The sequence below is a fragment of the Mixophyes fleayi genome, chromosome 12, assembly GCF_038048845.1.
Source record: "Mixophyes fleayi isolate aMixFle1 chromosome 12, aMixFle1.hap1, whole genome shotgun sequence".
Lineage (NCBI taxonomy): Eukaryota > Metazoa > Chordata > Amphibia > Anura > Limnodynastidae > Mixophyes > Mixophyes fleayi.
The window spans coordinates 4,743,181-4,887,359 of NC_134413.1; the positions used below are offsets into that span (position 1 = coordinate 4,743,181).

The window sequence follows — 144,179 nt, forward strand, 5'->3', positions numbered from 1 at the left end:
AGAAAAATAAGTTGTCTGAAGGTGGACAAGCCCTTAAATACAAAACTAAACATTTCCTGATGCAACAAAACAGTGATTAATGAGAGCTGCTTTTATTAAACGTTTTGTTTAAGATGTGGGATGATCTAAAGCAGATTATTATCTGAGAGCTCATTGTCTGATCGCTGATAGATCTCAAATAACTGGGTTTGTACAGCTGGACGATGTTAACAGGGGAAGGGATCTCTAACACCCCAGACAACCTACTAAAATGTCCTCTTTACTCAGTGATAGGAGCGGGTTCCTGAGGTTGTGTGTGGAAAGTAATATGTTCATCATCATTTATTTATATAGCGCCAACATATTCCATAGCGCTTTACAATTGGGGACAAACATAGTAAACTAATAAACAAACTGGGTAAAACAGACAAAGAGGTGAGAAGACCCTGCTCTCAAGCTTACAATCTATGGGACAATGGGAGATTGACACATGAGGTTAAGTCTACATTTTGCATTTCGGCCTAGCCAGACTGTAAAGGTAAAAGTGACTCATAAGCTAAATGATCCTGTCACACAACAATGTTGGTCAGGGGGTAGTTGTCTTGTGTGAAATTGTGTAACGTGTGGTAATAGAGTAATGTAGTGAGGTTAAGAGGGTGGTTGAGGAATATTATAAGCTTGTCTGAAGAGGTGGGTTTTCAGAGAACGCTTGAAAATTTGTAGACCAGGGGAAAGTCTTATTGTGCGAGGGAGAGAATTCCACAGAGTGGGTGCAGCCCGAAATAAGTCCTGTAATCGGGAATGGGAGGATGTAATGAGGGTGGATGAGAGACGCAGATCTTGTACAGAACGGAGTTGCCGAGTTGGGAGATATTTTGAGACAAGAGAGGAGATGTATGTCGGTGCAGCTTTGTTGATGGTCTTGTAGGTTAGTAACAGTATTTTATATTGGATTCGGTAGAAAACAGGCAACCAGTGTAGAGACATAAAGAGTGATTCAACATATGTTCCACATTAATCCTGAATTAATAAATTAGTCAGGTTTGGTAGCCCCCTCATCTTTCTTAAACTGGTCGCACATTCTGCAATATCCCGACTTACCTGATTTGGTGTCATCTGTGACCCCCCCAAAAAAAACACAAATCCCAATAATACTCCTACAGAAAAATGATGGGCGCATTATCGGACATGATGGGAAATAATCGCTATCAGCCTGTGAGGAATCATCTCCCAATGCAATAACACCCCCCAAGGCCAAAAGTGATATTAATATAATATTTTACTTATAAGGCGCCACAAAAGGTCCGCAGCGCCGTACAGAGAGCATAGGATGAAACAGTACATGGCAAACAGGACAAAAACAAAAGCAAAACGAAGTGCAAATAAATGATTGACCCAGCTGAGGAGAGGAGCGCTGCGCAAAGAGGTACGAGTGAAGACCAGAATATGTTAGAGACTAGAGAAGAAAAGGAGGAGGGCGGGGAGCGCACCAAAGCAAGCTGAACCTGTGCCCAGGAGTGTGCAGGGGCGGATCTAGAAAAATTTCCTACCCCGGGCGATTTAGGGGGGGCCCCGATCGCCTTCCCCCCTGGATCCGCCACTGGGAGTGTGGGATCAGAGCCCGTGGTGGAGAGGCCAAGGCTGGGGAGAAGAGGAGCCCGAGGACAGGGGACTAGTGTGGAGAAACGAGAATGAGGCTGGAGTGCCGAAGGCAGAGGTGACATGAGGAGGAGGACACCAGGATAAGACTCTCTTGCTCGCGGGAGCTTACAATCTAAAGGGACGGAGAAGACTAAACAGGAGACACATAAAGGGTAGACAGTGTGAGGGGACTATGAATAGTGAAGAAGGATTATGTAAAGCTGGGGTGAGGATGGGACAGAGAAGTTAGGCAGAGGAAAGGTAGGTTTTCCTGTACAGGTGATTTTTGAGGGATCATTTGATATTGATACTTAGCTCAAGTGACATCCGACCCATCACCTGATTCATTTTGCCACTGTGTGTGATGCCCAACTGAATATTAATATATTCACTCAGCTTGAGCATGTGGCAATATGTAGAGCTGGATTAAGACCCCACGAGCCTCTCCTCAACATACTGGTTTGGGCTCCAATCCTGTCTTCATTTACCAAAAAAGCCCCTAAATCATAGAAACAGAGTAATCCAGGCCCATGAGTGGCCCCTGGGCCCTTGGTAGGAGCTGGTTACGGCAATATGCATCAAGCTGATGTTTTAATCCAATAGTTATACATTGAAATGTTCAAAACTGCGAAAGTAACAAAAAATCCAACACAAACATGTGTCATTTAATTCTGGCACCTACGATCCTTTCTGCGGAGGATCCCGCCTCACACTACCACAGCCGACCATAAACCAAATTGTTATTCCAGATACACAGTTGGGGAATAGCGTCCAACACGGCAGTAAATATTATGTAACCTTCGTCTCTCTATTGACCCCCGAAGTACAAGCGTCAGCTCCTGTTTATACGGTTACATACAGACACTTGTTTTCCATACACAAGTGGTTCGTTGCTCTGAGGTATATTCAGCCACATGGGAATGCAGCTTAGACACAAAAATAAATAATTCAGCATAATACTGAATTATTTATTTTATCCAGGATTGGCAAAACGGGGATCATCCATATGAAGTGCAAGTGTTCACTGTGAGTACACAGCAACATACACACATAAAGATTGTGTATAACGTGTTCACAATTCTTGTGTACTGTATGACCGTTCTCTATAGGGATCACTGATCCTTATTTCTTTGCTGATTGTTCGTCCAATGTATCTGCATGAACAAAAATTGGCCTTACTGTTTGTCTTTCATTGAATGTCAAAACAGCATTGATTATTAATAAGTAGTTACATACTGGATGCTGCCATATTTCTGTGAAAGCAAGTTCACCATCTGAAGTCACTGACCAGGATCAATAAATATACTTAGCTGCTTGCTGACATTGTTAGACGTTCGTATGGAAGAGTACAAGAAAGTAGAGCATTTATTACATTTATTACAGCATGCATTGCTGTTTTATATATACAGCACAACATAGTACAACGATCTCTGCACAATATTATCCTTTCAGCTCCCAGTCAGCAAAAGTGGAGCCTGCAGAAGCATAGGCAAAAAGACAGGCAGACAGACAGATAGACAGGCAGGCAAACAGATAGACAGGCAGGCAGATAAGCAGACAGGCAGGCAGGCAGACAGACAGGCAGGCATCATCACCATTTCATCACCATTTATTTATATAGCGCCACTGCACCGCAGCGCTGTACAGAGAACTCATTCACATCAGTCCCTGCCCATATGAAGCTTACAGTCTAAATTCCCTAATATACACACAGACAGACAGATGGACAGAGAGAGACTAGGGTCAATTTTTTGATAGCAGCCAATTAACCTACTAGTATGGTTTTGGAGTGTGGGAGGAAACCGGAGCACCCGGAGGAAACCCACGCAAACACGGGGAGAACATACAAACTCCACACAGATAAGTCCATGGTCGGGAATTGAACTCATGACCCCAGCGCTGTGAGGCAGAAGTGCTAACCACTAGGCCACCGTGCTGCCCAGGCAGGCAGACAGATAGACAGGCAGGCAGACAGACAGGCAGACAAACAGACAGGCAGGCAGACAGATAGACAGGCAGGCAGGCAGGCAGACAGACATTGTTAGAGGCCTCTTATGTGGAGTTTCAAATTCAATGTTTTCTTATTTTGGGTTTAATTTGACAGTAAACAGAATTTACTTGCATAGTGGATGTCCCCGATTAGATAACAGGTGACAAATAAATAAAACAGTAAATGTAGGAACATCTCATTCTGACTATTAGTCTATTAGAGGAATTCTGTAACTGCGGAAGAAGCAACAGTTATAAGTAAATTGCCTTTAACATAAAGGTAAGTTCTTCAACTGGAATTCAGCTCAAGAAATTACTCAAGGGAAAATTGCTTCAAGCTTCTGCCTACATAGTAATGCTGAATCTTTTTTTAAATCAAATATATATTAAGGTTTATTTATATACCATATGCACTGCTTCTTGATACTCTTTTAATGAATGCTTTTGGATCTGTTTGGTAAACCTAGCGAGCCCGGGAATATAAAGGTCCGACGTCAGTAATTTTCCTTTCTCCATTATGTGAACTTCCTGTCACTGAAATCCTCCCATTACTGATCCTGTAAATCTCACTTCACAGATCAGTTTCCCTGGGGAAGCCTTTCATTAGTCTCTGTGTGTGGAGACAATACCTCCTTAAAGGCTTGTATTTACTTTATCTCAGTGTCCCACCTAACAAAGGACAAACACTGCAGGTCCCCCAGCATTAAGCCGCCCAGAAACTAGGACATTCCAGCCAGTATCACCTGTACTCATGAAGAATCAGAGCCTGTGGCCCCTGGCATAGTGTGGCCCTACCAGACCCTAACACCAGGAGACACAGGTTTCAATTATATCTTGTCCTCACTCACATATTGCTACAACATAGATAGAACTAGATAAATCACATGAGCGTGGAATTATGGTGCCCAAAGCTGACTGATGATGTCTAACTAATAGGGAAATTCCCATGGTCCTTAAAAAGCGATTTGTCTCCTGCACTGTCCCGTACTTGGACCCCCTGTGGTATTGCTATTTGGGATTAGGAGGATTATTGTCTGTCAGAATTATTTTTAAAAACATTTCCTTGATTCTACATTGTTTTCAGTTCTTATTGTAAAGTACTGTGTCTTAAATATGAAAAAGAGTAATTCTAGCTTAAAAATTAAAATAAGCAGATAGCATTGTTGGCAGGTGTAATATACACTGTACTATAGAAGGTATATGGCTCGCAGGTGTTGGTAGAATATGGGCTATGTTTGCAAAATAGAACCTCAGAGGTTTGATGCACCAATATCTGCTCGGCTTGATACAAGAGGCACGAGGCCATTACAGCCACTGAGGAAACAGAACATCCAAGGGAAATCTAATTTTATATTTTATCTTATGCGATATATCTCTACCTAAATTAACATTTTCACTGCTGGGTGGAGTTGTCCTTTGAATTAATATTTTGCATAATATATGTTGTGTACCTTACTCGTACATATTTGCCCCTCAACCCCTGGTGCAACATTAGGTAACATTTCAGAGACTAACAAACCTCTACATAGAGAAATTAGATGACTAGATGTACACCAAGCAATTTGGCAGGAGGGCTTTTGACATTTAAGGCAAATATAGTATCTTCCCCGGCATCCCATAACCACATGAAGCCATAGTACATGGTGTCAGTCTTCATAGTAATATTATATGACCCCCATTTTCTAAATCTGTGATGAGGAAGATTTATGAAATGTTTCAAAGGTAACTGATAGAGAAAGGTAGTGCTACTCTTAGCAACCAATCAGGTGTTTGCTTTCATGCTCTAAACTGTACTAAAAAAATGACAGCTAGAATCTGATTGATAGCTACAGGCAACACCACTTTTTCTGTACAGTTTCCTGAGGTGCAGTGTTCCTAAATATCCTACTATTTGCATTAGTCAGAGAAAATCTGGATGAACAAGGAAAAGAAATGGATATATGAATTGTGCTGACTGCTCCAAGACTCGTTGCAGCTGCCTTCAGCCCAAATGAACGGGACTATCTCTTCACCCACCCTTTATTCATCAACACTTCCCAAAATAAATTTCCGTGATAGCGTGAGCTGCGTGATGTGAACACTAGGTGGCAGTGTCTCCTACACGTGCTTTATGGAAGTGTGAATGTAATTGACCGAAGTTGAGCTGGTGATTTTCCAGAACCGATATATTTTGAAACTTGTTTTGTTGACTTAAAGGTTTGAAAAAAAAACCAAACTGCTTTAAATTCTTGAAACTGTCACTTCTCACTATTCTATTAAATTGAAGAATAAAATATACAAACATTATAACGTAACAATAAAATAATAATAATAATAATAATAATAATAATAATGTCTTTAGGACTTAGCTGTTTACAGCAGGATTAAGCTGCTGCTGTAGAACTACCTGTACCAGTAGAAGACAAAATTGGTCTTTCCAGCTGTTTTGGAAATGCGAGTTCTCTGCATGACCTGCTGGGACTTCTAGTTCAACAGTAGTTGGGGAGCCCACAGTTGCCCATCTCTGATTTACATTTTAAGCCAGTTAAAAAAAATATTGTACAAAATTATCGCTACAATAATAGTATGGTAGCAAACCACACACATGGAACTCTTAATCCTCTGTGTTCAACCCTAAATAAAATATTTAAAATACATATATCAGCTGTATACATATTTTATATAAAATCAGGAGAATGTTATGCACTTGTGTTACAATGTTGCAGATCTCTCTCTCATATTGTTATTGTTTAATCAGAGTAGAACGTTGACCTAGATTGGCTTGCGTGCCACGGGCTTGTCAATAAAGCTGGTTTGATTCGAGAGAGGAGAAAAAAAAACCCTCGAAGAGAGCTGTGGGACAGGCAGGACTGGGGGAGGTGGATTCAGATGAGCTGGAGGCAGCAGAGCTGCGAGATCGAGCCCGGGCTGAGCTGCAGAATTATTGCCACAAACAGGGGATATTTCTGCACAGATGTCAGAGGGAGATAGCTGCCTGGAATAAATGTGGGGTTGTCCAGCTGTGGACACACTGTACTCTTCTGCACAAGTTCCCACCACCAATGAATGAGACCTCTGCACCTTATTATTGCCTATGCTATATCAGCACCGTGATGTCAGTCCACAGAAGCGGAGTTTGATTTGATTTTGGTCCCTTCTTTCTACCCCATTCATCTGCCATGGCAATGCCTTCCCAGGCAGGATCTGCAGAAGACCTCAACAAGATCTCAGAAGAGGAGCTCCTGAGGTCCAGCAAAGAGGACCTCATCAAGAGGCTGAGGAAAGTGGAGGGCGAGAAGATGAGTCTGATGGTGGAGCATGGTAACCTGATGAAGGATGTGAACAGGAGGCTGCAGGTCCACCTCCATGAGATCAGGGGGTTGAAGGAAGTCAACCAGAAACTTCAAGATGACAACCAGGAGCTGAGGGAGCTGTGCTGCTTCCTGGATGATGATCGGCAAAAGGGAAAGAAGTTGTCCAGGGAATGGCAGAGGTTTGGGAGACACACTGCCAGTGTTATGTGGAAGGAGGTGGGGGGTTATCAGCAGAAGCTGAAGGAGCTGGAGACAAAGCAGGAGGCACTGGTTAGAGACAACCTGGAGCTGAAGGAGATAGTCCTCATGTTGGATGAGGAAAGGAATGGGGCTGGCTCGCGGAGTTCCATTGATAGCCAGAACAGTTTGTCCAATTTGAATGGGGGCACCTCCACCAGAGATGTAGGGGATGGTAGTAGTACTTCAAGCACAGGCAGTGCCGGTAGCCCAGACCACCACCATCATCACTCCAAACCAGGAGAGAATAAATCTGGGACCATCAGGCGATCCGGAGATGACCTTTCCACCCTTCCCCACCACAGGAGCATTCCTAACGGCTTGAATGGTAAGTCCCTAGCTCCCCATTCAGAGCTGACTGTGTGATTGGTGTTACTCTGGTGATTAGTGTTTGAAGTCTTAAGGAACATATGCGTTTCAATCAGAAGCAGCAACGCGTTCCCAGACCTACCAATAAAATAAACATCTTTTCATAAAAGAAGATTAAATATTTTTATAGAAAGTTTTTTTAAGCAAAGATTGGTTGCTTTACCCTGTAATTGGAAAAAATATTATAATTTTTTTTTGACTTGCTATAATTTCTGCATTTGTCCATAAATAACACACTCTGCGTTCTGTTGTTCTACCAGGATTGTCTCTTATTTTTTAATGGAAAATTGGTTTATTTCTTTGTGGCATAGAATTGATTGAACATTTTTTGGGATGCAGCAAAAATATCATAAGCAGAATGTCAGACAGTAACAGTCAAACTAGAACTGCTCAAAATGTTGCATATTAGACAGTTACAGGATCATAATAATTTAAAAGTTGAAGATCACACAAGGAAAAATCCAATGAGGTATACAAGTTACTGCAAGTCTGATTAATTGTTTGAGTTATTTGGCTCCAGAATCTTCAGGAACCTTAGTGCAGTACCCAGATCCACAGCAATTATGCACTTTGTCTTAGTTTTGCTGTAATAAATGCATGTCACAAGTATTTTGCATTAGTATAAAAGTTGTTGCTTGATGGATATCAAGTGTAGGAAATGATACATTTATCTAGCTGCATTATGTGTGTTGGATGACAAGGATGATGATTATGATGCCCATAATCACAGAATTATAGTTTACCAAGGAAAATGTCAGTATTTGAAATAATCACAGAATTATAAGTTACCAAGGAAAATGTCAGTATTTGAAATCCATTAGTGAACATCTCCAACATGTACTGTGACTATTCCTTGAGATTGTTTATCAGGATTGAGGTCAGACGTGAATCCGTCATTTAAGACGAGTATAACAACCACGATAGAGATCACACACCATTATAATTACAGATGCATCTTTTGATGATCAGTAAATAATAATGATAAAACTAGTGAGAGGATGTATGTGGCATAATAGGTCATAAAGGAAACATTAAAAACTGCACATTGTATCAAAAACAAGTGTGAAAGATAATAGCGCAATAATTAGACCCCTGACAAATACTTTACTAGACCCCCTGCAGCCTTGTAGCCGTGTTTGCCTGAGAACTTGCCTTAAGGGACCGTTACAAATGGATACATACTAAGAAACAGTTGGTGGATATAATACCATTCCGCTTACTGGGTCCTCATGTAGCTGATGCTCACGTTATGTATAGTAGGCATACTGGCAGCCCCCCCCCCCCCAACCCTTGCCTTATAGTCCCAAACTTTGAGCTCTCTGTCCTATACATTCAGGATCTCATTTAGAGTCGGACGCAAAGTCTGTGTAAGAAGTGTAGGAGTGGGAGTGTGCCGCAGCTTGGTGGGGTATTATGAGTGGCATGCAACCCCAGTTGCGTCCCACTAGTAATACCCTATCGAGTTCCTGCAGCTAGCGAACGCTTGCGCCACCTAATTCCTGCCGCACAGCATTAGCCCTGTTTTGACGTGTGTTGCATCTGCACCTCACTGCGACTAGGATGTATTTACATGGTCACGCCTTCACAATTCCGCGTTCCTCCCATTCTCTCGTAGTGAGCCCCAAGCTGTCCCAAGTGTTAATTGCGTCCAAGATGCAGGCGGATTTGGCGCTTGCTGCACATGCGTGGTAGTGTTTTTTGTTGGATGCGCCTAAAACGGACTTTGCGTCCGACTCTAAGTGAGGTCCTCAGTAGGCAAATCAAAATGTTCGGCAAGATCAGACAGAATACAGTTGTTCAGGAGGATGTTAAAGGTATACGTGCGGAAAGTGAGGGGTGTCTAGGAGAACGCCCCAAAATTTGTGAGTTGCTCAGAAATTTGAGGAGAGTAGGCAAGTTTGCGTTAAAGCATATACACAATGGCTGAAGCCATTTTGCGGTTGGAAGTAATATTTATTAGAATGCATGTTATCAATTCACTAGGGACTAGCGGCGTCAGTGAGACATCACATTGTGGCTCGTGCCTCAGTGAGCTCACTAGTTCCTCGTGGATTGAATAGTTGAATATCCATTCATTCAGCAATTGGGCTGCCTCCACGGTGTGCAGACGCTGGGTACACCGAGGTAATATCTGACTGGTTGCCGTGGGTTACAGTACATTTGTGTAATCAGCACTGTTAACGCTGTGTTATAAACTATACGCAAAACTAATGTCCTTTTTTAAAGTTGCTTTTTGTGACTCCACCTTCTAGTGAAATGGAGTCATTATCCTCAATGTTGATGGAGTGTCATGCTGTGGGATCAGCTGTTGTGTGCCTTCCCTTTTCTCTCCAAGAGTTTGTTTATATTTGCTTGGTGTCATAAAGCCGTGTACACATTACACTAAGACCTGTCCAAGAATTTGAACCGCATTGAACGTTTGTAGGTCTCTGTTCTGTTTCCAACCACCAGCCACAAATCAACATCATCATCCTGCTTAAAACTTCCAGCAATGAATAATATTTGCATTATAGGAAAGATGTTTCTTGTTGCCTTGGGTATTTCTGCACAATATTAGCGTCTGGTGTTTCTGCAGCGATTATTCCATGCATAATTCCTTGGCATGTTATGTCATACATGTTTTCTTTACTTTCCAAACATACATGTAAGATGTGTCAGTGTTGAAATTCTATGTACTCTTAAAAGCATCAACGAAAGCTAAGTTTTACTTCTATTGCTAAATATCTATTTTTGTAAATTGTATAGAAGAAAATATATCGGTCGGTCGGGGTTACAGGGCTCTGTAACGGTTAGTGCATCAGTTTTCAAACACATCTCCCATTAGTCTCGAAAATAGCAGTTAAGTTCTAAGAAGATCTGGAAGCTTTAAATATATATATATATATGTGTGTGTGTAAATGTTTCAAGGTGGTCTATCTTTGTACTTTATATAGTTTACATTCCAGTCTGCTTCACTCTTGCATGAAATATTTAAAAATATATATATATATATATATATATATATATATATATATATATATATATATATATATATATATATATATATATATATAGAGTCCTTTTCTCCTGTGTGTTCAATAAACCCCTTACAAAAGAGACTCAATGTATTGTCCCATCATCTTCTGTCTTTGTACATTCGGCTTTTCAATAGAAGCTGTAAATTATAGAATGAATTTAAGACACTAGCTGTGGAGGCAGAGACAAAACTAGTGAGCTGTGGGCCCCGCTGCAGGGAGGAGGGGAGGAAGGAACTGGGGGCCAACAGCTCGCTAGTTCCCCGTGCAGCGGGCCCCACCAGCTCCATGGGTCCCGGTGTACAGCACCAGCTGCACCAATGGTAGTTCCGTCACCGTGCGGAGGTACAATTAACACCAAGATGTTTGCAGGATGGACAGAGGGTTACAACTGAAATAATATTTAGCTGTGATCACTGGCACAGGTTTTATCAGAAGTAATCACTTATTGGTATAAAAAACAACAACTTTTTTATCATTTATTTCTTAGGCGCTGTGGGAGGAGTCAGTGCAGTAATTAGTGGGAGTTGAGAATACGGTCGATGGCTGAGTGGTAGGGATGAGGTCAGAGATATATGTGTGTTTGGGGGGAGGTAGATAAGCATAGGCAAACCGAGGGGAGGTTTCCTAGTGCATGGAAACCCCCCTCCAAGCCTGGAGCACTATATAATTGAGGTGACTGGACCCTGCTCCCACTTCACACAGCGATGCTAGAAAAGGAAGAGCTTCATGCACCTAACAGTAGTGTACGCAGCATTGCCCATGTATATAATGGGGATAGGAAGAGTTGGAAAACAGCCAAGCACTGTCTAAAAGTATAGCCACGCCCCCATGCATCATGGTCACGCCCACTGGTGGCGTGGTGTGGAAACCCCCCTCTACAAATCCTGCATTTGCCCCTGGTAAGGGTGAGTAATTTGAATTGGATTCTGTAGGGAGTGGGGAGTTTAAGGATTGCCAGAGAGCTGATTTCAGCACTTTGTTATCTAACACTATAGTTTTTGCAATAAGTTGTGTTTTACACATTTGTCTTTACTTTGACCAATAGCTGCGATAGTTTAGGTTAAAGACTTTTGCTTGTCTCTGTAAGCGAAATTATGTTGTGTATCATGTCAGATCTTGTAGGACGATTCTGTTACTGGGATCTAATATCACACGCAGCAAACACAGGGATAAAATCAGGTGTTAGAAGTATTCGTGTAGTGCGTGTGAACGGGTTCTCGTGCATTTTTTAAAGCGATAGGGGCTTTGTTATTCATCCAATATGGCAAGCACCCAAATTCAACTTTGCAACGGGCGACTGTTGAAGAACCTGCGTTCCAGGTTATATTGCAGTGACAGATTAGCATTAAGCCCAATGTGGGAACATTTTCTCGCCATAACAAATCTGCATGTTATACAATGCACATATTGACAATAAGACTGGTATTTATGCGCATGTGAAGGCACCCTATGTTCATGCTAAACAATTCACAGGAAAAAAGGCTAATTCCCGCATATCTAAATGTTTGCAATCCGTACATTGGTGCTAAAGAAACAAGTCTGGCTCAACCCGCATATTGCATATATTATGTTCATTTCCCTGTTGTAACAGAAACATTGCATTTCCTGATGGCTCCTTATTGTACCTGTACAAAATCCCACATCAGCTGATGAACCTTTGCCTGACCCCCTGAATACATGTCGCCTATATGACAGCGAGATCAATCATATTAAACATAATTTCAATTTCAATTCTATAAAATATCAAATAACAATTTGTGTAGCGGACTGTTTTATAACAACAAAATTATAATTACCCATTTATATTTGTCCCAAAACTACTGTGGCTGGCGGTGTAGAATGTCGCCAGCCCTAACCCTTTTAAAGTCAGCAGAATGCTGGCCTATCCCATCTCCATTTGAATTGATTGCCGCTGGCAGTTTCAGGAAGACAGGTAAGCGTTTCTAGAATAAACCAAATATTTTAAAGGTCTGATCATATATTGATTACAAAAAAATACTCATTTATAGTCAGAAGACAGTGGATGTAATTTTAATTGGGATGTTCATTAATAAAAATTTGGAAATTGTGAGAATTGCTCTGTAGATGACAAGCTGGAGAACACAGGGCTCTATCAGATCTGAAATATTGTATGTATGGTCTACAAGACAATTATGTTTTATTACTGAAGGATCCAAGTGATTATAGACACTTCTCCTAGAACACCTGGTCTTATCTCCTGGAGGAGTGATAAATGCATTGGTGGAGCGCAGTGGACTGGATTATGGGGCGTTGTCAGTCCACAGTCCATGACACAATAAATATCCCTTAAGATTAGAGATACTATGTGACAAATTCTTGTGTTTGTAGGGCTGCAGTTGTAATTCTAGGAATCCGGATTGTCCACTTTTATGTACTGTTTCAGGACCGGCATTGTATTCCACAAGGAAGTGCTTTGTATTCAAAAATCAAGACAATAGTATGTTTGTGACCGAGTCCCCAGCTGAGAGACCTCTTACTACAAAGCGCTTGGAGGAGACGACTACTACAGTTTGTAATGCAAAAAAATAATGAGAGGTAACAAGTGTGTTCCGTCTATGATTCAATATTTACTTTAGCAGGAGTGTAACTATGATCCATATTACGCAACTAGCTTTAGACTGCGTTTATTCCAGCTGTTGAAATAGAACTCAAGGGCTGTTAGAACGTGCTGGAACTTGTAGTTCAACAGTAGCTTATAGGTTTACCGCAGGGTAGAATACTTAACATTAATATGTTTAAAGCAATCGTTCTCATCATTGAAGTGCAGAGTTTAAGTTATATGGCTGCTGGTTATGTCTGAAAGGAACAGAATATAAAAGATATGACTAAAATGTAATTATTTTTGTGTGTGTGTGTGTATTATATATATATATATATATATATATATATATATATATATATATCTTCCTTGAATATTTTCTCATTCTCACTACAATGCTGGCATGAAAGAAAGTGAGCAATAAATTACAGGACACAGTTAAAATTAGTCACAACTAACCTTGGATAGATCAGACCTTTTGACAGCAGGTTTTTTTAAATGTGCAAACAAGGAAAAATGCAGCAATAACTGTTCTGCAACTGTTCTGGAAATTACCTCACAGAGCGATGCTTAAAAGAAAACTAAACCATACTTGCCAACTCTCCCGGAATGTCTGGGAGACTCCAGCATCTTGGGAGAGTCTCCCGCACTCCTGGGAGAGTATGGCAATCTCCCGAATGCTGCCCACTTCACAATATGGTCCAAAATGCTGCGATTCTCCGTGAATCAAAATGACGTGATTTTTGGCGCCCCCCTCATTTCCACCTCCCCCGGCAGGCTCCCGGAAGACGGCTCCATCAAGTTGGTAAGTATGAACTAAACCTAATATAATAACTTAAAGCTGCTGAAACATTGCTGCTGTTGTCTTTCGTCCTCTCAGAATGGGAGCCGCCCATAACGATCCATTTCACATTGGACAATGGTGAAAATCCAAACTGCAATAGTAATATTTTGTGGTAGATTTACTAACATCTTCTAAAAAGGAAAAGTGGAGGTGTTGCCCATAGCAACCAATCAGATGCTAGCTGTCATTTTCTAGAGTGTACTAAATAAATGATAACTAGAATCTGATTGGTTGCTATGGGCAATACCTCCACTTTTGAATTAAGAAGGTTTAGTAAATATACCCCTTTTGTCTTTTTAAAATATTTTGGTTATTTAAAAATGACCTAAGTGCTCCCCTTGCCTAAATGCAGTGGAGGCGGCGATTATGTGGACTAAACCAACTTTCGTGAATATACTGCCTGTAGGGACATTGCCAAGCTTTGGTGATGTCACTGGTTCCTAGTAAACCGATTGGCTGAATATTGGTCCATCACAACTAAAATGGCTGCCTCCAGTGTGTGTAAATGACATAGGCACTTTAAAGAGGATGAAGAGAATGGTGTTTTTTGGCTGCTTGGTTGTCATATCATGTATTTGATTTCACAAAAACAAGTTTCTATTAATCTTGTATGACCACAAGTGAGTTAATGAATAAACATCAGTGATTGATTCTTCTTCATGTGACATAATTCACTCCGTCTTTAGAGTTCAAGATAGAACTTTAACTTCAACTTCTCCCCACTGATCTAACCCACCGTATCTCCCAGCGCACGTTTCATGCGCACAATGTGCTACACACGTTCCCTGTGGATCTTATTGATCCCGTTCAAAGCTTCCTTTTTCTAATCTTGATCTTTTAACCAGTAGAGCGTTTTGTTTTATCCACTGCACCATTTCTATATTAATCACATCCTGTCGAGGAGATTCCTTGGGATAAGAATTTGCTCGTGAGTTGCCCAGATGGTAAAATTAAATAATCACCCTCAGCAAAACACACAAGTGGCATATTACACATACAGGGGCTTATTAAAAGAGGAACTCCTGGGGGTAAATGTATCAATCTGCGGGTTCTTCAACACCCGCGTGTTCAGCCTCTTCTGCGATTAAATTTCAAGCGGCGCTGCATTGTAAAGGGAAGTTAACCCTTTACAATGCAGCGCCGCTTGAAATTTAATCGCGGAAGAGGCTAAACACGCGGGTGTTGAAGAACCCGCAGATTGATACATTTACCCCTGATATTTAATTTTTTAACCAATAAACCACTCCCAATATCATAGACAATGGTTATTCCATACTTGCCAACTTTTCCTTGTTGGCTTCAGGGAGATCCCGGGGGAGGTGGGTGTGCAGGGGCGGGGCTTTATGAATCGCATCATTTTGGCCCTACCCCCTAAATGATTGTCACAATTTTGGCCAATTAAAGCAGGGAGTGGGGCTAAGATGACGCTATATTTGCATCATTAAGCCTTCCTCGCCACTTATCTATTGCGGGGGTGAGAACCGGGAGGTTGCCCTGCTCTCCCGGTAGCCCAGGAGGTCTCCGAGAAATGCGGGAGTCTCCCGGACATTCCGGGAGAGTTGGCAAATATGCATTAAAAAGAAAAGTAGCTAATGAATCTCTAGAGACTGAAGTGTGTTTTACATTTCTGTCTCCATTACTGAAGCCATGTTGTCTTACCTGTCAGTCTTTGATTAAATCTTGGTCTCCATGAAAATGGCCACCTCCATAGGCATCAATACATGGACATAGGACACAATTTCTGAACGGTGTCATCATGCCACAGATGGCGAAGCCAACCACGTCTTGTACTGGCTCAGCATCAGGGGAAATGCCAGACTCTTCAGGGAGTGAGGGAGATCACCCCTATTTCAGAGAGTCTCCCTGACATTCAGGGAGAGTTGGCAAGATGGATGTCCGAGGAAACTGGTCTCCTAAAAAATGTCTGCCCCCTCCGTCTGCATGCGACTACTGGACTTAGTTTTATTTTTGATGGTTTGGGTTAAGTTCCTTATAATGCTTTAATACAAAAGGCAGTTTTATTAAGTTTGTCAGGACCTCTTCTTTACAGAAATACCACCGGTTCATTTATTCAAATATATTCTAAGTTACATTGTCCAAGGGAATTTAGGCTTTTGAGAATATTGTTTCATAACTGGTGACTTGCAGAGTCCTCTCGCAGGCCTTCCATAGCAACAGAATTATTTCTATCAATCTGTCAAAGCGCAGTCGTTGCATTCCGCTGACAGCACCCAGCGCTGTCTCATATAATTACCGTTCCTTTGTTACGCTCGGTAACTTTCGGGCAAAGCCTCTTAGATGGTTAATGGGGTCCGAGAATGTGTACAGTCCTGTCAAAGTCAGAACCAATTGAAACTGGGATATGAATCTAGGACCAGAAGAGTCTCTCAGCGCCATAGTTACTTAGATCTGATTGGTGCATTTAACCACTGAGCCAACACCTTATATATTTAGACGCAGATCGGTATGCAAAGTTGCTGATGGAAATATTTTATTTTTAAGCAAAGATTAAAGGGATTCTTAACCAAAAACTTAAAAAAAATCTATGTACTGACTATTGACAATAGGGAGACATTGATTAAAATTACTGCACCAGGTCTTGCCCAAAGCAACCAATCAGATTTTTGCTGTGATTTCTATAGTTCAGTTTAGACAATTAAATATCTGATTAGTTGCTATGGGCAACAACACCTCTCCAGCCCCCTAGACAAAGGACTAGACGGTCTCAGTGCTGCTACACTGAGTCTGTGCAGTGTTCACCGTGAAGTATTTCATCTATTTACCAGCACAAAACAGTTTCTGCCGTCCGATCGTCAAATAGTTTTACCTGATCCTTGGGAACAAGACCCTTTTTTGTTATCCAGTCTCATTCAGAGCCCTTACCCCCCACCCCTATTGGTTTGAGTTGTCTAATTGTTCCCAAGCCAAAACTTCAAGAAAACCCAAAGACAGGTCAACTGTCTGTCCCTGGGATAGATCTCATACACCGTAGCCTGTGTAACCGTATCACAGCCTGGTTGTTGAATAGATATCATTTCAGTGCACAGAATACCAGTCTTTGTGTTTCCTTCTCCCCTGCCCGCTCCGATAACCAGGATCAGGATAAAACAGGAAGCCAAAGCATTATAAAAATCTTGTTACTCCTCGGAGTTCTACACAGTGCCCCACGGCCATTGTTCATTGTATCCAGCGCAAAGTAACTGAAGTCTGTGTGCAGGTGCTTCTAGTGGCACCCTAAATTCCAGTTTTAAGGAATTTGCACAGAAATGAGGGCATATTTTCAGCTTTCTGTCATCGTTCTAATTGCCGTGCTGATGGCTTCTTGGCCGGGCAACAAATGTAGTTGTACTTTCATCTACCTGTACAAAGATTTTGATTGTGTTTTGGCATACTTGCCAACTCTCCCGGAATGTCCGGGAGACTCCCGCATTTTGTGAGAGTCTCCCGGACTCCCGGGCGAGTGTGGCAATCTCCCGAATTCTGCCCACTTCACTAGGAAGTGCCCCACTTCCTAGTGAAGTGGGCAGAATTAGATCCCAAACGCCGCGATTCCCGGTGAATCGCGGCGTTTGGCCCCGCCCCCGCTGTCAAATGACGCAATTTGCGTCATGACGTCACAGGGGGCGGGTCCGAAATGACGCGATTTCGGCCACCCCGCCCCTTCACGCCCCCCTCCACTGGCTGGCTCCCGGAAGGGAGCTGAAGAAAGTAGGTAAGTATGTGTTTTGGAGATAAAAATGAGTGTTTATAGCGAGGTTGGAGGAGAGACTGGTGAATGGAAGGGGGTGCGGGGAGGGGAGGATGTAAGAGGGCAACAAACACAGTCATCAGTTTCTGTGGGATCTCCACTTGCCCTTATTCCAATAAATCTACAAGATGAAAGATACAGTACATTATGTTAGGATTAGAAAAAATGAGTAGACTGGTTTGTTTCAAAACTCATTGGATTTTGGCTGGTTCAGGAGAATCAACCTGCAACAGGGTGGCTCAGTGGTTATCACAGCATCACAGCACTGGAAACGGGAGTTCAATTCCCAACATATGACCTTATCTGTGAGGAGTTTGTATGTTATCCCTTTGTTTGCGTGGGTTTCCTCTGGGTTCTCTGGTTTCCTCCCACACTCCAAAAACATAAATTAATTAGTTGCTATTATCATCACCATTTATTTATATAGCTCCACTAATTCCGCAGCGCTGTACAGAGAACTCACTCGCGTCAGTCCCTGCCCCATTGGAGCTTACAGTCTAAATAGACACACAGACACACACACACACAGACACACACACACAGTTTCATTTTGTCAGCAGCTAATTAACCTACCAGTATGTTTTTTGGAGTGTGGGAGGAAACTGGAGCACCTGGAGGAAACCCACAACATACAAACTCCACACAGATAAGACTCTGGTCTGGGAATCGAACTCCTGACCGCAGTGCTGTAAGGCAGAAGTGCTAATTGACTTTGGTTGCTGGTAGGCGAGTTCTGTTTTACTCACCCCTACGTTCACTCTTAGGGAATTATTCAATAATAATGATAAATAGTTGGGGTAAAAATTGCTGCTTCATTTTTTTTTTAAGCAAAAAAGTTCCTAAAAAAACCATAAAATTATAAATGTATTTGTAACCTCAACACATCTGTGTAAATATTGTTCTTGTGGTTGAGCCACAAAGAAATATTTGCAAATGAATCCATTGATGAGAACATGTCCTCTGTTATTATAAAATAGGAATCAACGACCTTTACTATACATAACGGAACTTGTGGAGCACTGAAGATCGCCCAAACGGACTTTAAATAAAAATGCGAGATTAGAATTTAATAGCTGAAATTAAAATAGTCACTTTGGGGTTGCAATTCCTGTTTTTCCGGTTCACTAAACCCCCTTACTAAGTAAACATAACAATGGGCTATTTAGAGTTGTCAATCAAGACAAACGTTGATTGACATTTTTATTAGCCAGGATCAATGGGTTGGTGACAGCACAGTTTTTGCTGTTCCTGTAAGTCACTAAGTGCAAATTACAACTTTGCTTTCTTCTTCAACGTGACCTATAATCAAGATTAATTTATACATGTGCTGTAAAAATGAATATCTATTGTTTTTGAATGCAATACATGACACCGTTCAACTATATTTACAAATATCACAAATCAAATTAAAATATGTTGTTCTGGGTGGTAGACACACATAAGTGTGTTTACTGTAAACAAACCATTTATTGAATCACTTTTCCTGAAGAAAAAAAATAAAATAAGAGACACTCTGCAATTGCAAGTGACAACATATATGCCAAATGCCACCATATTTGACATGTGGTGGTGACCAGCACTTGTAGCTCCGCCGCTGCTCCTGGCCGCAGGCGCATCTGGGGGCGGGGTCTTTGGAACAATAGGATAAATTCATGTACCAGCAGCAGTTAAAAACCCCGGTAAAACCATGATGTTTGATACCAGTGGGTACAGTGTTGGTGCCACTTTGCTAACCCATGAATAAGTATATTAATTGAGAACAATAAAAGGGAATTTATATTTGATTTTTGCATTTCTCTCTCCACCCTTAGGCCCCTGCGCATTCCTCTCTCACCCCAAGGTCCACCCTCCCTGCCCGGCCCCTGCATGCTTCCCTCTCCCTCCTAGACCTCTGCATGCTCCCCTCTCCCTCCTAGACCCCTGCAGGCTCCCCTCTCCCTTCTAGACCCCTGCGTGCTCCCCTCTCCCTCCTAGACCCCTGCGTGCTCCCCTCTCCCTCCTAGACCCCTGCGTGCTCCCCTCTCCCCTCCTAGACTCCTGCGTGCTCCCCCCCCTCCTAGAACCCTGCGTGCTCCCCTCTCCCTCCTAGAACCCTGCAGGCTCCCCTCTCCCTTCTAGACCCCTGCGTGCTCCCCTCTCCCTCCTAGACCCCTGCGTGCTCCCCTCTCCCCTCCTAGATCCCTGCATGCTCCCCTCTCCCCTCCTAGACTCCTGCAGACTCCCCTCTCCCTTCTAGACCTCTGCATGCTCCCCTCTCCCTCCTAGACCCCTGCAGGCTCCCCTCTCCCTTCTAGACCCCTGCGTGCTCCCCTCTCCCTCCTAGACCCCTGCGTGCTCCCCTCTCCCTCCTAGACTCCTGCGTGCTCCCCACCCCTCCTAGACCCCTGCGTGCTCCCCTCTCCCCTCCTAGACCCCTGCGTGCTCCCCTCTCCCCTCCTAGACTCCTGCAGACTCCCCTCTCCCTTCTAGACCCCTGCGTGCTCCCCTCTCCCTTCTAGACCCCTGCGTGCTCCCCTCTCCCTCCTAGACCCCTGCATGCTCCCCTCTCCCTCCTAGACTCCTGCGTGCTCCCCCCTTCCTAGAACCCTGCGTGCTCCCCTCTCCCTCCTAGAACCCTGCAGGCTCCCCTCTCCCTTCTAGACCCCTGCATGCTCCCCTCTCCCTCCTAGACTCCTGCATGCTCCCCCCCCCCCTCCTAGACCCCTGCGTGCTCCCCTCTCCCTCCTAGAACCCTGCAGGCTCCCCTCTCCCTTCTAGACCCCTGCGTGCTCCCCTCTCCCCTCCCAGGCCCGGCGCTCCCATTAGGCAAGGTTAGGCACTTGCCTAGGGCGCCGGGCTCTGGAGGGCGCCACAGAACTGGAAATTAATTTTAAAACTGTGCGGCGACCGCTGACCATACCTGTCACGGCCGCCGCACAGCTTTCAGATGCATGGGGAGGGGGGGGAAGAGGCTATTGCTCACCACCGCCGCCTCTCTGCTCCGTCTCCTCCCCTCCACTTACTAGTGTCAGTGAGTGGAGGGGAGGAGACGGAGCAGAGAGGCGGCGGTGGTGAGACAAGGTAAGAAAAGACGGGGTGAGGGGGGAGGAGGGAGGAGTGCGCCATTTTTGCAGGGGGGGGGGGGAGAGGGCACCGATTTTGCCTAGGGCGCCATGGACCCTAGCACCGGCCCTGTCCCCTCCTAGACCCCTGCGTGCTCCCCTCTCCCCTCCTAGACCCCTGCGTGCTCCCCTCTCCCCTCCTAGACTCCTGAAGACTCCCCTCTCCCTTCTAGACCTCTGCATGCTCCCCTCTCCCCTCCTAGACCCCTGCGTGCTCCCCTCTCCCCTCCTAGACTCCTGAAGACTCCCCTCTCCCTTCTAGACCTCTGCATGCTCCCCTCTCCCTCCTAGACCCCTGCAGGCTCCCCTCTCCCTTCTAGACCCCTGCGTGCTCCCCTCTCCCTCCTAGACCCCTGCGTGCTCTCCTCTCCCTCCTAGACCCCTGCGTGCTCTCCTCTCCCTCCTAGACTCCTGCGTGCTCCCCCTCTCCCCTCCTAGACTCCTGCAGACTCCCCTCTCCCTTCTAGACCCCTGCGTGCTCCCCTCTCCCTCCTAGACCCCTGCATGCTCCCCTCTCCCTCCTAGACTCCTGCGTGCTCCCCCTCTCCTAGAACCCTGCGTGCTCCCCTCTCCCTCCTAGACTCCTGCGTGCTCCCCTCTCCCTCCTAGACCCCTGCGTGCTCCCCTCTCCCTCCTAGACTCCTGCGTGCTCCCCCTCTCCTAGAACCCTGCGTGCTCCCCTCTCCCTCCTAGACTCCTGCGTGCTCCCCTCTCCCTCCTAGACCCCTGCATGCTCCCCTCTCCCTCCTAGACTCCTGCGTGCTCCCCCTCTCCTAGAACCCTGCGTGCTCCCCCTCTCCTAGAACCCTGCGTGCTCCCCTCTCCCTCCTAGACTCCTGCGTGCTCCCCTCTCCCTCCTAGACCCCTGCGTGCTCCCCTCTCCCTCCTAGACTCCTGCGTGCTCCCCCTCTCCTAGAACCCTGCGTGCTCCCCTCTCCCTCCTAGACTCCTGCGTGCTCCCCTCTCCCTCCTAGACTCCTGCGTGCTCCCCTCTCCCTCCTAGAACCCTGCATGCTCCCCTCTCCCTCTTAGACCCCCGCATGCTCCCCCACCTCCCTCTCTATCCCAGGCTCATGTGCATTCATTACCTTCCTTATACCCAGTCCTGGTAGTAACCCCACTTTTCAGTCATGTGTAGAAACTTCCCGCAACCCCTATACCTATAGAACTGGCCCCTCTCTCGGCATCCCCCCCCCCCCACCACCATCACCATCGCGCACACACACTCCCTGCACACATCACTCCCAGCCCCTGTAACATTTAATGATAGAAATACATCCTCACGGGCTGCTTCTATTTTTGTTCACTGTTGAACTTCTCACATTTTCCTTTCAGCTGAAAACTAATGAGTCACTTCTTTTCATGGCCAACTATAAAGGGAATGTATTAGCATAGCTGTAAAGGACTTTATAAAACCTTCTCATTAGCTCCTTCTATCTATTGATCTGTTTGTGAATTCACTGCTTTCCTCTCAAAACTCTTTATCTCCAGATATTAAAGTAAAGTGATTGCTCTAGAGATTTTTTGCGGACAATAATGAATGAAGTGACTAATGACACCTCCGATTACATCATGCTTCAGTGATGTCACTGGTTCCTAGTGACTGGATAGGCTGCATTGTCAGTGATGTCACTGGTTCCTAGTGACTGGATAGGCTGCATTGTCAGTGATGTCACTGGTTCCTAGTGACTGGATAGGCTGCATTGTCAGTGATGTCACTGGTTCCTAGTGACTGGATAGGCTGCATTGTCAGTGATGTCACTGGTTCCTAGTGACTGGATAGGCTGCATTGTCAGTGATGTCACTGGTTCCTAGTGACTGGATAGGCTGCATTTTCATTCTCAGAAATATTGGTATAACCCACAAAATGGCTACCTCTGCTGTATTTAGTTAAGGGGTACACTGTTTGTTTTACCTCTTAGATTCCTCTGAGATCCTTTCAGCACTCTGCATTAAAGGTTAATAACAATACATATATTTTTAGCATGAGAAGGGAATACTGATTGGCATGAGATAGGAGTGACTACAATAAGCATTATGTTATGTAATCTCCTAATCATCTAACAGTATATATAGTACAACTACATGGCTTCTATAGCAAACCACACACACTACAATGTGTGTGTGTATATATATATATATATATATATATATATATATATATATATATATATATATATATATATATATATATATATATATATAGCAACTCCCCAGTCTCTGTCCTTCTTCTCCATCCATCTCCTTTCAGTCTCCCTCTCATGTTATATCCGCTCCTGTGAGCTGTGTCTGGCAGGGATCTGTCATTGTTGCTGGATAAACAGTCTGCTCTCCCCTCCTCTCCACGCTACATTGACAAAAAAGCTTTTAATTTAACTCTAAAAATTTCTTACACATGATGGGCAAATCTGTGTCCTCGTCTTCTATCCAACTGGCATAAAGTGCACAAATACCTGGGTCACCCGTTGGCATTAGGTCTGCTCAGCTCATGGCAACAGATTAATGCTCCTTTTAGATGCCAAATATGGTGACCAATATCGCCTTCCTGATGTATGGCTAAATTGGGCACCGATCCAATCAGGCAAAACATCCGGATAACCCCTTGTGTGAACAACGTCAGCCTAGTAAATAGTCACTGACAGTAGATTGGGGCTGTCTCGGATTAACGGCGACAACAATTTCTCAACCACACAGAAGTTCAATAAGATTGTTACATTGTGACCATTGTTCTACATTTAATGATTTCCTACTCAATAACTGAAAACAAAGCCGGGATTTAATAGCCCCCCCCCCCCCCCCCATCCCAGTAAGTACAATGATTGTAAATAAGGGAAAACATTGTCACTCTGGGGGTAATTGAAGAGATTGATGAGAGTGAATACATTGTACATACAAGAGCCGGTTAATATAGATGTCTGTGCGGTGATGAGTGTATTGATTTTGGTAAATTTATTATCAACCATGGAAATATTACAGGATGTCTGATGTTGGTAAAGCTGGGTACACACTACAGAAATTTCGACCAACTTTTTATGCCGAGCGATTTTACATGCGATCGATGGTCCGATCGCTCGGTCCATGGACTGCATACACACTAGCCTTGTTTAGGACGATAAAGGGAAGAGCGCACGTCCCTTTAGCGACTTTTTACAGCCATGTTGTCGTGAGCAATGACTGTAATTTCGTACTCGCTGTTGTGGATCTGTCGGAAGTTTATACACACGGCACAGCGGAAACGAGATTGGAACGAAATAATTAAACGGTACGACCAACCAAATGAGGCGACAATCGTCCATTTGGGCAGACTTTCGACCATCGTGTCACTCCACACACTGACCCGACTTTTGAACGAGCGGTCGTATGTCGGCTGTTTGAGCCGATTATTGGACGAAAACCGTGTAGTGTGCACCCAGCTTTACACAGAAACACCAAACTACCAGGTCAAACTGCACAGATCCGAGTGTTTGATGGTCAGACAAAATGACCAGATGACGGGTGACCTAAAGCTGATGAATTCCGTCACTGGGCAATTCTGATTCTTTGTACAGATTGATCAAAATCTGTTGAACCTTGAAGGGAATTTTGACAGGGTACAAGATTGCTTTGTTTCCTGTACATGGAAAGATGTCTAGTCAAGACTGGCCGACCAAACCTTCCTGTGTTACGCAACATTAGAAATCTAACTATAGAACACAAGGCAACACACACATTTATTATATTATATCCAACAGATCTTTTCACTGAACAAGTCGTACGCACAGAATAATCTTAATCTGATGTAGTGAACATGCTTAATTCTGACCTTTTAATCTGCGATGGACAATCTGAATTTTCAATTTTATATTTTTAAAAGTTCTTTTCAACCAAGATCTTATGTGTGCCACACATAGAGAATATGATTGTATCAGGTGAGAAAATCGTGTTGGAGGGGGCACCTTTGGGCAACCTACGGCTTTACTGCTGTAGTGGAACTAGAGAAACCAGCATGCTCTATCAGCCTGAGGTTGACAAGGCATGCTGGAACTTGCAGTTCCACAAAACCTAGAGAATCACACATTGCCTAAAACTACTTTAGTAAGTTTACTGTGAACAACATTTACTGAGACCTTAATTTGTCTGTATAGTTTACACTTTCCCCACATGCTTTCTGCAGCAGTGGATATAACGTGAAGCTTAGCTATCAGCCCTGGTCAGCAGGACGTGGAGGATTTAAAGCTGAAACAGGAGCTATTGGGGTGAGAGAGAGGTCACTTGCTAAAGAATTGCCCCATAGAGGTTTCCGAGTGACTGAACAAGCCTGGCACACAGGCCACTAAATTATACAGGAGAATAGAAAGGACAAGTTACCTCTCTGCCGCACTGCATTCTGGGACTCTTGTCAGGTTTCAGCTCATGTGCTGTGTTTCCCGGGGTCCTTCAGATGAAGAGGGTCCTATAATATATTGCTCTTAGTCCTGGTGCTGTAACATCTTTTACTCCAGTTGTTTCCAAATAATATTAGACCTGATATTGCAGCTCTGTTTGGTTTAGCTACGTCAAGTACATACATAGGTGTAATATGCACCTGGCTGTACACAGATGGAGCTTGTTGTCATTGACTAGTAACAAGCAATTATAGTGATTACCTCTTGGTATCTGTTACTATTGGTGGTGGGGGGTGTATTAGAATAATGTGACTTAAAAAATGTACTATAGCCATGTAAAAATAAGATGACTTACAGAATACTGTTCGTTTATTCTGCTGCCTGCTGAAAAATAAGCATAGATCTAATAGGTTCCAAATCTGTCTTTTTGTGAGTTGGAGAATTCAGCTGACAATGTATCAAGTGATGGTGAAACATTATTACTCTAAGATCTCACATTCTCCTCCCTTCACAGCAATAGCACTTGTAGTCAGTGTAGTGTTAGGTTGTTTTTTTGCATCAATGTTGCTGCACGCTATAAAAGAGTTATCTCTGGGAACATGAGACATCAGAGAAATGTAATAAACAAAATATGAATTTAACTCCAAAGAAATGTCAGAGATTGTGGCTTCTGTGCTTTGCAGGTAAGGAAACTTGTGATACACTGAAATGATTATTCCCAAAACTGAAGATTCAGTTTGACACCTGGTCCCAAAAGCTTACTTAACTTTGGTCCACAATTCCTGCTATCCAGCGGGTCTCTGTATGTCTTATTTAATTAGTAACCTTTATTTATATAGCGCCTACATATTACACAGCGGGATTCTTCCTGTTTGCACCAGCAGGAGAGAGTAGATGAGAAGTGGGCGCACGAAAATGTAGGGGGACCTGCTCTGTAGCCTGCATGCTGGACCGCAGGTGATTCATCTCTGGGGACAGGATTGCACTTGGGATATTCCACTCAATACAGATTTATTCTTTAATTAACATTAAAAATAGTTGTCAGTCTATGTTTTAAAATATTATTGAAGTCTGATTCATTTTTAAAAACCTTTTGGCTAGGAAGCATCTCTATCCCCAAATCTTCATCTGTTTACAGATATCAGCCAGCTGAAGGGAAGACAATGGTCTTATTATAAACACCAGATTTCTTTACACAATAACTGCTATAAGTCCTCACTGGTAGAATTTCACTCTCATTGCAATGCAAATGTAATCTACATTATGCAGCCTATCCAGTCACTAGGAGCCAGTAATATCACTGAGAGTGCAGTCTATCCAGTCACTAGGAACCAGTGACATCACTGAGAATGCAGCCTATCCAGTCACTAGGAACCAGTGACATCACTGAGAATGCAGCCTATCCAGTCACTAGGAACCAGTGACATCACTGAGAATGCAGCCTATCCAGTCACTAGGAACCAGTGACATCACTGAGAATGCAGCCTATCCAGTCACTAGGAGCCAGTGACATCACTGAGAGTGCAGCCTATCCAGTCACTAGGAACCAGTGACATCACTGAGAATGCAGCCTATCCAGTCACTAGGAACCAGTGACATCACTGAGAATGCAGCCTATCCAGTCACTAGGAACCAGTGACATCACTGAGAATGCAGCCTATCCTGTCACTAGGAACCAGTGACATCACTGAGGATGCAGCCTATCCGGTCACTAGGAGCCAGTGACATCACTAAGAGTGCAGTGGCCCTTGGATTACTAGTTACAAAACTGCTTTCACTACGAAGTCTGTGTAGGATTGTGTGACACTCTCAGCTGTTTATATGTATATACGGTTACGTGACACCGGTGTGTGTGCAGATTGAATGACACTCTCAGCCCTGTGTCTTTGTGGTGTATTGTGTGACACTGAGACAAGCGGAGGTGGATCCACTTGGATGCTCATAGACACAATACGTTTCCTCTGAATAAAACACACCCAGAACACTCAGCAGTTTACACGCCATGATCACCCACAGAGCTTTCTCTGAAGTATTATTATTGTTGTTGTATACAATGGTTTTATTGCTCTCTCAGCCTCTGCTCGTTAATGTCTTTACACACTGGCTTGGAGTTATCTATTAATCTTGGGTCACATGACCCCACCAGCTTAGGTGTCAGCGTCCAATCACCCGTAACAATGTATAAAATGGAACTGGTTTAGTTCTAGGGATGGGCTGTATATATTCAACCGTTCAAACACACGTAACATGTATCTAGTAAGTTTATCTAAGCAAAGCATGTGGAATTATTATGCCAATACAGCACCAGGTTTGTTACCATATCTTTATAATGTCAAGTTATGCACTTGACTATTTTTTGTGGTGTTTCAAGCAACGTTGTGTTATTATTTGCATTAAATTTTTATTTATGTAGTGCCAACAATTACACAGCACTTTACAGAGAATTTTAAACCATTTACAACAGTCACTGTCCCAATGGAGTCTTAATTCCTTACCAGTATGGCTTTTTTTTTGGGTGGGCTGAAATTCCCACAAACACGGGAAGACTGTAATATACAAAAAATATGTTTCCCCACAATTATCTCAACAGCAGAGTCCTGTACACCCTATGGGGTAGATTTAGTAAACCTTCTAAAATGAAAACGTGGAAGTGTTACCAACATCAAACAATCATGTTCTAGACTGTACTTGATAAATGATAGCTACATTCTGATTGGTTGCTTAGGGCATTACCTCCACTTTCATTTTTAGAAGGTCTGATAAATGTTCTGCCTTCCTGTCTACCTGGAACAAACCTGCTTTACCTTTGTTTATTTTCTGTTTGTTTGTCTATTATTTTCCGTTTAACTTGCACCTGTCTATTTCAACTTTGACGGTCTCTACACGTAGTGGCGTTCCCATATCTTGCTATTGTGATACTTGTTAATATGTCTACTCCTATCCCTATATTTTGTATACCAGTGGCCTGGCGCTGCGGAATTTGTGGCGCCGTATAAATAAACGACGATGATGAATGAAGAGTTGATGGCGGTGAATGGTGACCAGACAGCACTCTGCAAATTTCTGTCTCCCTTTGCATTATTGTGTCTATTTTGATGTGATTAATTTGCCTGTTTGCCCCCTGGTTTCCTGCGCTCATCGCACCTTGTGGGCTGTGGCTCCTCTGTGCACAGTGCAGAAAGTACGGGCATATTTGGACCTCCCATATTAAACTGAACCTCTTCTAATTCCTTCCAAACTGATTTCAGGCCTTAAAGCTGCACTCCCAGGTGAAAATTCACACCCCACACTGTCTTATAGGCAGACATTGTCATCATAGCTTTATTCATCTATTTTATATCTTCCTTCAACACATCTCCTAACGTGGCTTCCCAGTCAGTACTTATTAGAACACACTGAGAGTTCTAGATTCCCAGGGAAGGCAGAAAACTGCCTCACAGCACTGGGGTCATGAGTTCGATTCCCGACCATGGTCTTATCTGTGAGGACTATGTATGTTCTCCCCGTGTTTGCGTGGGTTTCCTCCGGGTGCTCCGGTTTCCTCCCATATTCCAAAAACATACTAGTAGGTTAATTGGCTGCTATCAAAATTGACCCTAGTCTGTCTGTATGTGTATGTTAGGGAATTTAGACTGTAAGCTCCAATGGGGCAGGGACTGATGTGAATGAGTTCTCTGTACAGCGCTGCGGAATTGTTGATTCTATATAAATTGGTTTTGATGATAATGAACAACATTCTGTGATTGTAAAGCACTGAGTTATATGCTTGCACTATGTGAACAAAAAATAACAACTGCCACAATTTCTGTCTGCAGTTTCAAATGTGTAAACGTGACAATTCTGCAGTTGCAGCATGCGGGGGGAATGGCGTTATTTACTAGTTGCCTTCTTTGGGAGCAGAAAGCGTGGTTTAGGTGCACAGAAACTTTTGTCTTTGGCCCATTCAGACATCAGAACATTCCTTAGATCAGAATATATTTCGCAGCTGTTTCTAACCACATAGCTAATACTTCTGTATTACATACCTCCCAGCTTTTCAACTTGAGGAATCGGGACAACCCGAGTGCAAATACAAGAAGGGGGAGTAGCTACTTTCCTCAGGGGCGTGTCCAGCTCTTCCAACACACTGAGCTACCCCCATTCCCTTCCCTAAAAAACACCCTTTGAATGCCACAAACACCAAACCTCTGGCCCAATTGGGACAAACTAGTCATGATCGGGCCGCGGGCAGAGAGCACTGATTTCTGAACTGTTTTGCCTAAATTGGGGAAGCTAAGGGGTATAGTAAAGATATATGAAATAACTAAACTTGATATATTGATGTACAATCTTGATATCCTCCCTGAACTTTGTTATAAGCCATTTTTAAGTGTTAAATATGGCTTAAATAGATATTAGTGTATGACACCCATAGAATAGGTATGAACAGTGGGAATTGCATACAACATAGACAACGTGGGAATTGTACTGTACAGTTGGTTAGTTCTGAAAAATAGACATGGGGAAATAGTCTAAGGACAGGGACTTTCCTGGGAATTTTGGGACCGTTATCTATGGAATTATTTTGGTATTAAGAGGTATATTTTTTGTACAATTTCTTACATTTTCCACTACAAACTCATTACTATCATTACTATTATAATCATTACTGCAGTTACAATTAGTAACTACAATAAGCGCGCACACTAATTGCTCCTCTTTTATATTCCGGTGGACCCTCTTCCCCGATATTAGGGGAGGTGGGATTAGTGCGGCTTCTGTGTCTTTGTCTACGCTCTTGGCTCCATCATCAATTTGAGCTAGTTATTATATTGTATAAATCTTCCCATCCGGCCTAACCCTCCACTCCTATTCCAAACCACTGGGGCTTAATCAGCTAAAAATCCAATTAGCGCCGACAATGGAATCAGGCCAAAAGCAGCCCAGCGCCCCTGCGTCCTGCACCCTCCGACATCCCCAAACAACCACAGGCTTTGTTTTAATGCGGCTATTGTTCCTGATTCTCTCACGTCCCCGCACAAAGCATATGCTGAGAGGACGTGATGAATAGGCCTTCGGCACATGACGCGTTTGAAGTTCAGCACCAACCACAAAGGTTGAGAGTTTAAAACAACAGTGACTGGGTGAAGGCAGAGGGTCACAAAATGTGTTTGATTCCATGTTAAATAAAAGGATTCCTCCGGGAAAAAGTGCGTCAAAGTCCAAAGGATGTATAAAAATTATGTTTTCATTCTGAAAGGAAACATTGTGACAGGAGCAAAATAGCTATACGGCGGTTAAAGTCTACGTGCATTGGTGACCGCCATCTTGTCAGTGATGTCACTAGTTCGTAATAAACCTAATAAATTGGTTCAGATCCCAGAATGGCTCCTGTGTAGGTGACTGGTGCAAGTCACACCTCTTCTGATTATTCCACATCTCCACCTGCAGATTTAGACACACTTCCAGATTTCTACAGGAGTTACTATTCTAATAATCTGCAAAATTATTAATACAAAAACTAGGGCAGCATGGTGGCTCAGTGGTTAGCACTTCTGTCTTACAGGACTGGGGTCATGAGTTCGATTCCTCACCATGTACTTATCTGTGTGGAGCTTGTATGTTCTCCCCGTGTTTGCGTGGGTTTCCTCCGGGTGCTCCGGTTTCCTCCCACAATCCAAAAACATACTGGTAGGTTAATTGGCTGCTAACAATTTGACCCTAGTCTGTGTGTCTGTCTGTCTATGTGTGTGTGTATATTAGGGAATTTAGACTGTAAGCCCCAATGGGGCAGGGACTGATGTGAGCGAGTTCTCTGTACAGCGCTGCGTAATTAGTGGTGCTATATCAATAAATGATAATAATAGGTAACTCTGCAAAACACCACATGGATTGTACCAGGGTCTAAGTCGGTAGGGTCAGTACTTCAAGAAAAATAATCCACTTGTCCCGTTCTCAGACCTCTCGGGATTAATGGTGGTGAATTCTTTGCATGTCTCCAACATGTTTCAAGTCTTCTTTTCTTTGACGCTCATTGAGTGAGAGCAAGATAAAGGTTTACGAAGCAGATAGTGGAAGTTTTACTGCAGAGGACATAAACCATGAACTATGTTCCAGATGGTTCAGTTCTTGGCCTTTCCACCTCTCCTGGATTATAAAAGTCACAAGCATAAAATTGTCTTCACTTTGAGCCTGGGGATGACTGCAGACAGTGTACAGGAGAGGTTATGTAAACACAAATTATGGAGACAGAGATAACCTTCTCCTGTAACTGTGAATGATTCCGGGATATGCTTCATTATTCCATGTGTATCTTTACTTACACTCCCCGGTATAAAGTCACTTCTAAAATAAACACGGATATTGTAAAACCTGGGAAGATGTCACAATGATTATTTATCCCTATTATTACAGGATAGAGATTTGTGTTATTTGCACAGAGCATTCCGAGACCAGCGCAGTTCTGACGTTGTCTGCGGGTGGATACACATAAGGGGATACTGGGACTGTAGTTCACTTTGGCCAGCAAAGGGGTGAGAGGCTTTTAGGCTGCGCTGAGTCATTCCCAGCTTCATTACAGACGGTTATTGCGGCAGAAAAACATACAAACCATCATCATCACCATTTATTTATATAGCGCCACTGATTCCGCAGCGCTGTACAGAGAACTCACTCACATCAGTCCCTGCCCCATTGGAGCTTACAGTATAAATTCCCTAACACACACACACACACACATACACAGAATAGGGTCAATTTGTTAGCGGTCAATTAACCCATACTTACCTACTTTCTTCAGCTCCCTTCCGGGAGCCAGCTAGTGGAGGGGGGCGTGAAGGGGCGGGGTGGCCGAAATCGCGTCATTTCGGCCCCGCCCCCTGTGACGTCATGACGCAAATTGCGTCATTTGACAGCGGGGGCGGGGCCAAACGCCGCGATTCACCGGGAATCGCGGCGTTTGGGATCTAATTCTGCCCACTTCACTAGGAAGTGGGGCACTTCCTAGTGAAGTGGGCAGAATTCGGGAGATTGCCACACTCGCCCGGGAGTCCGGGAGACTCTCACAAAATGCGGGAGTCTCCCGGACATTCCGGGAGAGTTGGCAAGTATGAATTAACCTACCAGTATGTTTTGGAGTGTGGGAGGAAACCAGAGCAGCCGGAGGAAACCCACGCAAACACGGGGAGAACATACAAACTCCACACAGATAAGGCCATGGTCGGGAATTGAACTCATGACCCTGGCGCTGTAAGGCAGAAGTGCTAACCACTGAGCCACCGTGCTGCTCACAAACCATAGCTGTTATCTTCCTATAGATTTCTATTAGATTTTCTCACCTTGCACATCGGCTTCTATGGAGTGTCTCACTTGTATTTCCTACCTTTAGATTCAGTGATTCTCATTATATAAATACAGACAATGAGCTAAAAGCAGAAAATAAAAGTGTACCCATCGACTAAACGCAGCGGTGTCCCAGAGTCCTAGTGAATGGAAAGTCTGCATTGTCCTGCATATTGGCTCAGTGCACAAATTCATACTTGCCTACAGTTTTTCTCTCCCCTGCAGGAGATCCTGGGGGGATGGGGTGACGTGCGACTGTGGAGGCAATGGCTGCACTTCGCCATGACGCAATTCAAGGCAAGTTGTGTGGGCACCCATCCCACCCACCTCACTAGGAAGTAGGCGGGATTCGTGAGAACGGCCTTCTCTTCCGGGAGTCCGGGAGACCTACCCAGAATTCGTGAGCCTCCCGAATATTCCCAGAGAGCAGGGAAGCTTGCACAAGATGGCCGCCTCCACCGTGTGCATGTGACCGATGCACTTAAAATAGAGAACAGTTGGCTTATTATTTTTTTTTTGAGGAGTGACGTCTGTGTTTTGTTTGTGTTGTTGTCCCTAATGTGCACTGCCAGAGTGAGTCATGTGACATAAGTGGGAGGGGCCCACAATCATCAGCAAGCGCAAAAGCTGCTCCCGCCTCTGGCGAAACGCACCTAAAAAATCCCAATGATATTATTGTCACGACCCCAGTCCTGCTCCAGGACCCTACTCTGTCTCTTTGTTTTAAATCCTAAATTATAAGTGTTCAAGCTTAGTTGTCACACTGATGGCCGAAACGCGTCGATGACTGCATCACGGCAATAAAATTAGAGTAAAATGTCCCCTGCGTGTGCTCTGTTTCTCCTAGGTGTTTATAATGTAGGTGTGTGCGTCTGTTTATAGCACAATGTTCCTTTAGTGATAGTATTTTCAAGGCCCTTCTCCAGTCAGTTAATGATTAGCAGAACAGTGCTCGTTAATCTTAAATCCCTGCAGATCTCCCCAAACCTGCCTGCAGGTTCCTAGATTATGTGACGGGAGGAAGCAAACACTTCGGGATTACGTGGATAAAATTTCTAAGTGGATTTAACACACAATAACTGCATAGTTTCCAGTCTTACATTTTGAGTGGATTGCATCATCGGAATGTGTTACTATTTTAGCCTATTAATGTGAAATTCACCTTCTGGAGTCACCTTCTCCAGTGATGAGACAGAGTTTCTCTATCATCTCCTTCATTCATGTTCTCACCCATTTCCTGCATCCGGTAAAGGATCGCGAAACGCAAAAGTTTTATTTACAAAGCATGAAAGTAAAATGCGCTGGGGTCCTAACCTGAGTTTCTACTGCAGATCAGTTAAAGGAGATATCTGCAGAGCGTTACATTTTCTATATCGATCCCTTTGCCTACGACAAGCAGACCTGTAGGAATTCCAGGATTGTCGTGGTACAATATATCCACTCCTGGCGCCACAGCTCTCTGGCGTAAAAATGTAATCAACACTCTGTACAGAGCGATCGGATGGTTACGTGAACGGGGCTTGGAGAGAGTCATTCGCAGAAAATTGGGAGACCTTGTTTTAAATTTCAGCACAGTGATGCTTATTCATTAGCCCATGGCTCAGTCTGATTGTCAGGGAAGAGATACAGGGGATGGGCGGCCTGATTTTCTTGTTTTGTTGTTCTGTTTTTTTTTTTTCTTTATACTAAAGTCTCAGTGGGCTTAGAAATGTAATCTGAGCAGTACAAACATCATTATACAGCGCATCTGTCATCTACCAGAGAGGATGACATGAAATTGAATTGCTTGCAGAGGAGGATCAGGTAGTATCGGATGCGCCTATTCTGCTATCACACTAATGTTCTGTCATCGTAACCGTTACCGCGGACTAATAGTACCATAGTATGGGAAGATGACGACAATGTTAAAGTCATTGTCTTAATATCGTTTGCTATGATCTGGTTATGTTATGGACTAATTCATACTCTACGACTTTTTCTGTTCTTGGAGCGGAGATGACGTAGAGATGAACGCTATGACTTGGTCTTGTTATTTCACTGTATCACACAATCTGCACCAAAGAGACCCCCCCAACTAGGAGGGGGTTGGGGGCAGGATTTGGTAGAATGGCCTGCTCTCTCCGGAGACCTACCTGATAATTCTGGGAGAGTTGGGTAAGTATGGACTAATTATGGATTAATTCTGGTTTAATTTTCACCTATCTTGTACCTAGGGCCCCATGATTATGTTTCGTTTATTTTACCAATTAATCCAGTACAAACACTACTATATAGTTCACACTTTAACTACACCCAAAGGGGGCAGCTGTTTTGAGGGCTGAATTTCCAAATTTCACAATGAAAGAGACCCTGTCACACGGGGTGCGGAGTTTGTAAATTTGCAATTTGCAGAATTTATACGATAGAGCTGGGTCAATAGAGGGATAATTAAGGCCAAATTATTCAATATTACAAACAGACTATAAATACATTGAAACGATTGGCTTAGGAGATGCCTCATATTAATGAAAGGAAAATATACCCTATTTATCAGTTTTGGTGGAGAAACAGAGTATATACAGTAATATTAATGGTGATGCTCTTCCATACACTTCTGAAGCTGCCAATGGTCCCATGCTGACTCACTAGTATCTAGAACAGGCCTGGTCAACCTGTGGCTCTCCAGGTGTTATAGAACTACAAATCCCAGCATGCAGCTGCCTATCTACTGGCAAAACATGCTGGGACTGGTAGTTTCAAAACACCTGGAGAGCCACAGGTTGGCCAGGCCTGATCTAGAATTTTAGACCGCAACAAAACGGTGCCCCCTAGTGGTCAAACCATCATGAAATAATGCTTTGCCTTAATAAGTAATAAAATGACAGTCACGGTAGAATATCCACCAGTGTTTTGTCCCTCAGCATTAGTATGCGCTGCTGTGACGTAAACGCCCGCGCTGATATCTGCAATGCGCTTTATGTTCATTAAATCCATTTCTAGCTCGAGAGTCAGTGACAGATGCTCCAAATCCTCTCCGGCTTTTTAATTCCATTCAGTAACACTAAAATATATAGGTTGGCCCCATCCATCTTATTCTGCCCTCGCAGCTCTCCCGGGGCCCCTGCGATGTTATGGTAAATGCTTTGCAATAATCAGTCATTGAAGCAGCATTATTATCCGCCCTCACGTGGCTCTTACTATTATAATAAGACTATACTGGTATTCCCTGCAAACTAGGCATTTTCATTGCAGCTTTTCTGGCTCCTGCTATAGTCCAGGGAGACTGGTTCATAGCACGGAGGACTAAACAGCCGGATTCGGCCAGAATGGGTTAATATCTATTGTGTCACTTACTTGATGATATAAATATATGTATTTAATGAGTATTCAGTTCACTCCTGAGTCCCAAGCAGTTTAATACAGATGGACACAATGGAGCTTACAGATAATCATTGTTACACCTGATCCCTACCTCTGTCACGTTGACTTGGAACAGTATTGGTGCAGGTTAAAGGGCCCCCTATCGCTGAGACCCTCCATAGGGCCCCCTATCGCTGAGACCCTCCATAGGGCCCCCTATCGCTGAGACCCTCCATAGGGCCCCCTATCGCTGAGACCCTCCATAGGGCCCCCTATCGCTGAGACCCTCCATAGGGCCCCCTATCGCTGAGACCCTCCATAGGGCCCCCTATCGCTGAGACCCTCCATAGGGCCCCCTATCGCTGAGACCCTCTAAAGGGGCTCCCTAGCTTTTCCTTATTACTAGATATATGTTCTTATGCTTTAACTGTATTTCATCATTGAGCCATTTCTATATGTTGCCCACTGTTTGCCTGGTGGGTGGGGGTGATTCATATCTCTGTTACCGCTACCACTGGGGTCAAACACCCGGCTTTAGCTCAGTCTCTCACTTCAGGCTTTTGCGGGTGAGCAGCAAACAGGTGTAAGATTAATAACAGCGAGGTGTACAAGAGCACATGCAGAAGGTGTAGCTGTGTACAGGTGCCAGTAAATGAGGCAGATCGGATGCGTGTGTGTCAATTAACTGGGGAGGAGTTGGCACCAAGATGCACTATTGGAAGAAGGCAGCCGGCGGAGGCCGTGTGATGTTCTGGGCAATGTTATGCTGGGAAACCTTGGGTCCTGGCATTCATGTGGATGTTACTTTGACACGTACCATCTACCTAAACATTGTTGCAGACCAAGTACACCCCTTCATGGCAATGGTATCCCCTGATGGCAGTGGCCTCTTTCAGCAGGATAATGCACCCTGCCACACTGCAAAAATTGTTCTGTAATGGTTTGAGGAACATGGCAAAGAGTTCAAGGTGTTGACATGACCTTCAAATTCCCCAGATCTCAATCCAATCGAGCATCTGTGGGATGTGCTAGAAAAACAAGCCAGAGCCATGGAGGCCCCACCTGGCAACTTACAGAACGTAAAGAATCTTCCAAAGTGTTGGTGCCAGATACCACAGGACACCTTCAGAGGTCTTGTGGAGTCCAGGCCTCGATGGGTCAGAGCTGTTTTGATGGCACGAGGGGACCTACACAATATTAGGCAGGTGGTTTTAATGTTTTGGCAGAGAGGTGTCGTCTAGCAGACTAATGCTATTGCACTTTTATATGTAACAAGTAGTATAAATATTGTACTTTAATTAAGCACGTTGGGTCATGCACAGAATATTATAAATCCCTGTCTGTTAATGTACTCGTGGAAGGAGGAATTTAACGTTTGCCTTTAGGTTATAACTTAGGAATTTTGCATTAGAAAAGCTGTTTATGTAATAAGTTTTATTTTTGTACTTTATTCTGATAATGATTGGCGTTATCGCTGACCTATCAGCCCCTTGATGGAAGCGGGGCACAGCCGCAGTAATTACAGGTGTCTGGAGTCCACGGGAAGGTGTGGACACGGTAGGTATATGGCTCCTAATTAGTCTCGCCTGTCAGGAAGGTGAAAGTGATATCGGTGTATGTGGCAGGAAGCAGCCGCAGGAGGTGATGTTACAGAGAGAGCAGAATCATAGCCTCGTACATCCCTGGGATCAGCTGGAGGAAATCATTAAGGTCACTCTGTGCCGGTCAAGTGTATTCCACACAAAGCTCTAGTGTAGAGTAACTAATGAAGGCAGAGGCTAGAATGTAAATACTGTGCCATCCGGTAATGATTGATGGGCAGTGCAGTTGATCAACTTGATTAATGCAGCTCAGACCAGAAGGAGAAGAGGACTAGTTGTCTTAACAAAGAAGTACACACGGACCTTTATAACCAAATGATGGGCCACAGACGGCCCTAAGGGATACTTGCCGACTCTCCTGGAATGCCCGGGAGACTCACAAATTCCGGTTAGGTCTCCCGGACTCTAGGGAGAGCTGCAAGTCTCCGGCATCTGCCCACTTCCTAGTGAAATGGGCAGATTTTGCGCCTCCATGATGCGATACTCCAGGAATCGCATCATGTTGATCTGCCCCCCGTTTGTGTCATTACTTTACAGAATAGGGGCCGAAATGTCACAATTACCCAAGCCCCACCCCCTCACACCCATATATCCCCCTGAGACTCCCCAAGGCCAACCTGGAAAGGTTGGCAACTATGCCCTAAGGTTGCATGAGGCCCTCCGAGTCTTACCCTGTGTCTCCAGCTCCTTCCTGCTGTATTGTCAGATGTGTGTGTTATACAGTGTAACACTTGTGTAAAATGCTGCTGATATGTTATTACAGACAGGTGTCTCTTTCTTTGATTAAATCTATTGTTTTACCTTATTACTGAGATTAAGGGGGGAATTCAATTCTCCGGCATGAGCTGCCGGACATCAACGGGATGACCGGAACCGTTCATTTCTGGGTACTACAGTCTACAAACATCTACGAACATATAATATTTTCCTGAACGTCTCTATGGGGTGCGAGGAAAAATCAGCGATTTTACATCACCGTAGTGCGAGCACACAGCGGAGAATTGATTGGCTATCGTTCCTTTAACCACTAGAAAACTTAACGTTTCATATTTTCTTGCAGTTATTGCATTAACTCACTAGAAGGGTGTACCGAAAACGACACCCAAATGTAACTATTTGCCAATCAACCTCCCATGCAAAAAAAACACATCTTTGACCCCCAGTGCAGGAGATACTCCCCCCTCCCTCCATGAAAACCGGACAGTTCTTTAGTGGTCGACAACGGAGAAGAATCCGCGCAGCGTAAATATTCTGAGAATGATTAACGGCTATAAAACAGTCTCATACCGCAATCACTTCTGCTTAATTGTATATTATTACATAGATATTACTACTTGCAATTGACATTGTAAATACAGTTATTAGTTTGTAATCACTGTCTATGTTATGACTAGTTTCTCGGTGCAGTCAGCTGTTGTATTAACCAGAACACAAGCGGAGCTACAGTAAGTTGTTTGCACAATAATAAATGTACACATTGAAAACAGAATAAAAATATAAAACATAAATGCAACTTTTTTTTTTTTTACCACCAAATTAAGGTACGGTGACCTCGAAAACAGAAGACTCTGGGACCCCAATTGGTTGTGCAACAATATTTTAAAAAAATAAAAGTAAGGATACATGTATTACATTCAGTAAATATTGTGATTCAAAAAGACAGGGATAGCCAAATACCTTACTTTTCAGTTAATGATTTTTAGAGATAGAAACTATTATGAAGATGAAAGAAATGCAGCAACCTAATGGTGATCTGATGTAAATATAAACAGTTGTTATGATTTATTTAATAGCACCAACAGGATATGCAGCAGTTTACAATCAGTCCCTATGACCATGGAGCTTGCAATCTAATTTCCCTACAACAAACACACTTGGGACAATTAGTTATGTATTTTCACAAATACTAACTCGCGTTTCAATAAATCTGTGTCTTATACAATCAGCGCTCTTCCTAATTGGCAAAGTTGAGGAAGTTCGGAGCGAAGGTGAATTCTGTCTCTTGGGGATATGGCAATTTGCACAATGCATGTTTGGAAATATTTACATAAATATTTGTGAATGTTGCAACATGATATTTCATGTAGAAAACGCCTATATTAAATCCACACTTTCCCTTGAGGAAAGCTTAGTCATCTTAATAAATACCTGTGATATGTAAATGATACCCTTTAGTAGCTAGTTGTATATGGTCTTACAACAGAAGTTTTATATCTGCCATTCTGCAACTGAGGCTTCTGGGAACATGCCGGGAAGGTCAATAGGCGACATTTGGATGAGGGCTGTACAGATAAATAGTGGGCAAATTAAGAGATATAATAAAAGGTTTTTCTTGGGCGATAATGCTAAATTATATGTTGCAGAGTGATGTGCTGTAGTGTTCCTCAAATCTGATTCTCCTGGGACACTGACAGTGCATGGTTTCCAGATCTCCTTACAGAGTCACAGGTGAAATAATTACTGCCAGATGAGGACCTTTTTAAAGTGTGCCTGTCAGATCTGATACATTGTATCAGTCAGTAATGAATACACCTGTGGATCTGTTATATTGTATTAGTCAGTAATGAATACACCTGTGGATCTGATACATTGTATCGGTCAGTAATGATTACACCTGTGGATCTGTTACATTGTATCAGTCAGTAATGAATACAGCTGTGGATCTGATACATTGTATCAGTCAGTAATGAATACACCTGTGGATCTGATACATTGTATCGGTCAGTAATGATTACACCTGTGGATCTGTTACATTGTATCAGTCAGTAATGAATACACCTGTGCTCCAGCAAAGAGGTATAGAAAACATGCACTGTTAGCGACAACTGAGAAACGGATTTGATGATATTAATGTAATATTGGAAGTGCTCCATGGAATGTACAAGAGAAGGGGTTAATGTAATGCAGAATGTGATCCATGGAATATACAGGAGAAGGGGTTAATGTAAAGCAGAAAATGCTACCAGGAGAAGGGTTAATTGCTAGCAGTTGGCGGTCTCTCTCTAACTGCAGCGCAGTAGGGTGCTGACTTTTGTGGCTCTCTGCTCTCCTCTCGCTCCTTCTAAAGTGGAAAGAATTTGAAATCCCATTTCAAATTGAAATTCCAGGGAGCTGTATATCTGAGAGCACCGATTTAATGGCTGCTGGAATGAGTTATACTGAGAGGAACCAGCAAACTTTACAAAACAATAAATGAAAAGAAATCAAGAAGTACCAGTGAAGAATCTGTCATCCCAATGTTCTAGAAAGTCATCTCCCTGTATATCCTCCGCTATGTATTTCTCTGCCTTTCTCTGTGAGCTTTAATATGTCACCATTCAGCCACCCACCCCTGCTATGGCCATTTAACCTAATATGTAAACTACCTTATACAAAAGAGCTACTGGTAACTATAGTTTCAGGAGCCTATACAAGCTGAAGATTGATGCCATAATGATCTGATGAAGAACCTTTTTCTGCTACGCAGCAGAAGTCAATTTGCATGAAATATCACAGTGATATTCCAAATTGCAGGGAGTAGGTCATTCTCCCAGATCCACTTCACTACATCCTGAATTGGGCCAGGCCTATCGATAACGTCGTTCGAATGGGCCCCACTGCTTCGCAATTACGCTAATTGTGTCGTTGCGCGGTGGAGGTGGGTCTGCGATGAAAATTATAATATTAGACCCTGTACGCACAAATGCTTAAAAACAGCAACTAAAGACAAAACATTGTACTTTGTCCTCACTTTTAAGAGTGTTCCAACCTCCTCTTCAGCACAGTGTATTAAGTACTAAGCGTTAATCTGAGTGTTTGATAGTTAAGTGAATTGACCTGTACACACACCTTTCTGACAGAGTTAAAGGGTGTTTAGCAGGTTTTAAGAATGTGCATTCAACGCTTCATTTCAACACTTGAGTGTAGGAGCCTTTATATCAGTGTTCTTTAACTCCAGTATTCACCCACCCCCCTTATGGAATATTTTTGCCATGCATGGGCTAACACATTTTTAGCCTGGGGGGCAAGAATCGACTCAGCAGCTTATTTTAAAGGTAAAATAATTTAGGTGGCCCAAAGTAGACCACTATGGGACCGGCCCAGGGGGCAGATTACCCCCTACATCCCAGCCCCTAACTTTGGCGCTATATATAGGAGGATAATTAAAAAAGATGGAAGAGAGAGGATAAGAGGTTATGCAAGATAATCATAATGTATTTTCAACCTCATTTTATAAAAGAAGCAGACTGAATTCTCCATGCTTTTATGGTTTTATTTAAACCAGAAGGTTTAGTTTAAAAATAATCATGTTTTGGAGATAGTCGTATTGTTAATGTATAGGAATGCATTTACATTTAAACAGAAAACAGTTTTAAAAAGCTCCATGCATGTGGAGATCTGCTGTGTACATGGTGAAACAAAAGTCTATATGACTCACACCGTGCCTGGAAGTCATTACCTCTCATATGTAACATTCCTCAGGACCATCCTCTACAAATATCAGTGTTCTAAGAATGAATGGGATGTGTCTGTTTACAGCAAAGCGATTATTTTTCTACCTGAAATCCAGTGACTGGCTCCTATGTCGAAGTGTAGATAGAAAACAAACGGAGTCGGCTGTTTATTTATGTTTTTAAATAAAATTTATCAAGTGTTTTACAAAATGTGCATTTTTTTGGGGGGTGGGGTGCAGAAAAAAAAAGAGAAGGGATGGGAGGGGGGAGTCCAAAATGAGCAGCAGTCACATACAAAAGCCTGAGTCGGCTGTTTTAAGGTTGTCAGAAACCGCCCATGTAAAAAGACGCGTTATTCATTGTGGCAGCGCATGTTACCGTTTCCAAGTGACCTTTAGTTCCGCTGTTGCTATGGGGAGAACCTGTTTCTCTAACCCAGAAACTCTTGTGTTCCATTTATTCACCAGCGTGCATTATCTCCCGCTCTGTGCTTTTTCTGCAGTGAATTCTCAGCCGTACGTGTTCTTAGCAAACTACTTTTTCTTTTATCGGAATTGCGTCGACTTCTTTTATTTTTTGTAATTGAAAAGCCAAATAGGCCCAGGGGGGACCGCCGGTCATTCCTGATACAGAGATGAATTTGGACCTGTCTTTTGTCAGCGGCTTTCACACTGTTCTCATTCCAGTCACTCAGGAAACTTAATCCTTCTAAGACACTGTGAAGTTAGATCACACTGTTAATTTGCCTTGATACCTTCCCCGCTCTCAAAGACGCCGCGACCTCTAAAAGTTTCCCAGCCGGTCCTACTTTTCCTGCAGTTTTCTCAGATCACAGGGATTGCTGCCTAATGAAGTTCTCGACACATTCAATTACAGGCAGGTCGCGGCCTCATTGCAGATGACAGCGTAGCGGGTGTTGGAGGTGGTGGTTTAGAATATGGATTAGCGCCTCATAAATGTGATTGTAGTTTATTTCAAGGGCAAAGACGTGTGTCCTCTCCTCACAGCTAACACTTCAGGTTGGATTAATAACACCGTACACACAGAATAGATGATAGATTGTGTAATCTCTCAATACAAATATGGAAAGCAGATAATTGTTCTTTTTAACGAGTCAACCGAGAATTGTTCTAATATAAGCTTCTAGTATTGTAGTCAGGTCCATATTACCTGCAAGGCAACCTAGGATCTTGGCTAGGGCTCAGTGGTCATGTTTATAGGCCTGGATACCCAGGGCCATCTTAACAACAATATGGGGCCCCGGGCAAAGCAGTGCACCGGGGCCCCTAGATATAGATATATAGATGTATACAGATACAGATATAGATATATAGAGATAGAGATAGATAGATGTACTTGCTCAGTGACCCTTGAAGGTTTTTTTTGCAGGTTTTTTTCTTTTGCAGGATTATTTATTGTCATTAAGAGCCGTGCCTATGGGGCCCCGTTGCCCGTGGGGCCCCCGGGCAGCTGCCCATCGTGCCCAATGGAAAAGATGGCCCTGTGGATACCTAGTACAAGGAAATTACATCGCGCTGATGTCAGAGCTCGACTTACATGATTATCTTGTTTTCTGATTATGCACTTATAAAGAACTATAAGCCAGACAACCACCCAAAGCTATCACTGCCGAGTGTGTGTGGGATGTGATGAAGAACTGACCAGACCACCAGGTGTTCCAGCTGTAACGAGCACTGCTGGGCTAATCACTATGTGACACTGCTGGTGTAATCATTATGTGACACTGCTGGACTAAGCTCTGACACTGCTGGTGTAATCACTGTGACACTGCTGGACTAAGTACTATGTAACACTGCTGGACTAAGCACTATGTGACACTGCTGGTGTAATCACTATGTGACACTGCTGGACTAAGTACTATGTGACACTGCTGATGTGATCACTATGTGGCACTGCTAGAATAATGAATTTAGTAGCTCTAGTGGTACAGTCAATAGTAGGTCACAAGTCTAATCACTAAGATAAGTACTGCCAATCATTCCTCTATCCTGGAGCATCATGGGATTGCTCTGCCAGTCATTCCCTCCTTGTGGGATAGCGGAGCATTGCTCTGTTTGCTGCTAGTTCTGGGGAGTAACTAAAGGGATCACTGAGTTGTTGTAGCGGAACCTCCATCTCACTTGTGGTGATTAACTGTACAACACTGTGGATTCTGCTGGGTGATAACAATAAGCGTAGTGGTAATGATGATGGCAGTTATGCTCAGGACGCGGCACAGCGAGTTATTGTGGTGAGATCTCATTGTGCAGATTTGGCAGAGAACATGAGAAACTCATTTTATGAAGGAGGATAATAGAAGAACACAAATCTCAGCTGGTAAACAGAGGTGTAAGAGGCTCCTGCAGATAAACCCTGTGCGGCTGTCTGTTCTCCTGCTCACACATTACACATAAACTACACACACATTATACACACTACACATACTATATAGACTATACACAATACACAACTGCACATAAACTACACACACTACACATAAACTACACACACATTATACACACTACACATACTACACAGACTATACACAATACACAACTGCACATAAACTACACACACTACACATAAACTACACACACATTATACACACTACACAGACTATACACAATACACAACTGCACATAAACTACCCACACTACACATAAACTACACACACATTATACACACTACACATACTATATAGACTATACACAATACACAAACTGCACACACACTATACATACTACACATAAACTAAACACACATCACACACACTACACATAAATTATACACACTATGTATAAACTACACACATCACACCATGCACACTACACACAAACCACGCACAAATTACACATACTGCACACATTATACACACTAAACATAAACTACACACACATAACACTACACATACTATACACAATACACATAAACTGCACACACACACTATACACAAATTACACACACAAACTACACATAAACTATACACACATCACACACACACACACATCACACTATACATACTACGCATAACCTACACACATATTACACACACACATTACACACTGTTTACACACTACACACATATTACACACAAAACACATGTGCAGTACACACATCACAATTTGATTATAATATGTTTGTTAGCATTTAAAATCTTCAATAAATATCAACTCAAATCCAAGAGGATAAAAATAAATAATAACACTTGCATCTAATGTTGAGAAAAAAAAAGAAATTTTATAGTGAAGTTGGTCAATATTGAAAAGTAGGGACATTTACAAGGACAATCAACTAATACCTGGGGCTGATAGCTGAAAAATAGGGACGTTAGCAACTGGGGCTGTGAGAGTTATGTGACTTACTTAGGATTTACTTCCATTGTCTCCTAAATGTGGAACAAGGTGCAACATAAATCCTATGTGGATGGCAGATACAGGGTTAATTAAAGTATTTCACCCTCGTCTGGATCAACAGCAGGTGGAATGGTTTTACTTATAGTAAACTGTTGACCTTGATGCATTTAAGGAGCAAGTGACACCACTGTTGAATATCAATCTATAGCAAAGGACAATATATATATATATATATATATATATATATATATATATATATATATATATAAAAAAGTGGAGTGTTTATACTTCATTTATTATGTCCACTGTGCTCTCTTCCTCTCCTCTGCAGCAGGCAGGCATGTTTGGAGGGAGGAGCTCCTCTATCTGAACAAGCAGAGAGTGAGTGACAGCTAGACAGACTTGCTTTGCAGAAATGCACTGCTATGATTGGCTGATTCCCTGGGAGGTGGGGCCAGCCATATCACAATAACTACTGCATGCGTTCTCCTAGGTCCTGATAATGTGGGAGAAGCTTCATCTGTCTGTAATGGAGGGAGAGGGGAGGTCAGGTAGAACTGCTGTGAACAATGTATTTTAGTTTCACATCCTGAAATAAAATTTTTATTTATTTATGGTCCATTAATGGGGACAGTTCTATATTCTGATGCGTAGGTAAGGACAGAAAAGGTGGTGATGCCAGCAGCAACTAATCACATTATAGCTGTTATTTTTCTACTACAATTTTTAAAATATAAACAAACGTAATTGTTTGCTATGGGATACAGTGTAACTTCTTTACAACAACCTGTGCACAATTTTTCGCAAACGCCCCGAATGTATTCTACAAACTATTTCCTGATAACTCTGTTTATTTGTATTTAAAAATATTGTGATAACACCATGTAAGGCTATAAATGTGTCTTTTTCTCTTTACTGGGTCCCTAGTGAAGAAATAAATCCTATTTGCCAAATTACTTGTGTTTTGCATTCTTGAAGGTGAAATAAGAAAACAACAAACTTTCCTGTTCAAACTTGTAACGTATATAAAGCTCTTTGTGATTTCTGTGTGGATGAGTCTGTACTTCTGCTGCTACAAGTGACGACAGCTCGATGTGGGATCTGTCTCCAATGCCCGTCCTGTGCTAATGTAACAATGGCAGACTTGCTGGTAGGGCAATACGGTTCATTGGCAAACAGCGGTCTTGTCTATTGGCCCCTCACAAGAAGAAAGCAGATTACACAGTGTGGAGGACATGAATCACAGCACACAAAACAACTCCAGCCAGTGATGCGCTTTTGTCTGTGAACATCTCGCCCCGTGTGTGTGTTGGGACGGAGCCTCTCTTGTGAACGAGCCGCTGCTGTTTTCTCACCAGTCTTTGAATAGGGAGCTGAGGCGATGGGACGGGGCGGTCATGATTTAGTGTCGCCCCCCTGAGCCTGCCTTGGTCTAGGGGCTGATGCTGCCGTCTCTGGACCATTTGCAGAGGCAGCGTTGTGGCCTGTGTCTTTCCAAGATCCCCGCTGTCTCTGTCCAAAATGAACAATTCTCTGCAAGCCATGTGACTCACGTATTCCTGCCATCTGTGCAGCGCCATTGTTCTGCAGACAAAGGCCAAGTGGAGAGCTGTCTGAGATTTCTAAAAGGCAGCGATTAACTGAAAATGATGCAGAGCTCCCCCCCCCCCCACCACACATATCTACAAGACCACAGTTACTGGTGCACAGCAAGACCTGAGCAGTATGGCTACAGTCCAGTCTCTGGAGTGGTTACCCTTGGCGGGGGCCCATTGGCTAGTGTCAAGTCGCGTTGGTCACTAGTAGAGAGTTGCATGATGGTTGTTTTGTTTTTTGCTAGCATGATTTTGTTTGCTGCCAAGTTGGTAAATAATTCACAGTATTTTGGGTCTAGGATCCTCTCTATCAGCTGCTGTCCCCATCATGGCGCTGATCCATTATTATAATGTCGTTCTTTCCTCCCCCCTTCGATAAATGTTATCTTGTAAGAACTAGAGAGGAAGAAGGCAGAATGACAATTGCAGCCAATGGGTTTGATGCTGAGTTGGCTGCAGATGGACACCAAACTGTAGACGCAAATTGCGTTGTCTAAAAGAGCCGCGGTTGCGGACATATCGCTGGATACGACACCAGTAGTACCTGCGCTTTGTTGACGCCTTGCAAATCCCATACACTTACACCCATGTTTATACATTGGTTTGGTTTAGTGTTTAAGACGACCTTTGGGAATTAGGGGCAACTGATAACAATAGGAGTGTGCGCCATACTGGTCTACATCAACCAACGTTGATAAGTAGATCGGTACAGTGGGCAAAGTGGTCGTTTAGAAGTCACTGTACCGTATATATCATCCCATTTAGTCACACTTCCAACCACTGTATGAGTGTGTATACAGTGTATATATATATATATATATATAGATGTATGTATGTATGTGTGTGTGTGTGTGTATATAATATATTTATTTGTTTTTTGTTTTGAAGTCTCAGATAGGATGAGGTATATAACTATGTAAACATACTTGTAGCCATTTTCAAGGTCAATATTCTATCCAATTTTCTAGGTAAAGTCATATTATATGGATTATACCATAGCTAAATGCATGTAACAATATTGTATCTCCTACATGATTACAATGCACTACAGATCAGTTACATTATTCTTATGGGTTAATTTTGTTCTGTAATGTTTGCCGATCATTTGAGGTGACCTTTTCACCCTTCTTTCTTTGTGCTGTTTTCTTGTGGCTTTTATTTATTTACGTCCATTAATTTTGTTTATTTACTTTTTTATTTGAACTAATATTTTTGAAAACTCTGTCCCCCAGTTCTAGCTGTATATTACACATGTACTGCAAAGTCATATTGTAATTTTATTATATATGAACATCCAGATACAATGTTACAATCTAGATTCTAGATGATTTGTGGTTTTCGGAAAATTAAAACTCTGATATAATGTTTTTACAAAGTCAGATGTCTCTGTCTGAATTTACAAGACATAGAGACTGATCAAGGTCACCTATTAAATGGTCTATTATGCCCAATGTCTTATCCTTCATATTCCTCTGATCACAGTTTAATGAGTCTACGGGATCATCAAAGAGGACACCAGGAGGTATCTTTGCTGTGTTTATTTGTATGGGCACTTGGGCTACAGATGGTTCCCTGCTATGAGGTTAATGTCTTCTGTGATCTCCGGAGGAATCTGATTTATTTGCAGAAATCATTCTCTATTCTTTTTCTCTACAAAGAGAGGTCAAACTGTGGAAAACTGGAAGCATTGGAATTGGGGAACAAAAGCACGAATGAGAGTTTAGAGGCACCGATTTATGTTTTATTAAATAAAAGACAATATATTCGTATATTTATTATTTATAATGGTTTCATGGTCTGTTTTGGGATTGGCCGCCTCTTATGATCTATTAGTGGTATTAGTGCAATCACAGTATTAATCCATTGAAAGATAAATAACGGATAGTTGAGTTTTGTTTTTCTCCTAATGATGTATCAGATCATCGTTCATTAGGAGCAATCGTATCCATAAGGAATCTCCATGCAGGAAATGTGAAATCTCCCCAGAGTTCCGTTCTCTTTATAACATTCTTATACATTATCCTGTAAGAAATCTGCTTCGGGAATTGTTCTCCGAGAGGAAATATAGGTAACACTTTACCATCAGGTCGTTATATAATCCATTCTCAATCCATTTTATTTCATTAACTGTGAGATTTAGAGTGACCTTGGCACCAGCCATCCAAAACTAATGAACCTTTTAGACGCCCCTTTTAAACAATTGTCATTGGACAGTTATTAACCCTATATGGGCTGGAGACTCTAGTCCTTTGTAAAGTTTTATCATTTCTTGTCTCTTCGCTTACACTCTGTTCTTAGCTCATTAAACCAACTTTCCCTTATATACCATGTACTGTCTCGTTGTTTGCCCTCTCTACGCCCCACTGTCTGCTCTCTGGTTCCCTAGAAATAAAGGATGATGATGATAATAATAATAATAATAATAATAATAAAAATAATAATAATATAGTAACTTGCCTATAGCAGAGGCGGCCTTTAATTCCTCTACACATTCTTGGTAATGTTATATCCCTTTGCAAATCATTGTATCATCATATTTCCATTCAATACATTAAGTTGTGTTCATTTTCCCTTCCCGAGTGGGCGGTGTATTCGGAATGACTTGGCAGTGACGGAGAGAAGTGGGATGGATCCATCGTGGAAGTGAGAGGGTTAATGTTTTACAGCAAGGTTTTCTAATGAGATGCGATTATTCATGCATAATAAATACCGTATGGTAATCTGGGGCTCCGAATACACAAACCTGCTTATAAATGTATAAATGTATGCGTTACTTGCAAACTTTAAACAAAAGCTTCAAATGCAGAAGAGATTAGGAAGCTTCTATAAAATCATGAATATGTAACCTGCACGAGCTGCAGAATCTCACACAGAGGTCATCAACTGTATATATTGTATAACTGAAGGTGTTTGACCCCTCTAAAGTGTATAGGGTATAGTATATAAAGTGTATAGTATATATAGTTCATCGTAAATACACAGTAGGTGATATTGGGTATTTATTATAGTCTGACTGTTTTTATTATGTCTGTTTATGGTGTTAAGCAACTTTAACTAATAAATGAGGATTTCTGAAGACGCAGCTTCCTGCGATATAGAAAGAATTGTAGTTACATGTTTTTTATTTTCACTTACATTTTTATTTTCTTGGATATAGATAAAAAGAAAAGACTGAAATGATCAGACAAAGTGATGGCCCCATCTTAATTTTGAGTTCCAGATTTATCAGACCTATATTCATACTTGCCAACTTTTTAATGTTGCCATCCAGGAACTTCCGGAGGCAGGGTGGGAAGATTTGGGTGGAGGGGGTGGGGCTTATCGAATTGATCATTTTGGCGGCCCACCCCTATGAAGTAATAACTCTTACGTGTCACTTTACGACGGGAGGGCCGGACCAAAATGATGCGATTCCCCTTGGCGGCTCAAATACTGCCCACGTCACAAGGAAGTGGGCTGATACAGGAGGTTGTCCTAGTCTCCCAGGAGTCTGGGAGACCTACCCGGAATTCAGGAGTCTCCCGGACATTCCGGGAGAGTTGACAAGTATGCCTATATTAGCTCCTCATAATCGGAAAGAAAGATTAAATTATAGCTCTGATAGGCCAAACAGGATTTGCACTACAACTTCCATCATGCGCCGTCGCTGTATAACTGCAGTGTAATTAGAGACCAAACCAACAACAAATCACTCGTCGCTCAGCGAACCATCAAAACAGCTCTTTGTTAATTTAAACCTGGCACAGTCGCAGTGTGTGATAACGTGCGCTGATTGTCGCTGACTATTCAAACCTGGGATATTAATTTCCACTACACAAGTTTTATTACACTGATCGGCGGTAGCACTATGGAGATAACAACAAAATATTGTCATCTTGTTCCCTCCAGGAAGACGTGTCTGATAATATACAGTCCGTATAGTATAATACATCACCAGAGACTCTGACTAGCGAACGTCCAATTGAACAGTTAGTTCGATTTTGAACAAATTGTACAAGTATTGTATTTAAGTCAGATTGCTAACACTGGGCAACGTTGCACTTACATCTGTCATCCTCCACCTCCAGTGTTTCACTTAATGCTAAAGGCAAAGCTGGAAATGGAGATTATCTAGTTTGTCCCTGAGAAAAGAGATGAATGAACATCTTGGGCCTGATTCATTAAGGAAAGTAAAGCAAAAAAAAAAAAAGCGTATCTTTGAAACTTGGCAAAACCATGTTGCATTGGAGGGGGAGGTAAATTTAAAATGTGATGGCAGATTTATAGTTGGGGTAGGGCATGTCCTAGATCAACTTTAAATACCAGTGTACAAATTAAGTTATCACGTATTTGTGTGCTACATTAACCAACAGCCAGTATTTATCTTATGTGCAAAATAATAAACTAATTTGCACCCCTTGTATTGTAACATGGTTTTGTCCATGAGAAAACTTTCTCGTTTTTTTTGCCTTGCTCTCCTTAATGAATCAGCCCCTTGTTTTTAGTTTCTCTTATTTTGGCTTGAATAGAAAAAAGTTATTAAAAAGATGTTTTGAAGTGAAAAAAAGAGTTTCCGGAATCGGAACCGCGCTCTCTCTTCTACTGTGTAGGTTCTACCAAACTTCCTAACTTTGCTCTTCTCTGACAGATAACTCCCCAAAGAAATAAAAAATCGTATTTGCCCACTACACCTTTGGAAACATTCCAACCAGCTAACCTGTCCTTTATTGCAAACCTAATCCTCGTACTGCAGAGAGAGTCTGAGCCCTTCATCCGTGGCCCCAGGAAACCTGAATTCTGATACATTCTCCACATTCTGACAACAATGAACATTGACACAATGCTGGAGATCTCCCTGAGGGAATAATACGCTGCACGCCAGGCTTGTGCGACCTGTGGCTTACAACTGTTGTGGAACTACAAGCACCAGCAGGCCAAGGCAAAATCTGAGGATGTTCCAGGACATGCAGGAGATGAAGATTGAATAGAAGAAGGTGCTTGGACACTTCTTCATCATCATCATCATCATCATCATCATCCTAATTTATATGGTGCCACCGAATCCGCAGCGCCAAACAATCAACAAAAACCCCCCAGATAAAATACAGATAAGGGACAAGACAAACAGAGTCAGTAAAAATCAATACAAGAGACTATAGAGAAAGAAACTACATAAGAGGATAGAACAAAGGAAATATTACAAAGTGGATGTGGAGATAGGGACAAATTTGAGTTATCATTAAAAGGATTAGTGTAGTAAACGGAGATTATATAGGTGGAGCGTCAGGAGAGAATTTTCTTAGGATGGGGCCGTGCAGGCAGGTGTGACAAGGTGAGTATTGAGGGAGCGTTTGAAAGATTTGAGGTTGGGGTCGACATTTGTCTAATGCAGGGGTCAGGGAACTTTTTCACCTTTTAATATATTTAATATTTTTAATATATTTTAGATACGCCAACGTTACCCCCTTGATTTGAAAGGAAGGAAATCATATATTATTAATTATTGGAATTCAAAATTTTATTGAATCTATTCAAATTTTCTTTGAAAGCTTCAACTTCAAAACTTCAGGTTTTGGAGAAATGATGTTGCTCCATTTTTGATACGAGAGCATCAATATTGGGGCATTTTGATGTCAGAGCAATTTGGAAACAGTCTTCAGCGTCCAATCGATTTCTCTGCTTTGTTTTTATGTGCATTAGAGTGGAAAATCCTTGTTCGCAAAGGTAGGTTGTTGCAAAAGGCAGCAACTTTTTGACTGGCTCTTCATGTGCAATTTTGAATGCCTTTTGCAGCTGTTGACATCCAAAAATATGACAGATCTGCTTTATTTTCAAAAGCAATACGTGCTTCATTATTACATCGCAGCTCAGGAAGTGCCTCTGCCAACCCTTGAGGCTCTTCTGGTACAACAGCAATCTCACATTTAAAGGGATCTACAATCTAACAGACAGAATGTGAATCGGCAGCATTACCCCCAGGAATTAAATTTGTACCCAATTTGGGGTAATTTACCCCTGTTCCCTGAACACTGGTCTAATGGGCCATAATTAAAGGGACACTAGGAATTCTTCAGCTCTAGATGGTACAAGCTTAAAGGGGAACTCTGTCTCTGGATAACTGCCTGCCTGTCGCAGCTGCCCCCTCATGTGGAAAGTAGAAGGTCCATCCTTGTTTTTGTGCTTTTTCTTGGCCTGATGGGTTCTTGATTTTTTTTCCTTGGGGATGGAAGTGGGAGGTGGTGAAAAATTGAGCAAACGTGGGTTTCTCCTGTGAAATAGATGAATTGTCACGTAAATGTCAGGGACTTTGTCCTACCTGTGATATTTTTCTGTGCAGATTTTGTGATGCATTTGCTGGTTGCCCTCCTGATTTTTACAAGGTTAAATCCCCGTTACCTCCTGCACAGTCCTGTCTGCAGCTCGACAGTGTGTTGTGTAATAATAGCATAATTGCCTTTGTTTGTAATCTGCTGCTTTTCCCATTCACAGTCTAACACACTCAGCACACACAGTAATTACCCACATTGTACAGAGATATTTCATTAATTGCCACTATGTGCAGTGATACAATGGGAGCTCTGCATGAGACAAGTCACGTGAAACACAATATTTACCTTCCATCATTTAGGATGTTGTGGCTGCCTGTATAACCTGCTTTGTTGTAAAGCTCAGAATATGTGGTCACTTCTGAGAGTCATTCAAAGGAAATCCACTCTCATTTGTAAGTGTTTTGAAAACTAAGGCTCAAATAAAAAATAGAAAAATATCTAAAAATATATATTTTCATTTATAAATAAACACTATATAAATATTTATATTTATATAGAATATAGCTTAATCTTGTGGTGGTTATGATCATAATAATCTGCAAAGTGTGTTTGAAGAATAGAAATTCTACTTATCCAAATGTGGGGAGACTAATCTAACACTATAGTTAGATAGAATATGTGGTATTTATTAGAAAACTCTGAGAATTGAGAATTCTATCCGAACTGAATTGTATGTGTGTCGTCCTGGGAAACGATAACAGATTGGATACAATTGTATCTACACAGATCAGGTGTAGTATCTAAGGTTGACACCATATACACAAGTCTGCTCTGACAACAGAATGTTATAAAGGTGAAGTGTCACTATAAATGATCAAAACTGCCTTAAAGTATAAGAAAGTAAAACATTATACAGGATAAATAGAATATATAATTTGTGGTTGGCAAATGCATGGTTTGAACGATATATAGCCTATATTCTTAAGCAAAGAAAAGCTGTATTGCAAGGCATGTTGGAACTTGTAGTTCCACAACAGCTGGTGAGTTGCCTAAGCCTATTATATGTGATGTGGCCCCTCCCTGGCTGTCCATGGTAATTCCATTGTTATTATAAGATGAATAAGTAGCATGGTAGCACAGTGGTTAGCATTGCTGTCTCAAATCACTGGGGGCATGGATTTGATTCCTAGCAGGACTCTATCTCTGTGGAGTTTGCAAGTTCTCCTCCATGTTTCTGTGGGTTCCCTCTGATTTCCTCCCATACCCCAAAGACATACTGGTAGGTTAATTAATTATCTTCTGTATAATTAACCCTATTGTATCAGTGTATTAGACAATACTAATTGTAAGCTCCACTGGGACAGGAACTGATATGAAGGATTAAATATTCTCTGCAAACCTCTGCGTAATATGTAGGTTCTATATAAATAATGGTTAATAAATATAATGTTTTTGAATGATGAATATAATTTTCTGCTTCAGGGCATATAAAAGTCCAATATATTAATGTTTCTCTTTAGCTTTTTCCCTTGAATCACAACGAGGGAACATTGTACCCCCACACCAATGTCTCAACCGTTAAACAATGACAGGACTAAGGGGGGGGGGGGACAGCCCCAGGCATCACGCCATGTAATAGACGCTATCACTGTAGACCTGGCTACCAGGAACCAGTAATCGGCTTGGCGGGCCATTGGGTCATGTGATTCGGCGCTGCTGCATGGTGGCCAGATTAAACGAGCACGAGGGACACAAAGAGGCTTAGTCAGTGCTGAGGGTATCAGCCAGGAGCCCAGTTTTAACCCTTGCTTGTCTTTTGGATTTTGAGTTCCTTGAATTGACTCTTTGCTTTGCCATTAAAGGGCCACTCTACATAAAATATGCGTTGCCTTCTATGAAAGAGATACTAATAATATTGACAAGTATACAGTAAGGACATTATACATTTGCAGCCAGTATGGCTGATACTCATGGCCTGAAGCTTAGGAAGAAGCACGGCCGGGTTACATGCAGTGGGATTCTTATAAGATGAGGCTTCATATTGAATTTGTTTGTTTTTTCTTTTTTTTTTTGAAAGCCTAAAATCGTGCTTTCACCCTAGTGCTCGAAAAAATAAGTGAGTAACTTAAAAAACGTGCTCCCAGGTACCATTCCGGCCCTCCTCCAAAGAGGAAGGGTCCCTCTAATCCTGACCCCGGATCCATAAGGACCCTTAAGGGGCAAGGGTCTTCAGACCCCCTTAGCCTTGTGGCAAAGGGGATCCCTTTAACCAAGGGTTCCGCCGAAGCTTCCCCCTTGGTAATTATGTCTCCCCCCGAAAGAGGAGACCTCAGATGGTTCAGGGGTGTGGGAGCCACTAGGACCACCCCCCCCCCAGATTCTTGGGGATTAGGACCCATAACGGCTCCAGCACCTCCTCCAATCCGTGAAAAAAAAAACATATATAAAAAGGTGAAGTGACAAACAGTGAGAAAAATAAATAAATAAATTAGTGCCGTGCAACACGGCCCCAGGCTTTCGGCTTGGGCCGTCTTGCACGTCAATTCATATTGAATTTACTTGTGTTTTGGATGAAGTGACGCTTTTATGTCTGTAGAGGAGCAGCAGACGTCAGGATACACGCAGAGATCGCTCTGTTTACATACGTGGCACATGCACTGTGATGACTTGTATCATTATGTAGAGCAGAGGAAATCCTGGCGCCAAACAGTTAATACTTTTCATAAGGGTCTTTGGTCTCAGACAGATTATAGGTTTAGTACAGTGGTTGACATTGATTGATGGTAAAGATCATGGCTGTACAGGTAATCACGTATTACCCAGAATCCTCCGTTCTAATCTCTACTAATGTCACATCCTCATTGTCCCAGCAATGTTCAATGCACCGGTAATAATTCATCTAATCGAGAATGTTTGGGATCCAACGTTTGTTCGTCTGTCCTCAAAGTGTTAATGGAAACGTTGATGTATTAGAGGATCTGTCACCACGAATGAACGCTTCCTAAATCAATAGTACAATTGTTTAATTAAGATTTATCAGTCCCCTGCACACAGTGGAGGTCATTTTGTAAGATAATCCAATGTGCATGAGAATGAGGCCTATCCATTCACTATGGATGGCTGACTTCATCATCATCATCATCATTTATTTATATAGCGCCACTGATTCCGCAGCGCTGTACAGAGAACTCATTCACATCAGTGACTTGTCACTATTTCTTAGTGATTTGCTACATTCTGGTGAAGATTGTCTCCGCCCATAACATGGCTGCCGCCACTGTGAGTGGGTTACGGGGGCGCTTTTACGTATTAAGTTACATATTTGGTTATGACATTTTTCACACCCCTTGTCTACTTTTTTGCTGGTAGCTCCACCCAATTGCATTCAAAGTAGAGGAAGGGGACAGATTCAGCAGTCATTTCTGGTAGTTTAAATAGGAAAGTGTGGATGCAGCCAGTGAGACAATAAATAATGTGTTTTTTATCCAGGGAAGACAGTTTAGAGAGAGGCTGTAGTTATAGAATTAGAGTCCTCAATCTCTAATGATGAGATTGTCAGGCTCAGATCAATCAGTTGTGTGCATTGCCCACCAATCCCTCGAGCGTTCACCCCCCCCCCCCCCCACACACACACACACCCCCCAGCCCTCCTCCCTTTCCTACCTCTTCCCTCTTGTCATTGGAAAGATTTACAGTCTCCAGAGGTTTTGTCTTTCTCAGTCTTAGGGAATCTTGTTTTATATCTACCGCTACTAACTAAAATCTCTCTTTAATTGTCTTTAAACTCTTAATGACCGAGACATCTGAGCATTGCAACTTTTTAGTTGGACTTTCCTGCATCCGATTTTTTTATTTTTCTTATTTCTGAAATGACAACTTGCACAAACAATGTAAACAAATGATACAAAATGTTTCATTCCATTTTTTGCCATCTGTACAGGAGACATATTGTTACCTAGAGAACATCGATCCCTCTGGAGAGAGATGGATGCATTGTACATCGCTGGAACAGGGAATCTAGTTATACTGACCCTGCTCCGTCACCCGCTTGGTGAGACCGTCGTGTCTCCTGCGTCTCTCCATAGAGAGAGAAACTGATTATATGATGCTCAGGTGCAGAAGTCCTTACTTAATGTACATTGCAGCTATATAAAGAAACAGGAGTATGAATCAGTGCTGCTGTTTGATATCTGTGTTTTGCACACACTGAATGCTGTAGAATCACTTTACATAATGTAATGAATGTCACCGGGCATCCCTAGGGCCACAGGACAGCTCTGGAGGGCCCCCATGTAGCTCTCTGTGCTCCAGAAGAACAAGTTGCAATCAGATCATTTATCTGGAGGACCCGGCTGTCTCCCTCTCTGCCAACAGTGACTGCATTGTGTCCATAAACAGAGAGCCCAATTCTGCTGCCAAGTTAAACAGTCCACACCTACACTGTGCCCGCAACTGTAAGATGTCATCTCAGACGCTGCTCCCCCATTAATCACTTCTGGATGTGTCACAATGTAACTGTTTTCTCCTACGTGTCACTGTGGTTTAATTTACAAAAGTCAAAATAAAATATACTGGTGAATAGTGGATAGGAAGCGAAATAGAAATAGAAAATATTTAATTAATTTGCTTTTTCTGTCCATTTCCTTCATGTACTCGGCCCTCTCCTAATACCGGGGGTATTGTGTGTAGAGGAGGTCATCTAACACGGGCTACACGCGGTACCAGTCTCCAATCAGCCAGAAGTTTTATTTATTCATTCTGGCTTTAACTCCCAGGAAACTTTTTTTATTTTAGGTTAGGACAATTGTGGTTTTATATCAACAGAAGAGATCTATTCTTAAGAAGATTAGTTATGGTCTTGGCTGGTATTGGCAGGCATATGTGTAGCTGCGATGGGTGCAGATGGTATATTAGTCTGTGTTGTAGTCTTTCTATTTCACAGTTTCTGTTCCCGGTTGGTGACGTGCTTCTTCCCTAGACACACAATCTGTTCATTCAGCTGCCCAGAATGTGGGATCTGTCTACTTCCTGTTTTACCTGTTTGGTGTGATTCCATTGTGAACCTCTCATCTTTATCCAAGTGGTTTCCTCGGGCGTGTGGGTTGTATTGAGCTCTATGTACACTGGGTACACACTACAGAATTTTCCACCAACTTTTTATGCCGATCGATTTTACATGCGATCGATGGTCCGATCGCTCGGTCCATGGACTGCATACACACAGCCTTGTTTAGGACGATAAAGGGAAGAGCGGGCGTCCCGTTAGCGACTTTTTACAGCCATGTTGTCGTGAGCAATGACTGTAATTTCGTACTCACTGTTGTGGATCGGTCGGAAGTTTATACACACTACACAGCGGAAACGAGATTGGAACGAAAATATTTAATGGTACGACCAACCAAATGAGGCGACAATCGTCCATTTGGGCAGACTTTCAACCATCGTGTCACTGCACACACTGACCCTAATTTTGAACGAGTGGTCGTATGTCGGCTGTTTGAGCCGATTATTAGACAAAATCCGTGTAGTGTGTACCTAGCTCGCTGGGCCCCTGCTGACTGTTTTCCATGTCTCCTAATCATCATCTTTCAGTGCTTTACTATTACAGAACGTTGTTCATCATCATCACCAGTTATGTATATAGCACCACCAATTCTACAGCGCCGTACAGAGAATATTTGTCATTCCCATTGACGCTTACAGTCTAGATTCCCTAACAGACACAGACTAGTGTTAATTTCCTCAATTAACCTACCAGTAAGTTTTTGAAGTGTGGGTGGAACATTCAGAGGTAATCCACGCAAATACGGTGCGAAAAAACAAACTCCGCACAGATAAGGCCATGGTCGGGAATTGAACTCATGACCCCAACGCTATGAGACAAAAGTGCTAACCACTGAGCCACAGACGGTTAAGGATAAGCAGTGGCCTGCACACTGGCGGAAGGGGGGGACGGACAGTTTTTGGGTTGAGACAAAATTTCTGAGAATGTATCGTTTTAGTTCACTAGGGACCAGTGACATCACTGCGGCATAAAAGTCACTAGACCCTACTGGATTGTTAGACTACTTTCTGATAAATATTGGCTTGGCCAAGTGGTAAAACTAATGCGTGGATCTGCACATGTGCAAGGAAAAGCACAAACAGGGTTTTACTGCGCACACGTTGCGCTCGCAGAAGAATGGAGCGGCTGTCTCCAGAACCAATACGGGCCCCCTACTAAGTTTTGCTATGGTCCCTGACTCAGCCCACAAAATAGCTTCCTCTACTTTGTCTACTCCATGGCAACACTTTAATAGATCAGATATCTTTCTTGAAGCGTGAAAGGTGTAGAGTTTATTTCTCTTCCTATAAATACATCTGTTTGATCCTCGCAGTTTGTCACGGTATATCCTCCATGTTTACCCGTCAGTTTCCAGAATGCACGTTCTACCGCGCAGGGTTACAAGGGAAGACGCCAGTTGCCAGAGAAAAATAACTAGTCTTGTGAAAGGTCATTTTTCTAGTAAGACGTTCCCATGGATACCAGCTGTTAGAATATTACCTGACAGATCGCTGAGGTAGCCTTCGCCTCCTCACAATGGATCTGATAACGCTGAAGTGGTAGTATAAAGTGTTTGTATTAGATTATATTCCTCAGGCTCTTGAACCATTCAGTGCACAGATGAAGTCGTGCTTGAGTCATTCCGCTAACGTTCCTCCTAACTTAACACGAATTACCATCATCGCACCCTTCCCACTGCCGTGAATGGATCATAACTGTGACGTTATGTGGGCGCATCACAGGCTAGGAACTAAAGTCTACTCTATCTGTAAAAGAGAACACAATGCATTTATAACAGAAATCCAAACCAAGTCATGTGACATCGGTATAAGGAGACAGAGTGCTGCTAGCGCTAGAGCGATACACCGGCGCTATCGGAGCTTTCAAAGATGTTCAGGAAACGCTGCAGCGCTATATAACGCGCCATAATAATCAAGGTGGACTTGTAATGTTATATACAGTAAAAACTATACAAACGCCTTTGAGAAGCAATGGAGGTTCCTTTTAAATGTTTATGTTGTCATTACTCAAAAGTGTTGATGGAAATGTTGACGTGTAAGTGGAATTGTCGCCACAAATATTTCCTAAATCAATAGAACAATAATCTAATTGAAGTGTACCCATCACCTATATACAGTGAGAGGCAGACGTTTTGTAAGCTTAACCAATATTCATGAGAATACAGCTTATCCATTCACTATGGACCGCTGGCTTAACCGAGGCAGGAGGCAGGAGGCACAATGGAGCACCAGAGAAGACATAGCTTTTAAATTTGGCCATGATTAATTTAAGGCTGCAATTGTTAAAGAAATGATACATCACAATGTAAAAACAAGGAGAGAGAGACATTGGCCTTTTAATGTCAGTGTGAGAGTAATGTTAGTGATGCTTTACTGCAGCCCTAAGACAGGGCCATCTTAACAACATTATGGGCCCCGGGCAAAGCAGTGCACCGGGACCCCTAGATATAGATATATAGATGTATACAGATACAGATATAGATATAGATATAGATATAGATATAGATATAGATAGACAGAGATAGATAGATGTACTTGCTCAGTGACCCTTGAAGGGTTTTTTTTGCAGGTTTTTTTCTTTTGCAGGATTATTTATTCTCATTAAGAGCCGTGCCTATGGGGCCCCCTCGCCCGTGGGGCCCCCGGGCAGCTGCCCATCGTGCCCAATGGAAAAGATGGCCCTGCCCTAAGACCTTTACGAACCAGCGCTGAAAGACAAAATGTATTAAAGTGATATTAACAAGAGCGCTGAAAGTGTCTTGTCAAACCTTCCCTGTATTGTAGTGTACGGTGTACCTAGTAAGCGCTGTTATAGAGCTCTTTTATAGTGTGGGCAGCACAGTGGCTCAGTGGTTAGCACTTCTACCTCACAGCACTGTTGTGTAGAGTTCGATTCCCGACCATGGCCTTATCTGTGTGGAGTTTGTATGTTCTCCCTGTGTTTGGCGGGTTTGCTCCAGGTGCTCCGGTTTCCTTCCACACTTCAAAAACATACTGGTAGGTTAATTGGCTGCTATCAAATTGATCCTAGTCTGTGTGTATGTGTGTTAGGAAATTTAGACTGTAAGCTCTAATGGGGCAGGGACTGATGTGAATGAGTTCTCTGTACAGCGCTGCGGAATTAGTGGCGCTATATAAATAAATTGTGATGATGATAATGTCGCTCATCCAGTGTTTTTATAGGCTTGTAGTTTATAACAGCTGGAAGCCGCATGTTGCAGAAGCCAACACATCCACACAGGGAGATTTCTGCATATCTGTAAAATAGGGATAATAGGGACTGTCCAGCAGGAGGAATGACCTATGTAGGAGCACAGACCCATCTACTGTGCGTAAGGGACTAATGATCTGAGCACGGTCAGTATAATTCTAGCACCAAATAGGCCAACGTGGAGCTGACATCCCATTATCCTCATTATAAATACTGAGGCAGAGACAATTTATCAATGTAAAGGGTTCTGCTGCTAACATTCCAACTTTGAAGTCCTGGATGGGTGGGCTCAATCAATGGGGTGGGGGGCTGAATAGTATCACAGATAATGTAAAGGTCAGGGCAGCATTCCTGGGAATAATCCCCTGTCTACCTGGCTGGGAATTCTGTTTATTTTAGGAAGAGTCTGTGATGGTTCCCGCCATCTCCTTAGTTTCCTTCCTACAATGATAACTCCCCATACTTATTCCTGTCCCCTGGGTCATGGTACAGAATGAATGGATAACAATGCCGTTATTTAGTTTGGGTGTTTATTGGTTTATTTGTATCCTTCACGTTCGGTTTGGGAGTATTATCGTTTGTTATTTTGTTACACTGAGATGTGCGGTTAATAGAAAAAGAATGTAAAGCTGAAAATGATTTATGTAGCACAAATACTTTTACCCCATAAATACACATTACTACAAGCAGCTATAATATGGATTTTGTGATATCGGAGGGCAGCAAAGTCACATGTATGAAGTCTGCTGAGGCCTATTGGGAGACCCTAGGGGACCTTTAATGGTCATGCAGGAATCTAAGCCCAGACCACCAGACTTTGCAAGTTTTCAGAATTATTTTACATAGACCCAGAGACCTTTATTGACATATCCTCATTTAATTCTCATTAAAGTGACTGTCACTTTCAGGCAATTCCTCCTTAAATAAATGAATATGCCCCTATATAGCGCATATAAGCTACCCCCCAGAAACTCCCCCATTAAACTGAAGCCAGGAGTTGGATAAATTGAGCATATTATTCCTCACTTAAGGGTGTTCTAATTTTTTCCCCATTCGATGTGAGTCAAAATACAACAGGAATAACAGCAAATAGTATTTCCTCCGGAATACATGGATAGGCTACTTATGGAGGCAGACATATAGGTTTTTGTTTAATAAAGTCCCTTTAAAATAAAAACCCCAATCATTCAGAAGTGCCTCATCCTACACAGCTATACCACACACTGCCAAATATCTGTGAAAGTCCACCTCACATCGCAAGTCATTGACTTGGGTCTGTAAATAAATAATGTGCATTGTTGTGAATAATGGCTGCTAGATCCTATTTAGGGTCTGCATAGCCCTCAACAGTCCTTACATGTGGTGTACTGGTATGAGGGCGTGGTCTGTAAAATAAGTAAGTGGATTGGGGGGGAGTGAATGGCCACGTGTAGCATTCTTGGGAGGTTATATATATATATATATATATATATATATATATATATATATATATTAGACTAGGAAGTGTTTTGTGAGTTTATATTTAATGATTAATCTTTTGTCTTCTTTGCACTGCAGTTAATGATTAGGTCTCTGAGATGTCAGCCTTGCTTCTCACACTTTGTTAAGTTAGTAAGGCCATAAATTTCTGCACCAAATTACACTTCAATTTTGTCAGTATGAAAGGGCAATGTTTCATTATCGTACTGTCAGCTCACTATATTAAACGACCCCATTTCTCATCGTTTGACCGGTCTCCTGTTCTCAGCCGCGCAGCACGGGATAGAGATCCTCTTGCGGGACCTTCCTTTGTACACTAGGGGCCTAAATAAGAACTAAGACCCCCTCCGGTGGGGCGAGTTCACGAAAAATTGCGGAGACGGACTCCGATGTGCGGTGGAGCTGGAGGAGGAACCAGCACATTCACACAAATGAGGGATACTGTACTAAAGATGCACCGCGAGATTTGTAGGTTGACACCAGGGGGATGAGGGACCCGGTGGTGCCCTCTCTGCTCCTCTGTTTCGGCATCATTGCACTGACGTAACAGTGGGTGTAGACAGTGGTTGAAATGTGACGTCTACGGTCCCTGTAGCCATAATCCCGGTGCTATGGCAGTATTTCCTCCACTGGTTGACATCTATTTATAAACCCTGGACGTGGTTCTGCATCTTCCTATAAACACTGGACCAGGTGATATTTGAGGCATTTACAAACTGTTTTTAAGCCCCTCTGTTTATGTCACGGTGCCTGTGTTTGCATGGCAAGATCTGCGCATGATCGTCCCCCCCCCCCCTCTTTTTTATGGGCAGAATAAATAATGTGCAGAATTCTAAAACCTTAGAGGAGATGTCTGATCAAAAACATTTTTAATATCCTCCGGCTCCCCCTTCCTCCCAGAAAAATATTTGCTAATTATTTGACCCCTGGTACCTCTCAACCAATTTTCTTGCCATTCCTGTCGGTAGAATTTTGTATGAAGAGCAGGGATTGGTCAGTACTCTGTCAGCACCTGACCATTCATTTACTGACCGTAAAATTGTCATCCGTCAGTAACAAATATGTGAGTAAAAAAATATGCTTCCAGAAATTAGTATACTGCGTAAATAAATACCAAATAATTCCAGACCCTGTAGGGCAGCATGACGGCACAGTGCTTAGTATTGCTGCTTCAGTGCTGGGATAATGAGTTTGATTTCCACCAGGGTTCTATCTTAGCAGCCTTGACCTATATTCTGCTGTACTGGATATGGGTTTCTACCTCTGTATTCTCTTTATATTTGCACTGTATCGTCTTTGTATATTTCAAATTCCACTGCTCCCTTTATACTCAATGTGCTGCATTTTTTTCCAATGACCTCGCTGACAAAATAAATATTGACCAGCGTCACCTCCTCTCCTGTAAGGCAGACAGACCAGACACAAGGATTACTTACAGGAATCTACTCTACATGTCTTCAAACGTTTTTATTTTCGGAATTCAGTTGTTCCGATAACTATGATGACTTTATACTCTCTCCTAATAATAGGGAACAACAAAAGTCTAATTACTCTTTTTATGACATTTTTCACATACTTGAAGGATGTGTCTAAGATTCACTTACAGTCATTATCTCAGAAGCTCTCTTGTCCAGGCTGTTAAAGTCATATAATTGTTAGCGTCTTTCATGTCACTAGACCAGGTCTGTAGAATGAGGTAATGGTTTTGTTGGGCTGAGCCATTAAAAGGTAGCTCCATTCAAAAATAATTTTATCTCATTTTAATCACCATGCTTGAAATAGGAAATCTGCCTGGAATTGCTTGTTGAAAACTCAAAAAAGCACACACTTGTTGGCATCTGACAAATGGATTATGACAGAACAGCTCTTCTGTGACACCATCTAAACAGTAGAAACAAATAGTGGATTGATTGTTTCTATGCTTGCAGATGTTGTTAAAGAAAAACAAAAGCTTGTTTTAAACCGCAACTAAAACAGCCTGTCAAATAGCAGCAACAGTGTGTTTTTGAGTTTTCAACTGCCAATTTCAGGCAGAAATCATATTTCAAGTATATTGACTTATTTCATTAAGTTGTAGTACTAAGCATAATGATTTTAATAACATAACTTTGAAGTGGCATTTCCCTATAAAGTAAGTTTAACAGATCATGTGATTAATTGAGGGCACACATAAAAAAAATCTGCATCGAGCTGTGCTGTTTTAGGTTAGGGCTAAATTTGGACGCTGGAGATGAAGTTTGGTCATGTCGGCAAGTTGGAATTGTCCACCAATCAGAGTGCTATGAGCTACCTACTCTGATTGACAGCTTTCTGGCACAACCAATCTCTTATCTCCAGAAGCCATCGTACCCAGGAGACATCTCCCACTGTTCTGATTCTCCTATGGCTCTGAAGATTCACCAATCAATGTGTTGGGACCTCCTGATTGGTCAATGCCTAACACTGTACACCAATCTAAGAGCTGAGAGCTGTCTACTGGGTACAATGGTCTTCTGCTGGAGCTGCTTTAGTCATCCCAGTAACTGCTCTGTCACATTCTCTGCTGGGTTAGACGAGGACATTTTTTTGGAGTGTCTGACAAGGAGAGACTGACCTGGGGTTAAAACTACTGCCCCCTGCCTCAGCTCAAGCTTCTGGATGGAAGCATTCTTACTCTAACATAGGCATTCACGTATACTTGCTTCCTGTCGCTGGTCACAGGTACAGCTCATCTGTAAATGATGGATTTTGTTGTTGCTTAGCAGCTGTTGGATACACACTTAGCTGTAGGTAAATCTGTTACTCTTGATATCATAAATTGTGTCAGCAGGGGATTATAGCCAGGGAGCTGGAGGCAGCAGCCGCCATGTACAGGATGATTAAACGGCTCCTTGTTAAGGCAGCTAGAATTGTTTTATAGCTGTCAGTTTTACAGTGTCTGTCTTGTCTAACTACTGTTATTATGTTACTTATGAAATAGTCACATTTACTAAACCAGTAAAAAGTGGTTTTTGCATTAGATTATGAACTAAAATCTTAATAAATTATTTCTTTAGTTCCAGACTCCTCTTCCAGCTACATCCGGCAACTCGAGACCAAAGTGAAACTCCTGGAGGACGACCACAAACTCTTGTCGCAGGTAATAACCTCCATCGCCGCTGCCGGGAAGCGGTTCCTTAGATTTGTGGATACATTGTAACGCCGTGGCCCTCGCATTAATCCGGACGTAATCATTTGTGAGCCGTTATAAGGATTACTGTAATTAAACCAGGGAAATTGATTTTTCTCTCTGTGCCTAATTTAATTTCTTTTCTTGGAGAAGATCATTTCATGATAACAGCCCTCGTAGTAATTAGAATAATTGCTTGTATTTGGCGATTTATTCTGTAGATTTCTTCAGGGATGTTAGAAGGTGTTTTGTATTTTTACTGCATAGAGTTACATATGTTTCTTTTACAAGGGCTTGTCTGCTAACACTGCATTTAGCTGCAAAATTGGAACTAAATCATAGCAACCAATCAGGCACTTGGTTTCATGGATGTATTTATACAGATACATCAATTTGTGTGTGTGTGTGTGTATTATATATATATATATATATATATATATATATATATATATATATATATATATATATATATATATATAAAATCTGAAAGCACTGACTTTCCAAGACAAATTAGGTATACCCATACAATATATGATGGAACTCAACAAACTAGCTTTAATTAAATTGTCAACAATTCCCATCCGGCACAGTCCTTTGCATTATAAAACATGTTGCACCTCTAGCACAGGAACTGACAATCTCACATGACGTCTCTCACCCCTGCCTCTAACACGGCTGCGCTCACACCAGCGTTCTCTCTCCTCTGTTGCTGGCCACACTCGATAACCAACAACGTCACCACTCAGGGGAGTGGACACAGACACTCACACTACTCTGTTCTCTGACAGGCCAGGTTATCGTCATCCTGCCTTGTAAGCTCTTCTGTGACGTCTGAGTCACTACTCCGGTTCCGTCAACCACTCGGCTGAGTGTCACACAGGCTTACGCATCCAGAGCTCACAATTGTCCATTTCGCCATTACAATTCCGATTTTGGTTGACCTCAGAAGGAGTGGAACTTATATGGAAGTGATTGGAGCTTTGTCCAACAAAGGGCATTTTTTGGGGAGGGTTCTGGACAGGATTTGGGCAGATCAGGTGGGGTTTATTATATCCCGATTTTGCTGATATAAATGTTGGGAGGTATATGCACCAAACTTATAAAACAAACACCAAAGATTCGCCTTTAGGCGTGATTTACGGTAACCCTGTTGGACAGGGCTGGTGCAAGGAATAGAAAAGGGTTAACCATGAAGTTTTTGCAATAGATTTTTGGAACTACTGAGCACTATCGACACATTAATTAGATAAATGATGGTGCTTAGCAATGATCCCGATTGTGCTGTGGATCATTAGGACCGCTGGCATATTTCAAGTGATTAATCCAAAGAAGCGATCAGGAACGGATCTACACTTATTGATTTTTCAGGTTATAAACCTTTCATAGAGCCAGCCAGGCTTGAAATGCACATACATAATTAACTAGAGGTCCCACCTGCTTCCAGGAGCGATTAAAGCCAGAGAAATGCTGGTGGGCTTCCTATCCAGAATTAGGTTAATTAAGTAATAGATGGAGCATTGACCGGCTCCTAATGTTTTTCAGTGACCGACGTGTGCCCTGTGGTGGTGTAAACATATTACAGCAATCGATCAATTCTTCATGTGTCTAAGAATGATGGGGTGACGGATTGACCACAACACCAAACAGTAAGAATAGATTATCTGAAACGGTTATTTCATCCACCCAAGGAACAAATATTAGATTGCAAGCCTTGCAGACATTTGGTGCTGTGTGTTAACACATGATTTCTGCTTGGGCAGAATTCACTTAGTACATATGTTCTAAACATTAGTTCTAAATTACATTTATCTAAGTTCTTATAGGTGGTTTACATCCAGGATTAGGACTATTAAAGGCACTTCTGACTTACCAGGTCATTTTCTTATATAAGTCATGGCAATGTCTAATAAGTGCCTCTCGGACAGTAGTTTGGGACACGTTGATTTAAGGCAGTGGTCAGGGAACAGGAGTAAATTACCCCAAACTGGGTAAAAATGAAATTCCTGGGGTTAATGCTGCAGATTCACATGCTGTCAGTTGGATTGTAGATCCCTTTAAATGTGAAATTTCTGTTGTACCAGAAGAGCCTCAAGGGTTGGCAGAGGCACTTCTTGAGCTTCGATACAATAATGAAGCACGTATTGCTTTTGAAAACAAAGCAGATCTGTCATATTTTTGGATGTCAACAGCTGCAAAGGCATCAAAATTGCACACGAGGAGGCGGTCAAAAAGTTGCTGCCTTTTGCAACAACCTACCTTTGCGAACAAGGATTTTTCACTCTAACAAACATAAAACCAAAGCAGAGAAATCGATTGGACACTGAAGACTGTATGCAAATTGCTCTGACATCAAAATGCCCCAATATTGATGCTCTCGTATCAAAAATGAAGCAACATCATTTCTCCAAAACCTCAAGTTTTGAAGTTGAAGCTTTCAAAGAAATTTTGAATAGATTCAATAAAATTTTGAATTCCAATAATTAATAATATATGATTTCCTTCCTTTCACATCAAGGTGGTAACGTCATCGTATCTAAATATATTTGGGGGTAAAAGGTAAAAAAGTTCCCCGACCCCTGATTTAAGGGGTTGCGGTATTTACCATTTAGGGGTCCATTTACTAAAACGGCTAAAAAGGAAAAGTGGAGGCGTTGCCCACAGCAACCAATCAACTTCTAGCTATCATTTTTTACTGCACTCTAGAACATGATCGCTAGAATCTGATTGGTTGCTGTGGGCAACACTTTCGCTTCTCTTTTTAGAAGGTTTGATGCATTAAAATTACAGTGTCAAATTAACGCTGTCCAGTATTTGTGTGTTAGATGTTAGATATTCATATGGCGGGATCTCAGCCATCTAGGAGACAGATATATTACATATTCGCTCTCCTCCGCAGTACACTATACAATGACGTTTCCGCTCTCTCGTGAAAAGAGAGAATATAAAGTGTCCAGATGGCCCGGCAGAGGTGCTGCGGGACCCCAGTTTTTGGGGCTGCAGCAAATAAGTGTGGGAATGCCTCTCACTTTGTGGCAACCTTATTCTAAAGCATCGCCCGTCATGATAAATATTATCCACCCCGTCTAGAAATAATCTTATATTTATCCATTTTAACCTTAGAGAAATGTAGCTCAGTTGTGTAAATATAACAAGCAGTATAGATACAATACTTACAACATTCATGATGGACGATTAGGGCCAAGACGCACGCACTAAAGAACCGTGGCCGCGTCACATTGGGGACATGACACGTTCCCCCAGGTCTCTAGGCAGCTCAACACAGGATTTGTAGAGGGGGGGTTTCCACACCATGCCACCAGTGGGCGTGACCAGCATGCATGGGGGCGTGGCTAAAATGTTAGATAGTGATAGGCTGCTCTCCAACTCTTCCTATCCCCATAATATACATGGATAATGCTGCATGCACTACTGTTAGGTGCACGCAACTCTCTCTTTTCAAGCAGAGTCATGTCCAGCCACCTCAATTATACAGTGCCCCAGACTTGGAGGGGGGTTTCCATGCACTAGAAAACCCCCCTCGATTTGCTTATGCATAGAATAAGATGGGTTTTCTTTTTAAAGTGGTTTTAATGCCAGTGGGTAAAAGCCTTAACCCTGAGAGTGAAGCTTTCCTACATGTATCATTTCGTTACTGTATAAATAATTATACAAGTATGGTTCAAAATGTCTTATTGGGTTTTCTAGAATCCACTAATCTTATTTTCACATCCCGCGCTGCGCTTCAATGTCATCACTTTCCTGATAGAACGAGTGGAGTTAAGAATCTTCCACTTTATCTGGCAAGGAGAGAGAAAAGTGATTTAATTGTAGGTGAAGTTTGGGCAGGAAGCAGAGAGCACTATTACCATAGCAGCGCATTACTTCTGCTTCACACAATTCTTATTGGGTCATTCTCCGACAACTGAGAATAGATCACAGTCATTCTGCAAACACTTGTCCTGAACTGTCTGCTATCTGCATCTAGGAAATATATGTATATAGATATTGTTTTATTGCAAGGACGTCATTTTGAGGGATTCAATATTTAACAAACAAATAATCATTTCTGAGAAACAGTTCTATGTTATATATAGGAACCCAGTCCATGTACTCTACTCCATGTTATATATTGGAGTCCAGTTTTTACAGTCCATAATCTACTTTCTCTTCCCATAGAGGAAACCAAACGCTGCTGATAACAGCTACATGTTCTCTGATAACAAGGAAAATTGTGCAGAGTAGCGTGACTTTTCTAAATACATCTCAATGTGCCATAAGCTGTTATGTAAACACATATAAAAAAACAACAACAATATTACTTTTAGCAAACCCCTCTGGCACAATGCGCAGCTTGTGTCCTACCCAGAGAACTGGCGGTCATTTTGCCCAAGGTTGCTGTAAATGAATTAGTTCACACAGTATTTTGCCGTTTAAGCCACAACTACATTTTGCGTCACTGATATCCGTCCAGCACAAACATTGCAAAATACTGAATATCCACCCCCCTCCCCCATAAAAAAGTGGTTTAAACATTACGCCATTTTGAAAAAGCATGATGTTTGCACTGTTTTCTCTCAGCGCTATAATGTTGCTCATTATGGGCCTGATTCCTTGGGGAACAAAAATGACGATAATTGCCGTATTTTGCGTTGATTCGCTCTGCGTATGCCCAGAACAAGACCGTATCCCAGAAAACATAGCAATGTCCAATTCATCTTTGAGCGCAAAGGACCCTTACTACAGCCTACGATTTCAGGGGTGGAACGGGGAAGGGAAGAAGGGGTGTATAGATGTAGGCAATGTACAATCAGGACGGGCCAAGCTTGAGCGCACGCAGAAGCGTCCAATTAAATTTTTAGAATCTCTAAGATACGTGTTTTTCTGCCGTATCACTTGCACCATCTACAGGTCGGGTGTAAGTGCTGATTACTAGTGACGACGGCTGTGTATACAGCTAGAACATGTGTTTGTAATTAAGGGCAACGGTAAAAATGTATTTTATGTACAGTAGACATTAATAACATCCTAATAAATGTATTTCATGGGGTGAGGGGGGACTTTTTTCTATTTTTATGTTGTCATTAAAAACTATATTATTAACAGGTGCATTAATTAAATATTTTTTGTGTGCGTGACTTTATATCCCACATATGTATTGGACGTACCCTGCAGTGTATTGTCTGTTAGAGCAGAGCGGATCTAGACCCGTATTCATCAAGAGACTTTCAGATCCCCTCCCCTGCTTATGTCTGAATTACGTGCATTCCTTAATGTATCAGACCCTATACTTTCCCCTCCAAAGCCTCCTTTGTTCTTGTAATGCAATAGAAACTTATATTTATATAACTGCACAACTCTCATATTGTGATGGACCCGTCTCTGTGTCAGGTAAAGGTCTCCTCGCCTATAACGTAATATAATATATTATAATAATAATGTAGACCCCACCTGCCCCTGGGTGATAGACATTCTGGTGCTGCGCCAGGTTCATCGCTGATACCAGCCGCTAGTCTGACCTGAGACGCTGGAGACGACAGCTGTTCCCGACATAAGTGCATGAGCCTGTGTCTTCCACTCCGCTGCCGTTGTGAAGGATTAGCAAAGAGCCGCGACCGAGCAATCTGTTTTTCGCTGTCTGAAAGCCAGGTGGACACAGTTACATACGTGTCGTTCATAACTAGGGTTTACCTTAACTCTGTCGGTCTATAGGTCCCTATGAAAACTCCCCGACGCTATTCATTATGCACAGAGAACTATATTCCTTTCCATATATTGAATCTATTGAAGGACACTTTTGTTTAAATGCAAAAAAAAACCTGTATGGACTTTTGTTTTCTTCAAATGACCCGCCCCACCTATCTACAAATGTTCTTTTAGATGCATCATCATCATCACCATTTATTTATATAGCGCCACTAATTCCGCAGCGCTGTACAGAGAACTTACTCACATCAGTCCCTGCCCCATTGGAGCTTACAGTCTAAATTCTTTAACATACACACACATACATACAGACAGACTGGGGTCAATTTGATAGCAGACAATTAACCTACTAGTATGTTTTTGGAGTGTGGGAGGAAAACGGAGCACCCGGAGGAAACCCACGCAAACATGGGGAGAACATACAAACACCACACAGATAAGGTCATGGTTGGGAATTGAACTCATGACCCCAGTGCTGTGAGGCAGAAGTGCTAACCACTTAGCCACTGTGCTGCCCCATAAGGTGCCAAGGGACCTATTTCGCGATCTTAATTAAGTAACGTTTATCCAGACTGAAGTCTGGTTGACCTTTTGGAATCTCCCTCCATCTTCTTCTGAATCAACAAAAGTGGATTTTCTGAAAGTGAACAGTTACATTTAATGAGGTTTAATCCTTGTCTGTCTGATCACTATTTGTCACCTTCTGACACATGAAATATATTATATAAAGGTGCGTCCTTGCCTTGTCTCTCTAGGCATGTAGTAATACAGTGTACTACAAAGGATCTGCCTAGATTACAGAAGGTGGGGATTGCAGATTACCGCTTGGCGTTAGGTCAGTGATTAGTTGAGGCTTAGACCTTGGTCCATCGTTATAGACCGGTTTTCAAAGGAGAGTCTGGGTCCCATCATCCTGTAGACAAACCACCCTTCCCTCTGATCTCCCTAATCCTTCCTGAGGTGACAAACGTCATAATTAACGTGTGCTTCATCTCCTTCAAACACGCTAAGGAAGATTTTGGGCAGCACCTGCCAAACAAACTGGTTTAAAGCCAAACACAAAGGTAACATTTATTAAATATGGTTATTCACACGTATACATCAAGCTATTTAATACTTGTGGCATCTAGAATTCGGACGAATACTAAATCATTTTGCAAGAAAATCTGCAAAATAACAGAACCCTAATTATGTGTGTACTTTACTGGATTCAGTTACTTATGTTGTATTTTGATGTAAAATTGTGACCAATCAGCAATTAGCTTTTATCTGCTGACGGCAAATTACACAATGTAAGCAAGTGCCTGATTGGTTGCTATGGTTTAAATGCAATCTTAAGTCAGCTGCAATGACTTTTATTTATTGTACATCTTGTCTGGTTGTCTCTTTCAGCATTCCAGCCACAGCGAGTTAAGGACTTTACGGAAAGGTTTATCTCCATACCACTCCGAATCCCAGCTGTCGGCGCTGTCTCAGTACCCAGAGCCCCTGCAAAATGTAAGGAAACCCTTCTGCTAACTCTAATTTACTGGTGACAAGCCCTGGACGTGTGTGTATGGGGGGTGACGGATCTCCATTCTCCCCTGTATCAGGATGAATATTTATAAGCCGGATACAATAGAGGGGGATTTATACCCCTAAACAGAGGCCATCATGAATATTTATACAACCTGATCCTCAAGGGTCTGCGTTATTTGCTGCTCAAGACCGTGTATACTATATTTTGGAAGCGCCTGGGTTTATATATTCCCAGGAAAGACAGGATCCAGAAGGATGTGAAATTTATGTTGTTTGTAGTTGGAGGAAGTGAAATCTGCTCATACTAGAATTTTATGTCAGATTTGGGATTCTGGGAAAGCAGCTTATAAAGATTCATCAGTCGTTATCACCAGACATGAAGCGATAATGCCCCAATGATCCTACTGCCTGGGTTTGACAATACAAAATAATTTTTTTAGGCTGCACAGCTCCACAGACTAAGGAATCGCGGAGGAAACTAAAGGGCATAATTAAGAAAGCACGATAGTGCTCTTACCGGCAAAATAAGGTGCCTCCGTGTCCTCTGCATATTTATTAAAGGTGCATCGCAGCAGATATCTGCTGATTTGCACTCCTCTTCGTTTTCGGGAGCAGTCACCATTCAACAGTATGGTGACTGCTCCCAGCCGCAATCTAACAAGTTCCGAAAAAACATTTTTTTTCGGAAACTTGTCTTGATAATGTACAACAGCTGAAGCTGGCGTACATTATCATAAATGCGAAATGTCAGTGCTGTCAGCTCTGCTCCGAAGAACAGAGCTGGACAGCGCATGTGTGGAGGGATCACATGATCCCTCCCTGTCAATCACCGCTCGCTCTCTGCAACTATAGAGCGAGATGTTTGTGCGCATGCGCAATTGCTGAAAGAAGAGGAGTGAAGAGGACGAGTAGGTGATCCAGGGACAGCGCGTTCCGAAGAGGACGTGGTAAGTATGATTTTTTTTATCACAGAAACAGCAGTTTTTCGGAAGTGCTGTTTCTGTGCTGGGTTGTACATAAATGTGAGAAATAGTTCAATCCTTATCATTGCGATAAGGATTGAAAACTATTTTTCACTTTATGTGAATATTGATAAATGTGCCCCTAAGGAACTACAAATCGTGAGATGTATCGCTTAATAATGTGCGCAAGTGCAGCAACTTCTCATCCCAGCGCATTTGATAGTGCTCTCTTCCCAGTACTTGCAAAACACCCCGTAAAATCTTTCTGCGCCTCGATTTGAGGGGTTGGTTTATACTCTGCACAGTAGAAATATTCATAAATTATAATATTTATGAATATCAGAGACAAATCTCAAAAGGAGCACCTCAATACCCCAGCCCGTAAATTAAATATTGATTATGACATAGGCACATCTGGGTCTCTAATCAAGGAACGTCCCAACCTGCCTAACGCCGACTACTGGCCAGTGGTAAATTTTACATCTCTGCCAATGCTGTCATCTTGGCCCACACTGTCCCGTAAAACTAAATGCAAAAAAGATTTTTTTTTATTTTTTTTTACCACATTCACATTCCCTTCTGAGCTCTCCAAGTTCACAAAATTGGAATGTTGAGTTGTCTTAAAGATTTCTCCATGAAGATTCTGTAATTGTCCCTATTTTTCCATATTGACTTATTGATTACACAGTGAAATTCCTCTTTTTCTGCACATTATATAAGATTCTTACCCTTTACTCCTATGCTCTGGGCAGCGGATGTCTGGTAATGAATGTATAATATTGGACAGGTGACGTATGCAGCCCTCAGTCCTGTGACTGTTGATAACACATGAAGCAGATACAGGATCTATGCTGCATTGGGAAATAGTATTTAAAGGGGTCGCAATAACATGTAAAGTAATTGCTGATTTGCTGTCAGACTGACTTCTCTGACAAATGCCGGGTCTCACTGCAGGGGGTCCAGCCACAATGAGAGCTGGTACAATGTGGTACAAAATACAGGGAGCCCAGGATGCAGGATAGAAATACGTCAGTAATTATCTCCCTACTGGCGTCCGGAGTCTCCCTGCGCCCGTTACACGCAAAGCCTGATTATCCAATAGGCTGACTAGGCTGCAGCTTAGGGCGCAAGGCTTTTAGGGGGAGCAAAACTGTGGCTGGGACAGGTACAAGCTGAATTTAATTTTAAAATAAGAGAATATAGTGCTATAGTACCTGAGGACTCGTTGTGCACCGGTGCTATAGAGCCTGAGGACTCGTTGTGCACCGGTGCTATAGTGCCTGAGGACTCGTTGTGCACCGGTGCTATAGTGCCTGAGGACTCGTTGTGCACCGGTGCTATAGTGCCTGAGGACTCGTTGTGCACCGGTGCTATAGTGCCCGAGGACTCGTTGTGCACCGGTGCTATAGTGCCCGAGGACTCGTTGTGCACCGGTGCTATAGTGCCCGAGGACTCGTTGTGCACCGGTGCTATAGTACCTGAGGACTGGTTGTGCACCGGTGCTATAGTGCCTGAGGACTCGTTGTGCACCGGTGCTATAGTGCCTGAGGACTCGTTGTGCACCGGTGCTATAGTGCCTGAGGACTCGTTGTGCACCGGTGCTATAGTGCCTGAGGACTGGTTGTGCACCGGTGCTATAGTGCCTGAGGACTCGTTGTGCACCGGTGCTATAGTGCCTGAGGACTCGTTGTGCACCGGTGCTATAGAGCCTGAGGACTCGTTGTGCACCGGTGCTATAGTGCCTGAGGACTCGTTGTGCACCGGTGCTATAGAGCCTGAGGACTCGTTGTGCACCGGTGCTATAGTGCCTGAGGACTCGTTGTGCACCGGTGCTATAGTACCTGAGGACTGGTTGTGCACCGGTGCTATAGTACCTGAGGACTGGTTGTGCACCGGTGCTATAGTACCTGAGGACTGGTTGTGCACCGGTGCTATAGTGCCTGAGGACTCGTTGTGCACCGGTGCTATAGTACCTGAGGACTGGTTGTGCACCGGTGCTATAGTACCTGAGGACTGGTTGTGCACCGGTGCTATAGTACCTGAGGACTCGTTGTGCACCGGTGCTATAGTACCTGAGGACTCGTTGTGCACCAGTGCTATAGTACCTGAGGACTGGTTGTGCACCAGTGCTATAGTACCTGAGGACTGGTTGTGCACCAGTGCTATAGTACCTGAGGACTGGTTGTGCACCAGTGCTATAGTACCTGAGGGGTCGTTGCGCACCAGAATACAGGCTGTTACTAAGAATCACCTCACAGACTGGTAGTAACATTCTGTCTTACGGTTTGTACATGGTTACTGTTTCCTTGCAAATTTTTAACAAACTTATCCAAAACCCGCTGTCACTATGACAACAAGTCCACCTCCACCACCCAACACGGCCTCTTACTGAGCGGTAACCAGGGAGCGGGGGCAAACGGAACAATCTATTTATAAAAGAAAAAACTAATTAGATAAAATTGTTTTTTTGTTTTTTACATAATTTAGAAATACATGTAATAATGTTTCTATTTTAGTTATCCTTTCATGTTCTGCAAATAAATACATCTGTTTCCTGATATTTGTCCAGAGGCGATGACTAATATTTGTCTTTACAAAAATCTCACCAGGAAATGTCCTCTGTACTTCATAAGAACATTCCGCTGTATACACAATCCCCCCTGTGCCATTACTTCCATTGTGACCGGAGCAAGAATTTATTATTGAAATAAAGATACTATAGTCTCTCAGTGGACTGCATGTGGTTTGTTTTCTAGCTGTGTCTACTACAAATACAAGATTAAAGGCATTGTCCATTTTAGGACAACCGCCTCTCTATAGAACAGCCGCTGCACCCCCTGCTGTTATCTGATGTCAGATCACATGGTCAACAATGAACCTAGCTGATCTGTGACTCTCCAGCTGGTGAGGAACTACAAGTCCCAGCATTCCCTGCCAGTCTATGATGCCGCTTGCTCATTACCTGTATACCATTTGTTACTTCTAGCGGTCTCAGTGATGTCACTAACTACTGAATTGATTGGCTGAATTTCCTACAACCAGACACGTTCATCCTTGGGAAAATCTGCACATCTAATTCTTGTGCATAGCGGACCCGGTGCTGGGGATTGTGCTGTGCTGTTAAATTACCATAAAATGGACGGGAAACTCCCCCCGCCCCCCCTTCCCCTCAGCGCTTGACTATGACCTGACCTGACACAGACGCATAGTGAGGCGGCCATGTTGTGGTTGGATCTGGTATCCAAGGGCTGGGCTGGCAAATGTTAACTCCAGTGAGTATGTAAACATGGTAATAGTGAGAGTTGATGAATATTCATCAGCTACTGCTCCCTAATAAGTTTAGCAGCACTTTCCCCCAGCCTCCATTCCCCTCCTCACATCATGTCACTGCCCCTGTCACATGCAGCCCTGTCCTCACTAACACATCAGTCATCTCCTGATATACTCTGTGCTACTGGAGGACCCTGCTCCTTCCACTATATAACTCTCAGTCTGTGGCTTACTGCTGCCTCCATTCCCCTCCTCACATCATTTCACTGTTGGGTCACAGCCCTGACGTCACTATCACAATCCCAGGAGTGAGCAGGTCACTGCCTCCTGCAAGATTACTGTACTCATCCCCTGCTGCCGAAACCATTCTGATGACCTGATTGGCTGCAGGTAGTTCTATCTCTACCCACTTCAGAACTGGGGACTCACAGACATTTAGGAGACAACAAAAGTTGCTCCTAATCAAATGCAGCTTTAATGGTAAGAGTTGAACCAATAACTGTACTGGAAGAGATATGATGTAGCTGTTAAAAAGGTACCAGTGGGATCTCTATATCGGCTGATGGAACAAGCACAGAGCCTTATTCACAGCAACACAAACCGTGCATCCAACCAAATTGTTAGAACTGTGAGATGTAAGACTCTCATAAGATTGCAGAATGATACTTTATTACTATCGTTGTGGACTTTTCTATCAGATTTGCCAGATACAAGAAGGTGTTTTACTGTGTTTATAAATAATATGTTGCTGGGATACAAACTAACGTAATGTCACATTTGTAACAGGGCTCTGCGCGGATCCCCTCTGACCTGTCATCTACGCCCCCTGGTGGATACATCCCAGTGGTGCAGAAGCCGGAAGCCGTTGTGCATGCAATGAAGGTACATAGACAGGGGAAGTACAAGTGGAGGAACTGAGGATGACGTAGGCTTAGGGGTATATTTACTAAACTGCGGGTTTGAAAAAGTAGAGATGTTGCCTATAGCAACCAATCAGATTCTAGCTGTCATTTTGCAGAATGTACTATATAAATAACTAGAATCTGATTGGTTGCTATAGGCAACATCTCCACTTTTTCAAACCCGCAGTTTAGTAAATCTAGCTCTTGGTGTTTCATTATCACCGCTAATTGCACTGCTAGCAGATTGTAAAGGGGGCGCTGAGAGGCAATCAGATGTCAGAGTTTTTCAATTCATCACTGGGCTTTTATTGGTTAAAGCTGGAAACTGGAATCTCTAAATATAATTGACAGATTATGAGGGAATAGAGACAGGAATTTTAGGCCAACAACTAAATGCTAGCCCCAATCGTATAATCTAAATACTGACCCTGACATTACCCATTCTAACTCCTAAATCTGAATTTCAGCCAAGTTGTACCCTATACCTAATTAGGCTAGACCCTGTTCCCTTCTAATATCTCACCCTCCATTGTATTACCAGACACACATCACACATTAACAGACACTTTGGCCATGATCCAAAATCTCCCCCCTCGTTTTGACACCTGCGTTGTTCCCCATGTCTCCGATAAACAATGAATAGCTGGTGTTTAAGGAGGGGGCTGCATTAATACTCTGCAACACCCCTGTGCCATAAGCTGCACCAGATTGTACCCCCTCCCAGCCCCCAAATGTACGACATATACATAATGCACTGCAGAATATGCTGCCGTCTATGACTGATAGTGTTGTTATTATTGTTCTATTTAGAATTGAACATCACATTGTTATAATGGTTTTTTAACTCATTGTATTTTTCTAAAACAAAGCATTCTGTGCTTACGTTATTCTACAGTAAGAAGTCACGGCTCTCTGTATGTAGTAATCATTTTGTTACGGGGTCTGCCGAGGTAAAGTGAAATATCATCCGCAGTTTAATGGTGTTTTCACTTATATTAAGGGGTTTAATGTCTGTGATAACCCCATCGGCTTTAAGGGGTCTTTTTGTTACAGTTATACTGGGCACCGGACCACCTTCAACAGCTTCTTTTTTGTTTTCTGCGCAGGTGTTGGAAGTACATGAAAACCTGGACAGACAAGCGCCCGACAGCTACGAGGAAGATCTCAGCGAGAAGGAGAAGGCGATCGTACGAGAAATGTGCAATGTAAGGACCTCTCTGGGTGGGGGTATATTTGGGACATTTGAGCTGCGTCGTTTTGGGGGGTGGTTTCCAGACCACTTTTTAGCCCATAAATGCATTTGGGAACACTACAGTTGCACACGTAGGGCTTTTAGCTTTGGAGGGACAGGAAGGGTTAATGATATTAAACAGCGCTCACTGTCCTCCAAGGTCGCTCCCAGCTGGAAGTCAGAACGGTCTGCATTCTGTGTCCGAATTCTTCAGTCTTCTAATCTCATTGTTTTGCACAGTCACGGTAACATTGTAATACTGTCACTTTTTTGTTAAATAAACAGTAACGCTGGGAGACTGTTTTAAGGAACTGCCAGAGATTGTAATGGCGGAAGACCAGCTTCTGGGAATTCAGACAGGAAACGCTGTGCGCTACTTTCACAGAAGGCTGTGCCGTTACCATAAAGCGGCTTAGCTGACCTATGGCATACTTGCCAACATTTGTTTTCTGGCTTCCGGGAGATGCCGGCTGGGACGTGGGCGTACAGGGGGCGGGGCGCCGAGATTGCGTTTAAACCAAATTTTGCCGATCAGGGAGATTGCCACACTCGCCCGGGAGACTCTCGCAAAATGCGGGAGTCTCCCGGACATTTCGGGAGAGTTGGCAAGTATGACCTATGGTAGAACTACTAGTCACAGCATGCCCTGCCAGGTAAAGGCTGGGAAGCCTGAAGTTGGTTAAGTCTAAGATAAGAGAATCTGCACAACAAAGTCTTCTCTCTCTCCTGCCCCTACCCCACTAATGCTAATATAAAGCAGCGCAGTTAACTTGTCTCATTTTGTTTTGCAGACCCCCGCGTGGCCAGTGGCGGGGGGTCTGTGGAGGGTATTGGGGCAGCTGTACAAGTGTCTTCTTAGGCAGCATAGGGACGCAAAACACCCCAATCAAGAGTTAACCTCATTTCATGTTTAAAAGCCACCAATATAGTTTAATTGGGGTTTAATGTTTCTCTTGGAATAATCATATGTTAAATACCCCCTGTGGTGTGATGTGTACAGTACCCACTAAGGTACCAGAGACGCCTCCAGTAATATGAAACGATTGCTTGATGCTAATTTAAATTTAAGCCGCGAGTAAAACAAAACTTCTGTACAAAAATATTTCTTTATCGTCTTGCAGGTTGTTTGGCGAAAGCTGGGTGATGCAGCGAACACAAAACCTTCAATCCGGCAGCACCTATCTGGAAACCAGTTCAAAGGACCTTTATAGGGGGCATTGTTTTTGTTGTTATCGAAAAAAGACGCTGCAGACGTCAGAGGCACTTGTAACGACAGACTACTGTATACGTGGACACCCAAGGACAATACACAAGCTGCAGACACAATATATTGTATATACATTTATCCGGCAGACTAGCCAATACTTTTCACTTTGTACAGGCTGTAGACAAACATCAGGAAAGAAGAAACACTGAATGCCTCCACGCTGTGCAATGGTAGACCACTATCCTGGGGCTTAGATTGGGGTCTACGACCGCCAAGCTACAATTCCCAGCATGCACCACCAGCCACGGGCTTTAGATCAAAAGATGAATGTTTGTAAGCTGACCATGTGGGTTTTGTCTGACCACTAATTAGACAAAGTAGTATTACACACTGGATTATTTTGTAACGACCTGTTAAATCTTCGTGGAAAACTACAAGAAGAATTTTGATCCTTTTTATTTAATGGGACGAGAACAAAACGGGATATTTTTGTAAAGAACAAAAGCTTCAAGGAATTTTTCCCCCCTTGTTTTGTGAGCTTTCTACTGGACTAAACATTGTGGGTACTTGAATAATTTGTATTCTGATCAATATTGGTTTGATTTGAAAGAACCCAGGTTAAAAAACGAATAAACTTTGTAAAGCCTTTCAGGAACCTGTAGATTTATATTCCTGTAAAGACCAAAATATTTTTTCCCTCCAACCTGCTGTATATAAAGTGGATGGATTTCTATTTTGTTACAATACTGTATTAGATAATGTAGACGTTAACAGAGAATATATTCATTTTATGTCGGCATATAAAAATATATGTATATATGAGGAGTCTGTATTCATTTCCCTAATCTAGTGTCGTTTACATACATAAGTGGGCCGAGGTAATATACATGAGAGTGCAGCCTATCCAGTCTCTAGAAGCCAGTGACATCACTGAGAGTGCAGCCTATCCATCAGCTATTTATATAGCGCCACTAATTCCGCAGCGCTGTACAGAGAACTCGTTCACATCAGTCCCTGCCCCATTGGTGCTTACAATCTAAATTCCCTCACACACAGACAAGTGTCAATTTGATAGCAACCAATTAACCTACCAGTATGTTTTTGGAGTGTGGGAGGGAACCGGAGCACACGGAGGAAACCTACGCAAACACGGGGAGAACATACAAACTCCACACAGATAAGGCCATGGTCGGGAATCGAACTCATGACCCAAGTGCTGTAAGGCAGAAGTGCTAACCACTAAGCCACCGTGCTGCCCAATCACTAGGAATCAGTGACATCACTGAGAGTGCAGCCTATCTATTCACTAGGAACCAGTGACATCACTGAGAATGCAGCCTATCCATTCACTAGGAACCAGTGACATCACTGAGAATGCAGCCTATCCATTCACTAGGAACCAGTGACATCATTGAGGCATGAGGTGCACTGTGCCTCAAGCTTCTCTGATGTTAATAGTTCCTAGTTAGGTGTTGGGCTGACTATGAATTTATGTTTCAAAACTACAGGCGATGGGTTGATCGTAAGAGGTTTGTGGGGCTTTGGAAGCCTCTGTCAGGTTTCATTGTAATTATAAAGTAATTATAAAAGAAAGTTCGAGTGAGAAGCAAGTTTCAGGATTGCCCAGGAGAATAGCCCCTTAGTATTCTATATAATTTCTTTCCCGGGTATTTCTGCCACTTGATCCAGCTTGTGATTCTGTATCACGTCCTTCTCATGTACAAGGGAACAGTCTGTTAATCTGCTGTCATATTACACTCACTTCAGGCAAATGTATTACATGAGCAGAAGGCAGTAAGAGGCGTCTCCTGCTCTGGGTACCGGCCGCAGACCTCCGACATCAGATAACATCCGTTTTACTGAGTCTTCATAAAACACGGGGCCGGATTTAGAGGTGCACAATGGACGCACTGCGCAGAACTCACATCCCTATTTAGAGTTGCACGTATCTTGACAGGCGTTAACGTGCGAGTGCTTTTCGGGGAGGGCGTGCAGACGTAGATTAGGGAACCATTTGTGTCCTTTTTTGACGGACCTTGAAATATTTTTTCTACGAGCTGTAAAGTTTGCGCCTACATAAACTATGTGGAAGTTTTCTGGTTCATGATAATGATGATTTGCTCCAGACGCATCTATATGTCGGATTTTAGGTTATATAAGAATTAGGAACTCCAGGTATGTTCATACCATGACATATTATTAACTGTTACCTAGAATGCTAACTCAGACATGCTAAGGGTGTAACAAAGTGTACATGACACATAACCTCTTCAAAAAATAAATATAATTTTATATATATATATATATATATATATATATATATATATATATATCTCTCTTCACTGGAAATTAATGTTAAACTATTCTGTGCATTTAGCCAATATCACTTATAGTCAAACCACTGTCAGAGATATAACCACACCCAATACCTCCTGTCATGTGTTACAATCTTTACAAGGAAATACATTTGTTACTAAAATTAAGACACATTACATTTCTTAATATACTGCCATATTAATCATGGTCTATCAGTGACCTTGAGTCTAATACAAGAAGACAGTTCATCCTCCTCTACAACATAAAGTTATATTCGGGGGTTTGGTTATATCGGTTTCACAGATTGTTCAATATTACCTAAATACATCTGTCACCGCCTCATTGTACTATTTCCACCTCTACCCGCTAAGTACGGTGTTACATTGTTACACATTATGTTCCATAGCTGGGGAGGCCACGCCCATCAGTCGGGAGCCAAGAGGAATCAGCAAGTGGACCGTCGCATTCCACATCATCAGTCGTCCTAGAAAGCGGATCTCAAAATTTAATAACAGAAGTTTCCTTGTATGTTTAATACACTATTTGCTAGGAACATCCACATTTTAAAGTGGTACGAAGTGGAGGGAATATTTTCCTTAAAACATAAAATAAAATGTAAGTCTTCAGGTGTGAGGAAATGTGTTTTTTTGCACCTTAAGGTAACTTTAACTTACTGGTTTGCGCCATGCCCTGCAGCAAGTTTTACTAAATGCATTACTTTATATTAATTGCTTTCTTCTGTGCTTTTCAAACACATATTTGTATCATCAGGCAGTTTATTTTCATTACCTTGGATGCAACAGACTCTGCTCTGCTTTCTGCCTTTAATCACTAGCAGAACATTGTGTTATATCCCAGGGCATATTAAAATTGCAGGAGAGCGTCGGTAAGTTCAAGTCATCTGAAGTTGGGAACAAACGTTTAGCGCAGAAGATACAAATCTGTTGTGAGGAACTGAAATATTTAACAGTTCCTGAAATCTGACCCATTGTAATCATTTGCCAGCGCTATATAACAGAGCCTAGAAGTGAAACGCTTTTTAAAGCACGTTGCACAGAACAATTCGCTGCGACTTCCTCACTGTCATTTTTTTCCCCAACCCTAAGCAAAATAAATGATTATTGCCGTAATTAGTGACACCTCTCCAATGTACAGATTCAATTATCCCAGATGAGGTTTGGGTGTTACGATGTCCTCTACAAGACAGCCCAAGAGGACTCTGCTGAAAGCTCATTTGCTGTAATTGATAGAACATTATGAACGTAATGACTATACTCTGAAGGAATTATTGCTGTAATCATTACTTTTACATTTGCACCATTTGATTGACACAGTGACTGTCACTGAAATTACTGCTCATACGCAGGAGAATAGATCGCGGATCTATGTTATTTGTCACTCGATTACATAAAACAACTACATATAATAATATAGTACTGTGATATAGAGTGATCAGACACAACATTAAACCACTGACAGGTAAAGTGAATAACATTGATTATCTCGTTACAATGGTACTTAGACAACAAGTGAACAGTCAGTTCTTAAAGTTGATGTGTTGGAAGCAAGAAAAATGGGCAACGTAAGGATCTGAGCGACTTTGACAAGGGTCAAATTGTGATGGCTGGACGGCTGGGTCAGAGCATCTCCAAAACGGCCGGTCTGGTGGGGTGTTCCTGGTATGTAGGGGTTAGTACCTACCAAAAGTGGTCCAAGGAAGGACAAATGGTAAACTGGCGACAAGGTCATGGGTGCCCAAGGTTCATTGATGCCTTTGGGGAGCGAAGGCTAGTCCGTCTGGTCCAATCCCACAGAAGAGCTAGTGTAGCACAAATCGCTGAGAAAATTAATGCTGGCTGTGGTAGAAAAGTGTCAAACACACACAGGGCCGCCTTAAGAAAAAATCGGGCCCAGTACGGGCCCCCCGTGCCCCGCCCGCCACCCGGGCCCCCCCCTCATGAGCGCCCCCCCCCATGAGCAACACATACTTTCATACTTACCTGGGGGCCCGTACAGGCAGAGCACATGATCGCAGGGGGAATGAATCCTCCACCCCTGCGATCGGATCCTGGTGCCTGGCTGTCACCATGACAGAAGACAGAATGGCGGAGACCAGCGGCGGGCCCCAGGTAAGTCTGTGCTAAGCTGTTGTACCGGGCCCCCTGGTGAGCCCGGGCCCGGTACAACAGTACCCCCCGTACCCCCCTGATGGCGGCCCTGAACACACAGGACATCCCAGCTTGCTGTGTATGGGGCTATGTAGCTGCAGATGTGTCAGAGTGCCCATGCTGACCTCTGTCCTCAGCCTTTTTCAGCAGGATAATGCTCCTGCCACACTGCTAAAATTGTTCAGGAATGGTTTGAGGACAAAGAGTTCAAGGTGCTGACTTGGCCTCCAAATTCTCCAGATCTCATTCTGATCGAGCATCTGTGGGATGTGCTGGAAACACAAGTCTGAGCCATGGGGGCCTCCACCTCACAACTTACAGGACTTACAGGATCTGCTGCTAACGTCCTAATGCCAGATACCACAGGACACCTACAGAGGTCTTGTGGAGTCCAGGCCTCAACGGGTCAGAGCTGTTTTGGTGGCACAAAGGGGACCTACACAATATTAGGCAGGTGGTTTTAATGTTGTGGTATATATGGAAACTGTTGGGGTATAAGGTCTAACACCCACTGGACTTTTTTGAGCGAACTGGTAAATGTATGTATCATATACATTTTTACCTGCATTTCTGAGATAATTGGAGGCTTTCAGATGTGTTGAAATGAGGCAAATGCAAAAAATTAAGTAACTACTGAAACAAACACAAAAAAACACCATTGGGCATAGTAACACGATAAAGATGCATTTTACCCACATTACAAATTCTTAGAAAACACATTTATAAAACAGCACTGGGTACCTGACCACAGTCTAGGTGACAGCTATTAATGTGAGAAAATCTGACCTAGGTACAACACGACTATATGAGAATTACGTAGGGCAACACTGCCACCTACAGGGTGGACTTGGAAGTGTGAAACTGGACAGCGCACTTCGTTGTTTGTTTTTTTTTTTAAAAAATCAACTAAAAACTTACATGCAAGTTACCTTATGCAGAAGGGCGAGTAATGCAGTGTCATAAACTGGGATTACTGACAGGTAGTCCTAATGATACACCGGCCTACTTTTTGGAGGGAAGGTACAAAGTGTGTGAAGCACTGACGATACAATTTGTACAATCACGGGCCCAGCTTCCAGCTGCTCAATTGAGGTGGTTGGACCCTGCCCCCGCTTTACATGGCTCTGCTTGAAAAGGGAGAGCTGCGTGCACCTAACAGTAGTGCACGCAGCATTGCCCACGTATATTATGGGGATAGGAGGAGTTGAAGAGCAGCCAAGCACTGTCTAAAATTATAGCTACGTCCCCATGCATGCTGGTCACGCCCACTGGCGGCGTGGTGTGGAAACCCCCCTCTACACCTACGGCTTTTCCCACTGATCACGGATACATTTTGGAGGTTTTTAATTGTGTAAAGTCTCCCAGATCTTTTATTTATGTAATTTAACTTTAGAGAGATTACTATTTTTCTAGACATGCAACTGTGAGAGAATACCCCAAATACTATTGGTAACATGGACCTCTGGCACCATCTAGTGGTTACTGATAGTTTTACGCATACTAGACTAAGCTTGCTGTGTTACCCTGTCCTGTAACGTTATATCAAACAAAGAATGTCACCATGCTTCAGCCTTGATGTACACCAAGAGTTTTTTATTTTTTTATTTAGGATGCTCTATTGTTAATTGCTGCAATATTAAAAACAATCAACTGAAGTTCAGAGAAGATTATTTACATATATGCAAATTAATTAATCAGTAACAGGTATGAATTGCGCATAGAAAGTGACAGCCAAAGTAGAACACTATAGTGCTAATTAAAATTACACTTACCACATTGCAGCAATTTATAAATATTTTATAATCATAGTAACTGAGCGATAGTTGTCATTGCAAAAGCTATCCGAAACGATAGGAGTTACTAATTTCACTGGGAGCCCCAAGTGTGCTCTGAAGAGGGTACATGAGAGATGGCCCGTGTGTAACAGATGCTGCGTGAGAAATCAGTCTGGGAAAATACATCTTCATAGTGTTACCACATCTAAAAACCTCCAATTATCTCAGAAATGCAGGTAAAAATGTATTTGAAACACATTTTTGCCAGAACCCTCAAAAAAGTCCAAAAACATACTAGTAGGTTAATTGGCTGCTATTAAAATTGACTCTAGTCTATGTGTGTGTGTGTATATGTCAGGAAATTTAGACTGTAAGCTCCAATGGGGCAGGGGCTGATGTGAGCGAGGTCTCTGTACAGCGCTGCGGAAATGGTGGCGCTATATAAATAGCTGATGCCGCTGAGGATCAGCCACACCGTTACAACCCCCTATTATAAGCACAAAAGCCTCTGGCCCTGATGGATTCTCAGCGTTCTATTACAAAAAAAATTTCTCCTGTCCTGGTTCCCCGTCTCCGATCCTTGTTCAATGCCGTCCTGCAGGGAGCCCCCTTCCCCAAAAGTCTGTTAGAAGCTGGTATTGTGGTTATCCACAAGGAAGGGAAGGACCACTACAACTGTGCCAGCTACAGACCTATTTGCCTCCTCAACACTGACATTAAGCTGTATGCCAAGACTTTGGCTACTCGGTTGAACAGGGTCCTTCCGACTCTGGTCCATTGCGACCAAGTGGGCTTCATACCGGGGCACCAGGCCAGAGATATTACCCATAGGGCTATAGATCTTATTCAGATTATCAATCGCAGACACACTCCGGCGATAATGCTTTCACTAGATGCCGAAAAAGCGTTTCATATTGTGGCGCTTCATGTTTCAAACCCTGCATGCCTATGGCATCTCGCAGAATTGCTGTCGGGTATTGACGATTTGTATACGTCCCCTTCAGCCCGGGTTCTAATCAACGGTTCCTTCTCACACTCTTTCTCCCTCTCTAACGAGACTAGACAGGGCTGTTCTCTGTCTCCCTTGGCATTTGCTCCGGTCACTGAACCTCTGCTCATGATAGACAGACTAGTGCAAGGAGTGGAGGAAGGGCACCTAGGGTTTAAAATATCTATTTACCAATGATGTCTTCCTCTCCCTCACTCACCCTCACTCACCCTCAGACCTCCCTACAACCACCACTCTATCCAAGCGTTATTTGTTTTGTGGCAAAACCACTGGATTAAATTCCTTGGGGTGTACATCACTTCTCACTATGACCGTCTCTACCCAGACAATGTCCCCTGAGGCCTCGCTAGAATAAAATGAGACCTCCTCACCTGCCAGGAATATATCATTTTGTGGCTGGGGAGGACTATCGCTATAAAGATGAACCTGCTCCCCAAATTTCTATACTTGTTCCAAACTCTCCCTGTTGCGGTCCCCGATTCAATATTAAGGCGTTGCAATCCTCCGTTCTTATTTATCTGGAAGTGTAAGGCTCCCCGAATCTCTCTAGCGGTCCTTAAGAAACCCAGGATCTGAGGGGGGTGTTGATTTCCCAATGTTAAGCTTTATCATTATGCATCTCACCCGAGCCAACTGGCGGTGACCTATGCCCCCTACCACACCATTGCTTGGGTAGACCTGGAAACGCATTTTGTTGGAGTCCATACATTGGCATCACTTTGAGGCCTCCCCAGTGCTGACCGCCCCCCCCTCTGGCTACCTTCCTCTCCTCTTTGAAATTTTGCCTGTCTGGGACTTTTGCAGGCCCAGATTTCACTTGTCATCCCCTATTTTCCCCCTTGGTACCTCTCTGAAACAACCCAAATTTCTCTCCCGGCCTTTCTACCCCTTCCTTCATAAAATGGATTCAGGCCCGGGTCGGGTGACCCATGACCTGACTACCGGTACTACCTGGACATCTCTCTCGGAGATCCAACACAAATATATTTCTCTCGGACCCCTCTTCTTTGAATTATCCCAGGTCCATCACTTTCTCATGTCCTCTCCTTGGCCGAATCCTTACGAGCCCTCACCTTTTGTGAACGGCTAAACCTGCATTCTCTGCTCTTCTATCTATAACTGGTTGACCGAGACTACCTTTGACTCCCAGAGCTGTTACAAGCAGGAATGGAAGAGGGACCTGGGCCCCCGTCCAGACGAGTCCTGTTGAGAGGTTAGAGAGGGTATATACAGAGAGAAGTATATTACAGGTGATACTACACGCCTGACACTCTCCAAAATGTTCCCCACCTCTACTCCGAGCTGCTGATGGAACCGTGACCAGAGGGGCACAGAGGGGCTCCTCCGCGTTTGGTGGACCTGCCCACATATATTCCCCTTCTGGGATATAGTCCGGGCAGTTCTCAACTCCGTATCGGAATGACCGTTAGCTAAGGACCATTGGTCTTTCCTCCTCTCCTGCCCTATCCCCGAGAGGTCCCCCTCTAATAAACTAATTTCCCACATTTTCGCGGCTGCCAATCCTTTAATAGTCAACAACTGAAGAAACCCGAATCCTCCTACTCTACTTCCCCTTAAGAACTATGTGTGGCATATTGTAGACATGGAATCTATTACTTACAACCTTCATAACAAACACCATAAGTTAGATCTCACTTGGGCCCCCTGGTACCTTCGGGAGAGTCAGGACTCCTAATGTTCCATGAGTCCTAGCTCCGCTCACGCCTTCAGCCCTAAACCGCCTCGGGTTTCTCCGGTCTGGATGTTCTCATCTAGTTCCCAAGAAATAGTGTGATCTGTCTGGTTGTCTGCTTGTTCTTTTGTTTACACGGACGTATACGTTTTATATTGACTAACATTTATCATTGTTCTGTAGGTGTCATTTAACTTCACTTCGTACCTCTCCAACCCCCCCATTCCCCCTCTGTATACAGAAAAGTTAAAAGGGAACAAGTTCAATGTTTGTATAACGATGCTCACTGTTTTCTTTCTCTATTGTTCCCTTTCTAAGTTTAAAAAAAAAAACAAAAACCCTTAACATAATATTGGTCCCCATAGTGCCGCCAAAACAGCTCTGACCCGTCGAGGCATGGACTCCACAATACCTCAGAAGGTGTCCTGTGGTATCTGGCACCAAGACGTTAGCAGCAGATCCTTTAAATCCTATAAGTGGCGAGGTGGGGCCTCCATGGCTCAAACTTGTTTATCCAGCACATCCCACAGACGCTCAATTGGATTGAGATCTGGGAAACTTAGAGGCCAAGTCAACACCTGGAACGCTTTGTCATGTTCCTCAAAAGATTCCTGAACCATTTTTGCAATGTGGCATCATCATTATCATTTATTTATATTGCGCCACTAATTCCGCAGCGATGCACAGAGAACTCATTCACATCAGTCCCTGCCCCATTGGGGCTTACAGTCTAAATTCCCTAATATAGACACACACTCACACAGACACAGACAGGGAGAAACTAGGGTCAATTTATATAGCAGCCAATTAACCTACCAGTAAGTTTTTGAAGTGTGGGAGGAAACCGGAGCACCCGGAGGAAACCCATGCAAAATCCACACAGATAAGGCCATGGTTGGGAATCGAACTCATGACCCCAGCGCTGTGAGGCAGATGTGCTAACCACTAGGCCACTGTGCAGAGCGCATTACCCTGCTGAAAGAGGCCACTGCCATCAGGGAATACCATTGCCATGAAGGGTGTACTTGGTTTAGGTAGGTGGTACATGTCAAAGTACCATCCACATGAATGGCAGGACCCAAGGTTTCCCAGCAGAGCATTGCCCAGAACATCACACTGCCTCCGCCGACTTCCCTTCTTCCCATAGCGAGTCCTGGTGCCATCTCTTCCCCAGGTAAACCATGCCCACCTACCAGACTATTCTCACATGGCCACTGAAAGAGTTTAAGCAGGTGTACAGCTGTCAGCATGGACATTCTCACCAGTCTGCGATTACACAGCAAGCCGCGATGCTCTGTGTGTCCTGACACCTTTCTATCATAGTCAGCATTAACTTTTTGAGCAATTTGAGCTACAGTAGCTCTTCTGTAGGATTGGACCAGACGGGCTAGTCTTCACTCCCCACACACATCAATGAGCCTTGGGCACCCATGGCCCTGGCACCGGTTGACCAGTTGTCCTTCCTTGGACCACTTTTGGTAGGTACTGACCACTGCACACCGGGAACACCCCACAAGACCGGCCGTTTTAGAGATGCTCTGACCCAGTCGTCCAGCCATCACAATTTAGCCCTTGTCAAAGTCGCTCAGATCCTTACACTTGCCCATTTTTCCTGCTTCCAACACATCAACTTCTAGAACTGACGGTTCACTTGCTGCCTGATATATCCCACCCGTCACTGTAACAAGATAATATTATTCACTTCACTTGTCAGTGGTTTTAATGTTGTGGCTGACCAGAGAGCTATTGTCGAGGGTACTATATTATACAGATGAAACATCAGTCATTGCCTTATGTTAAATAAAATAAAAAAAATATAAGCAAGTCACGGTGCAGTATATGGATAATGTGCAGTGTATCACAAATATATAGGCACTTACATATTGCCAGATTATAACAGCGCTGTAACCTATAAACGTCCTCTGGATGGATCTGAAGGTTGAGGACTTCTCTAGGGGTGATGGTAAAACAGCCACTTCAACGTCTCTCTCCCAGACCTGTCTTCATCACGATCGATCCCTTCCTTATCCATGACGCTACCAAACTTCTTATCCACTCACTCATTATCTCCCACCTGGACTACTGCAACCGCCTCCTGTGTTGCCTCCCTCAGACCCGTCTCGCCTCACTTCAATCCATTTTAAACTCACGATTTTCCTCCCTGCTCTGCCAATCCCTACACTGGTTCCCCATTCCCTATATAATCCTATTCAAACTTCTCACCCTCACATACAAAGCTCCCAGCCCAAATTTCAGACCTCATCTTAATCCACACACTGCCCTCTCAACTCCCTACTCATTACATCATCACACTGCTGCCTGCAGAACTTCTCCTGTACTGCCCCACGACGATAGAATACTACACTCCCACGTCGAATTCACACCAGCCTCCAAAGTTTCAAACGTTCCTTAAAACCCACCTGATCAAAGTCTACCAGGGTTCCCTCCTAGATCCACCCCCATATTCTGACTCCGTGTCACACCCACCCCTCCCGATTAGATTGTAAGCTCTCAAAAACAGGGCCCGCCTTCCCCTTTTCTGCTCCCACCTTATCCACATGTAAAGACCATGCCAGGATGTACACATGCACAGTATCAGGATTACTGTATGTCCATTATTTTTACGTTCAGCCGCTACATCTTTAATATACTCTACTTCCCCACAAATTGTTTTTGGTGCCTTATACACCAATTTCAGATTGACAATATATGCGTCCTCGGTGAAGCCCCGATGGCGCAGAGACATCAGTCCGCTAGATGCAACGACTGATGGTTGAACTTATGAGACTGGTTCTGTGCATCTCTGTAATAACAGCTATATAAATACGCTGCCAGAATATAAAGCTGCAAGTACTTCTGTATCTAACCAATGTGCGCTTCCGTCCTTTATATATTGTTTGCATGTTTTAGGTTCTATCTATGGATAAATAGTTATATGTGAGTTGGTGAATTTGGCAACACACAACAGGCCGGTACGTGCGGTCCTAATACCAAACCATCATCTAACAGCAACGTACTTCTCTGCGCAGTATGGAAGAGGGCGAGTACAGACAGAGGCGAGCGGGGTAATGTTTAACCCACACCTATAGGAGGTCATCTTGTATGAAGAGACAGTAAGGGTAGTGCCTCAAATAAGCTGTTTGTAGCATGAACCGTAATGTACTCCAAACCCTTTCTATCCAAATTCTTACATAAATATATTTTGTTAGATAAGACATAGAACACCTCAGTTTAGATATCTTAGTCCCAATGTCCGCACACTCTCACGACTGTCTTTACTACGTGTCAAATTTGTCTTTTGTAAGAGGAGATCGGACAAATGGCCTCCAGAAACGCGCTCTCCATGAAAAACATTAGACAAGAACTGATCGCTGTCGCACAGCAAAATACACCCCTAATGTGCGCCCGTCTCCACCACTATCATTGCAATGATCACGCTCTGAAAAATTTAATCTTTCGCCCACCACTGCGCAAAACTAGGTGAACTGGTGCACGAACGTCGTACCCTCTCTCCACCAACAGACCTACTCCATCATAAATGCAGCCATCTTTCTCCACTAAACCTGGATTTGATGAAAATCTGGTGGCCCTTGCAGAAACTGAGTAATACAGAGATTGAGTCCTGCCCATCATCCATTTTGCTCTCCGCGAACTAGTCCGACACGTTTCACTCTGCCCCAGTATTACACAGATTACAGATCAAAAGCACTCAAAAAAGAAGGAAGCAGAAATATTTTGTTTTTATTCACTTAGATGTAGGTGACAGATTTTGCGGTGCTGTTACATTAAGACTTTCTTTTTACATTAAAAAATATTTACAAACATTGTAAAAGTTTTCAAAATTTTGTTTTGTCAATCCAAAATAAACCAAAAATAAACACAAGATATTAAATGCAAAGCGCTTTAATCCTCGCTGTAACCAAAGACTTTAGATTAAGCCAACTTGAAAAGAACAATTTTTTTTTTATCGCGGCCAATATGGCCCTTAAAAATACTAATCGGAAATCAAGATGGGATTTCTCTGTAACGAAAGGAAAATGCCGACACATTCCACAGGTAACAAATGTGGAGAACAAGAGCTGCAGATCATTCACCCATCAGAAGGTCAATATTATCCCAACCAGGCACGTGGTAATACTAGAACATTCAACACCTTCGCTTCCATCCAAACTTGGCAATTCAGGGACAGATCACCGACTACTTTACATGTTTGTGGCGTTGGAAAGCAGAACGTAAAACAAGCGTCTGAGTTGTTGTAAATTCTTAAAACTGTATTGATCAATTATTTCCCTTAAAGTTCATGTATCCACTACAGTCGGATGCCACTATCTCATCCAGGCAGCTCGACCAAGTCCTGCAACGGGCGGCATGCCTGGTGGCGGGATGGGGGGAGGAACTGGAGGTTGCCCCCCTGGGGGCACTGCAGGAGGGGGATAGGTTGTCGGTGGCAAACCAATTCCTGGAGGCGGGTGATTGGGAACCGTATGAGTCGGGGGCAGTCTAGGTGGGGGGAAATTTGGATTGTAAGTAGGAGGAGGGGGATAAACTGGAGAAGGAGGAGGAATGTTAGGAGGGGGAAATGAGGAAGGAGGCGGAGGAGGAACATTTGGCGGGGGGTTAGGCGGAAAAACATGTGGATGGTATGCTAGATGAGATGGAGGACCGTAGGCGGGAGGCAAGCTTCCATAAGACGGCCCTTCGGTCTTCATCATAGATTGGAGATTCTGGTAGCCCTCCCCGGACATGTAGGAGTTGGTGGTCGACATCCCAGTTATGTAACTGGAAGGAGGCGGAGGAGGCCGATGTGGAAGAGGAGGAGGCTGATGAACCGCAGTCGGGAGAGCCGGAGGAGGAACCGGGAGCTTGGTCAACTCTGCAGGTTCCGGCACACAGACAGGATCTCCTTCCACTGCCGAAACAGCTGGTGTCGCTGGTTTTCTCTCTGACAGCCAGAAATGACAAATCATTTCATATCGGGCAAAACCTGTCCTCAAGAGCCCCATCCACCCAATAATAGAGATATTGGCAGACCCAAGAAAAATCCCATAACAGAGACAAACTTAACTTACAAGAGAGCAAAATTAACTAATTATATAGTGTAGTAATAAACAGTATAAAGACAGATTGATACATCCGAATTGTAAAATCCCCATAAGAGTAAAGTGTGGTAAGTCTCACCTGTCTGGGTAAGAACAGGAGGCAACGGTGGGTGAGAGGGCTCAATTTTAGACATTTTAGGTAACGGTTGTTCTGTAAATACAGGTACGGCATACAGTTATCTCCTTGAACTTATGTATACAGACAGTAAATTGTAAGCAAAGCCCTGATGGTTACACAAACACACTGGCTGCTCCCACTGCTATATTCAGTGTAAATACAGTTATTACTAAGGCTTCGTTCTATACATTAGGTCTTTGTCTGTGGTGTATTCATGGCAAGTAAATCACATTCAAAAAACAAACATAAAAAGTAGTAACAAGGTGTACAGATCTCTACGGCACTCATCCTTATTCACATTTGGATGCAGGTTACAGTCCAAAGTACTGAATTTAATCCACCTGAATGCTTTTTTTAAAGATCTGTTTACATGAAATTTGACCAAATGGTCACAAAACTGCAGCCTAAAGTGTGAACATATCCCAGCGACTCACTAGTCAGCAACATAATGAGTGAAAAGGATTCGTCTGGGTTTCCCACCTTGTTCTGTATCAGGAGCGGAAAGCGCAGAAAGCACCCAAGTGACAGGTGGAATATATTTGTTGCCTGATTACAACTGAACTGACACAAATGTGCAAAGAAAAGCAGCAGTCTCCGTGGTTTTCTAAAAATGTCAAAACTAAAAGTCATAAAAATGTGCAATCAGGGTAATGTCATGAGCGACTAAAATGCCAGCTTTAAATCGCTAAACATCAAGACATAACAATGAATAGAAATTCGGAACTAGCGTTTACACACGCTACAAAATGGTAATTCAGTATCCATTTTTGGTTATGAATTAGCAATTAAACATTGATTAGAAGCCGGCAATTTAATTGCTTATGTGATATTACTCTGAGGCAACTGTTATGCTTAACAGAAGGTCACTGGGAGGGGCAGAAAATAAACAGCTGGATGGATCTTTAATCCCTGAGAAAATAAGTGACCCGAGCATGGCAGTAAATGGGCGGCACATTTTATACCACTGAACATGGAAGGATCAATGATCCCTATTGCTACTGAGTAGAGTTAAACATGCCTGTATAGCCTAGCCTGAGACAGGAATACAAGACCAGAGATATGATACTAGAAGACACACAACAAGTGTGTATTTACCATCACAACCTTATGACAACACAAAGGGACAGAAAGATTTTGCGATACGATCTCTTGCATGTAGATTTTGCTAATATTTTCAACTAGCATCTTACAGTCATCCGACATCTTCAGTCAATACAATGCTGCATTGTACAGATGTTCCTGAGCATCTCCCATACATATTATACTGAAACGCGTAAGGCTGGGATGCTGCATATGATATAACACCAGCGTCTTCATTAAAAAATAGACGAAAGAGGCTCCAATATCATTTCATCGCCACATTTTATCAGCTTAGATGCTGCAGGTCTCAGAAGTACCTGTCTGAAACAAGCCTTGTGCACAGCAGATATGAATATTTTAGGCTTAAATTTGAACCCCTTTTTTCGTTTATATTTAAAATGACAGAATAAGAGGTACAAAGTGGTTGTTCTTTGTCTATACTGAAAGAAACAAAATGGGTCACTTCGACAGTAGTCTAGTATATGGTTTAGCAGAATTATAAGTAAATAAGGTAAATGATTGGAATAAAAACCCATCTGAAATGACTCCTACCCGACAGAGAGCGATTACAAGTACATATACTCCATGTTCATTTGTATCTATTATCCTGCGAGTCACGTTTTCAGGAAATGTATGTTTTATGCAATGTGTTCGGTGGGATTACCTGCATTATCCTTTCCTTTTGTTAATTAACAAAACCACAAATCTCATGTTAAAGTGGACAGGCAGCCATTGAACCAATATTGGAGTGTAGACTAACCACTGACTGGACACCAACGTGGCCAATAGCTCAGTGACAACACAGATTCTTACAGGACGGATAGGCCGCACTCTCGTGGCAATAGGTTCAGCAAATAAAATGGCTGCCTCCATTGTATGTAGGCCTAGGAATCACGCTAAGTTACCTGAACTAACATAATGCAACATTTGGTAGAATTTCATTCACTTTGTTGATAGACAACAGTACTTTCATGTTAATGCAACTTGACGATTCTTTAAAATGGTTAACACAAAAAAACATCTAAACAACCGGCCAGCTCTTCACTGTGCGATAACCTGGAATAACGAGAAAACATACCCAGTGTTTTTCCCTCTTCTTTGGGCGATGAGGGCTGTCAGATAAAAAAACAAAAAAAACATAAAATGAACAAACGGAGACCATTTTATTTCAAAGCTTTAGAACTTCAGTTCAAGGGGGGAGTCAAAAATATTTGTCTTAAATTAAAAACCATTATGCTGGGTAGTATAGCTTAAAAGAATAATTCCTGATACTCCCAACTTATGCCTGAAATCACCGGTTAAATACACACTACTCCTGCCATTTCATAGCTTGCATATCTCTTATCACGGCAACAGGTATTGGACTGGCCTGCCTGTGTCTATGGTTACAGATGTTGCTAAGGAAGGTAATTGATTTACAAAATTAAGTGTCAAATGTTAGCAACAGTGATTTTTCTTTGGTTTCAACAGAAGATTTCAGGCAGAAGTAACATTTCAAATATCCTGAGTTATAGTAGACAGACTAGTGATGTTAATTAGGCAACATCACTTCTGAGTATAATTACCATTTAACAGACACTTTCAAAATGTTTAAAAAAAAAAAAGCAAGAAACAAAACTGTAGATACAGCCACTAAAACTTACTCCCCGACATTCAACTTTTATAAATACCCTCAATGTTTGTTCCCAAGACATAAAATCTGTTTACAGTTGCTTCTATTTCACACGTTTATATTTATAACAATACTTTTTAACTTAGAGTAAATACAGAGTTAATCATGATTTACTCTAACGGGTAAGCTTTAAAATAACGCCCAAACTACGTACCAGGGGTCTCTTGGTTTGCTTTGGGGGGCTGGATTGCGGGGATGGTTTCTTAGGTTGCTGGACTGCCGCGGGCAGCTGTGGTTCCTTCAGTGGCGCTGCCGGGGACTCCGTATTCTGTGTCGGCGTCTGAGGCTGCACAGACGCAATCTGCGCTTGGACTTGGGGCGAGGGCTGCTGCACCCCGTGATGAGGCATTTGTTGTTTTCCTTGCGAGTACAGGTCCAGGATCTGGTGACAAATATCTGCGAACATACGGATGTGTTTAGTTTATGTCCAGAAGAAGGAACCAGTGTTAGGTTGTCACAAAACAACACGACTACTAGCAAACTCCCAATAGTAAATATCACAGTAAATTTAGGGGAGAAGATATTTATAAACAAACATGATATCAGTGTATAAACTTTATACTCTCACATGATCTATAGCATTTACATAAGTTAGCGCCACACAAATCTAGCATTTGAAAGATAACTAGGGATACTACTATGGGGTTCTGTGGGTGAAAGTTTTTACATTAAGTAAATGAAATCTATCCCATACCTTCAAGAACATCAACAGGAACATCCTGGACGAACTGCTCCCACCACCTTCTGTACATCGGTTTCGAAGTCCACTCCTGAATCTCAAATTTGCACAAGCGCCCAGCAAGATACATAACGGCCACAGCTATTATCTCAGGCTCCCACTGCAGGGACAGTGTCGTACACAGGCTGGAGGGAATGCAACGTCAGAGGTTAGTGATAGCTCTGATGGGGGGGGGGGGAAATCAGAGACAACAATTACAGATCGTTATAAGAGCCCAGATCAGCTTTACCTGTCGTTAACAAACGTCCAGGCCATCTGAACCAGCTTCTGTATTTTATTCTTATCTCCTATATAAAACAAAAGAACATTTATAAAATAAAATGTATGTGACAAAGATCCAACACAGCCCATTTCCCTGGACTGGATATTACCTTTCAGCTGTTTGGCATAACGGAGTAGAAACTGGTAGGGGTGCTCCACTTGTAGGTCAAACTTTATGGTTTGTAGAAGTATCCTTTCCAGAACCATAACTTCTTCCTACATAAACCAAAACATTGTTGATTAATAGAACCCAGCTGAGCTGCAAAATATAACATATACTAACGCTTCTAAGCAGTTTAAGAAACCACACAATGTACATAGACTTGCTGCACTACAGCCGTTGTCTGCAACCGCCTTACTAGATACCTCTCTGACAATTTCCTCCTTGACCCTATCCCAATCTGGCTTCCGCTCCCTCCACTGAAATCGCCCTGGCTAAAGTTACAAACGACCTTCTCTCAGCCACATCTAAGGGTCACTTCTCCTTGCTCATCCTCCTGAACCTCTCTCCGCGGCCTTCCACACTGCTGACCACCCCCTCCTGTTGCAAACCCTCCTCTCGGTCTCTCTGGCTCTGTTCTCGCTTGATTCTCCTCGTACCTCGCCAACCGCTCCTTATCTTCTCTCTACCTACTCTTCTGCTCCTACGTCCCTATACAAGCTATGTTTGATGTCCTGGTAAAATTTGTTTAATGTTCGGCACTGTATTACCCTGTATGGTCTTATGTCTGTCTCTGTACGGCGCTATGGAAATTTTGTGGCGCCCTGTAAAGGCGAATAATAATAATAATAATAATAATAATAAATAATAATAATAATAAATACAAACACTGTAAAGAGTGCAGAACTTATTTAAAATTTCCGGATACATTATTAAAGATTGTCAACCGAACCTTTGTCAGTGTAAATGGGAGTAAAAAAAGAAATGACTATTTTAGATTGAGAGAGATCACACTTACATATATCTGTATCAGTCGTTACATTAAAATTCTTTACCTTTGGATCATCTCCAAACTGGCCAAATTGCACATCATTCAACAAGCTGCGGGCAGTCTTTATAATATCTTTACATTTCTTGGGGGTTTCCTCAACCTTACCAGCCAGGAAGAGACAGCAGGCGCCCGTCACCTGTAAGGAGAAAGTAATGCTAAGCCTTTATGACCTGGTTTATCCATAAACCGCTACGGTATATGCACTATAATGATACTTACATATCTAGCAAATTGTTTGAAGGAATGAAACATGTAGAATCTGTGAAAATATATTATTCCAGTGGCTAACGTATCATAGTGTCTGAGATGCAAGTTAAGAAAATTCAGTCTTCAGAATGACAATATACCAATCACAATCATTTCAGTCCTTTATAGTGCAGCAAATGCCACCTTAAAAATACTGTAATAGTCCAATTGTGTCACATACACAGGAATTTGTATACTAGAGGTTAGCCATCTGCTATGAGCAAACTTAGTGGTCAGGTTTGCAGCTTCTTTACTTTCAGTTAGCTCCTATTTCCTGACTTTTCTACAACGGGACACACCCCCAATGACATCACAACAGACACCTACTGAAGCCATACATCCACAGCTATTAGACCACACCACCAATCTGTAGTATTGGGATCAATTTAGCCCATCCCAATTAGAATGACAGGAGAGCTCTGTGATGAACTAAAGAGATTAGGGAAAGAGAACGTAAGTAATGGAACTGTGCTAAATGCAGAGTTACCAACACCTTCATAAAAAGTAGGTAACAGTTGTATACAAAAATATTTGTATCTAAAATAATGCTCAGGCCTGCCACGGCGTCTCAGCCAGAACAGGCTTACCGAAGAGCAAAGGAGTCGAGATGTTGCAGTAGACAGAGGCAAGGAAAGTAAATATTAAAAGCTACCCTTCCCAAATCAGAGCTTGCAGACTAAATCATGCCACTTGAGATGGATGCCAAGCGATAGTCACTTTGGTCATATGCATGGATAGCCAATTTAGCCGGATCACATAGGATCCGGTTATTGCAGCTGGAAGATGACCGGACACACACAGGCTGATAGGGGTTATCTTCAGACATTTATGGTAAAATCAATGCCGTCTGGATAATCCTTGTGCTTCCCACGTATTTTGGTGCCACACAAGTTACGAAATCAGGCCAGTTTGCTTATATCGTCACATGTGGAACCAACATAATACATATCACTATAAATTAACCTGAATATGTTCATATATCTATACAGAGTTTCACGATAACAGTTATAACAGCAAAGGATACAGTCCCAATCGTGTTCCCACATCAAATATGAACCTGGCGCCCTCTCTCCTGTATCGCGCTTCGGTGGCTGGGTCCAGGCCTTCCTGCTGAGAAGGAGTATGAGCCAAGTCCTTCTTGTCCCAATACCAACATGGCTTGGAGTGGTCCAGGGTGCTGGATGCCACCGTGGGGCTGGAATTCTCCTTGTTCTCCTTCATTATTGTTACATGCAATCACACACACTATCTGAAAGTTAAATGAAAAGTGCTCCATGAATAAAACAATCGGAAGTTATAGATGTATTAAGAATAATGAGAACAACATGGTCTAGCCCCTCCCCCGAGTACCCTGCAGTTGTGACAGCCTGTCACGCCCTGAATACGAACGCATGTTTTTGCTCCCACGCGTTACACGCTGGACCTCAAAGTACTACAACCCCCATTATGTGATTCAACGAAAGTAATAGTTAACTTTTTCTGCAGTTAAATTACTATAAACATTAACTTATAAACCTGAGAGAATATAGGCTAAAAAATGCACCAAACAAAAAAAAAATAAATGAAAAATAGGGACAAATCTGAAACCTAGAACTGCCCGTGGAAATTAGGGTGCCCAGCAATGGGGGGGGGGGGGGGGGGGGGAGACTGCAGGTGCTGAGAGAATACACCTCCCAGCATCCTCCAGAGTCTGTATGTCAGGGAGGGCTGGGCCTGTCCCACACTGGGCTGCCCTGGGCTGGGTCACAGGGGTACCTGCATTTATTTTCCCTTAAAGTGTTCCTGAGTAGAACCTCCCTCGGGATAAACTGTGCCAGTCAGCCCCTGCAGGGCATGCTGGGACTTGTAGTTCCCCAGCAGCAGGAGCTGTGAGGTAACATCCGGGTATCAGGGCTGAATGGGGTCAGTCTGACTGGAATGAATGAGGACGGGGCAGCAGGTGACACAGAGGGCCCAGGACTCACCCGCAGCTCCAGGCCCCGGACACTTCCGCCAGCTCCGGGCCGCAGACACCGACAAGCGGCTTCAGCCGGTAAACGGGGAAACTACAGGCGCAGCACCGCTCGGGCCGCCATCTTGGAAACGTTTGTGCGTCGTGACGTCACGGTCTCCAACCACGCCCCATATGTCCTCTCTAAAAAGGAGACATAAATCTACTGGCCAATCCCAGCTCGCTACGTCACTCCTGGGGGAGTGGGAGACGTTGGTGCGCTGCAACCGAACCTGGCAACACGAGACTGTGGAGCATGACTGAGAGCCTGGGGTATGGCTGAGTGACAGCCGGGTCCGCCAATGACAGCCGATCCGTGGCGGGCGGCGCGCCAATCAACGGCTGCCTGTGGGGTGATTGACGCTGGGCGCTGGTGGCTTAGGGTTAGGTTGTGCTTGGTTCCTCTCTCTCCATCTCAGGCGCAGCCGGACTGTTTCTCCCCCGGCGGTGACGGGAAGAGAAGCCCCCTGGAGTGAGAGGGCGCGGGGGGAGGGGGGAAACGGGAGGTAAGTGCTGACTCCATCCCGCCCCCTGCACTGCCCCCCCCCCTCCCATGCACTGCATCTCCTGCGCACTGCGGACTAGACCCAAGAGCTAGCACTCCATCCACTCCCACATATCCCAGAGACAGGGCTGAGGCTGTTCTGTGCTGGCTTCTTGTGCAGCTGTCCCACTTCAGAGGCCAGTCTTATCTCCCATTCATTGTATTATATAACATGACAGGCGGGAGCAGTACCCCCTCCCTGTACCCTCCAAAGGAGACCCCAGGTTTATACTATTACCTTCACTCACTCCAGGGAGCAGGGACATAACTTAGTTATGGCATGATCACATGACAGTAGGGAGCAGTCATCCCTTCTCCCTGTATCCCTTAACAGGGGCCTTAGATGTAAACTGTCACCCTGCCATGGGCAGGGGGCATTTGTCCCCCACCTTTGGGGCCAGTCCCTTAGAGGTTTACTATGGGCTGAGTCACTGAGCTACATGGTTTTTGTTTGTTTTTTTTCTACTTCCTAATAGGTTGCTGAGCTGAGTCTGACCTGCACCCCAAGGCTAAAATCACCCAGCCCCTGCACACCCAATGCCGAGACCAGTGACATGACTCATTCATTACATGATCATAAGATATTTTCTCTGCACCATCAGGAATTAACTATCTATATTTTTGCCCATTTCTGAGAGCCCAATGTTCAGAAGACCATTGCCTGCAAGTCTCACTATTAGACATGCCAAAAAACAAACAAACCACAATTTTGCATATCACACGCAAGATCATTTATAGTGAATATACGGTATAGTTAAGCTGTCAATCAAAGAAGTCCTCTTATAATGTGTGCACATGTTTCTGCAGTGAAATTATGATTGACAGCTGTTCTCTGCAGCATGCCTTCCCCACTGGTAGCCAAACTCCGTGGGGAGCTGTCATTCAAAGTAGATCTGTAACAGCTACACATTGCATACAGTGAAACTCTTTAAATTTAGAGTTTAAAATAAACGCTGTGTACCTAATTGTATTGTGTGGGCATACGGTTAATCCGCAGCACATTTTGGTGCATTTCTTTAAAACCACATAATTTGGTGTGTATGTTTTATCATTCATTGACGTTGTGTACTACTGACTAAATTGTAATTTCCTGTAGCCATGTTGGCAGACAGAGATGATGCATAAGGCTATGTAGCAATATCTAGGATTAGCGCTATACCTGCTGTGGATCTACAAGTCCCAGCATGCCCAGGCCTGCTTGTTTCAGTGTCCCCACAACAGCCCAGCCATGGCTGATTTGGGTTGTAAGTTTAAGGGGTATATTTACTAAACTGCAGGGTTTGAAAAAGTGGACATGTTGCCTATAGCAACCAATCAGATTCTAGCTGTCATTTTGTAGAATGTACTAAATAAATGACAGCTAAAATCTGATTGGTTGCTATAGGCAACATCTCTACTTTTTCAAACCCGCAGTTTAGTAAATCTAGCCCTTGGGCTTCACTATCTCCAAACGCAGTGTCTTAAACACTACTGCTTATTTTATGTTACTGCTTATTGTGTCTGTCTGTCTTCCCCTCCCTTTAGATTGTTCACTCCTTTGAGCAGGGCTCTCCTACCTTCTGTTTCCATCACTTTTAACTGCGCTCTCCAGCTACTCAGCTCACCTCCTCTCAGTCCCTCTGTCTCCTCTCGCTTCTCTCCGCTCCCCTCAGTGACTCTCAACCTGTCATCCGTGCCCACCCTCTTGGGCCATAGTTACCTGCCTGTACTCACTTTTCCCCTCCCTCCCTCTCTTTCATGCTGTGCCTGAGCCCCCAGAGTTATAGTGCTTACTGTTACTTGTACTGTGCTGTTTCACCTTGTACTGTGCCATTGTTTGTCCTTGAACGGCGCTACGGATACCTTGTGGCGCCCTATAAATAAAAATTAATAATAATAATAAAATGTTAACTTCAGCCAGGCTTTGGAGTTATCTCTGGCTGTCACTACTCGAACAGATTGAGTAATGTGGATTTTGGACTACATTTGAGAAATGTGTGGAAACAATTTTTAAAGGAATGTTACTGGTTTTCTTTGAGAATATTTGCCTCCCAAACATTTCCAGATATAACATAATAGTGATGATGCTCCCCCCAAAAAATATATGCAGTTTTAAATGCTGACTAATTTATGGTTGGGTGCCACTAGGTAAATCTTGTCCTCCTATACAACTTATTAATGCTTCTGGCTAATCTACAGTTGCCAAAAAAGAAGTAAACTCGTTTAGTGATTAGAGAGTGTGGCTCCTTGTTGATTTAAAAATCAGGGGCTGCTATGGGTAGGGCCAGAAATAAATAAAAAAAAAATAAATATATATATATATATATTGTATATAATTTTACATACTGTGTCCATTTACCCAGGTATCGTACAGTCGCGTTCTGCGGACATCCACCCATCAATCCTATTCATACTATTGGACCTCTGAAAGGCTAATCACATTTTTTTTTTTTTAAAAAAAAAGAGTGGGTTTAAAAATTATTTACCTATCCTCTTACTTGAGCGTGTGCGGCCACTTGCTCTGCACTCGTAGTCTTTCTAAAATACTTGATCGTGGTAGATCAGGCCAGTTTTAGACTGGCAACTGTAGCAAAGCATTGAAATGTAATTTATACAGCATTAGGTCATTTGATCCTGACCTGTTATTGACCTGCACATTAAAAGGGTGAATAGAATTGACTGAGTATTTATAAATGAGAAAACTTCCAACAGGTTGGCTGCATTATTGAGCTATTTTCTCTTTCGTTAGTAATTTGAATCTTAAAGGGACATGGTATTGAAATTTTAGTTATTTCAAAATAATGTTTTATCACTATTTTTATGCTGCATAAAACTTAAATATCCAACTACCATGGAGATTCTTAATTAAAAAAACAAATTTGTGCTCTGCCTCTAGAGGATCAATTTTCATTAGAAATCTAATCTAAGGCTTAAACTTTATTTTACACCCTAAAAACTTTATACTGTAAAATATGCTGTTTATTCTAATTAAGTGTCCTGCGCTTTTTAGCTTTGAACCTACCATTAACATACTTTGTTTTTACTGGTTGTCTGGGTTTGAGCTAAATTGTTGGATGCCTCTCCCTAAAGTATTAATATTACCGACACTCCCTAATCTGCAGAACAACTGGCCAATGACACCTGTGCATGTGTCTGTGTTGGGAATAATGATTTCTGGGTAGTGTAGTTTTATCAATGACTACTTCCCTTCCCATCAGATACTAGATTTATATACAGACAGTAGGGTAGGGCTGTCATGCACAGAAGAGCAAAAAAATTGTAAAGAAATTAACAATACACACAAAATATTATGAATAATCATCTAGATTTGTTTATTTTAAAAAGGTTTGCCAGCTTCCACTTAGTGCTTCTTTCCCCTAGGACTCTTGTTGCGTGCAGCAAGTACTTAATATTACTTCTTATTATTTGTTAGAATGTTTCTATAATGATCTATAACTGCCCGCTGCTGAATGATTGGCTGCAGCCCTCATCCAATCAGGACCCCTCCCTTCTATGTACATAGGTTATTACAGAAGCTGACCAGCAGAGGTTGCCTTTAATAGTATGCGCCCAATGCATTGAGCCAATGGTGAGTGCGCCCCAACCACTTACAGGTGTGGGAAAAGGGAACACACAACAAGGTGGAAAACAATTTTTTTTTATTATTATTTTTAACATCCAGTTCCCCTTTAATTAATCAGAACACCTTCTTTCCCAGTTACCACGCACACATCGCAGAGGATGTTTGTGAGCTCATCTGTCGGCTATGTTACAGAAGCTAGAATAAGCCAAACGGGCACATTGTGCTTCTTGTTATTTTATTATATACTATGTAAAATATTTGTTATTGAGAAGCTTGTATAGTGTTTTTCCTGCCTTGTTATTTCTTGTTGTTTTGGGCAGACTGTTCTCAGGGTCCATCTCACCGCAGAGATTAGAACTCTGTGCAGCGTTTTGCTATAGTACAAACTTTGTGTAAATATTTGAGTTTGAAATCTAAACGGATTACGATTGTTTTGATAGTGGTGTCAGCCTGTGAATCCAATAAATGTGAAAAGAAACACCATGCTCTGCCTTTGTGACCCTGTAGTGTAAAGGTCGTCTGCTCTGCAGGTTACAATATATCACAGGTTTTCAGACTCGTTGGGTTAGTTTAGTGGCACCTGCTTTTAGTCAAGAGGTTGCAAAATACACCTGCTATTAAAGTGTCCTAGTGCAGCCTGTGAATGCCAATTCCAGCCTTGTGTATTTATAGTGTATGTCTATGGTTTGGGTTACTATATATCAGTATCTGTTTTTCATATATTATAGCACATACTTCAAGGTCTATTAAAATAAGAAAGTTAGACAACAACCGTGTAGAAGTGACCCGGCAGGGGGAGTGCTCTGGAACTGTAGGGGTCCCAGATTTGAGACACTTGTGGGTCTGGCGAAAGGAAAATTTATCTGCAAAATAAATGTAAAAAAATATGAGTGAACATTACCTGTAAGGAATAGGCCCCACTTTAAAAGTGTCGCTGATGAAAGACATTAATACTTGATGGCAGAACACATCAACATGTGTTATATTAATGACATATACCATCATCATCATTTATTTATATAGCACCAACATATTCAGTAGCGCTTAGTTACCAGCAACTGTTCCTTGTAAAAAAAAAAAAAGCAGCACTTTTGTGTTTATAAAAGTGTGGCAATCGATGCATCCTTTTATCCTATAATATAAGCACATGACTTTAGAGGTTGTGTACTGGTATCGCTCTGTACTTCCGTATTAAGACTTGCATTACTAAATAGAACACAAACTGACATCTGAGAGCGGATTATATAACACTGCGATTTAATATCCGTGTTCTCTATTCACAGTTTTTCCTTGCAGTATAAATGGACTCTCGTCTAAGACCTGAAATATAACCACTCTTTGGCAATAACTCATTGTGTGAATTCTGCCTGTTAACAAGTTAATTGCTTGGCACATAATCAGAATACAGCTGCTTCATATATATATATAGGTTGGGCTGGATACATCTACTTAGACGTCAGGAGGCAGTCAGAGAGATATAGGAGACATCTTAGCTTTGTAATGGGCCACTAAACCTAAAATGCAAGTTGTTCCAGGTTTTACAGTCTTCCTAATAATGTTTTCAACATTTATTAGTGTTCAGTTACCCTACCAATACTGCACCTCTCACATTTGAAAAATTACACAGCACTTTGCTTCAGCTCCAGCGTAGAACATGAAGGTTTGTTAGTTTATAGATTGCATTTTATCTTTTTAAAGTCTGTGGGGTATATTTACTAAACTGCGAGTTTGAAAAAGTGGAGATGTTGGCTATAGCAACCAATCATATTCTAGTTATCATTTATTTAATACATTCTACAAAATGACAGCTAGACTCTCATTGGTTGCTATAGGCAACACCTCCACTTTTTGAAACCCACAGTTTAGTAAATATATACCCCTATCTGTTATATTGGCTTCTAGTGATTGGATAGGCTGCACTCTCAGTGATGTCACTGGTTCCTAGTGACTGGATAGGCTGCACTCTCAGTGATGTCACTGGTTCCTAGTGACTGGATAGGCTACACTCTCAGTGATGTCACTGGCTCCTAGTGACTGGATAGGCTGCATTCTTATGAATATTGGTTCAGACCACAAACTGGCTGCCACCACTGTGTGTAGGTCACTGATATACTTTAAATCCCTGTTTTTCTTGTATAATTTCTGTAATTTGAGGAGGGAGCCCCATGTATAGGGACAACCTGCTTCCACTCCACAGTTTTGCATATAGAGAGTAAACTGAGGACTGATCTCTTCCACACACTGCAGAGTTCTGTTCTGTGACCAGTTGTGATATTTAAATAATCTCTTCTGTTTCCATGGAGCTGGTGACAATATAATTATGCTTTTCCAAGAAGAACAGATACAGTATTCTGTACGGGGAGGGTTTCCTCTTGAGCACCATTTGAAACAAGAGGAGAGACACTAAACAAGGTTTATGTGTTGGAAGTTTTGTGTATTTCTAGGAGTGAGAACTTACCAGAGCTGTAACCGTTTATTCTCCATAATGGTTATCTATATATCTTACACACTTTATTTTCTAAATATGTTTTTAATAACAAAACAGTTTGACATCAATTATGTTTTTATTTATTTTAAATTAGGTTTATAAATCTCCCGGTGGAGAAAACCATGTTATGTGCGGAACCAATATTAGGCTGTAGCCGGGATGTGGATGTGACGTGTGCTCTAAAGCTACAATAGTCCTGATTTTATTGTAGGATTGTATTGTGGGAAAATAGTTAGTGATGCTCTATAAAATATCCTGTTTAACCAATAACTATAGAGAAAAACTTATCCTGAGTATGAAATATCCACCGATTAAGCATGAGATATGTTTGAGTAATACAGGGGATGGATTGCATTGTTATGAAGGAAAGGGTCGGCAGATTATGGGATTTATGTATTATTGCTCCAAGGCAATAGGATCCCTACATTTGTTACTGTGCATTGTGGCTTGTGTGCTCTCTTCTTCCCCTTCAGAGTTGTTGTAGCTTCAGACTGAAGGGAAAGTAATCCCTGTTTTTCAGCTGTGCATTTAGTCATTCAAAAGTCCTGATTTTCCAGTAAAAATTTCCCCACAGAGAACCCTCTTTCGGCGCAGGTTCCCTCCCCAGGGACCCCCATCGATGCCTACGTTCTGCAGTTCTCTGTGTGCTGATTGGATGTAATCATTCAGTATCTGATTGTCCTTCGGCAGCTGGAGAACCGGCGAGCGAGGGGCTATGAAGCCTCGGTGTTGGGGGCTGAGATAGACATTAAAAGAAAACAAGGTTTAGGTGACTGAAAGCAGCCAATCATGTTCTCATATATATAAAACAACTTACAAGATATTCAAGCCCACAATTCTGGTTACTTTGACCAATACTGGTTTATTATCTGTATATAATAAACGTAAGAGAAGACTCGACTGTTGGGGGATTATTATGCTGTTTACATGGGATCCTGGTAAATCTCGAAATCAAATTTCTTGTTGTTATTCCCCTCTCTTTTTAAAAGCTCGTTACTCACCATTTTACTAATTTCCTCATCTTTATTTTTTTAGTAGGTGCACCAGGATTTCATCACAAGATTATCCGCAGAAAATAAAGGTAAGATAATATGATAACTTGAATGGGTTTGTCCACTTAGCCAATAAGAACAGTTTCCTTATATTTAGAACAGAAGACGTCTCGTGCATTAACAAGTAATGTTTCCAACACATATCCTGTCCGATGTACGGTCTCCATTTATAAAGCTGTGAAGTTAGTGGTCCTGGACATCTGTCATCTTTAGACTTTGCTTCCCGACCTGTTCATCCTCCCACAACCAGTCACTTGGGTCACTCCTGAGCGTTATCTGCAGAGTTCTCCAGTCAGGGGATAGAGATACAATATGAAGCTGTTGTGAGGAGGTGGGGGAGGTAGAGCAGGAGCCATGAACTGTAATTAACAGCCCAGCTTGAGAGGGCCTTCCAGCGATCCGGGTGAGGTAGATCTGGTTTTGTGTAAGATTGTTTTGCTCAGTCTATCAGGGAATGTGTTTGAAGACTCTCGTTAATTTCTCATTGGCCATAATCCAGCTGATCTTTCTCTTCACTCACTACTAACGTCAAGAGCTGGGATCTTCCAGCTTCTGTAATGATTTGTTTGACAGTTAGAAAGAATGAACGCGATAAGGATCTGCATCTTTATTAACCTCTGAAGTCTATTTGTTCAATAGACCTACCCAGGACTGCAACAAAAGATGATATTAAAAACAGGAAAATACATCTGGGATATTCTCACCCAGAATCTCTTACACTTGTGCAGGACCACCAGATATGGAAGGTATCGCCTCTTGCTCAACAACTTGTAAACTGGCAGGGACATATTGGTTATATGGACAGAACATTATATGTGTGCTCAACTGCCAGAGTGTTAATTACACTCTTAGCCAAAAGCTCTCCCAATCATTATCTTACCAAAGGGCCGCCAGGGGGAGTGAGCAGTACCAATAACTCTCCTGAACTGTAACTACGGAGGAAAGGAGACTGAAGGATACTTCACTACGATACATAAGTGCTTCATGATGAAGCTGAGCTTGTTAGATCGCATATAGTGTGATACAGGGTTTCCACTTATCAGTGCAAGACGACTCTAAGGGCTGACCTGTAAATAGTATTTCCCAGCAGAATCGCAGTGGTTTAGGATGAAGGAAGCGTTTTTCAAGAATTATAGCATCTTAAAAGAAAGATGGGTCATCATTTATTTATATAGCGCCACCAATTCCGCAGCGCTGTACAGAGAATATTTGTCACTCACATCAGTCCTTGGCCCGTTGCAGCTTACAATCTAAATTCCCTAACACACAGACTGAGAGAGACTAAGGTCAATTTAATAGCAGCCAATTAACCTACCAGTATGTTTTTGGAGTGTGGGAGGAAACCGGAGCACCCAGAGGAAACCCACGCAAACACAGGGAGAACATACAAACTCCACACAGATAAGGCCATGGTCAGGAATTGAACTCACGACCCCAGTGCTGTGAGGCAGAAGTGCTAACCAATGCCTGTGTCTATACAATCTCTGTTCTACAAGAGTAACACTAAAATTCCATTCTTATAAATAAAAATATATATTTAGGTATTTTCAGGATCCTTTGAAAGATAGTAATTTAGATATTTGACATTGCACTGCAATTAATGCAAGCTATTGACTTTATCAGCCATTGAAGGCTCTGTCCAGTTGTCCTGTACTTTGTGGGGCTTACATGCCAGAACCGTGACCTGCATGGGGGAGAATGCTGCCCAAGTATGTTCAGTTCTGCTGAAATGTTTACATATATATTTATGGATGTTACCAGTAGGGATCTTACGTTCAGCAACTAATATTTTAGGGATCGAGATCTCATTGAGTCACTGACTTCTGTCATTGCAGACGGCCGCTGAGATGGGGAAGAAAAGTAGAGTGAAAACCCAGAAGTCGGGGGGCGGGGCCACCGCCGTATTGTCCCCCAAAGAAATGATGAATCTGATTAGTGAATTATTACAAAGTAAGTCAGACACAGAGGATTGTGATTGGAGTGTGGGAACAGTTGTGTCATCGTAACAATAAACATTCCATCAGACCACGGTTTTTATGTAATGTGAAATTACATTTAATTGAGCACTATGGTGCCCCTTTTCCTATTATTATTATTATTATTATTATTATAATACTCTTTTACTGTTCCTGTTGCTGCCGTCCATGAAATGAATTGAAGACGTGGAAAGAAAGGAACGCACTAGACCGGGTCTGAACAACCGGTGGCTTCTCCAGCATTCCCTGGCAGCTATTGAATGGCAAAGCGTGCTGGGACTTGTAGTTTCGCAGCACGTGGAGAAGCCACCGGTTGTCCCGAAGAAAATGTCTACAATGCATTCTATAGTCACAGTGCCAGCTTACATCCAACATAGAAACACAGAGAAGAAGCTACTGGGGCAAATTAGTACAAACGCTTTAAAAAAACAAATTAATCTGGTCATCCAGTTGTGCCCAGTCTTTGGGGTATGGGGGTATTTGTCACCACAGCAGCATCGCTGTCACTGGGTTCCCATGTACCTTAGAATGGGGAAAGGTTTCCCCAGGAACCAGGTGAATCTATGATCAGGGCTGTGAGTGTATTTTGTAGCCAGGTAGGATGTTCAGTTACTAACACTGACTGAATGTGGCTCTTCTCTCTAATGAGAGAAAATGAAAAACCACATGAACCCAATCTGATCTGTCATTTATTCATTATTTATTAACCGTTGTTTATATAGCGCCTACATATTGTGCAGGACTGTACAGTAAATCACTCACATCAGTCCCTCCCCGGTGGTGCTTACAGTCTATATTCCCTACTACATGCACACAGGTTAGTTTTGTCAGTAGCCAATTAACCACCAGAACTTTGGGCGTGTGGGAGGAAACCTGGGAATCCAGAGGAAACCCACAAAAACACAGGAGAACACACAAACTGCAGACAGCTAGGACCCTGGTCTGAATTGAAGTCGTGACCACAGCACTGAGAGGCAGCAATGCTAACCACTGTGTCACCATGCTAATTTGCATACACTATTTAAGACCTAATTTATTTTGTTAACCTGGTGAAGCACTGGCTGTTGTTAAAGGAGCAGAGAGTGTAAGAGAGCCCTAGTAGAGCTGCTACTGATCAGCGTTGTGTTTCGGCAGAGTGCAGTAATCCCAGTTCTACCCCGGGAAGAGAGTGGGAAGAGTACGTGCAGATTCGGGCACTCGTGGAAAGAATACGCAAGAAACAGAAAGGTCGGTGAAAGATTTTGTCGTGGATAATTAGTCAATTGGAAGTGTTAGTTTATAAACTGCTTTTTTTTCTAAAAAAGACTCCTTATATTCAGAACAGAAAACATTTTGTGCATTAACAAGTAATGTGTTTATTTGTTTTTTTTTGTTTTTTAAATAAATCCATTTGATTAACATGTTTATAAACTGCGATTAGAGTTACGATTATACAGAAACTAAATAACTTTTGGTAAAATAGCTTTGACAACCAATGCAAAGGTGCTAAAGAACATCTAACCCACAGTCCTCTCTGATAAAAGCAGGGTTCAGTTTATGGGCTAGCATAGGTGGGAACTCCTGACCCAGAGATTTCAGGAGTGTATTACACTTGATGAACAGATATTAACATCAAATAACTAAAAGCACCCAGCCTTCTATCACGGTTTACGGTGACCTGTATCTAGTTATTCAACACTGCCTTCTGCATTGGCAACAAAGTATTAGCCTTTGCACGTAATCCTACCTAAGTTGCAGTGTTGGTTAGATACACTCTACAACAGTATATCTAAAAGAACCTGAAATTGCAGAACCTCCTCTCTTCATAGGGAAAACACTGACGTACTGGTCAGCGGGGTCCAACATGTATGTCTTACAATATAGGACCCGGGCTTGTTGCATTTTATTCTTAGTAAAATAAATTGTATTAATTAACATATTTTAAATTTAAATAGTTTTATAGTTAAACGTCTCTTAGAATTTGCAGTTTTACGCACATGGTATTTGTTGAAGATTTACATTTAAAAATGTCTAATTTTTATTAAAAATCAGTTAGCGCCCATTGGTAAAATCACCTGGTACAGAGGTGAGGAGATTAAAGAACATGATTGGACAGCATGTTTGCCAGTCAGGATGAAAATGTTTCCTATTTTGACTCTTTCAATAGGGTTATCTATTATTTTTGATGGGAAAAGAGAAGATTATTTTCCTGAGCTGATCGAATGGGCAAACGAGAACGGAGCGTCCACTCAAGGCTTCGAACTCTCTGACTTCCCTGACGAGGGCTTTGGATTGAAAGCTACAAGAGATATAAAGGTAAGACTTTATTTTATACCCCGTTCTCTCTTATTGAAGTGGGAAATCCATATTCCAGCATTAGATTTCCTGTAGCTTATTTTATTTTACTACTTTCCGCCTCATCTGCATTATCGGTGAGTTTGTAACTGGTTGAGACATGTTGTGCTTTATTTGCATGTACTGGGCTCTCCCGCTGTGCCGGCGGATCACTCGCACATAAATCTAGATTGTGTTTTGTCCCCAGTAAATGGAGCCAGCAGGTATCTTGTGTATATTAATGTCTGGATGGATAATAGACTGCCAATCTCCTGCATGTGTATTATTATCTGCAAACTGAATCACACGGCGGATTTCTGCCGCACTTATTAAATTGCTGCAATTTGGGACGTGAGTGTATAATATTTGTAAAATTTAGTTTTTTAAGAGATCTCCAATAATTGTTCCATTAACTGATAATGATGGTGATTATAATTATGGTTTATAGAGGATTGGCAGGATATTGTTTTCCTGTCATATGATGGAAAATCGTTATTTAAACTTTTGGTGGCTAAATTGGACGAGATTCAGAAGGACTTGATTTACCAAGATCGTGGTTGATGCAATTTTGGGCCAATCGTACGATATCCCTGGGGTATTAGAGCGTATCCGGGCAGCCATAGGAGTTAATCCAGGTCATCAATCGTCGGGCAGCTGTGTTGGTTTCGTCTAACTTTTGTTATAGTGAAGGGGACGAGGGAGGGATAACCCAGATTCCTGTTCCTGATTATTAGATCTGTGTAAACACAGCGTTCGTATATCCCCTGCAAAGTATCGGAAAATGTATGAATGAGGATTTGCAAATCAGGACATTAATAGGCTCACGAATAAATGGGTAGATATTTTTTTTTTTCTTCTAATAATGGAATTAAATAAGAAGCAAAATCCCAAACACTACATTGAATTGCGAATCTAGTATTTCTGTAAGAGATTGGCGAAATCTCAGTACCCCTTAATCACAACTGAACAGAACCCGTTTCTCTCCTTCAGGCTGAAGAGTTATTCCTGTGGGTACCAAGGAAGTTATTGATGACAGTCGAGTCTGCTAAAAACTCTGCTTTGGGTAAGAGTATGATCTCCACTAATAATAATAATAATATAATTGCAATGTGTTAATTATATTCAGCACAGGAGATTATCTCCTGGGGAACTTTTCTTTGCTGTAACCTCAGGACAAGATAATAACTATAACGTAAGTACGAGAATATTTCAGGTGCTAGTATGTAACCAATGACGTTAAGGTAGAAAACCACCGTTGAAGTCTAGAAACGCTGCCGGCCTCCGCTAGAGAAAATAACCAGACATGGAGGTTACAATATAAAAATACCCACCAACAGCAGTTACCTACATGACATTTCTATTTCTGTTGACAACATGACCATAAATCCCACCCCACAAGCTCGATGTCTAGGTGTAATCCTTGACTCTCACCTATCCTTTGTTCCCCACATCCTCTCTATATCTAAATCATGTTACATACATCTAAAAGACATTTCCAGAATGCGCACATATCTCACACAAGACACTGCAAGAACTGTAATTCATGCACTAATCATCTCCCGCATTGACTATAGCAATTCCCTCCTTACTGGTCTTCCCATATCAGATTCTCACCCCTACAATCTATTCTGCATAGAACAACTAGATTGATTTTCCTTTGACATCGTCCTTCCTCTGCTGAGTCACTCTGTCAGTCTCAACATTGGTTGTCTGTTTTTTACCAAATCCAATGTGAAATACTTCTACTAACACACTAGGCCAGGCCTGTCCAACCTGCGGCCCCCCAGATGTTGTGAAACTACAAGTCCCAGCATGTCCTTCCAGCTATCAACAGGTTGTCTACTGGCAAAGCATACTGGGGTTTGTAGTTTCACAACACCTGGAGGGCCGCAGGTTGGACAGGCCTGCACTAGGCCATCAACAAATCTGCACCAACATCGCCTCCCGTGTCTCAATATATCTCCCAACTAGACACCTGCTCTGCATTTATCATCCACACTCATTACCTGCTCCCAGTCCTGGGGTTACCAAACTTTTTTCGAGCTGCATCCACTCTACCCAGATAAGTAAGGGCACTAATTAAGACCAATATGCACCTAAAACAACTGCAGTAACTCTCTGTCTATTTGAGGAGGAATCTACAACTCCAGTAGTGCTTTGCCTACTGTGGATGCCCAATTAAAATAAAGTAAATCCATTAATTGAAACATATATAAATCGTAATCCGGAATCCGATGTGTCCACGTATATAGTAATTCTAAGCACATTAAATCATAATGATATATTTCAAAGACTGCAGACGCCTACATCAATCGATGGCGTTCGTGCAACAAATACTCTTATATGTCCCAGCTTTATATACTAGTACACAGGTTGAAATAATGTATATGGCAGATTTCTACATATTGTTTTTAACGACATATGACGGACTTGCTGGTTGTAAAATACTGGAGATAAGAGAAATGTGTATATATGAAACCTGAGGCTCACTGTCTCCTATGTCTGATCAGTGGGTGATTGGGTTTAGGTCTGGGTTATGGAGCAGGTGTTGGGGGGATGTGAGCACAGTGGAGAGCAGAAGTGGTGGGTTTATTGGATGGAGGATGAACTTATTGTTGTGCTATAACTCTGAGCGCAGTTTGTGTCTCCAGTGAACTAAGTCGCATCGCCTGAGGGGTGGGACATCATGTCCTACAAGCGCCGTTGATAGTAGAGCAGAGAGGGAACGCAAGACACAGAACGTTTTCATGGAAAGCTCTATAGATGGTCAGACTCCTGGGTGTGTCTGATTAAGTCCTAAAGTCTACATGAATCTGTCCACATTGTTGTATTATGGTTGTTTGAGCAGCCCCCTTTTACATAGGGAGTCCCTCGTAATTCCTGCAACCGGGAAGGAAGGGGCGGGGGGGTCAAAATTGGACAACATCCCCTTAAGCATCCACAAATATCCAAAATAAGGATATTAGGAGCCACTGAGGATTTCCATGGCCCTATGAGAGTATTATACAGGTCCTGGGACTTCTGATATCCTTCATCATATTCCTTAAATAACAAGTTTCATTTTTATAGGGCATGTTGCTTGTGTGACCCCATATCCAGGTGTGTGTTATCTGCTCTTATTCTATAGATCACATTGACTCGTATGATGTCACTCCTGGAAAATATAACTTATAATTGGAGAGTAGTGATATCACCTGAGACTGTTCTTATCTCTAGTAATTGCTAAACATTAAGTTGATGATTCCCTTTAAAAGTCTCTGAATAAGAATCCTCGTGCTGCGACCCTGGTATGATACAGGAGATATAATGAGTAAGTGGCTGCGGTTTGTTGATGGTATTTGTGGTTTCTGTGTCCAGGGTCCCTCTACTCCCAGGACCGGATTCTGCAAGCGATGGGGAACATCACGCTGGCCTTCCACCTGCTGTGTGAGCGAGCAGACCCCAATTCCTTCTGGCTCCCGTACATCAAGACCCTGCCCAGCAGCTACGATACCCCCCTGTACTTTGAGGAGGATGAGGTCCAGTACCTGCAGTCTACACAAGCCATACATGACGTGTACAGCCAGTACAAGAACACGGCCCGGCAGTACGCCTACTTCTACAAGGTCATACAGGTACGGCCCTCCGTCCAGCCGCTTACACGTGGCATGGTACGGCATTGTGTCCCGGTAATGGAAAAGCTGCTTTCTATCTGTCATTTACTTAAAATAATTGTTTGGATACGCTCAATATTGGGGTGTATCTTAATGGCTCCGCCACCAATCTGTCCACAATGGTTTCCTTGGGAAGAACGTAGACACACTTAAGCCACCTTTAGTTGTGCCAACTTCCTGTCTGAGTCCCTAGTGATATAGAGAGAATTATGTAGGTGTATATGATATATTATATATCGCATCAGGGAAGTTCCCCTTTATATGCCTCTGTATTATATAATGTTTATTGGATTTTGCCTCTAAAGGTTTTGTTTCTTGCACATTTGGTAATAAAAAGAACAACTTATCTTGGTCACATGAAATGAAATGATATTGATTGAAACCTTCCATAAGATTGTCCTTATTTGTACAGTATCCCCTGGAACGGAGGGGGGGGGGGGGGGGGGTCACAACGGCTGTGACAGATTGTTATGGAGACACTGGGTCAGACCAGTGTAGATGAGAGCTCCCCCCGGTCTGTCCTCCTCTCTCCCAGCTCTGGTCCTTGTGCGAGAGGCTGTATCAGCGAGTGAGCGTTTATTGCACGAGGACAACACGGGAGTGAAGTGTTAAGTGAGGAAGAGACTCTGCGGACTGCAGGGTTAGACTGTTCTGCTTTTCATAAACATTTCAGCTGGCCTCTGCTTCCTCTCTCTGGCTTGCCCATAAATGGCTGTATTCTGAGGGGAGAAGCGCTAGACCCGCACGCCCAGCAGGCTCCACGGACGTTTAGAAAACACAGATTTTATGTTTTGCAGCTGTGGCCCTATGTGATGAGAAGAAACAGGTGTGAAACGTGTTAGACAGAAATAAATTGTACGGATTGCAGAGTAGCCTGGCTCGCTGTCAGCGACATTCACAGGGCAGGCTCGTTCTTTCTACCACAATTCTATGTTTTATTCTAATGACTTACTATTATTATTATTTTTAAGACTTCACTAGGGACAAATGACCTTTTTTATATTTATTTTACATCCACTGCTCAGCTGTTTGTCCCCAGTTTTGAAGTGGACGAGGGAAAGAGTAACCAGTAGGCAGATCAGGGCATAAGAATGTGCACAGCAGCACAGATTATTTTAGGAGACTATTGTGGTGATCATGTGACTGTCAGTGAGGACAGGGCTGCATGTGACAGGGGCAGTGACATGATGTGAGGAGGAGATTGGAGGCAGCAGGAAGCCACAAACTGAGGGGTATATAGTGGAAGGAGCAGGGTCCCCAGCAGCACAGAGTACTGATGTGAGGCTGCTGTCACACTGATACAGGAAGCCACAGACTGAGAGTTATATAGTGGAAGGAGCAGGGTCCCCAGCAGCACAGAGTAGTGATGTGAAGCTGCTGTCACACTGATACAGGAAGCTACAGACTGAGAGTTATATAGTGGAAGGAGCAGGGTCCCCAGCAGCACAGAGTAGTGATGTGAGGCTGCTGTCACACTGATACAGGAAGTCACAGACTGAGAGTTATATAATGGAAGGAGCAGGGTCCCCAGCAGCACAGAGTAGTGATGTGAGGCTGCTGTCACACGGATACAGGAAGTCACAGACTGAGAGTTATATAGTGCAAGGAGCAGGGTCCCCAGCAGCAGAGTGTTGAGAGTCTCCTGTTGAAGATTGTGATGTCAGATGCAATCCTATATGTAACAACATCCAACCCTCTTGTATATACAATGACTTCTGCACATACGGTTTATTTAACAACTGTTATAATTTATAGTTGAGCTTTGCTTTCCCTTTAAAGCATTTAATGTCTTTTTACAAAGTACACAGGAAACTTTCTGCATTATGCTGTTCTCATTGAAATGTCTTACATGGTTCCCAAGACAGGGAACAAGATTCTGCATAATGACAAGAAGCCGTGGAGGCAACATTATGTGTCCGTCCCCCGGCGCTCAATCATCCCATCGCTCCTCACTCCTTCCAAATATTAGTCATGTCTCCAAACATCAGCCACATCCATGTGTGCGCGACTGGGGAATAACATAATCAGCGTGTCCCCGGCTCCGTTCATTTATCATGTCTGAGTATCCGAGCCAGATACTACAACGGCAGAGCGCACTTCCCCGTGATAAGATTCCTCTTTGTCGTCTCTTATCGAGGTGTAATTTGGGCGGACGGTTCCCCAGGAAGCCGCTTGATATTCTATTAACACTTCTCACCTAATCTTCACTTCTCCAACTTCTGTGGAATAAAATGTAATCAGACAGAAATATGTAAAAGTTTAATAAAAGTCCTGTTAGAAGAGACTTGGTGTATCCATTAGGGAGGGATCTGTGATTGAAGTTCTGGCTTCATGTTTTGCCCAAGTTGGCAGCCACTTTCAAGCGTGGTCAAACGGTTAGGGTGAGCAGTTTAAGGGAATATTGAACATTGGAAAGATGGTGGTTGAGCGGATACATTTCACTTGACGGTTCCTAAACCAATAGCCTAAGAAAGAGATGGATATAATGTTTTATTAGAGCCATGATTAAGAAATCAATTATCTTAAATTATGCACATGATTTTTTTGATACAAATATCATTTCATTGATCGTCTCCTTTTAAAGCAACGCTGCTCAAAATGTTCTGGGACAAACGTATTTTGTAATTATGTTTAGTTGGCCTAATTCAGCTACACGTCTATTTGCTAGATCCCGTATGTGTTCTCTCTTATTGATCAGCACATGTGTCCATACACATTGCCATTTTACCAGCTACTTAGTCGTTAGCCACAAATTGTAGCTTGTATTGGCCCAAAAGGATGACCAATGCCGATTATCATGTGAACGGGACACTGGGATGGCTGGTTAATCTGGTCAGACAATGACTGCAGTCACCTGTGGTAAAATCGCCACGTTTATCTTGTACAGTATATCATAGGTCACACGTCGCCTGCACACCGTGGTGTCATTTGATTTCCAGAGAGGTTCCGCAGGAGCTTCCCTGCGCAGATCTGGTGTCGGTTGTGCCACCGCAAGCTCCACCGAGTCCTGCTTGACGGCTGCAGAATAGGTGGCAGCTCATCCCCGACTGTCCTGGGGCACTGAGGGACTACAGTGTGGAGGGGCAGGACTGCGTCAAAGTTGTTGGTTCCCTGTTGTGTTTTTCACTGTCTGGGAGATGACCAGTCTGATGCATGTAATGACATAAGAGACTGGTTGGTGGCGCTTCCTGAGTTATACAAGGCGTCGGGACACCTGTAGGTGTGTTATAGCGATTCCTGACTGTCGCATATTACACTGCAGTTATTGAATAATTCCCCCATCGTGCTGCACGTTACATATGACCCGATTCTGTCATGGTCTACACTACAACTAGAACCTTAGGGAAACCCTACAGTCATTTATTCGCTAGTTACTAATACCTTTATCATACAGCGGTTTCTGCCCCTAACACGAGATGCGCTGCGGGCATCTATAAAAACCCTCGCCCCAGTGCAATATTTTTGTCATGCGCCAAATGATCTCAAGAGGTCTCTGACGCATCAAACTGATCTTTGGGGGTATTGGAAGTATTCTGATGGAAATGACTCGGGTAAAACTTCTCTAGAGCTGCCCACTTCCCAGGATCTCCCTTCCTCACCATGTTACACATTCAGACATCATGGTCCTCTACAGCGCTGTCTTCAAAAGCTTTTTTGACTACATATCCCTTATTTTGTGTTCTATTTTCTCCTTTTAAGTCTCAGCGCTATGATTTGTCCCAACAAATACATCCATTTATGTTTTTCTAGACCTAATCGGGTTACTGAATAAATGGCCCAAACCGACCAGCAAACCCAATTATACTCTCGTAATTATCCGATGTCAGTCGGGAATGGGGCTAATCTGGAGCATGACTGCAGGCGGACAGGGTGGACATTGTTTCACCACAATAATTCAGTATTTGCATTAACGTGACACAACAGTAATTCACCGTTGTCTTCTAGAGCGCATCTGCCTCCACTTTACAGGCTGTGTTCCTCCTCGGTACCACGTTTGTCCAGTTAATATTCAGATAGGAGTAGCCGGGTGCTCTCCATGCAGGAGACTTACGCTGTTTACCAGATTACTCTGCAATGTTGTTGAGGTGCTCTCATTTAATAAAAATGGATTTATGTCGTAAACCTTTCAGCTGTGGTCAAGTCTCGGGATGATACTGAAATACGCCTGGCGACAGCCGTTGTAATAAAAACAAAGTAAATCAAATCTTCATTAACCTATTGACACAAGGAATCTGCAACCAAAGGGTTAACAAGGACTACCCTGCGAATTAGGGGTATTCTTAATATCGCCAGAAACAATATTACAAATATTTTCACTTGTGTTTTTTTTTTTTTTTTATCTCTTCATTTTGAAAATGTACCCTTATAATGTAATACCTAGATTATGCATGGCGATCCTAAATGTCTATGTCAGTGGTGAGTGTGTTGTTACTGCAGGAATGTCGCTCGCTTAGACTGGTTTCCCGAAGAATATTGTCTTCCTGATGTTCCATGGTGGAACTATAAATCCCAGCATGCCCCTGGGAAGCACAGGTGGTCTATCTCTAGCTTAAATCATGACCAACTGCAGCAGTCTGTGGTTTCCAGATCTCCTATCCCATGAGTGCTTGACTTATTCAAAATAATCCCCATGTGCTACTGTGATGAGATCCAGAAAACGTGCACTGTTTCGGGATCTTTGAAAACACTGATAAGTCATTATTATCCTGACTGGGCACTGACTGACGAGGTATTTATGATGTGAGACAGATCCACACCTTATGTACTAGTTATGTTTGCATTAACTGTTCTGGACAGAACTTCCTGTGAGAGCTGGCAGCTGATGATGTCACAGGATGTGTCTCAGGCGCACACTGAGCATGCTCCCGCCAGTACGTGGGCCGCCCATACTACCTGACACACTGTAAATATCACATGTTTAGTCACATGACACCCGATTAAGTTGCCAGTGTACACTTATGTTCTGGAACCCAGGTGACGTCACTGGGGGTCTCCCCCTTACTATGCTGAGGTGCAGGGGAGGCTCCTGATTAGGGAATATATCAAATGCATAAATTAAATACTAAATATAATGTCTAAGACTGCGTGTCACTCACAGGGACATAGTTTTTCTGGGTGGCAGACTCGCACATCCATGATGTCACGCATGTGCAGTCACAGCATACTGTACATTAAACAAACAAAATCCATGGGGGGGAGGATAACTAAATTAAATTATGGGGTAATTTTAGAAGTAAACTTATGGTCTATAAAATAAGACGTTTACATGACCTGAACTATCCGTAGTACATTCCCCATAGTAGACTGTGAAATAAAAGTTATTCCCAGTGAAAGCTGCACCTCCTACCTGTGGACATTAAGGTGTAAAATCCCCCTCAGTCAGGAAGGGGTTAATGTACGAGGGACAGGTCCTGTTTAATGAGCCCTATTGGCAACATCCACAAAAAAAAAAGAACGTTTGCTTCCAAATACGAAGCAAAATGTATCTAAGAAAGAATCTCTCAGACGTGCGGTTACCTGTTATTCAGCATAGTTTATATACCGTACATAGCAGCATTGTAATGCTGATAAACCCGCTGTGCTACATTCAGCAGAGGAAGTGTAGAACTAGAAGTACCAGCAAACCCTTTGATTGTCTGGAGCTACATTTGGCAACTTGTAAGGAATGTTGCCAAATGTAATCTTTGCTACACGCTAATAGTGTATTGTACCAGTAGGGGGCAGTAGAATGACACGCAAATGAGTTCAGGCTCTAAAATCCCTTCTTGATTATTGTACCCGGTATTTCCTGATGTATGTGTGTGTATAGTGTCTGTATGTATAGATTTATATTATTATACTTAGGATTTCAAACCAAGAAAACACATTTTCATTTTTTATTTATTTTTTTAACTACAGAACTACTTTTGGTTAAAGCAGAGAACTTTATCCTGACAGATATGTAATATGTGAGTCCATTAAAACTGTTATTTTATATGTCCTATAAGCCTTTACACATTCCTGATGTGTTTACGACTTTATTGTTTGCATTTATTTGTGATATTGTGATAAGGAGATTTGCCTTTTGACTCTTATTCCAGGTGTTTGTTTATCCTTTATATAGTTAGTTATTATTCCAGTTTTATATCAGAACTAAGACTCAACAAGTTAGCAATAGGCGTTTGTGCATTCGTTTAACCCTTGCTGGTCATAGCTGATGACTATCCGTTATTGACGATCAGTAAAAAAGTAATTTATTCTGTCTAAAAAATACAAAAAAACATTCAATTATAGATAATTTTATATTTGATGCCTTTTCAATCCATTTTCTGATGTACAGTAAAGTGGAAGGAACATTTTGTTTTTATGATTCTTCTATTTGTCGGGAGATTATTAGCAGATACTGGTGTAATTACTGTGTTGGTTATCTGACCGGTGAATAATCAATCACGTGTGATAGCCCATAATTACTTTCTATTGAAAAAGGATATTTGTTATGTACAGAAGCCACATTCGGACTGATTATAATGTAAATATCACTGTACCCTCATGTCCTGCAGATATATGATATTATTTGGTAATTGGTCTCATTCTGTTCTATAAAAGTGAACTTCTGCAGTCTTTTTGGACTTCTAGTGAAAAAATGGGCTATTTCCTAATGGGATAGTGCTCATTTTGTATCTTTATTATCAAATCAAAAGAGCGATGTCTGGTTGGCAGAAGCCTTTAAGTTTACCCGTTACCTGTAAGCGTGCGGATATATCTGTTTTGCATCAATTATTTACACCTACATTACAACCTGGGCCAATTCCTGCAAGACGTCTCGTGCATTAATGCTCTGCTTGTGTTTATCTCTATTCTGTAGCCAGAAATCCGGTATTTGTGGGTGCTAAAACTGCGTCAGGCATCCGTTGCGCATTCTCAGTCCAGGATATGCTCTGAAACAACGGTGGTAAACAAGCGACCCTTCAGATTAGAGATCCATGATCTCCTGTAATTGTGGCCCCCTTCTGGGACCAAGGGCCACTGACTATTCCCCCCCGGATAATGCCATAAGCCAGAATTATATCCGATATGGTATTGTCCTTAGATGGACAAGTGGGACTACAAGGGGTTAAACCTTGGGATAGGATAATCCCAGAGTATACAGCTTCCAGATCGGAGTAGCTGAGACGTGTAACGAGGCGGGGAGGGAAGGGTTATAGGGAGAGTGGCAAGGAGGGGGGTGAGAGAAGAAGCCACGGAGATCTCCCACCCAATTGGCAGCCTCGCAGTGTATAATTTTCCTCAAATTGCTCACTGTGCTCAGGCTTTTGTTTTATAATTGATTTATAGTTTGAGCCACTTTTACCTCATCCCCTACTGTCCTGCACACGGTGCCAGCGAGCACATTACAGTGAGGGATGATAAATGGCCTCGCACTCCAGATGCTAATGCATCAGAAGTAACACTGGGTACGACACGAAGCTTCATTAACTGTGGTAGGCGGCCTCCCCGCGCAGTCACATCCTACGCTGCACAAAGTAATCAAACACTTCTGCACATCTAACAGGAGCGCGTCTTGTAATACCGTATATTAGGCCGGGGGAGGGGGGATAACCCCAGGCAGAGGAAAAAGTCATATAACGGATTCCTCTATGCTGTTGTGGACACATAGTGGAGGCAGCCATTTTGTGAGTGTTCACCACTGACATCACTAAGGCGCTTAGTGAGGCACAAAGTGCAGGTCGGCCATTTTGTGGTCTAGTCCAATATTGAGATAAAGTGCATCGGTTACCTTGGAATCGGTGACATCAGTGAGGCGCTTCATGAGGTAGAAAGTGAAGTTCAGCCATCTTGTGGGCTAAACCAATATTCAGACACAGCCTATCAGATCCCTAGGATTCGGTGACATCACTGAGGGGCCTTTGGCTCCAATTAGGTTACATTCTTTTGAATATTGGTTTCGATCTCAAAATGGCTGTCTCTTCTGTGTGCATGGCGGTTCTTTAGATCCGTGTATAGAAGTGGCCCATGTCTGCTTCACAACTATAGAGCAGACATCTGTAGGGCTTTCAGCACAGTCTAATATTGTATCTTCTAAAAAAAAAAAATGCTTTATAGTCGGTAGGAAAAGAAACAAAGAAACTTGGAACAATCCTTTCAACATTTCGGTGTCCGCCTCAGTGTGAAATTGAAAATTAAAATTTCTGAGGGGGGGGGGGAAAAACCATCAGAAACATTTGTTTAGAGAGCGTAAGCCGAAACGCCTAATTAATTCTTGCTTCCTCCCTGACATGTATAAATGATGGCTGCTGCTTGTCCATCGCGTCCACCTTATATTGTTAAATTTGCGCTGCCTGTGAGTTCCCGTCTCAGAATACGGAGACGCAGATTAATGGAAGCTGCTGGGCACAACAAATTAAGTTGACATTGATATATGGGAACATGATAGCACGATGATCCCTGTGAAACATCTCTGGGCCAACTGCTGCTTCGTTTGGCTCTTGTTAGGAAGCTAAATTATGAAATTTTGCGTTCTGGATTCTGACGGTTTCTCTCTCTCTTTCATCCCTCTCACCGTTCCCGTATCCTCAGACCCATCCAAATGCCAGCAAGCTGCCCCTGAAGGACGCCTTCACTTTCGACGACTACAGGTTGGTGCTGTCCCTTTGTTTTGTAGATTTGTAGTAAGATCCTGACGTGGTTTGAGCCTCTGTTTGCTGTCGTTAGGATTTATAATGAGTCACGCGTGCCGTAGCATTTACATAACTGCTTAATAGCTGCTGATTCCTAAGGAATAAATAGTAAGGTAGCTCTTCCTTGCGCCAGGGCGACTCTTTCATGAACCGCACGCAGCGACAAAAGCGTTTCCTCTAACATGTTAATGTATCAATTATCTGCTAGTACCTAACATATTGGAGTGCGCCCATAAACGTGTCGTAAGTGTAGTCGTTATTCCTACAAACTGCGTTATTTTAATACTGGAAAGTAGTCTCTTGCAGTTATATTAGCGTTATAGAGCAGAAACGGTGCACAAATCCACTTTTACATTTTACTATGTGGGTGTCGCTCATTGGGGTGATCGTAAAAGCCCAATTAATCGTTATTGTTTATAACGCACCAATCCTATTGCGCAGAGAATATTAAATCATTTCTGTCAGTCACTGCTCTATTGAAGTTTACAGTCCCTGACACACAATGCTAACCACTGTGCCACCATGCTGTCCTAAATTAATTAATTGCAAAGCAGCATCATTGGCCAACACCGGACCCCCTGAATTCTGTCACGTTTGGATACGTTCCTCGTACAGAAGTGGTGTTTGTTCCAGCCCTGTTGGAGGTGATGGCCGGGGCATAGCCCTCGATGCTGTAATCAGTGGTATGTTGGCCTTTCACACTGGAGAATAATTTATTGCATCTATATATTATATTGCAGGTGTAAAGCAACAAATTCATTTAGTAACTTATATTTCCTGGTTTATTATCAGCTGTCCTGAGCTTTTTTTCTGAGTCCCAGCTTTTCCCTGTCCACGAGCTACTGATAATATCGTTCAGATGATGAGTTGAGTTTTATTTTCTGGGTGCAGATGGGCCGTGTCGTCCGTCATGACGCGGCAGAACCAGATCCCTACGGAGGACGGGTCACGTGTCACCTTGGCGCTGATCCCTCTGTGGGACATGTGTAATCACACCAACGGCCTGGTAAGTGACACGCGGCGTGGTACATTTAGCAGGAAGATACCCCTCCCCAATTACCCCACAGTCGGCCTCCGTCGGTCAGGAGACGCTCCCCACTTGTTATGTGAGTGGTGGTCCGTCAGCTGGTCAGTGGTAGGAATCGCTGTCCGTCTCCCGCAGTGATAATGTGACCCCGGTGGTCTCTGATAACAGGTTTAATGGTTATGGATAATTCATGGTGCAGGTGTGTTAGTAATCAGCCCTGCACAGAGCATGGTCAGTCGGGGAACAGATCTTATGTAGGTGCGGTTAGTGGTGGACGGACATACGGTGTCCATTTACCAGAATAGAAGAAAAATGATTCAACACTAGTAAAGAATTTTCCTATGTGTGGTGTGGATACTGTGGGTCTCTTGCGGTGTTTCTGGAGTGGATAGTGTCGATCCCTTGCGGGTGCTTCTGGAGTGGATACTGTGGGTCCCTTGCGGGTGCTTCTGGAGTGGATACTGTGGGTCCCTTGCGGGTGCTTCTGGAGTGGATAGTGTGGGTCCCTTGCGGGTGTTTCTGGAGTGGATAGTGTCGATCCCTTGCGGGTGCTTCTGGAGTGGATACTGTGGGTCCCTTGCGGGTGTTTCTGGAGTGGATAGTGTCGATCCCTTGCGGGTGCTTCTGGAGTGGATACTGTGGGTCCCTTGCGGGTGCTTCTGGAGTGGATACTGTGGGTCCCTTGCGGGTGCTTCTGGAGTGGATACTGTGGGTCCCTTGCGGGTGCTTCTGGAGTGGATACTGTGGGGCCCTGTGTATGTGTTTCTGGAGTGGATACTGTGGGGCCCTGTGTATGTGTTTCTGGACTGGATACTGTGGGTCCCTTGCGGGTGCTTCTGGAGTGGATAGTGTGGGTCCCTTGCGGGTGCTTCTGGAGTGGATAGTGTCGATCCCTTGCGGGTGCTTCTGGAGTAGATACTGTGGGTCCCTTGCGGGTGCTTCTGGAGTGGATACTGTGGGTCCCTTGCGGGTGCTTCTGGAGTGGATACTGTGGGGCCCTGTGTATGTGTTTCTGGAGTGGATACTGTGGGTCCCTTGCGGGTGCTTCTGGAGTGGATACTGTGAGGCCCTGTGTATGTGTTTCTGGAGTGGATACTGTGGGTCCCTTGCGGGTGCTTCTGGAGTGGATACTGTGGGTCCCTTGCGGGTGCTTCTGGAGTGGATACTGTGGGGCCCTTGCGGGTGCTTCTGGAGTGGATACTGTGGGTCCCTTGCGGGTGCTTCTGGAGTGGATACTGTGGGTCCCCTGCGGGTGCTTCTGGAGTGGATACTGTGGGTCCCCTGCGGGTGCTTCTGGAGTGGATACTGTGGGTCCCCTGCGGGTGCTTCTGGAGTGGATACTGTGGGTCCCTTGCGGGTGCTTCTGGAGTGGATACTGTGAGGCCCTGTGTATGTGTTTCTGGAGTGGATACTGTGGGTCCCTTGCGGGTGCTTCTGGAGTGGATACCGTGGGCCCTGTGTGGGTGCTTCTGGAAAGGATACCGTGGGTCCCTTGCGGGTGCTTCTGGAGTGGATACTGTGGGTCCCTTGTGGGTGCTTCTGGAGTGGATACCGTGGGCCCTGTGTGGGTGCTTCTGGAGTGGATACTGTGGGCCCGGTGTATGTGTTTTCAGAGCAGGTCTTTGGTGTGTGGGGTAGATATGGACCTATAACAATAGGACAAATCACACTGAATCTCGTTATACTTTTCTTATAATACAATAAAATAGCTCTCTGTGCCCAGCACTGCCCCACACTATATATCAGGTACATATTAATAAATATATTCATGAGCCGGCCTCTGCCCCCTGCCAGACCGTTGACGGTTGTACAGAACGGCCCCACAAAGCAGGTGGTGGGTGAGGATCCAGTTTTTCCTTCTCTAAATACAAAGTGTTTGTGATTCCCAAGAGGGTTCATAAAATATTCAGCTCCAAACCTGTCACGTCAGGTGGAACAGAGTCACACGTTGAATGATTTTCATTAATGTTTTATGCCATCTAAAGAGACAATCTTGCTTCAGGTAAAATAGTGTCTAATGAGTTGAAATCTTTATTCATTACTTTTCCCTCTGCTTAGATAACTACGGGTTATAATCTAGAAGATGACCGTTGTGAGTGCGTGGCGTTGCAGGAATTTAAGGCTGGAGAACAGGTAAGAGCTGTGGACTTAGAGACATATTGTAAGTTAGTAGCTGTAGGGCGTTATGTGAGGTCTTCACAGTCTGCATAATTACTGCTGCGTTCTGTAGGAATGGCCAATATTCAGATGTATCTATTTATAAACCGCTTCATCAAATTCTCCTTTACATGGAAATATTATAAATCAGTCGATGTGATTTAATAAAATGTTTATAAGTAAAGTGCAGCTGGTCGTCCCTACGGGAAGATATATTGTGTCTTAAAAACTTCAAATGCCAATATTTCTGGTTTTCTGCATGGATTATAAATATTGGGATTATGGCTTTAAGTAGGCAGCTTATATTTAATATTTTCAAATGAATAAATGTTTGCAGACGCCTGGTGCCGTTCCCGTGCTGCCCGGCCAGTAGATCTATAAAATTTGAGTCCATTTTTTTTTCTTTTTTTTTCTTTCTGGCCCCCAATGTCAGTGTTAGGGGAGGTCACCATCGGTTCTCCGCTATGGAATATGTTGGCACTATATAAATAAATTATGAGGCCACTAAAACTATTCCATCCTGTGTAAGACCTGATAACGACTTGTATGCATCATCTAACTGTATGAGTGTGCAGGGGAGGGAGGGGGGGAGATGTCAGACTATCCCCCTTAGTGAGGATGTCTTTCCCCCTCCTAAGGATGACAACACCAAGTCACGCGTTATGTACGTGTGTAATTCACCTGCGCAAATCTGTTATACTCGGCGACCGTTGCCCCAAATCTCCCCAAGTTGAACCTAATCTCCACAATCTGTCCCCCTTCTTTAAATGTGTGTTGTACCCTCTTGAAAACATAACATATCATCGGGCAGAAATAAACATTTAAAAATGTACAACTTTTTCCTTGGCCCCTGTAACTATAAAGGTCTTTGTACGACGAGTGGAAATGTATCTTTTTTGCAAAAATACATTTACATTATATGCCCATAAAATAAATGAAAAAAAAAAAAAATATATATATATATATATATATATATATATATATATATATATTCTACTATGCTAGCAAAGTAGACCCCTGTCTGTCCTAAAAGGATATACACTGTAGTTGTGTAGACTAAGGAATAAAAAAGTAATTACCAGTGAAGCTGCCATCACTAACGTGTGACAACCAGTCGGCTCATGAATTAATAATAATATTTTAGAACCTGCAGAGATGTATAAGGTGCAGACACACTGGAGCTATAGGGGATATATCTGCAGATTAATGCACAATGGGCAGCTGCTATCTCCCCGTACGTGTGTCTGAGCGGAGGGTATTTCAGTGCCATCTATGGAGTGAATCGTCCAGCCGCTCACACATAAACCACACAATAACTTTTATGGGGTGGGAGGCAGATAATTGTTATTTTGCTATCACAGTTGGATAAACAGAACAGCGGGAGCTCTCGTTTCAGTCCAGGAAACATGCGAGGGAGAGAATTTGGTGCCTTTTTAGTACTGTGGTTTTTATTGTGAATTTGTCCTCTTCTCTCTCCCTGTCCAAACCCAGATTTACATTTTCTATGGCACTCGGTCAAACGCTGAATTTGTGATCCACAACGGATTCTTCTTCGAGAACAACGCTCATGACCGGGTGAAGATAAAACTGGGCGTCAGTAAGAGCGACAGGCTGTACGCCATGAAGGCCGAAGTCTTGGCGCGAGCCGGCATCCCTACGTAAGTAGAACGTGCAGTCGTCAGAGCTTACAATCTAAAAATCCTCTAGGTAATGCCGACGAAGAAGAGATTCCGCTTAGTTTATATTTGTGAACACATTAGGAACGGATTATTCCCACTTCCCAGGATTGAGGAATAAAATGAAGAGATGGCGCACCTTTGGGATCTGTATCAAGTGCATGAAGCGTATTAATGCTGTTACCAGTCCCTGATGTAATTAGCATAGAGAGGATTCCAGAACTCTTAAATGTGATATAAAAGGTGTATATGTAACCAGTGGTATCTGTCATGCATGCAATGTTATCTTCACTCAATGGGAAGCGGTTAGGTGGATCCGCGTGTTGTATATCTCATGTTTTCCGGAGATTGTTCTTTCAGGTAGGAACATTTGCATGTTGCACAGACTTCTACTGAACTATATCTTCCCCTTTAGCCTTAAGCAGATCAATCTATAGCAATATGTCTACAGTATGTGGGAATAAAGAATGTAATCACCGCGCTGGCTGACTTGTGTGCAGCTACGTGGCTCTATGGACCAGGTATATTATACCTCCGACACCTCCTTCCCACGGTTCCTCCTCTTTTATTTTGTCTGGCTCGTGCCGATTTAACGGTACTCCTGCTGGCTACACACCCTGCGACATCGCAGTATGTGTAGTGCAATTAGCCCCACGTCGCGGCATGCTCAGCCTCATAAACAGCGGCCATGTCCAGTGATCACAACCGATCAGATTATTATAGGGCGTGTTGGTAAATTTAGTGGAAAGATGACCACAGATTATTGCTATTAGTCTGTGAGTGCGATTGTCTTCCGACCGCACTAACAGACCCGAGAGGCTCCTACACATCAGAGGCAGAATTATGTGGGCTGAACCAATAGTCCAGCGTAATGCTGCCTACTATTAATGACATCACTGAGGCCTCGTGCCCAGTGGTATAATTACCTTGGTGCCAGAGGTAACACCCCACAACAGGGTTCAGTGGGCAAAGGAATCCAGGTCTAGAGAGCCTGGTAGTCCAGTTCTAGATCTGGGAACTATTCGGAGTGGTAGCCAGCAGCAGGTAGGAGGGGGGATAGCTGAGGGCATGGTGTAAGCGGGGAGAGGTCCTCTAATACTGGAGCCAACAGATCCCTCCGCACCAGCCTCAGTGACGTCACTAATTCCTGGCTGCACAGTGTCTCCGTTATGTGATTGGTTCCTGATAAGTTAATAGGCTGCATTGATTGGTTCCGCCCACGGTGCAGGTGAAGGTCATAGGTGCACTTAAAAGAAAGTTGTCCACTTTAAGCTCCACGTTCCTTCCGTGATATAACTGGCCCATTCTCTCAGCATCCGCTCTGAGCTCACAGCTGTACAAACCATCCAGCGCTCCTCAGCTGGAGCAAGTTATATCAACCCCAAGAGCTCGCCCTGGTAGACCCGCTAAACCCCTGCATAATATACTTGTCAGATCAATGTAAACCATAAACTGCTTTACATGACAGGAGAGCACTATGGATATTCTGGGTAATGCAGGGACTTTTCCCTGATGAGAGTAATAAGGAAGTTTGCTGGTTAGTTGTCTGGTGATGACGTGTGATGATATTAAACATTGCTATGTATTATATATATTATCTGCTTAATCTTGATAGTAGTTTAGTGTTTTACTTGGATGTTTCTCCGCTTTATGATGCTGCTAATTAACCCTGTAAAAGATTTCTAAAGCCGTTATAGTCCATGATTTGCATTTACTCCCTGTAGCTCCTCGTGTCACCTCTGTCTGTCCACAGATCTAGCGTGTTCGCCTTACACGTCACCGAGCCACCAATATCCGCTCAGCTTCTGGCCTTCCTGAGAGTCTTCTGCATGAGCGAGGGTGAGACCTTTATACATACACAGATCCCTGCAGCTGAGGTTAAAGTTGGGGTGCCAGACCGTTCTATATTCCCGTGGTCACCAATAGCTGTTTGTCAGACAATCGGTCCATTGCTGGAGTCAGCACTGAGAACACCATTAATGGGGAAACTCTATGTCAATGCTTTACCTATAGCTTACTAAAGGGGCACTCTGCCTTTATGCAAACAGTTCTTCCGGCAGCTTTGAAATAAGCTAACGTTCCCGTGGGTTGATGTTGGGAGAACACCTTGAACTGTAACGTAATATCTCTCCCTTATTCCCATCCGATCTCCTTAAATGTTTCTTTGTTATATAGCTGGGGGGAGGGGGAACTTTAAAAAGTAATTTTTAAAAAAAATGTAACAAGTGTAATTTGAAAATATTTGGATGAGCAAGAAATAGTAAAATAAGTTGTTTTTGCACCGTAGAGCCAAACTCCCTTTTCCAGCCAAGGGAATGCTGGTAGTTGTAGTACAACAGCTTAAGAGACCACTTTTTTTTTCTAAGCATTTTATGAGTGCTGTGTAAGAGATTTCTGCTGGTTATCACAAGACTGATTTTTCCTTTTGCTTTTTCTACAGAGGAACTGAAAGAACACTTAATCGGAGACCATGCCATCGATAAGATCTTCACCCTGGGGAATAGCGAGTTTCCGGTGAGCTGGGAGAACGAGATCAAGCTGTGGACGTTCCTCGAGGCGAGAGCTTCCCTGCTGCTGAAAACCTACAGAACCACAGTGGAGGTAACCGTACAGTGTATAACGAGTGTCACGATAGACAGCAACTCTTACATCTTGTTGTCGCTCTCCGATATAATATAATAATCCTTGTCCTATATACTCTGCCTTGTCTCAAAACACTTTAGTTCTGACAGGTTCCTGAAGCTTTTTTATATATGATGATTTTTATAAAACAACTTTAGTTTTCAGTTTTATGTTGGACTAACCCGAATTTACGGACCATTAACCCCCTTAGTAATTTGCTGCTGTTTAAGTTGCGTTCTCATGGGCTGTTTAACATTCACCTGTAATATATAGGCTTGTGCATGTCAGTTATTCACGTGCTGTCAAATATCAGCAACAATGTTTTTGAGTTTTCAACAGACTATTTCAGGCAGAAAGCCTATTTCTCAAGCATTGAGTTATTCTACTATAATTTTATTTAGGCAACATCATTTTTAATAGAATTACACTTTCACTCTGAAACGGAGCTTTGAAAAAATGAAAATATTTGACTTTCTTTATCGATTTTTGATATTTTAATTTCTTTGCGTCTAATTTTAGGATGATAAACAGATTCTGGAGCAAGGAGACCTCTCGCTTCATGCAGCAATGGTCGTCAAGCTGCGTCTCGTGGAGAAGGAAATTTTGGAGAAAGCCGTAAAAAGTGCTTCCGATAACCGCAAAATGTACACCAAACGCCACGAGGACGGCGATCCGCTCCCAAAATACGAGGAGAGCAACATTGCGTTTCTGGAGAACACTGCAACAGACACCAAACTTCCCCTTGTCCTGAGAAACCTTGAAGATGACGAGACCGAACCGGAGCAACTAAAAATTCAAGAGGCTCTGACCATCTCCGAGGTCACTGAAAACGGTTATGTCAACGGGAAAGACTCTCTGTTTAATGGGACCAAATCCGAAAGCGAGAACGCCCTCGCGGAGGACGACGGAACCGAAAATGCCAAATAATGTCTTGCAGAAAGCACCGACGAGGCAAAAGTGCAATTGTGAACTACTTTTGACTTTTAAAGAGATTTTAAAAAGCAGAGGTGTGAGACGGTGCATTTGCGTTGCTGTGTTCGCTCCCTAACTTTTCTGCGGCTAGACGTGTTGCTACTCTCATTTTTTTTCCTAGAATTTAAATGTGTAGCGCAGGATTAGGGCAACCTTATACATACCAGCCGAGCTACGTACCACGTCACCCTCATCCATTTGCTCTGTAAAGATATTGGAAATTATATGCAGCTGGGAGTATATATATATATATATATATGTATATTTCCTGACTTTTTGTTTGAGAGAGCATTCTAGATTTGCCGTTGTCCCACTTACATTTTGTTTGGATTTTCAAGTCGAAGCTAAGTAAAACGTGGTAGGAGGCAGATTATCAGAAATCAGTGGATTCTAGTCTTCAGCTGAAATAATTTATTTATTAGGCAGTCCACCAGAGTTCACTTTGTATCTTTTTGTACTCGAGCTTTGATAAACCATTCTTAACAGGTTTGTTTAAGAAAACAATCGACCCCCTTTTTTGAAGGCAAGGGATTGAGGCTGTTAGTTAAAGATAATATATATATATATATGTGTGTAAATATATATTTTAAGACAAGTCAATCACATTAACCCGTACAGCTCGGTCACTGCTAGTTCGGAGGGTTACGGGTCCACACACAGCTTTAATCATTCAGTGTTGAAAGGCTGACAGTTGTTAGATACACCTCCGAAACTATAAGTATTAAACTGTTTCAGAAAAAGTTGCTTCTCTGGTTTTCACAGTAGCTAGAAAATTTCATAGCTACGTTTTTGTTTTTGTTTTGTTTTTTTTCTGAATTCATCATTAAAGACAAAACTGACTGATTTGTGGTGTCTTATTTTTCTTTCTTTGAAAGGCTAAAGCTGCACAGTACTGCAGACATTATTTAGACTGAACCGGAATTCTTAAAAATGATGTCAATTCAGTGACATAGTGGCTCATGGCTCATTGTGCCTTGTGCCTCCTTGGTACCCAGTGACTCCGTACAAATCGATACTCAGGAATTTTGAAGCAGGCCAAACAGTGGCTGTGGCTGCTTACTCTCAGTGGACGATGACATGTGGGATATATTTACTAAACTACGGGTTTGAAAAAGTGGAGATGTTACCTATAGCAACCAATCAGATTCTAGCTGTCATTTTCTAGAATGACATCACTGAGAATGCAGCCTATCCAGTCACTAGGAACCAGTGACATCACTAAGAGTGCAGCCTATCCAGTCACTAGGAACCAGTGACATCACTGAGAGTGCAGCCTATTCAGTCACTAGGAACCAGTGACTTCACTGAGAGTGCAGCCTATCCAGTCACTAGGAACCAGTGACTTCACTGAGAGTGCAGCCTATCCAGTCACTAGGAACCAGTGACATCACTGAGAATGCAGCCTATCCAGTCACTAGGAGCCAGTGACATCACTGAGAATGCAGCCTGTCCAGTCACTAGGAACCAGTGACATCACTGAGAATGCAGCCTATCCAGTCAGTAGGAGCCAGTGACATCACTGAGAGTGCAGCCTATCCAGTCACTAGGAACCAGTGACATAACTGAGAGTGCAGCCTATCCAGTCACTAGGAGCCAGTGACATCACTGAGAATGCAGCCTGTCCAGTCACAATGAACCAGTGACATCACTGAGAATGCAGCCTATCCAGTCACTAGGAGCCAGTGACATCACTGAGAGTGCAGCCTATCCAGTCACTAGGAGCCAGTGACATCACTGAGAGTGCAGCCTATCCAGTCACTAGGAGCCAGTGACATCACTGAGAGTGCAGCCTATCCAGTCACTAGGAGCCAGTGACATCACTGAGAGTGCAGCCTATCCAGTCACTAGGAGCCAGTGACATCACTGAGAATGCAGCCTGTCCAGTCACTAGGAACCAGTGACATCACTGAGAATGCAGCCTATCCAGTCACTAGGAGCCAGTGACATCACTGAGAGTGCAGCCTGTCCAGTCACTAGGAACCAGTGACATCACTGAGAGTGCAGCCTATCCAGTCACTAGGAGCCAGTGACATCACTAAGAGTGCAGCCTATCCAGTCACTAGGAGCCAGTGACATCACTGAGAATGCAGCCTGTCCAGTCACTAGGAACCAATATAACACATAGGGGTTTATTTACTAAACTGTGGGTTTGAAAAAGTGGCGATGTTGCCTATAGCAACCAATCAGATTCTAGCTGTCATTTTCTTGAATGCACTAAATAAATGACAGCTAGAATCTGGTTGCTATAGGCAACATCTCCACTTTTTCAAACCCGCAGTTTAGTAAATATACCCTGTGGTCTTATTCTTGATTGGATGACTCAGATTGGCTCTGTCCGTTGTTTAAGCAACATCAGTATTTTCAGGTAGATTTTGCATCAACTTTCCACTCATTTATCATGGGGTACACTGACTTTTAAGAAAAAATATTCCTGCCTGCTGCAGATTTTCTAACGAGCAACCTGGAAACGCTGTCAGAATTCATTGTATTTAAAATCTATCAATTATTGGCTAGAATAACATATCATCTTGATTGTACTGATGTTCGTAGGTGCTGTTTTGGAAAATCAAACATTAATAAGATATCGGGATTAAAAGCCAAATGAACGTTTAACCTGTGTCCTGCCTTCTTGTAGGCTTTCTTTAAATTACATGTTGATGAGGGCTCGAGATCATGTGACACCAATCTTAGGAGATCATGTGACACTAATCTTAGGAGATCATCAATTAATAATAATAATCATGTGACACTAGTGTGCTGAGAGCTGGCAGACTTCCCACAGTAAAGATGTCACAGGGTGTTTCCCCGGAGTGCGGTGAGTATCCTCCCGCCAGTACATGGACTCGTACACGCCTCCTGTCAATACAGAAATCCTTCTTCTTAATAGCAAAAACATGGTGTGAGGGCAATGACACTTATTTCAGACACTTGAGTTGCCAAAATTAGAACCAGGAGCGTATGCGTGCATCAAATAGATAGGGTCGTGGTCGGGAATTGAACTCATGACCCTTGCGTTGTGAGGTAACAATGCTAACCACTGTGCAGTAAGAGTATCTGCAATTAATCACAGATACTGGCGATGTGCAGAGGTGAGTGTCCCTTTAATCCCTTTCCTTCCGAGCACAGAATGTTTTCTGTACGATTTTTGGACACTTCTTGTAAATTGTCAAAACTTCCAGAGCGGTTCTATTACTTGGTCATTAGTTTTATACCTGTGGTGGCGATGACAGTTCAGTTGGTTAATAAAGGTCACGTTGTTACTGATTCCGGCTTCAGTCCCCAGCGCGGAGAGGATAACGTGGAGCCAGAGATTGTCGCTGCCACTGGGTACACGTCACTCCGGGGGCTGCTGTCACAAAAAATGGTGCTGGAAGTACAGAGAACAAGTGGGAAGGATGAGGGACTCGGCCACAAGAAATGCAAATTAGGAACAAAATTACATATCCTATCTGCAATAAACTGAAAATGTGAATTCTATGAGAATGTTACATTACATGTCCTTAATATCTATTTGGAGAGATTTGCCACCAAAAGATATGTGAATTTGGCTGCTGTGTACTAATCCCCATTAAACCATTATATCTGGTATTTGACATTAAAGTATAATGGTTTGCAGAATAGTGACAGCTAGTTTTGGACATTCTGTAAACTATATACAGTAACAGGAGCCATTCTGAGGTCGTCACTTAAGTTACCTGCCTGAAATTGCCTGTTAGAAACTCAGACACTGTTTTTGTCGTTAGATTTCTTGTGAATAACTGACCTTTCTATAGCAGCAATGTTAACCTTGCAATTAGACCGCGGGCTGCACTGTACGAGCATAACTCCGCCTTTGAAGTTGCCAGACGACATTTGCTTATAGCATAGGCCGTTATGTTATGCACAAACCTGACCGATCCTCTTTGAATTGTGTTGCTAAATACTGGCCTTCACATGAAGAGCTCTTCAAACCATCCTTTAAAGATTTTAGACCACAAGCTTGGGGGGGGAGGGGGGGTGTCAGAGAACAAGTGGGAAGGATGGTCACTCGGGCCTAGAAAAAAACCAGCTCCAGGGAAAATACTGACAAGTCATTACCCTTGTAGGATGGTGCACAAAAAATACAGCATAAACATTGGAGAAGAAGAGAGAGGAAAACAGGAATAAAAAGAGGATGCATTAAGAAAGAAGTGGGAATAGTGAGGGTTTGATAGAATTAGTTGCTCTCTTCCCTCTCCAATTCCTTGTGCAAACTACACCTACTCCTTACATTGTTTGTGTATTTTACTTAGCACATTATTCCGCCACCCTCCAAATTATCACCTTTCTTGTGACTTGTGATTTTTCCAGCTCCATCCTACAGACCCTTTACCTAGGCATATAGGTAACCTGAGTAATCCATCCTACAGACCCTTTACCTAGGCATATATGTAACCAGAGGAATCCATCTACAAGACACCATGCACAGAGCTGGAAAATAAGGATTTTGAATTAAGTGGATAATCCTGGGACTGTTCTAGGAAAACTGGGAAACCTGAGAGATCTGACCTAGGTGGATTCAAGACCGGATTATAACCCCTAATTACAGGGCAAGTACAAACCGATATTATCCTATCTCGATTCTGCTCCTGTCCTATTAATAGTACTTGTCATTGATCTAAAAGCTGCCCGCCCAAGGCTGCAAATATTCCCAATTGGAAACTCCACCTGCCCAGGTACAAACATGCCCATTTTGACGGTTGAAAATCAGGACAGTTGTCAGGTATGCCAGGAAAGCTCATAACTGACACCAACTGCAGAAATTCAGTTAAAAACACAGGATGAGACTTGTGTGTGCACAGCAGTACTGAGCAACGTGGCTGAGAGTTGTCACTAACCCTAATCACAAATGTGACACAAACATATATCAAAATATATATACAAAATATGTCATTTAAGATCTTGCAACAATAAAAAACTGACAATGCAACATAAAGGCTGCACTGCAATCAACAATCTTCCTCGATTAGTTATATATTATAATAACACCACGCCGTCATGTGTACACATGCATAAAGGACCAAGGTCAGTTATTAAACTGATAAATCTCCGTATAACAATGATGAACAGAGCTGCAGGCTATGTTAGCTGTGCGGATAATGACAACTTGTTGATTAGTGAGTTGTAAATATGTGAATAGACAAATACAACGGTTTAGAAGATTGTATCTCTGTGTACTCATACCTGCAATGTTGCCCAATTAAAATCATTACGATGCAGGGCACAATTTACTGAAATAACTTATGAAACTTGAAATAGGACTTCAACCTGAAATTGCCTTGGTAAGTCTCAGAAACACACTCTTAATGCCATTTGACACAAAGATTGTGAAAAACTAAATCTCCTTAGCGATATCTGTAGCCAGGAAAACAATCGGTTTAGTCAATCAGGTTTTTTTTCTATGGTTACAGATTTCTAAAGAAGATAATTTTTTCACAATCTATCTGTTGGCAACTGCGTGTTTTTCTGGGTCTTTAACAGGCAATTTCGGGCAGAAGTGCTATATCAAGTGGCAGGAGCTATACCAGTAAGTTGTGGTACCCATCCTAATGATTTTAGGAAGGCAACATCATTGTTGAGTGAATGCAGCCTTTTAAGTTCACAAAGGTGTACCCTATCTTTTCCCTAAAAGCAAACCCCTATATATTAACTGATTTGCTGAGGTTAACACTTTACAGATAATCCAGACCCCATGATTAGTAATCGTACTCTTCCATCTTTTGAAGAAATGTCTATGTTTGCCAGCTGGCCCTGAATATTTCAATATTAAAATGATCTATGTCTGCTCGGCTGATTACAATAGAAGTAGCTGTAAATATCAAACATAAGTAGTGCCGTGTGCTGTGAGATTTCCGTTACCTTTGTTTCTAATCTGGCTCTCTCAATTCTGGGCTCCCGGCTGTGATAAAGTGGGGGCTTTGATAATAGTAGATTGTTCATTACAAAACATATCTCTCTGTCTAAAGTCACAAATTGACTCCGGCGTGGAAGCTTTATTGAAAATTCTCAGTAATTTCAAGTAATGACCAGTTCTTACAGAAGAACAAACACTTGAGAAAAGGTCATTTTTATAAGCAGCAAAAATTGTTCTCCCTTTTATTTTTTATTTTTTTTACAAAGAGCTGTCAACCTTCACTTTAATTAATATGAAAAGTATATTCGGCTTTGCAGTGGCTTCAATTGCTGTAGTGCTGGGAGACCGGACTTCCCGTGACATTTTTAATGAAAAAATGCAAATCGTATTTGGAAACAGTATTAATATAGGTGTTCATTAACTAATGCTAAATTGTAAAGTACACACCTGTGAGCGAATATCTGCCACCTAAGTAATTGTCAAATAAGTATGCGGTAATGGGTACTTAGACTGCAAATACCGCCAGCTATCAACACAATACAATTCTATGGAGTTAACTTTGTCAAACTCCATTTAATGCACTTGGACTAATCAGAAAATAATGAACTAGTTTTTTTTTATTGGCTTTTGGAACAGGTCTGCTAAATGGTGCTTTCTGGATGTTTAATAGCCATTCCAATTATCCTTATCCATTAATTGTTTGTTACTTTGTTCTTTTAAAGAGTGCATGCTCTGCGGCGAGCGCATCTGCGCCGGATAGATTAAAGTGAACCAATCAGCTGCACACATTGGGTATAATGAATCTCTTGCGGACGCTGTTATGATGATGACTATCGGTAGAACATGACCCTTATAGCCGAAAGTACTTCTATCAATGGTGTCCCTGCTATATTATATAAACTTGCGTCCGTCTTTTTTATTGATATTTCCATCTGGCAGGAAAGATGATTCCCATTTCATTTTCAAAGGGAAAAAAAACCACTAGTTGTATTTCATGGAATTTAGTTTGTATTTTGTATTTGTGATGGGATGAAATTACTTTTTGCTTTGAAAATGTGACCTTCACATATCTTGAGAACTGTGCAGACACTATTCTCGTTCGTGCATACGACACTTCATTATATTATTATATTGTGTACAAATAGGATAATGTGACTCTCGCAGTTACACTAACACGGTTAATCCGCAGCTCTGCGCCACATCTGCAACTTGCGCATACGCACTTGTTGCACCTGACGTAACGCTGGCGCAGAGGCTAGAGATGTACAGTTGTAAATTTAAATATTTTAATGAATATGGTATAAGTCCTCTATGTACTTTCGTGGTGCTTTCAAGCAACACGGTTTCCTCTTATCCATCTACTTAAAGTCCTAGTTTGCCTCTGTTTAAGGCTACACACCACGAAACAGCAGATACATTTTATATGCTTTTCTGAACTTGATTATTTTACATCGACAAGTGACCATCACGCAGGGCATAATATTTTGGGAGGCCCCTCCCACTTATTCTTGCACCTTAAAAGGAGGGAGGAGCCTCCGAAATGCTGTGTACTGAATGATGTTCACTTATTGCAGTAAAATAAACGTCCTCCGATAAGCATATAAAATATATGACAAAGTCTGGTTGTCTACTATAAACATCCGACTTTGCCTGCTCTCAGTTGAGTTAAGTCCTAAACGCGTTGGTTCATACAAAACTCGAAGTAATAAATTCTGCTACATATTGTCTTGGGATATGCACCACACATAGACCTCCCTAAGACGTTTGTTATTTCTCTCCTAATTCCAACTTCTTCATCTTTGTCACTCTCTATCCTGATAGATTCTAAAAATGTTTCTATCTCTCGCTCAGGTTGATCATCTAAGACATTTCATAATAGTCTACCTCATTCATTGAAAAGGATCTGGTCCTGAGGAGAGAGCCTGATTATCCACTAATCGTATAGATGCAAAGAGCGTACATTTTTTTCCTAAAAAGAGTAAAGTTAATGGTGCGAGGGCCCCTCCTTGATGGTGATAGTGGGGAAGAGGCCACGTTCAATCAGATTGCTGTTGGGTATACCGGTCATTTTTGTGGCAACTGACCAATATCTGCTGCAATATCTTATGGTATGTGACCAACATTAGAAAGGTCCAGTGTTTTTGAGGGTAATGTAAATTGACCCAAAGACTGACAACTGATTCCAGCAAAATGATACCATCACCATTTATATATATAGCGCCACCAATTCCGCAGCGCTGTACAGAGAATATTTGTCATTCCCATCAGCGGAGCTTACAAACTAACACACACGCTAGTGTTAATTTTGCCATCAGCCAATTAACCTACCAGTATGCTTTTGGAGTGTGGGAGGAAACCGGAGCACCCAGAGGAAACCAACGCAGACACGGGGAGAACATACAGACTCCTCACAGATAAGGCCATGGTTGGGAATCGAACTCATGACCCCAGCGCTGTGAGGCAGAAGTGCTAACCACTGAGCCACCGTGCTGCCTGATATAAAGGTTTAAGATCCATTGTAAGATTATTTTTCTTCCAGTTTACTCACATTACAAGGGACGGATTTAATTCCCCACCATTGGTACATTAGCCGGTGTTTACAGTAGCCCAAGAAGGAATCTTTCATCATCTTTGATTTGTTTGCAAAATTGCAGCTGCCACAAAATTTGACAGGAATTAAATGGAAAATATCAGGAAAAGACGGAGTTCGGAGATATTGCAGAGTTACAATTTAGATTTAAATATAGGTTAAATGTTTCGCACAATCTCAATCTCCGGTACTGCTGTCCTACTTTCCGTGACATTATATTTTGAGTGACTGAAGTCCAAAAATTGGGAGCTGCCTCTTCCACTCCAATTTGCACAGCTCTTGAAATCCATTTGAAAAACAGACCTATTTGTAGTGCATAACTGTCTGTCTTTAAGGGGCTTGTCAGGGTATCTACCTAAAGTCTGAATGCCATTTCAATTATTTATTACGCCCCGAGGTGATGTGTAAAGTAGGCTGCTCTGCAGGAAAGCGTTATTTACCCTGATTTGTGAATAAAATCCGTACATGGCTGATTATGTGTTGTCAATCCATGGCACAATATTTTATATTGTTCAGTGTTGCATTGTAGTAACGCTTCACTCCACGGATTGACTGGTGCACCATTATTTTTTATTATTTCTCAACAAGGAAAGTATTTAGCATTCTTCTGTCTTTTTACCCCACACATTACACATGCCGTCATCAAGGCATTAACGTTTTAAACAGTAACAGAGTCAAGGAATTTATTGTAAAAGGACTCGGCACAGATACATTGTTGCCAGGTGTCTGAAAAGAATCTTTCTTCCGTGACAATATCCCTGTTTATGCAGTACAGAGCAACGGCACAGTATAACTTCTCTCCTGCTGTCTGGTTGTATGCTGTATGTACCAACCACTACATAGTACAACTTCTCATATCTTAAGGATGTAATAGTTAGAGATGTCCACTGACTGGGTTTGGTTTGGGCTTTGGATCTGGATTAACTTCGTGTTTTGGTTTTGTCAAAACCGCCCTTGCGGGTTTGGTTTTGGTTTTGGGTTTGGATCTGTATTCTTTTTTAAAAAACAGCTAAAATATGCTAAAATCACATAATTTTACTCTTTTCTACCTATGACGCTGCCCAACTGCACTAGAGACTGCCAAGAACCGTGCTACCACTTCTGTGTCTCTCTGTGAAATGGCGCTGGATCGTC

General features: G+C 42.7%; 3 protein-coding genes across 6 annotated transcripts; 2 read left to right on the plus strand and 1 right to left on the minus strand.

Annotated features, from left to right (window-relative positions):
- The first annotated feature begins 6,454 nt into the window (after window positions 1-6,454).
- CCDC85C (coiled-coil domain containing 85C) lies at window positions 6,455-81,545 on the plus strand. 3 transcript variants are annotated; one of them, XM_075192408.1, is made up of 6 exons: window positions 6,455-7,467; window positions 65,827-65,903; window positions 73,029-73,133; window positions 78,173-78,268; window positions 79,395-79,493; window positions 80,641-81,545. In XM_075192408.1, the coding sequence occupies exons 1-6, from the start codon at window positions 6,768-6,770 to the stop codon at window positions 80,728-80,730; spliced, it is 1,167 nt and encodes a 388-aa protein (XP_075048509.1). In that variant the 5' UTR covers window positions 6,455-6,767; the 3' UTR covers window positions 80,731-81,545. The 3 variants fall into 3 exon arrangements, with proteins under 3 accessions (XP_075048509.1, XP_075048510.1, XP_075048508.1); XM_075192407.1 differs by having other exon boundaries at window positions 6,457-7,467; window positions 65,821-65,903; XM_075192409.1 differs by lacking the exon at window positions 73,029-73,133 and having other exon boundaries at window positions 65,821-65,903.
- Window positions 81,546-93,408: 11,863 nt separating this feature from the next.
- CCNK (cyclin K) lies at window positions 93,409-102,010 on the minus strand. Of its 2 annotated transcripts, none has more exons than XM_075192247.1 (11): window positions 101,859-102,010; window positions 100,919-101,143; window positions 99,868-99,949; window positions 99,653-99,784; window positions 98,767-98,872; window positions 98,625-98,682; window positions 98,351-98,520; window positions 97,811-98,052; window positions 97,063-97,096; window positions 94,866-94,937; window positions 93,409-94,629 (listed from the first exon to the last, which is right to left on the minus strand). In XM_075192247.1, the coding sequence occupies exons 2-11, from the start codon at window positions 101,113-101,115 to the stop codon at window positions 94,013-94,015; spliced, it is 1,710 nt and encodes a 569-aa protein (XP_075048348.1). In that variant the 5' UTR covers window positions 101,116-101,143; window positions 101,859-102,010; the 3' UTR covers window positions 93,409-94,012. The 2 variants fall into 2 exon arrangements, with proteins under 2 accessions (XP_075048348.1, XP_075048347.1); XM_075192246.1 differs by having other exon boundaries at window positions 100,919-101,149; window positions 101,891-102,009.
- Window positions 102,011-102,246: 236 nt separating this feature from the next.
- SETD3 (SET domain containing 3, actin N3(tau)-histidine methyltransferase) lies at window positions 102,247-135,426 on the plus strand. Its single transcript, XM_075192245.1, has 14 exons — window positions 102,247-102,390; window positions 109,514-109,559; window positions 111,366-111,480; window positions 112,641-112,733; window positions 113,653-113,801; window positions 114,810-114,882; window positions 117,177-117,433; window positions 126,029-126,087; window positions 127,021-127,135; window positions 129,215-129,289; window positions 130,805-130,971; window positions 132,743-132,828; window positions 133,430-133,590; window positions 134,131-135,426. Exons 3-14 carry the CDS (start codon window positions 111,378-111,380, stop codon window positions 134,536-134,538), a joined length of 1,746 nt encoding a protein of 581 aa, XP_075048346.1. The 5' UTR covers window positions 102,247-102,390; window positions 109,514-109,559; window positions 111,366-111,377; the 3' UTR covers window positions 134,539-135,426.
- The last annotated feature ends 8,753 nt before the right edge of the window (window positions 135,427-144,179 follow it).

What these genes read in the sequence shown, in the direction of transcription:
- SETD3 (XM_075192245.1), top strand. Translation starts at nt 111,378, where the DNA reads ATGGGGAAGAAAAGTAGAGTGAAAACCCAGAAGTCGGGGGGCGGGGCC. An exon ending in GCGCGAGCCGGCATCCCTAC is followed by an intron (nt 130,972 to 132,742) that starts GTAAGTAGAACG and finishes GTCTGTCCACAG; the next exon opens with ATCTAGCGTGTTCGCCTTAC. An exon ending in AGTCTTCTGCATGAGCGAGG is followed by an intron (nt 132,829 to 133,429) that starts GTGAGACCTTTA and finishes CTTTTTCTACAG; the next exon opens with AGGAACTGAAAGAACACTTA.
- CCDC85C (XM_075192407.1), top strand. Translation starts at nt 6,768, where the DNA reads ATGGCAATGCCTTCCCAGGCAGGATCTGCAGAAGACCTCAACAAGATC. An exon ending in CATTCCTAACGGCTTGAATG is followed by an intron (nt 7,468 to 65,820) that starts GTAAGTCCCTAG and finishes TTATTTCTTTAG; the next exon opens with TTCCAGACTCCTCTTCCAGC. An exon ending in ACCCAGAGCCCCTGCAAAAT is followed by an intron (nt 73,134 to 78,172) that starts GTAAGGAAACCC and finishes CATTTGTAACAG; the next exon opens with GGCTCTGCGCGGATCCCCTC.
- CCNK (XM_075192247.1), bottom strand. Translation starts at nt 101,115, where the DNA reads ATGAAGGAGAACAAGGAGAATTCCAGCCCCACGGTGGCATCCAGCACC. An exon ending in TTATGCCAAACAGCTGAAAG is followed by an intron (nt 98,683 to 98,766) that starts GTAATATCCAGT and finishes TGTTTTATATAG; the next exon opens with GAGATAAGAATAAAATACAG. An exon ending in AGCAAACCAAGAGACCCCTG is followed by an intron (nt 97,097 to 97,810) that starts GTACGTAGTTTG and finishes TTTATCTGACAG; the next exon opens with CCCTCATCGCCCAAAGAAGA.